This window comes from Balaenoptera acutorostrata, chromosome 12 (genome assembly GCF_949987535.1).
Source record: "Balaenoptera acutorostrata chromosome 12, mBalAcu1.1, whole genome shotgun sequence".
NCBI classification, from domain to species: Eukaryota; Metazoa; Chordata; class Mammalia; order Artiodactyla; family Balaenopteridae; genus Balaenoptera; species Balaenoptera acutorostrata.
This window is the reverse complement of record NC_080075.1, coordinates 61,703,943-61,848,121: the sequence shown is the minus strand read 5'-3', so window position 1 is coordinate 61,848,121 and position 144,179 is coordinate 61,703,943. Positions and strand designations below refer to the sequence as shown.

Sequence of the window (144,179 nt, the reverse complement as noted above, 5' to 3'; positions counted from 1 at the left end):
TGAAAAATTATGGAACTCATCATCAGAGAGACAGTTTGACCTAGCAGAAGATAAACTGTAGCGGGGGGAAGAAACTAAAAATACAATGGCCAATGATAATAAGTGAGTCTGGGCCAATTGAAGCTCTGTATGTTTGTTTTATGCCGCTGATACTTAATCACTTATTCCAGGTGATTTAATCCTTAGCATCTAACATATTTTTTTTTTTTTTAAAGGATTTTCTTTATTTATTTATTTATTTATTTTATTTATTTATTTTTGGCTGTGTTGGGTCTTCGGTTCGTGCGAGGGCTTTCTCCAGTTGCGGCAAGCGGGGGCCACTCTTCATCGCGGTGTGGGGACCGCTCTTCATCGCGGTGCGCGGGCCTTTCTCTATCGCGGCCCCTCCCATCGCGGGGCACAGGCTCCAGACGCGCAGGCTCAGCAATTGTGGCTCACGGGCCCAGCTGCTCCGTGGCATGTGGGATCTTCCCAGACCAGGGCTCGAACCCGTGTCCCCTGCATTAACAGGCAGATTCTCAACCACTGCGCCACCAGGGAAGCCCAGCATCTAACATATTTTAGGGAGAGTTTGTTTGGTGTTCAGACAATGGAAGTGTTGGTTGAAAGAAGCTAAAGCGAACAAATGCTAGAAAAATAAAGAGCTAGGCTGAACTAGAGTGGCAGGAGAAGCCACACTGACTGAAAAATACTGTCTTTCTGTTCAGGTGTTTGAAACAAACAAAACAAAATGGGCACAAGGAAACTGTTTACTATTCAGTAGTAAAAGATAAAATCCAGCCAGAAGATGTCTGCTGAAGAAGCCTCAAAGTCATGTATTTCTTTCCTTTTTTCCTCAAGTGTTACCTTTTCTTTCTGAAAGAAACTCAAATTGGTTGGAGGAAAATGGATAAGCACATGTAGAATCAAAGATTCACAGAGTTGAAAGGAACTTTGAGCCATGATCCTCACCCAATTTTTTTTACTGTGATGCCGTGATAAGAGGATTTTCATGTGCGCTACAAACTTCTGTCAGTTACATGCAATTCCTAGCATACCAGCTCTGACTCCCTCCTTTTCTCTCTGAGCTCGTGTTTTCAGAATGCCTGTGAGGGAGGGCATGTTGTTATCAGCATAATCTTGATCAGTTTTAATTTATAAAACGGAGTCTAGCTTTTGGACAGGGGAGGCCCTTTGATCTTGTATAGAGGAGGCTTAGAGACAGCCATCTGATTGGCTGTGGGAGTGGGGGCTTTATCCAGGCTGTGTATTTTTCAGGAGTGAGGCTGGTACAGGGAGCTGGTGGACACTCTGAGCATGCGTACTCCAGTCTCCCAAAGTCGTCCCCAGGCACCACCACTGATTTGGAAATTGGGAGCTGTATTAATAACTCATTACCTGTTAGCCTTATGAATAGGTCCCAACATAACTGATTTGAGAAAGTTAAAAAAAAAATGACGGGAGAAATCATAAAAGGTCACAGTTTTGTTTGCCCTCCAAGTGTGACAGAGTTCTTGAAATAAATCTGTCTGAGGGCCCCTGAAAGGCATTAAACAGAGTAGCTCACTATTCAGTAAACCACACATACAAGATGATTCTGCAGTCATATTTGATTATGCCATGGGAGAAATTGATGCTTCTTACTAATATGCCCCAGATTTTCATTTCGGAAATTTGTGGCATGGGTATTTTTGAGAGCATGGTTTTATTTCCTAAATTATCACACAGTTCTTGTTTTGGCACTCATCCAGTTCTATTTGCAGGTTAAAATGGCAGACCTAATTTTTTATCCCCCCTGGCTAAGTATTCTCCCATATATGTAGCTTTCCGGAGTTGTATTTATTCCTGAAAAGGTCAGGTGTGAAACATTGTAATTTGGGTTGTCAGTCTAATTTTTTTAAATGCAATTAATAAAGTGCTTGATAAACATTCATCCACTCACATATGTGGGTTTATCATTTAAGGATCTTTTAGTGCCGAATAGTAGAAAACCCAAATAAAAATGGCTTAACCTACAAGGAAAGTGTATCATCTCCCATAACAAGAACTCTGGAGGAAGCCTGTACCTAGGCTGGTTAATTAAAGATTGAATTCTGTTGGGCTTTAGTTGTCACAACAGGGGCGATTTTGCCTTCAGGCTTGTCTCTTGCTGGTCGTCAGCAGGCGTGTCAGTCACTTCATCACATAGCAATAGTTCAAAGGCTAATAAAGCAGGAGAGAGGGGCCATGCCCCTTTTTCCTAAACCATTCTTAAAATGAGTGTAATGTCCTAGAAGTCTCCCAGAAGATTTCCCACAGGCCTCATTGGTTAGAATTATGTCACATGACCATTCCTAAACCAATCCTTGGCGAGTAGAATGGGATTATGGTGATTCCCTTAGACCAATCAAGCTTCCCCTGACAGTGGCTAAGGGTTCAGTCTCCCCAGGAAGCACTTGCCTGTCTGACACCTGAACAAAGTCTGGCTACTGTTAGCTCAGGAGACATGGCTGTTGTGTCCACAGCCGGAAAGTCCAAATGTCAGTACCATCCTATCTGTGATCATTCCATAGGGAGAACAGGACTGAGAGGAGAACCCCGATTTCTTGCTAGCGCTTCCAGATTTACCGTATTCTCTCTCCCCACATCCTGCCCTCATGGGAATAGGGGAGGGAAAAACCTCTTTTTCCACTATATTCCTAAATTCTCAGGTTGAGTCCTATAAATTGACTGATAAAAGACAGATTAACAAGAGAAAAACAGAAGTTATTAACGTGCGTCATGCCTATGGAGCCCTCAGAGATGGGTAACTCAAAGTGGTGGTTAGAACTTGGGTTTATATGGCATCTTAACGAAAGAACAATACATTTTTTTAAATTTATTTTTTATTTATTTATTTTTAAGAACAATACATTTTTAGGGAAGTGATAAGACAAAGGAAAAGGACTTTGAGTTTCTAGGGCTGACAAATTGTGGGAAGGCAAATATAAGGAGAAACTAATGGTAGATCAGGGCTAGAATTAGCAAGGATCTTTATGTAGATTCCTCTGGTACCATCTCTGGCTGATAAAGGTCTAGACTTATCTCCGGTAATTCACTTCTATCCTTCCTGGTACAGAGAAGAAGGAGGGGGCACCTTTATAAATTTATGTCCTGCTTTTAGGAGAAGGGCAGAAAGCTTTTCTTGTATCTGCTTCTTCTCGATTGCTTCAGCTCAAAATAATTCTTATGTCAAAGTGGCATATTTGGGGGCGGCATATTTTGCTCTTCTTCATGGGCATGTCGAAGCACCCTGAAAGCCCTGTGCTTTGTTTGCCGAAGAGCTGTTAGGGACTCTTTAACCTCTGGTACCCCAGGGACTGCATGGTTGTTTTTAAGGAGGCTTATTCATAATTGCACTTTAAAAAATGGGATGTAAAATGTTCAAAACTGTGCATTTTAGGGGATTTTGATGTACTCCAAGATCTGATAGTGCAGTTGTTATCAATTTAATACACATTGTATTGACGAGGTCAGTGTTGTTACACACCTGGAAGGCCACCTGCGGAGGTGGTTATTTAGCAACATATGATCTTGTGTTTGGAGGAGTGGGATGGAGGGAGCGTGTATTCTGATGCAGCTCAGGCATCTCGGCAGGAATGTTCAAGTCAAACCACTCCAGGGCACTTCATCTTTCCTGGTGGAATTGCTATGGTCTTCTTGGACCTCTCATTTGAAACTGAGAGGCCTATTTATTAAAGCTTGATACCTCTTTAGAGCAGGAATTACAAAGCAAGAAAACAATCTGAACTATTGCAGATGGGCTGAGCTAGCAGGGTGTTAGCATAGAAGCCTCAAAAGATGGTGTAGAGCCACAAGGTATGTGGGAGGACATATATTTGGACCACCAGCTTGCATGCCAATTTGTAGGTTCAAAAAGAAAAAAAACAAGTGAGGAGGCAGGAAAGAGAGGAAAGCAGGAAGGAGCAAATGAACAACTATTTGGTGGATCTTTGGGGAACCAGCTCTCTGGGATCTTGTTTCTTTAAATATCTATCAGGTTTATCTTTCTAAAATAAAATCTTATCATGTCTTTCCTTTGATTAAAAATCACGGTCTGATGGATTCCCCAATAAGTTAAAAATAGACTGACTCAATGATCCAGCAGTTCCACTCCTAGGAATATACCCTAGAATGGAATATATCCTAGAATGGAAAATAGGGACTCAAACAAAAACTTATACATGAATGTTCATAGCAGCACTGTTCATAATAGCCAAAAGGTGGATACAACCCAAATGTCCATGAGTTGATGAATGGATAAACAAAATGTGCTAAGTCTATATAATGGAACATTACTCAGCTATAAAAAGGAACGATGGGGGCTTCCCTGGTGGCGCAGTGGTTGAGAATCTGCCTGCTAATGCAGGGGACACGGGTTCGAGCCCTGGTCTGGGAAGATCCCACATGCCACGGAGCAGCTGGGCCCGTGAGCCACAACTACTGAGCCTGCGCGTCTGGAGCCTGTGCCCCGCAACAGGAGGGGCTGCGATAGTGAAAGGCCCGCGCACCGCGATGAAGAGCGGTCCCCGCACCGCGATGAAGAGTGGCCCCCACTTGCCGCAACTAGAGAAAGCCCTCACACGAACCGAAGACCCAACACAGCCAAAAATAAATAAATAAATAAATAAATAAAGTAGCTATAAAATTTAAAAAAAAAAAAAAAAAAAAAAAAGGAACGATGTACTGATACATGCCACAACATGGATGAACCGTGAAAACACTATGCTCAGTGAAACAAGCCAGACACAAAAGGCAAAGTATTGTATGGTTCCATTTATATGAAATATGCAGAATAAGCCAATCCATAGAGACAGAAAACAAGGAAGGAGGAATGTGGAGTGACCGCTTCATGGGTATAGGGGTTTCTTTTGGGTTGATACCTATGTTCTGGAGATAGATAGTGGGGATGGTTGTACAACATACTAAAGGACAAGGAATTACACACTTTAAAAAATGTGACCAAAACAAAACCAAAACCAAAATCTCTGATGGTTTTGCACGGTCCACATCTACAAGTCTAAACTTCTTCGAAGGTCATAAAAAAGCCTTCGCCATGTGGCTCCAATTCCCTTGCTGGTGGTGTAGCCAGACATTTCTCCAATTGACCTCGGGTCAGGCTCCACCAGACCATTTGCTTTTCCCTCAATACATGTTCCCTTCACTCTGTGTCATTGTGGAACTTGTTTCCTCTGCCTGGAATGTCACCTTCTCTTGTCCATCTGGTCGCTCTTCCTTGAAAGCTTCCTAGTGCCATTGTTATTTCCTCTCTAGACTTCCTTGACTCTCCCCTTAGCCTCTCATTACCTGCAGAATTAATTGCTTTATTAGTTGGGACCCCAGTGTGCTTTGTACTATTATAGTACTTCCTACATTGTATTGTGGTTTATTTCCTTGTCCACTTTACCCCCTACCTTAAGGTTGGGGATGGATGCCACCCAGCTCAGTATCTGGCACATGGCGATCTTCCCATAGAATAGCTGTTGAAAAAATTCCACTGGATTGATTCAAATCACCGTCATATGTGGTCCATTCTTTTTCACCCACTCCAGAGTTTCTCGTTCAATTCAAGGACAAGGAGAAGAGAGACTTATTCTAATCTTTCAGGGACTAGGACACTAATAATTAACTCAAAGAAGATGAAGTAATTGGCATTAAAAAAAAGCAGTAGTAGTAGTATATGTAAAAAAAGAAGCATTTACGGTGGCTTTTATATTGAAAGTATTCCAGAAATCAGCATAAAACTAACAGGGTGCTTTTTATGGAGGATTTGCCTCATAAAATGTTCTTAATCCTTAACAAAAGGATTACATTATTATTGCGATTTTCTTGTCTTTCTGCTTCTACCCCGTTGGAAGTCCCTACCTTCAAGGAACTGTTCCTTTGTTCTCTCACAGGACCTAGCTGGGTGGTTTTTAGATACTAGGAACTCAATAGATGGGTAGTGTTTTCCTAGGTTTATTCTAAGTATTTTCTTGTACAGTTTTGACTTAGTAAATATTCTGTTTTTCAGTAAAACTGTTGCAAGTCCAGTTACATACTTCCTTTCACCAGAAAGCACAGTAGCTAGAATGAATCTCTGAAAAACTCTTGGTGACTGCCCTTCGTCAGGCTCCTTACTGAGCTATTCTGTTGCTGTGTCAGGCGTCTTAAGAGGGAGGCTCCTGTATGCTGAAAGAAAGCCTGGAGGAGCATCTGGGGTTCAAGTGTGCTCTTCAGACTCTTCAAGCTGAGATAGCTCTCCAAGAGACTGGTGGCTTTTCTGGTGTGCTGAAATGATCTCCCCTTCAGCAAGTTTATTTTGAAGGTTATTGAGGTGACAGCAGGCAGAGATTTGGGGCATCTTCTTCCCTCTGCTATTAACTAGCTATGTGACCTTGAGCAAGTCACCTCGCCTCTGCAGATCTTCATTTTCTCATTTGTACATACAGAGGTTGGATCAGTGTAACCTGCTGGGTCTCTTGCAGCATTAACTGGCTGTAATTATAGGGTGCCCAGCAAACAGCAGCTTAATTAACTCCACAAAGTGTAAGGATAGAAAAAGGTCGGTTCTCCCTAGAAGCAGGTAAGTGTTAGGACAATCCAAATCTGAGAGCCTTTCTCTCTTTTCAGTTGTTCACCCACATGCCTTTCCTTTGCTCTTTTGAATGTGACATGCTTTCTTATTGCTAATTTTCTTTTTCATTTCCTGAGGGTTTCAAAGGAGAGAACAGGACTTTCTATATTGTTCCAGGAATTCTCTTCTGTAGGAGCAATGTTTGCCATTTGGTTGGAAGGACTGAACTGTATAACTTTTTCCTTGTTAGATAATTTCACAGGGAATTGGTAATAATAAGTTATATCTGGTTTTAGAAACTGAAGTTAGAGTTCATAATAGAGAGCAAAAAAGGAGTACCCTTTAGAAAATTGCGTCGTATAATTTAAATTTTGCCTTACTTGCTCATTTTTAATTTTTTTGAAGAAGTTCGAGAGATTTTGATGGAAGAAAAAAAATCATATACTTTCTTTTTGTTACTACAGGTAAAAAAATCCTAGGTTTATTCCTTTTTTGCTTCATGAGAGTATTTAATACTCATAAGCCACGTGAAGTTAAATAGAAATCCACAGTTATCTGTCACGATTCATTTTGTTCAAAAGTTTTAGAGATATGCTTTCTGAATTTAATAATCCACTGTGTTAAATACCTGGAAGTTATATTTGACCACTTTAATTCATACTATGAATCTTGATTATTCGCTTGTTTCTTTTTTCCCCTCAGATGATATTTTAGGTGGCTTGCCACACATTGTAATTGGCATAATAGTTAATTTCACTGAAAGCCTTATTCAAAAAATTTGAACATGAGATGACTTTCCTTGACCCCCAATTTTTTCCTTTATGTAGATGAAAGGATATGGCCAGGTAAACCTCTTTATGCATCCATGGCAATGATTATAATGGCAGATCTGCTCCACTTCTGATGCTTGGTTGGACCAGGTTTTACTTAAATCCTTCCACACAGAGCAGAGATGAGGTAGACGAGACAGTCATCTGTATCATCCCCATCACGGTCAGGCTGATTCTTATTGAGAGAGAGTGTGAGTTCCAGAAGACAAGAGTGGATATGGTCCAAGGTAGCAAGCGTACTACCTCACCTTTGCCCCATCATAAGCATTTTGGTCATTTGGAAGACTTCGAAGTTTATCTAAGAGGAAGGAAAAAAGAACCTGTTCAAAACAGGTTAACAACACTGCACTGAATGGTGATGGGGAAGATAGGGGAGAGGCAACCCCATGGAGAATGAGAGTCATCACATAACCGTCTTAACTTTGGTCTCTTGATTCTTAGAAAGTCTCTTCATTCTTTTGGAATTTTGTTTGTTTCCTTTTACAAACAGTAACACTAGGAAGAGTCTTACAAAGTCTGTGGGAGATTATGAACTAGGGAACTGAAATCACTCTGTAGAAGCCATATGACGAGGAGTGTGATATTCATGGAATTCATGAGAAAAAGCCCTTTAAATTTACACAGCAGATTCCTTTCTCATAACCCAAAGCGGTTTTTACAAAGAGAAAAAGGAGACACGTTCTCTGACTAAGCATACGTGACGGAGGAGAATAACATTGGGACTGCTGTTAATTACTGCTTGTATACGGAGGGGAAGGTGGCCCCGTGGGGGAGGTGGGGGGTGGGGGATGAGCAACCCTGGGAACTGGGAGCTGTGGTCCTGGTCCTGGCTTTTCTGCCACCCGTGGGACCTTGGCAAGTCATTTAAACCTCTCTAGATCTCAGCTTCTCATTTTTAAAGTTGAACTTCATGATTTCAAAGAGTTTTCCAGATTATTACCTTTTATGATTTATTTAGAGCATCAGGAAGGAAAGGGTGAGTTTTCCAGAGAGCCAAAACCTACCTTTCTGTGCCTCAAAAACTTGTTTTTATCTGACTGGATGGATATATTATTCAATGCATTATGCACATCTCTGCTTTCTGAAACAGAGAGCACTAAATTTAACTTTTGCTGAGTGACTCAAGGTTGTTGCCATGAACTATGATGTAATAGCCAGGTCCCCTTGGGGAATATAGAGGTGTGGAGAACTGTGTGCCTCAGAACCAAATGACGCAGCACACTGTCCTTTACACAAAAATGAGTGTGAGGTTCTGATTTGTGTGTGTGTGTGTGTGTGTGTGTGTGCTTGCTGCTTTTCTAAATATCACTTCTTTCTGTTTCCGTTGTCTGTCTCGAGCTGCCCCTTTTTGTATTCCACTTTGCTGCTTCTAGTGGGCTAGGAACAGGGGGTCATAGATGAAGCAAGCTGGAATTAGGTCTGAAGTTAGGGCAAATAGTCACCAGGTGAGGTTTCAGGAGGCGCCCCTGAGAGTGAAGATTTGGGGACTTCCTCAGGTCACTGCCTGAGGCCTTTGGGGTGTTCTGTGTTGCAGTAAGCGGCCCTTGGATAAGCACAGTATCGAGGTGTTTGGCTCTTCCTATTTATGGAATGATGTAATGTTTGTGACCATCCTTCCTAGAGGAGAAGATAAGAATGAGAGCTGGGCGGGAATGACACAGCCCAAGGGACTACAAGAGGGCTCCGAAATAGAAGAGTGTCAACACGAGGGCAGGTGTGCGGATCTGTGACAGTGTCCAGGTGATTGACAGGCAGGGCCAAGTCTCATTTGTAGGGCGTCCCACAAGGTCATCCAGTTCGCAGCCTTGGCTTGCAGCCATTCTCCACCATGACAGCCCATTACTGCCTTCTTTAGATGAAGCAGATACAGGGGGACTGGCAGTGGCAATGTTGAATTAGGACCCATGGATGCTGAACTTCTGGTTAATTGTTATTCTTTTGATCCTCGGGACCATTTGCGGGGTAGCTTAAGAAACTGTAAACTGGTTATTCATTTCTGTGTATTTACATGTACATGCCGCTTTATTAGCTTGCAAAATACAGTGTCATCCTTTTCAGCGTAAACTTGGACACTGACTAATTTGCACTTCTTTAATCTGCAAGCTTGGCAATTTGGGGCAGCCTCCTACCTCCTCCATCCTCCCTCCCCATGATCTCCCCTCTCCCACCCAGCAAAGCCAAGAATGTTATTTTAGGCTGTAGGAGCCATATTAAAAAAATACCACTGGGTTTCTCTGAGCTTTTCTGAAGTTTATAAATAAATAAACGAATGAATGAATGAATGAATGTCACATGGGCCAGTCTCCCGTGGGGCTCTCTTTGCTGTGTTTTCTGGGCACTCATGGGAGAAAAGCAGTCAGGCCTGGTCCTATCCTGGGACTACAGCTCCCCTGCCCAAGAGGGGGATAGGAGCTCATCCTGGGCAGGAGGAAGCCAGGAGGGTCCAATATATGTAGCTGTGGCTTCATCCAGGATTGTGTTTATGTCACTCCTGGGGGTGTGGGGAAAAGCCAGAAGATGATCGGTAATTAGAGAAACAGGACTGTGCCACCCATTTTGGCATGGGAGTTAAGTGAGCCACCGTTGTGTCACACTTATGCTAGAATTTTCCTCTCTTTTAACACCATTGGGAAGGATGAGGATGGGTACAGTGTGGAAGCAACATCTGCTTTCTTCCCTTCTAAGGCTGGCCCCTCCTGACTTCTAGAAAAATACTGTCATAATCCCTCTCAGGATTCTGGAATTACAGTCCTTGTAGCAGCGTAGCCTGAGGCCTTATTTATCCACGGCTTTGACTTCTTCTTTATTGATTTGGGCTGATAATCACGCAGTCTGTTGGGCTGGTTCTAATTATTTTGGCTATCTTAATTATTGGATTGTGCATGACCTGTTCTGTTAAAATAATTTCTCAGCAAAAAAGAATTGAACCAGGTCAAGTGTACATGCATCTACCTAGTTCCTATCTGCTTCTGCCTCTAGCCCTTTGTGTCATGTTAAATGAATCATTTTGCTTCCCTGTTTTTCATTTTTCTCTCTGTGAACACAGAGAGAATGATGTTTATCTTGTGGCTTAAGATGTAGGGTCACTAAATATCACACGCTCTTGAAATGTAAATTGTTGCTATCAGTTTGATAGGACCATTCATGCTGCCTCCATGTAGTTTACATCTTTCTTTCTAATTATGAACTTTCATAAACACACACTCATTATAGAAACTGCAGAAAACCGCAAAGAAGAAAACAAAAATCAACTGTAGCCCTCCAACTTAGTTATATAATCCTGTTCAAAGTTTGATTTCTTTTCATCCAGTCTTTATGCAAATATATGTACAAAGACATGTTTCTATAATATGATATATACTGCTTTGTAGCCAGCATTGAGCCACAAGAATTTTCCAATTTTAATTATTTTTAATATCTGCAAAATATTTTAATATGTGGGTGCATCGCCTTCTAGCTAATTAATCTCTCCTACTCGACTCTCTCCTCGTATCCTTTTTTGTCTACCTGACGGAATCATCTCCCGGAAATAAAACTTGATCCTATCACTTCCCTGCTTAAATCCTTCTGCAGCTCCTGATGACGTGCTGGATGAGGCCTCGCTGTGTGGGGGAAGGAGCTTTTCCTGCCTGGTCTCTGCCAACCTCTCCTCTTAGCTCTTTGCTTCTCGTCACGCTCTGTCTCACACAGCACCGAACACTCCTTACCTCTGCACCTTCCCTTTTGCTCTTCTTCCATCTGGGATGCCCACTCCTGCCTCTCATGCCACCACCCCTGTGACCTGGCTGTCTCTGGCTCCGTTTCAAGGTTCCCTGCAGGAGGCCTTCTCTGCCTTTCCCTCGTCGGGAACCTGTTTCTCTGGACAGTTCTGTAGTGACCTGCTGGGATCTCCATCACTCAACCCACTCTGGGCCCCCTCCAGTGCATTCTCCATGCTAGGGCAAGAGGGAAGTGTTTTCTGGCCGGTTTGTTTTAAAAAATCAATTCTGATCATCGATTCCAGTCATTTGCAATCTGGGGTGGCTTCCACCGAGTCTCACAGTGGAGGCCAAGTCTCGATCCACGTTCAGGCTCTCCGCGATCTAGCCCCCATCCTCTTCTCCAGCGCCATCTTCCCCGATACCTCCTCAGCCCAGTCTCGCAGGCCTTCCTCTTCAGAGCCCTCATACGTGCGCTTCCTTCGGTTCCACGAGCATAATCCTGCTGGTCCTTGGGGCCTCAGCCTTCTTGGACGGCCTCCCCCTTCCCCTCAGCACTCAGCCACCCTCTTCTGTGCTCTCCGAGCGCTGTGTGCTTCTCCCTTATGTCAGAGTTGTGATTTGGCATCTGTCTGTGCTATCATTTCAATAATGCCACTGTCCTTCACTAGACTTTAAGCTCTCTGAGGGGGAGACTTGTGTTCGTTTTCATTTATAGGTAGGATTGGCTTGGGGGAAAATCACAAGGTCCAGGAGCTGACGTTAGAAAAGCTATCAACAAATCAAGCTAGATGAGACCAGGTCCGTCCCAAGTCACCAAGTGGGGCAATGCCAGAGGCATGGATTAGAGGTGATCTCCTATAGTTCTTGGAATAGCCTATGAAATCAACATTATCAGCCTCATTTTAACTCAGACTCAGAGATTTTCATGAAGGTAGCAGGGGGTAGGGCCATAATTTAGTGTTAAGTCAACCTCGAGGAGAGGGGGCTGTGTGGAATGAAGAACATGCTGGTCCAGGCTGTCTATTGGGAGGTGACGGACCTCCTGGTGTGCGGTGGTGGAGCCCCAGGTGTTCGTTTGCGTGTCTCAGGATGCATTTGGGCAGCTGGCTGGCTCGTTGTATGACCTTAAACCAGCCAGGCAGAGAAGCGGTGCGGCCAGAAGCAGGGAGCCCTGCAGGGGCTGATTTTACCTCTGCACATTGGTGCTCCTGGGAATTCGTGGTGTTCTCTGAGTCCTTTTGCATTTGCCCAATAGAGGTGGGGGCAGCTGTTGGCCAGGGTACCAGGGTCCTCGGAGGGCACAGTGCTAAATCCCGAGGAAGAAGTCACCGGGTGCTCAGACCTGAGCAGACTCAGGTGCTTCTGAGCCCTGCAGGGCAACGGAGGTAGCCTTTCTGCTTCCAGTCCGGAGCTTTTCAAGTTACCCCCAGAGGAGGCTGGGGGCTGTGGATGCCCTGGAACACCGGTGATCTAGCCTCAGGCTTTGAAAACCAGACAAAGGCAAAACAGAAGTCCCTGTAAGAGAGAATAATCCATAAAGGATGCAGCCAGAGAGTTTTAAAACATTTCTTCCGTATTTTCTTAAATTAGGGTTTTCTTTTAATTACCTAGTTATCCTTCAGAAACTTGGAACAGTCCCACTCCTTATCAACATATTCCTTGTCAATTATGCACAGGCTCAGGCTTATGGTGCTGAGAGGGTGATGCTTAAGTACGAGGCAGCTGGAAGTTTTTCCCCTTGGGTTGAGGGGAGTGATAGGAATGCTAATAGGCTATCGCTCCGGGCTGAGCTGGCAGCTGGAGGAGAGGCCTCCCTGAGCACGGGGCCGGGGGACCGCCTGGGGACCAGAGGAGAGGCTTGTTGCCTGGCTGCTGACCTAACCGGATGAATGGGGGCTGGGGGTTAACCTGCAATTTTTGTGATTCTGATCGACTCTGCCTGCTTCCTGGGTTCTTAGCACCGTATCCTCAAATAGCTGATTGAAGTGATGCTTAGCAAAACTGCCTATTGGCACTTTTTTTTTTTCCTGCCCAGTTGTCTATGCCATTCACGCTGCTTGATGTAAAATTAGGGTCGGAAACATTTCGTGGGCATGTTTGGATGAGATGTGGGCTGAAATGTGTGTGTGCGTGTGTGTGTGGGCACACGCAGCCGCATGTGCGTTATAGGGTGCAATGAGCACTGAAGTAAATAAGGTACAGCTCTGGACTATATGCAAGTTATCTCGTCCTGTCCTCATCCTCAGACAAGGACTTGTGACGACTAGATGTGATAAGCACAGGTGGAAAACAGAAAGAGAATTAAAGCTCTCCTTCACGCTGTCACTGGAACTGGACCAGAGGTACATTTGTGTTTCAGGCTCAAGCACCCGACGGTTATCTTGGCTGCTTGAACTATGTGGGTAGGTGGGTAGTTCTGGTAGGAGAAAAGATGGGGACTTCAGTCTGGAGTGTGCATCTGTGGGGTGGGCCCTCTCCGCCTTCCCTCCAACAGAGATTCCCTTCGGAGGTGGGTTCCACTTGGCCAAGGACGAGGTTTACCCCTCCAATCCTCGCTTTAGGTATTGAATCCCAACACCGCTCCCCCAGTTTGCGACCTATGTGGGTCTGGGGCTCTGGGGTGGAATCTCTGCCCCAAATGGCCCTCCTTCCCGTCGCGTGATTCCCACACCTTCCTCTGTCTTCCCAGCCACTCCTGTGCCCCTTTTGTTTTTCCTCTGCCTCGGTCAGGGGTTTAGGCACCTGAAAACCTGCTCGGCAAGCAGGGAAAGAAGTCTTTGCCTGCAGCGCTTTGGACAGTGGTTTCCTCCAGTCTTTGTTTGTGCTTCCTTGTGGGTAGAGGGCAGTGTGAGAGCAAAGGCGATGGAAATACACAAATTAATATTACGAGAAAAGCAATGCCACACGTCAATCCGTGCCTGCCTGCTCTGTCCTTGTTCACTTAAGAGGACTAATTAGGCATGATCAGATGTATTCATAGTGACTCTCATCTGACAAAGTCTGTTAAGATATCTAAGAACTGGTTCTGGAAGCAGATGCAAATTCAGTGCCAGCTCTGTCACTTGTTAGCTGTGGGATTTCAGGCAGATTATTTAACCTCTCTCAGCCTCCGTTTCCTCCTCTGTAAAATAGAACCTATCTCATGGGGGAAATGTGGGTAAAGCTCTCGGCATAGAACCTGGCACATAGCAAGTCCTCGGTAAATTATCATCATCACTCTTTAGCTATGGGCCTTAGTTAGTGCCTTATTTGTAAAAGGGACAGGATATCTGCCTTATGTAACTAACAAGGATGCATAAGAAGGCACTTGCAATACAGCATCACAGCCTGTATAATAAATAGGAGCATGATTATCCTTTTCCTATAACTACACTAAAGCAATTCTGGGGGGTCTCAAAAGTGTGCTTATCTGGCTGCAGATTTATGTCCTGATTTAGAGATGCCTGGAGCTGTTGCAGGAGCCGGAACACATGCGAAATAGTGTAAAAGCTGCTAGAAACAACGGTCCTGTCCTGACTGTCATCTTCCTGCTGCTGCTGCAAATGGCTTTGAGATTTGGCTTCTTCTGCTGTAAGGTTCTTGCACTGGAAGGTGGTGAGTGCCATCCTCAGCTCTTGTTGGAGTGAATCCTTGATAATTCATCCAATCTGGAGATTTTATTGCTCCTTTGCTTCTTGTCTCCGGCACCCACCGGGCCACCTAACCATGAGAGGGCGAACTGAAGTATCGATAGTAAAAGGGAGTGAAGTTCAAACTTGTCAGTTTTGCTTAATCATTACTTAGCCTTGATCATTACTTAGAAAAAGTTGAAAATGTCGTTTAAAAAACAGTTTGTATTGTTTTTGGAAATTGATTTCAATCATCTGTCAAAGCCCAGGAGTACAATTCTATCAGTGAGCCAGCAATAGACTAGGCTTTCCCTTTAGATCCTGAAGGCTGGCTTTAAAGGGGCTCCTAGTTTCCATTTATCTTGATGTGTATCTGTGACACCTCCCAGCATAAATCCAGCAGCTCATCTGGTGAAGAGGATACAAGAACATTGTTCACGGCAGCAAATATGTTTAAATTTTTCCACAGTCTGAGCAAAGCTATTGCCCTTGTCTATATTTTCATAAATGAGCTCTACCAGACGTTGCTTTCCTCATCTCCAGGTACAGTAGCAATTAGTCAATTCAGCTCGATCCAGGACTTACCTTCATGAAGGAAACAAACTTTTGAAAGTGTAGCTCAATTTGAAGGATTCTATCAAGGCACCTGGAAAGGGCCAAGAGTGCATTGTTTTTAAGGATCGTTTGCCCTGGGACACTGCCAACACACTCTAAAGTGGGCAGCCTTTCTCCAGTAAGCTGCTCTTTTCTGAGTACTTGGGAAATTGCTAAAGGCATCAGTATTTATAGGTCATCTGTGGCAGGTGGGAGATAGCTTTCTCCCTCTCTCTCTCTCTCTCTCTCTCTCTCTCTCTCTCTCTCTGTCTCCCTCTCTGTCCCTCCATCCTTCCCTCCCTCCCCCCTCCCCATTTCAGAGTTGTTGTTTAGTTGCACTTTGTTAGTTTTCAGTTTTTGTGGAACCATATTCTAGATTCAGAAAGTAGGTCCTCCGTCTAAAAGGCACTTGCTGAATAAATGTTTGTTGGACAGATGAGTAAGTGAAAGAAAGAATAAAGGGTGAGGTGATTGACTGTTGTTGGCAAAAGGTAGTGACTGACACTTGGCCACTAAATTTTTCGCCAGTGCTGAAGATGAGGACAAAATTACAGCTGTCCTTCAGGTCAGGACTCATGCTTCACAGGTCCTGCTTATGAAGGGGGATGGGAGGGGAAGGGGTGGATAGACACTGTCCTTTATTAAGCATCAACTATGGGCGTGGCAGCGTTAGGACACTCGATGTATGTTATCTCGTTTGAGCCTCATGACAATTCTGTGAGGTTTTATTACCTCTATGTTACAGATGAGGAAATGGAGGCTCAGAGTGGGCCAGTGTATTGTTCTAAATCACACAGCTGGTTCCAAAGCCAATATTCTAGTTTGCATTCTTGCATGCTGCTTCTTATACGCACACGTTAAATGCACAAAAAGCCCCATATTCCCAAGGTTCTCCCAATATTTAGAGTGTAAGTGTTTAACCTTCCGATTAAAATATATATATATTCATTCATATTCACACGAATTGAAAAAGTCATGGGGCCGGGAGAGGGAAGACAGCTTAGGTTTGCTTCCCACACTGACTATTTGGATGTCTCCCTGAATCCAGGAGATTTTAACTTCAAGTGTGTATTAACAACAGCTTGAGACCCAGGTGCTATTAAGACAGCTTTTGTCCAGACTTTATTGATCTCTCTGAGGTCAGCATGTTGTGACCAGAGCACGAGTAACTAGAAGTGACTGTTGGCCTGTCCCTGTAACACGGTATCCCTTGTGGGAGGGAAGATACCACAGTGTGTGAGACTTCTGCATCCACTGAGTCTATGGCTGTATTTGGTTTCACATGAGATGGGGCTCAGGGCACAAGGCGTGGGATGGGGTGTCGGTTATTGCTGTGTCTGCCTTCTCTCCAATGGCATGATCATGTCCCCCTTTCCCACACTGGCAACTCTGAGATGGAAAAAAGAGGCCAGGACCTGTCTCCACATTTCGATTCTCTGGTCTCCTGCTCGAGAGAGAAGGTGCAGGGGAGGATAAGAGAATGGGGAGGGAGAGAGAGGCAGAGAGTACCCAGCTGGGCTGCAATCCCCCATTAAGCCACATAGAATCACATCCTCTCTTCAGCCTCTAATCGTAAATCCCCAACCCACCAGATACATCACTGACTGTATGCCATGATGGTTCTGAGAAACTGAGAATCCCTGGCTTGAAAGTTTTTTTTTTTTTTAATTAATTAATTTATTTATATTTATTTTGGGCTGTGTTGGGTCTTCGTTTCTGTGCGAGGGCTTCCTCTAGTTGTGGCAAGCGGGGGCCGCTCTTCATCACGGTGTGCGGGCCTCTCACTATCGCGGCCTCTCTTGTAGCGGAGCACAGGCTCCAGACGCGCAGGCTCAGTAGTTGTGGCTCACGGGCCCAGTTGCTCCGCGGCATGTGGGATCTTCCCAGACCAGGGCTCGAACCCATGTCCCCTGCATTGGCAGGCAGATTCTCAACCACTGCGCCACCAGGGAAGCCCGAAAGTTTTAAATATTGTATTACTTTTTATTGTAGACACAGCAACATAACTAAATTAAAGGAAGTTTACATTTTAATTCAGCAAACCAGTCATCATTCACTACCGTAACCCAGTGAGAATTTCCACCTCTGTACAGGATCAGGCCTGCTTGAACAGTTATTTCTGGTTTTCTCCACTGTTACTGTTTTAAAAAAAAAACTTCCTGTGATGATGATCACTCTTTCTGCAATAGGTTGAATCCCTCAGACTTGTCATTGAACATTCCCTCTTTGGCCCGTAGAGATCATGTGTTTACAGTTCAAGGAACTCACTTCAGTCTTGCCTTTAAGCAATAGTCCAGTTGTCTGGGTTTGTTCAGGTAAATAAAGTAGCAGCAGCAGAAGTAGTAACAGTAATAGTAGTAGTAGTGATGATAATAATAATAATGGAAGCTTACACTAATAGTATTATGTAAGTATTATATTATGTAAGTATTGTATATTTAATCCTCCTATGAGATAGATGGGCTATCACTGTCTGTATATTACAACTGAGGAAACTGATGCCCAGAGAGGTTAAAGAACTAGCCAAAGGCACACAGCTAGTGAGCGGTGAAACCAGAACGCAAATCCATGCTGTCTTGCTCCAAAGAGAGTATAGAGTGAACACAAATGTAATTCTGTGCTTCTGAGAAGTTGATTCTCCATGAGTAATAAGAAGTAATTATAGCAGAACATGCTAGTATGTTGTGGAGAAAGAATCTAAGCAAAGAATAACATTCACACCTTTCAGACACTCGCGGTATCAAACCCTCTTGCTCTTCGTTGCTTTTGCTTTAATTGGAGCCTTATTCACCTTCATCTGGAAATCTCCTCTCTGCGGTACAGAAGCCACCAGCCACGTGAGACTACTGAGAGCTTGAAATGAGACTCATCCAAGAGGAGATGTGCCGTAAGGGGAAAACCAACACTGGGTTTCAAAGACTTGCTGTGAAAAAGAGCGTGTCAAATACCTCATTAATAATTTTCAGAATCTTGATTGCATGTTAAAATATATTAAAATTAATGCCACCTGTTTATTTTTGTAGTGTGACTATAAGAAAATTTAAAATTATATATGTGACTTGCATTCTATTTCTACTGGACGTCAACACTCTAGATTTACTGATTTTATATCTTTCTCCTTTCAGTTCTGGAGACTTCATGATGGGTTTGCCCTTCAGGACTGGTTTTGGTCATTTCGGGCTTAAAAGTCACCTTTAAGCTACTAAGCTTACTGTACTTAGTTTATTGATCTAAGTGAGGGCTGTTCATACTCATTCAAGGAGGTGATGAGGAAAACCTTTTCTTTTGTCTGTTTAGCCCCTGATTCCCTCGGAAGTTAAATCTCATGGACAAGGACCTGGTAGCCACCCTGCCCTGTGAGCCCACAGTTGATCTTTCCTTTTAAATTGGGATGTGCACAGGCAGAGCAAAGAGTTCTTCATTTTTCTGCCCATGGGCTAGTTATGGAATTCCAAGTCGCCTTTGAAATGTTTTAGGAAACAATGCAGACTGTTCACCGACACTTTCATCTGCTAGAGGACCTAAAGCATCAATCATACTGTAGTTGTCAGCAACCTCTTAAACGTCACGGATCCAGAAAGAAGTCACAGCCTCGACTATTGAGGAACTTGGGACATTCAGGGGGAGGCAGACTTGCTGACCTATTAGGAAATAACGAAGACTGAGTAACTAGAGCCAGATTGTGTGGCTCAGCCTCGAAAATCAAAATAAAGCCAGAGAACAGGGGGAGCTGCGTGGGCTGCATGCGTGGGGAAGACTTTTTGAATGAAGGCTGTAGGCCTGGAGGGCTTAGTAGGTTGCAGATCGTTCTAAGGTGAAGGCTGTAGGTATGGGAAGAAATGGGCGTGACACTGCCAGGGGACACGTCTGGGAGGGGTGGGAGGAGCCCCTGGGGACCAGTCACATGTAAGTGTAAGTGAGCTGGGGGGCAGGGATAGATGATAGGGGCCCGTAGCCTGGGCTTGATTCAGGGGAAGCTGATGGTATGTTCTCGATGGGGCAAAACAGAGCTGGATGATGAAAACCCCAGGCTTATTGCTCTCAGGGACCACCAGAAATTTTCTCATCTCCTGTTTGCCGAAGTGTGGAAGTTGGTACATTGGCACAGCGTTAAAGCTATTCAGTATACAATTATGTTGCACCTACCTTTTGCCAGGCACCTTAGTTTTAAATAAACACATAATTCTAAAATAAATACAACGGTGCTTCCCTGGTGGCGCAGTGGTTGAGAATCTGCCTGCCAATGCAGGGGACACGGGTTCGAGCCCTGGTCTGGGAAGATCCCACCTGCCGGGGAGCAACTGGGCCCGTGAGCCACAACTACTGAGCCTGCACGTCTGGAGCCTGTGCTCCGCAACGGGAGAGGCCGTGATAGTGAGAGGCCCGCGCACCGCAATGAAGAGTGACCCCCGCTTGCCGCAACTAGAGAAAGCCCTCGCACAGAAATGAAGACCCAACACAGCTAAAATAAATAAATTAATTAATTTAAAAAAATAAATAAATAAAATAAATACAACGTTACATGATGGCAAGTAAAGCTGTGTCCCACTTATAGTTATCAATTTAAAGAAACATATTAAGCTCATGATACTGTGAAAGGCAGGTGGATATAACAAAAATCTTAAAGGTTTTCATGTTCTGCATTACAGATGGGCAACTGAGGCTCCAGAGGCCCCAGGTCTTCACACAGCAGGTTTATCTAAGAGTGGCGTGCAGGGTGGGATGGAAAATGGGGAGAGAGTGGCAAAGAGGCCAATTAGCCAACTGTTTAGGAGTGAAGTGAAGACTCTTTAGGAGTCTTGAGAAGTGGTGAGAATGGAGAGGAAACATGAGAGCCACTGGTTAGACCATTGTTCAGGCAGCTGTTTCATGTGTCTGTTTATCTCTCTGTGTACTTGGTTGATCTGCGATGCTCATTTAGGGTTCAGACTCCTAGTGCGTCTGATTGTTCTGTTGCTGAGCGTGGGCAGATGCCGAGAGGTAACTCATAATCCAGTGCTGACATTTATTGAGCCTTAGAGTGGGCCACATCCTGTGCGATGTCTCTGTCTTTCCTCACAATAACTCCGTAACGTATCTGCCGTTATTCCCCCTCTTTTACAGATGAGGGAACCAAGGCTCAGAGAGGTAAGGTAATTTACCAAAAGTCACACAGCTGGGAGTCAAATCCGAGTCTGACTGACCTCCAAGCCTTTAGCCACTGCATATACTGCCTCATCGTTGATTGACTCTAATGACTTTTGACAGCATCTTCTGCTGTTTCTCACTTCTCTCCCTCATTTAACCTGGAGTGTGAGTTTCTGTAACTTAGCTTAGAATTTGATTCCTTTCTCTAAGCATCAGAAACAACAGAAATTCACCAGCCCCTAAGCCCCATTTTTAACCCCTGTGCGGCATATTTTATATATCTTTATTCTATGGTTTATATCATCATTAAAGTGGCTCTACTTGGCCCTTTAAAAAGCTAATTAATCACTAAATATAGACCACAAGTTGTTCTTTTCAACCCCCTGCGTGTCTCTTTCCCCCCATTGTGAGATGCCATCTGGTGCTATGAGCTCATGCTTTTTGTGTTCCTTTTCAGAGAGCCAGATTCATTGCTCTCTAAACCCGGAAAGCCAGTTCATTTCAGAGTTCGCATGCATGGCTTTGAAAACATTTGCATCTAATGCCTCCTTGTGGATTTTCACCGTATCACTCTTCAACACATCGCATGGCATTTCTGTCTTTACCACCTATGTATATATGTATACTCGTCTTTTTACCAAAAGGACTTAATTTGTCTTTGGCAAATTAAGCAACTAGAGGTCTTTTCTGGTGTGATTTTTGTCAAGTTTCATTTTGTCAGTTTTACATGTGTGCTGAAGGAAGCCAAAACTTAATAATATACTTTACTCTTTGAATCTATTTGACTTTCTGCTTTAACAGTGGAACAAGTGTTTAAGGAAATAAAAGAGCTAACGGCAGGCGTCTGACACTACTGCTGATCTGTCCTTTACTCCATCTTTCTCTTCCAATTCTGCCTGAAGTCTCTAATCATCTTCCAAGGGAGTAGAGCACCAGGGCTGTAGAGCATTTTCTTGCAAACTCAAGAGAGAAGCTCTGGGTTCCCTACCACACTCCCAGGCTTTGGGACCTTTGGGTTACTGCTTGTTACTCTCCAATCCAGACCTTGTCACTCTTCCCACTTCCTTTTTCTTCTCATTTCGAGTTCTTGGCAGTTTAAATTTAACGTGGGAGCCTACTGGGGAAGGAAAGGTAATTTGGTGATGTGTGCACTGCTTACCTCATTCCTGGCACATGTGTGGCTCTCTCCTGGGGGAGCAGGAGAGCACTGGGCTGGCCGGCCGCCCGCCTCCTTTCTGCTACTCCCTCTGTCCACTGGGATCACGCCTGTTCCCAGCAAGGGGCGGAGGAGGAGATGGGCTCTGAGAGTGTTAGCAATGATGTCAAGGGACCACATATTTCCCTAGCACAGGAGTGGGTGGAAGGCCAGCCCCGCTGAGTCCGAGAGGAGAATTTCTCCCCAATCCAAACCCTGTCTCTAGCATTAAGTAGCTTCCGTGAGATGCAGGAAGGATGAAGCCACTAAGTCAGCCACGAGCCAATCCAGTCTCCAAATAATGTGTGTTGAAAGGTATGGATAATATACAAACAGAAGGCTCAGTTAGGTATCAGCTTTGTTTCCAAAATAGCATATGTTTGTACTAAACTGAAAAAAATTGTTTTTCACTTCAAACTGATAGTTCATTTACTAACTGCGGTTCTCAAACTTATGGTTACCAGAGGGGAAGGGTGGGGGGAGAGGGATAGATTGGGAGTTTGGGATTGACATGTACACCCTGCTATGTTTAAAATAAAATGCCTTTCCATGAAATAAAAAAAAGCTGCAGTTCTCACTACCCACAGAATTAAGATGCATTTCTAAAAGTGTAAGGATTTCTAACTTTCCTGAGTGAGCATTATACAAAGTTTGGGTAACACCATATATGTTAAAAGCTTGGTTACTGCTTTGCACTGTGGCCTTGGGCTAGTTACTTAACCTCTCTGAGCTTCAGATTTTTCTACCTGCCTAATGGAGCTAATAATACCTATTTCATATCTAGCTCATAGGGGATTTTGGTGAGTATCAAATGGATTTTATCAAATGATTTTTTTTTTTGGCATCTATGAGGTGATTTCTGTGCTTTATTCTATCAATCAGGTATATTACATTAATTCATCTTCATATGTTGAACCAACCTTACATTCCTGGCATAAATCCCATTTGGTCGTGATGTACAATCCTTTTTATATGTTGCTGAATTCACTTTGCTAGTACTTTGCTGAGGACTTCCGAATACATATTCATAAGAAATATTTTGTAATATTCTTTTCTTGTGTTATCTTTGTTTTTTGTATCAGGGCAATACTGGCCTCATACAGTGATTTGGGAATTGTTCCCTCCTCTTCTGTTTTTGTTTTCGTTTTTTTTGAAGAGTTTATGAAACATTGTTAATTTGTCTTTAAACATTTGGTAAAATTCACCAGTGAAGCTCTCTGGTCCTGGACTTTTCTTTGTGGGAGTTTTTTTACTAAGTTAATTACTAACTCATTCTCTTTACTTGATATAGATCTGTTTAAATGTTCTATTTCTTCTTGAGTCAGTCTTGGTAATTTGTGTCTTTCTAGAAAGTTCTCATTTAATCTGTATTATCTAATTTGTTGGCATATAATTTTTTCACAGTATTTTGTTATACCACTTTTTATTTCTGTAAGACGGTTAGTAATGTCTTCTGTTTCATTCCTGATTGTAAGACGGTTAGTAATGTCTTCTGTTTCATTCCTGATTTTAGTAACTTGAGTCTTCTCTCTTTATCTTAAATGGTCTAGATAAAGATTTGTCAATTTTATTAATGTTTTCAAAGAACCGTTTTGTTTTTTTAATTTTCCTTATTTTTCTAGTCCCTACTTCATTTATTTCCACTCTAATTATGTAATCTCTCTCCTTCTGCTTTGGGTTTAGTTTGTTCTTCTCTTTTTAATTTCTTCAGGTGGAAAGTTAGGCTATTGATTTGAGACTTTCTCTTTTAATGTAGGCATTTGCAGGTATAAATTTCCCGGTAAGCACTGCTTTAGCTGCATCCTATAAATTTTCATATATTGTGATTTTGTTTTCATTAATCTCAAAGTGTTTTTAAATTTCCCTTGTGATTTCTTTTTGACGCATTGGTTGTTTAGAAGTGTGTTACTTAATTTCCACAAATTTCTGAATTTCCAAAATTTCCTTCTGTTATTGATTTCTAATTTCATTGTATTGTGGTCAGAGAACATACTTTGTTTGACTTTCTTTTAAATTTATTGAGATTTGTTTTATTGCCTAAAATATGGGGTATGCTGGAGAGTGTTCTATTTGCACTTGAAAATTATGTATATTCTGCTGTTTGGTGGAGTGGTCTATAGATGTCTGTTTTGTCTAGTTGGTTTATAGTGTTGTTCAGATCTTCTGTTTCCTTGTTGACCTTCTATCTAGTTGTTCCACCGTTATTGAAAGTGGAGTACTGAAGTCTCCAACTATTATTGTTGAATTGTCTATTTCTTCCTTTAATTCTGTCAGTTTTTTCAAGTATTTTGGGGCTTTGTTGGTAAGTGGATAAAATATGTTTATAGTTGTTAATATCTTCTTAGTGGATTGACCTTTTTATCACTATAAAATGTCTTTCTTTGTCTCTAATAACAATTTTGGTCTTAAAGTCTATTTTGTCTGATGTTAGTATAGCTATTACGTCTCTTTTGGTGACTGTTTTCATGGTATATCTTTTTCCATCCTTTTGGTTCCAACCTACTCTTGTCTTTGAATCTAAAGTGTGTCTCTAGTGGACATCACATAGTTGGATCATGTTGTTTTGTCTATAATGCCAATCTCTGCTTTTGGTTGGAGTGTTTGGTCTATTTATATTTTAGTCCATTTATGTTTACCTGTGTTGTAACATTACAAATGTTCTTTGTTTCTTCATGTGGATTCAGTTACTGTCCTTTCATTCAGCCTGAAGGACTCCCTTTAGTATTTCTTGTAGGGTAGGTCTGCTAGTGACACATTCTCTCAGTTTTTGTTTAACTGGAAATGTCTTCATTTTCCCTTCATTTCTGAAGGATAGCTTTGCTGCATATAGAATTCTTGGTTGATAATCTTTCTTTCAGTGCTTTGAATATGTCATTCCATTCCTTTTGACCTCCATGTTTTCTGATGATAAATCAGTGTCTAATCTTCTGAGGAGCTCTTATACATGATACATTACTTTTTTTCTTGCCATTTTCAAGATTCTCTATCTTTGGCCTTCAACAGTCTGGGTATGGATCCCTTTGAGTTTATCCTATTTGTACTTCATCAAACTTGTTAGATGTGTAGATTCATGTTTTTCATCAAATTTAGGAAGTTTTTGACAACTGTTTCTTCAAATATTCTTTTTGCTCCCTTTTCCCTTTCCTCCTTTTTGGGACTCCCATTATACTCCTCAGACTGGATAATCTCAATTGATCTGTCTTCAAGTTTGCTGATTCTTTTTTCTGCCTGCTCAAAATTTTGTTGAGCCCCTCTAGTAAATTTTTAAATTTCCATTATTATGCTTTTCAACTTCAGAATTTCTATTTGGTTTTTTTTCTGTCTCTTTTCGTACTTTCCACACTTTACTAATATTCTCTATTTGGTGAGACCTCATTCTCACACTTGTCTTTAGTTCCTTGGACATGGTTTCCTTTAGTTCTTTGAACATATTTAAAACAGTTGATATAAAGTCTTGGGTAGGGACTTCCTTGGTGGTCCGTAGTTGAGGCTCCGTGCTTCCACTGCAGGGGGTGCAGGTTCGATCCCTGGTCGGGGAACTAAGATTCCACATGCTGCCCGGAAAGTCTTGGTTAGGTAAATCCAATGTCTGGGCTTCTTCAATGACAGTTTCTATAGACTGACATTTTTATTCTATGTAGGAGCCTTTTTCTGTGTATGTTTTATACTTTTTAATTGAAACTGGACATTTAAAATAATATAGCAACTCTGGAAATTAGATTCTCCCTCCTTCTCAGGGTTTGTTATTGTTTTTGTGTTGTTGTTTGTTCCTTTAGTGACTCTACTGAACTAATTCTGTAAAGTCGGTATCCTTTGTCATATGTGGGCCCTGAAGTCTCTGCTTGGCTAGCTTAGTGGGAAGCTAATGATTGGACAGAAGTGTTCTTAACTGCCTGGAACCAATACATCCCCCAGTCTTTGCCAATGGGCTCTGTGTGTGTGTTGGGGCATGTGTTCAACTCTACTTTAGCCTTCACTTCCTGCTTACACAGAGCCTCAAGGTTAGCCTGAGGATGAATATCAAGTGGAATGACAGTTTTGAAAAACACAAATGAGAGCTATTAATGCAGCCTGTTATCTTTTATTATTCTCAGACCAGATCATTTGCTCTTTGTAAGCACAGGCATTTTCTGACTTATAAACACATAACTTATATGTAAACACCGAACTTATATGCCTTAGACCTCACAACCACTGCCAGGGGCCTATGTTGAAAAAACAAAGAGAAAAATAAAAAGAGCTGTGAGCTTTTAGAGAATCTGTGGTTTCATAAGGAAAAAAAAAAAAAGCTTCCAAAAAAGCAGAGATAGTCTTGGGTAGTGTTTCTCAGCTGCCTGCATCAGCATTACTTGGGATGTTTTGTTAAAAGGCAGGTTCCTGGCTCCATCCCAAATCTTTTGAGTCAGAATATCTTGGGTTGGGTCCAGGAGTCTACATTTTAAACTAGCTCCCCAGGTGATTCTTATGCATACTGATGATTGAGAAACAAGGGAGATGATCCTGTAGGTGCCTTCACATCAGGGACTAAGCGGCTCATGATGTTAACCGTGCTCAAATACTAATCTCCCCTTTCAGTGCCTGATTTCTTAAAAACTTCACTGTATTCGTTACATTTACTCAAATTCCACCAATTAGAGATTTATTTGCATCTATGAGAATAGTTTTTAACAGCTTCTGGAGTTAAAGGATTAACATTTACTCACAGCTCTTTTAAAATTAATCTAATCAGATTGCATTTATCCAAACAGCTGGCCAAGGTGATTTACAAGGAAAGAAGGAAGTTTTGTTTTGTTTTAATTTGACAGGAAGATAGATACTTTCATGGGATTCAGAAGACTTGAGGGGAAAAATAGGCCTGTGTTAATTTATGCAATAAAAGCATGGATTGAGAGGGAAGGTAGGAGAAGATACTAGATAAAGCAGTGGGTACTTGCCCATTTCAAAATATTGTGCATACAACCAGAAAAGGGAGGAAAAAAATTTCCTTCTCCTTTCTACTTTTAATATTACCCGTTCTCTTAGAACCTAGAATTCAGATCAGTAAAATGTGTATTAAGGAATTATATCAGCTGCTGTAGGGCTACTTAGGCTCTTGTGGGCTGTCTGGAGACCTAATCACTATTTAAACCACCACGTAGAAGGCTCTTTATTGAAAAATGTCTTCTGGTTTCCAAATAACACACTTCCTGATATACTTTTTGATTCAGACCATTTGAGAGTTTGAGGTTGGATCAAATTTGGATGCGTGAAATTTATCTGTGTTAAAATTCCAAGCTGATTTCTCCCAATCATCTGTATACTTTTAGGCCATTTCTCCTTGAGGAGTTTTGTGTTTAGTTAATACAAATTCAACATTGAAAAAACAATTAGGGGAGTTTAGATTCTTATCAAATTTAATACATTCAAAAATGAAACATGATTTAAAAAATTATTTCATGTTTTGGGTCTTTACTACTCTGACTTGTCTCTATTAATGAGACTAATCAAGAGATTCCTATCCCCTGCCCCTTCAACCCAGTTTAGGATGCATTATCCTGCCTTCCGTTTCCAGAATTCTATTACAAATGAACAGACTAGTAAATCACATTTCTTATTTCCTTCAAGGTATTGCACAGCGATGTACAGCTATCAAGTACCACTTTTCTCAGCCGATACGCTTACGAAACATTCCTTTCAATTTGACCAAGACAATTCAGCAAGATGAATGGCACCTGCTTCGTGAGTATTTCTGGGAAAGGGTCAGAGAGGGTCAGAGAGGAAATGGTGTCTTTCTGAACAAAAAGCGTTCCCACCAGCTCTTTCAGATTTGGACTGAAAGATGCTGTGCTGATCCTACGTGGGCCTCTGGGCCCCATCCGACTTGGTCAGAGACTCAGAGAGTCATTTCACTGAGCCATGGTCACAACTTGTTTGCAGATCAGATGTGTCAGAGTCAGGCGTGGGGCTTTGTGAGACATTGCAGTGAGCGTGTCTGTCCTGGTGGCATCGGTATACAAGCCACCTCCTGAGTGCATTCTTTACCAAGCCATGCGGTACAAGGCCCTGATCTGGTGCTTGTCCTAGTCAACCAAGGAGACTATACCTTAGGTGCGTTATTTTAGTTTTCTTTATCCAATATTCATTTTAGTTACTGTGTCTATTTCAGACCTTGGTATTTCTGCTAAAATATCTTTATGAGTGTATGTTGTAATTTTCTCAGAAGGTATCTGTTATCTCCACATCCCGATGGCAGGAACTATCTTTTTTTACTGTCAGGAAAATGTGAAACTGTAGAAAGGATTGTGCAGTGTGACACCAAAGAGGACTGATATTTACCTGAAAACTGTCGATTCATGTTGCCTAGGGATAGATAATTCAGGAAAGCAAAAAACTAGGCCTAATCCTTTTTAGTGTTTACCCTAATCAGAGGTTGACATTGTCATTTCCAATGCAATCAACTCAAGGACTTCAGTGATCTTGTTTGGTGACCAAAGTCACTACAGGAAGCCAAGTAGAGTTTCATTTTGTAAAGTCAAGTCTCTCTACAGATCAAACGGCTCTATTTTGAATCTCAAACACGTAAATGGAAGCTCTTAAGATATTGCCCACAGCAGTGGTATAATATTATAAATATTATGATTGGCAAATTCAGGACTTGGAAAGTCATTGGCTAAAATGTGGTTTATTTCTGAATAGTATGACTTCCTGAAAATTATTTCTTGCTGGCTGATCTTAATGGTCATTTCTCAGCAGATCTTAGTTAGAGCCTTATCTAAGTGTTCTTACATCTTAATTCTTTATGAGCATGTTTGGAGTTCTTTGCCTTAATCATCTATGCAGAAAGCCACATAGTCACTGGTTTTAGGCAAGAAAAGATCATCACAGGGTCCTGAAAAAGAACCTTTTCTCTTTACTCTAAGAGTTGGTACCCTGTTACTGCCCAGCAAGACAGTACTGAGCATTCTCCTCTTAATCCTCTCTGAGGTTCTCATGGAAAGATGCTTTCAGCGGTCTCAGGCATGGCTTTTCCCAAGAAAGTCACACTGGGTGATCTGTACCATGTTTACCAGATAAGCTTAGCATATCCAGTACTAAGGCAAATCCCATGTGGATTATATCTGAACCTTGTGCCTTTTAATGGCCATAGAAAGTAAAACTTGAACCACAGGGAGTTCAGGAGGTTGTGAGAGAATGGTGACTGAGCTATGATTACATTGGATGTCTCAAAACGACTTACACCTTAATATTAAACAGCCCCTTTAAATGATCAGTGCCCGTGACCCCCTAGCTCTGTGGTGGTCTACACTGCCCCTTCTAGGCTGCAATGTCCTGCTTCCGTTTAGATGCTCTGAGCTAGAAATGAGAAATCCCTTTAAAAGAAAGGGATGGACCACGTGTGACAAGGGCAAGACTGAAAGCTGCCGTGACCCACCCTGTGTACATCATCCTGAGTTGCCAGAGGCCACAGGAGCACACAGTGTCGTGGCGGCTGCCTGGGCACCTTCGCAGAGCAGCCCACACTCACACAGCGGGGTGTGCCTCTCGCCTTGGCTCTACGTGTGCACAGGTGTGCACATTCCACCTTGCCTAGACCTGTTGGCTGGCTTCAGCGGCAGACTTATGTTTGGGATCTGTTGCTCTCAGAAAGATCAGAGAAATTTAGCTCACGATTTTTAAAATTAGCTTCATTCAAAAAAAAAAAAAAAAAAAACAAAAGAGGGAGGGAAATAGAAAGAAAAAGCAAAATAGCAGGAGGGTGGGCAACTGGAGTGGAAGTGTACCCATACATCCAGCCAGACCATCTCCTGGTTTGGCCTAGAAGGTGGGCCAGGGCCTGGGCTCCTGGCCCAGTGATCACAGTCGTGTTTTTGTGATAGACCAAACTTCTTGTGTGTACAGTGGGGCCTGGCCCACAGGAACAGCCTTTTCTTAACCTAGGTACTTGGGAGCTTGGGTTGTAGGGCCTATGTTTAAGGGAAGAGGGCCTTAATGAGTAGATGTCTTATATGTGCATCTTGGGCCCTATTTCAGTTACAATTGCCTTCACTTTCTCAAATCCTTTTTGAAAATAGGCAGGAGGAAATATAACTTAAAAATAAAGTAATTGGCATCCTTGGTGCACAGGTAAAACCATATTTCACTATAGCTCAGTTTTCAGGCTCTTTCCCCGAAGTCAGATTAATTACAGCCACTACAGTGGTGGTGACCCATGATTCTGTTGCTCTTTGAAGGATAATAAAGGTCTTTTGCAAACCTTCCTCACTCTCAGTTTACTAAGTAACTTGTTACCTTGTTTACCCTGGTGTCCGCTGGTCTATTTTCTACTTGATACGGACTTCTCCATGGACTCAGGGAGGGTAGATGCTGACCCCTCAACTTGTTACACCCCATCTGTCCTCTTATGAAATACCTAGGAAGTTTATTTCCTTAGTCACCGTGGCCCTGAAGACCCTACACCTGTCCATGTAACGTATTAGTTTTCACAATGTATATAAAGCTCTTTATTCTCGAATTTTCAATAACTCTCCTTCTTCTGCTTATTATTTTGAATGTTTGTGTTTTGAGATTAGATTTAAGAAGAATCACTGCTGGCTTCCTGGGCATGGCTGTGGCCGTCCTGCTCTGTGGCTGCATTGTGGCCATGGTCAGCTTCTTCTGGGAGGAAAGCCTGACCCAGCATGTGGCCGGACTCCTTTTCCTCATGACAGGTACGCAGAACACCTCTGACACCTCTCCCAGCAAAAGCAAAGGCCGCTCTGCAGGCAGCTAGCTTCACTTTGTTATCTCTCCATTAATTTTGTTTTCACTTGTGAGAAAAGCAACCAAAAGGTCATTTGGCTTTGGTGGGCAATACAGAATTTAAAGAAAACAAGTGTTAAAAACGCAGCCCTGATTTCCCCACTGTGACCCGTTATAAGGTTAGATGGAAATGTCTTGGGTTTAATCTCCATATGAGGCAGGTCTGATTTTTCTGTCCCATTCTTTCCTATTGTGCCCCTAACCCTGGCATGGACTCTTGGCAAACATGGGCCATTGCTTCTCAGGAGCCCTCCAGGAGAGGGTGATAGCTCAGCACAGCCCATGCCTCTGGGCTGAAGGTCAACTCAAAGTCTGTTTCTTAGTGATGGAGTCATTGGTGTCATTTTTACACACAAAACATTCATTCATTTCACTCCACAGATATTTTGTGAGGACTTACTATGGACCAGGCACTTCTCTACATACTAAAGACACATAATGATGAAGGCAGACAAAATCCTTCTCCCTTTCTGTTGTGGGGAGACACGAATAATAATTTGTGATAGCGATAAAAACTGTGAGGAAGATAAACGAGGTGGCGGGCATAGGGGACCCTCTTCCACATAGGGAGGGCTGCGGGCAGAGGAAGGAACGGTGCCAAGGCCTAACGCAGGGATGGCTTGACGTATGTGTTTTGAGCCACAGAGAGACCAGTGTGGCTGGAGAGCAGGGAAGGAAAGGACAGCATCCCATGAGGTGGAGAAGCAGGCAGTGGCTTGGATTTTAATCTAAGGGTGGTGGAAGCCACCAGAAGGTTTTACGCCGAGGCGTGACTTGCTGTTAAATCAGGAGATTGGAAGGGGGTGTGTGGAGACACGACTATGGTCTTTTCGATTGTCGGGTGAAGAACATTTTTGTCTAAGAAGGAGTCAGCAGCTGAGTTGATGGCTGAAATTGACTGAAGGTGGCTGCGGGGAGGAAATCTTTCCTCCTGCTTCTTCCCAGAAAATCGTGTCTGTGATTAGTGAATGCCAAGTTAACAGTTTCACAAAGTACGCAGAACATCAGGGGTAACGGTACTCTAGATGTGCAGCCGTTTTGAATAAGCCTATTTCTGCTTCTCTGGAGTTCTGTTACTCAAGCGACCACGACTGGGCTTTCTGGCACTGCTCGCTGTCACGGTCACTCACTCAAGCCCGTGTTCCCTGGAGGCTGCGGAACCCCTCGGTGACTGGCCCCATTTTCTCTGTCTTTCAGGGCTGACAGGTAGGTGGTGCTTTGCCTTCTGATTGGTCCACCAGTCAGCTTCTGTAACCCAATTCACAGACAGAGGTCCTTCCTTCCTTCTAAGTCCTGTCGGCCCCTTTCCGACCCCATGAGACGGCGCTGTAACCGGCAGTGACCTGGAATAACAGGTGATCATTGTAAGCATCCCGACAGAACATTCAGAAGTCACCTGGCCCTTGAATAATTCTTAGCAGAAAACCAACTTCAGTTTTCCAGACTTGGGTGAATACACAGAGGCTGCAGGACTGTAGCCCAGGAAGGCTAAAATTCTAGTTCCTGAGGTTTTGGAGGAGGATTTGAACCTTCAAGACCAGCCATTGGGAGGGTGCCTGCCTAAAGGATTCATTAAAATCCAAAGTGTAGGGACTTCCCTGGTGGTCCAGCAGTTAAGACTCCACGCTCCCAATGCAGGGGGTCCAGGTTCGATCTCTGGTCAGGGAACTAGATCCCGCATGCCACAACTAAGAGCCTGCACGCAGCAGCGAAGACCCGGCACAGCCAAATAAATAAATGAATAAATATTAAAAAAAAAAATACAGGGGCTTCCCTGGTGGCGCAGTGGTTGAGAATCTGCCTGCCAATGCGGGGGCACGGGTTCAAGCCCTGGTCTGGGAAGATCCCACATGCCGCAGAGCAACTAGGCCCGTGAGCCACAGCTACTGAGCCTGCGCGTCTGGAGCCTTGCTCCGCAACAAGAGAGGCCGCGACAGTGAGAGGCCCGCGCACCGCGATGAAGAGTGGACCCCGCTCACTGCAACTAGAGGAAGCCCTCGCACAGAAACGAAGACCCAACACAGCCAAAAATAAATAAATAAATAAATTAAAAAAAAAAATCTTCACAGTCTTTAAAAAAAAAAAAAAAAAAAAAAAATACAGGGTGTAGAATGAACAGGTGAGGGTGTCAAAGAATCAGAGAGGCCTGTGCTGCCCAGGGGATTTCTTTAAGCTTAATGGTCATGAAATATCTCCCCCCATTTTCTTCCGTTCCTTTATTAGTTGGGCCCCCATTTTTCTAACTCTTGTCCTCATATACATCAAAGAAGTATTCACGACCCCCCAGCCCTGGAAAGGCCCCACATAGCATCCTCAGGAAAATGAAAGGAGCTGAGGGCCAGACAAAAGCCTCAGTAGTAGTAGTTTTTAAAGGACCCTTGTAATGTGGGTAATGAATGAATAATTTAGGACGCTCTTAGATATCAAACAATTGTTGGCATGAAAATAAATCACAGGACCATAAAAGTCAGGCTCAGTGAGCGTTTCTTGGGAGGCAGAGGGGCTGGTTTGGTTTTAAATGAAAGGAGGGTGGGAGTTCAGTCTTGCGTTGGCTCAGAGGAGAGCTAGGAGCTGAGTTTCCTAAGCCAGCCCCACCTTCCCCTGCTCAGCCCTCATTCCTGAGCCATCTGTGTAACTCTGGGCCAGACTGGCTCAGGGCTCAGCAGGATTTATCATCAAAAGCCCCTGTGCAACTGTTAAAAACAAAACAAGCAGAACAATAGCCACAGTAGCAAAAACCCATTGCAACCCCAAAACACCCTAAACTTATAAACTTGAAGTTTGATGACCAGTCCAGAAGGGTGGACAGACCTACCACATAACACTGGCTTTTTTTTTTTTTTTTTGCTTTTGATTGCCCAAACAACATGTTTTTTTGGAATAAAGGGAAAACCCACTTATAGATCTCACCATCTGAAAAATTAGTTGTTAAAATATTTTCCTTATCCTGGACCAAATCTTGCCCAAGTCTTTTTCTCACTAAAAACAACAAAAGGGAGAGAAGTGGCTGTGGTTCTAAAAGGGTAGCTCAGGGCATCCTTGTGATGGAAATGACCTGTGTCTGGACTGTGATGGTGACCACATAATCTGCACACGTGGTGACATTCCGTGGAACGAAGTGCACACACACACACAAGTGAGTGAGTGCATGTAAAAATGGTGAAATCGGAATAAGGTGGATGGATTGTATCATCGTAAGTTTCCTGGTTGTGCTATTATACTAGAGTTGTGCAAGACGTTACTATTCGGGGAAATTGGGTGAAGGGTATACAGGATCTCACTGTGTTATCTCTTTCAACTGCATGTGAATCTACAATTATTTCAAAATAAAAATTTAAAAGAAAACAACAACAACAACAACAAAAAAGGAAAGAAAAAATGTTTGCCACCATCATCACATGGAAAGTATTGAATATTTCGTTTTCTGGGCTTCCGTTTAACATCATACCGTAAGCATTCCCGGTGGCCTTATATTGTTCTGTGTTCAGTTTTTAATAGCTTTTAATAGCTGCATGCTCTTCCATGCAGTAGATTTGCCACGCTGTGTTCCCTTACTGTGGGATTTAGGGAGGTTTGTTTCATTTTTGCTACTACAAATAATCCCTTTCCATTTCCTTTGTAAACACCGAGATAACTATGTTAATCCATTGCATGAGATAAATTAGCTGTAGGACCTTCCCACGTAGCAGCAGGAGATGAGAGCAAATAAGGGTTAAAAGAATTGATTTTAATGAAGCAGAAGTGTCTTCAGCAGTCGGCATCACCCCACAGATTTTTGATGCTAAACTTAGCCTCTTCTAAGGCGCTGGCATCTTCATTCTCTACCTGAATTTATTAGCCAAACCTTCAATGAAGATCATCAGTGATGTGACAGTTTGAGATGTTAAAATGGAAACCTGGAAACAATCTCTCTCCTTATGCCTTATTGCATACTGACAGCTCTTGATTACCCACACGTGGAGTAGCAGGGCTGCTGACTGTCACTTCGCATCCCTAATTCCCTGGGGCCTCTCAAGGGGTCCTCCAGCAGGACCAGGGGCACAGAGCCTCAAATGTAGCCTTTTGACCTCATGTCCTCTGAAGTTACACACACACTGTCACGGAGGCATACCCAGAGGACTAAGGGAATAAGTAAGACTCATGATCCAACAGTGAGGGGCTGCCCTTTACCAGACCACAGTGCCTTCAGGCACTGTGAGTGAGTATTTCCATCAGCTATAAATGATGCATTATTGCTGTTGTGCTAGGATGATGATTATCATTTGTTAGAAATATAAATATTTTAAAAGGTTAATTTATTCAATGCAAATATTTTTAAATACAATTTTTATGTCTCCGTAGTAGGGTTTTAATTACCTTTTAATATACTGGGAGTCTCAAAAATTGGATAAAGCTTGGTCCTCCCTTGATGGGGGCCTCCATTCCCCTTCATAGGCTGTGCCCTGAGTGGCCACTGCCGACGAGGCAGGGCCTTCGGGACAGTAGAGAAAGAAAAGACAGTCCAGGCTGCCCCGGCAAAGCTCAGGGACCGGTAACACCCACGCTAGGCCACCCATTGTTTGGCTTCAATACATTCAAATTAAAACAAAGACTCCTCTGTAGGTGTATTGAATTCTCTAGGGTATCCACTGATTATGACCTAAAACTACAGGTCCTTAATGCCGTATCTGAAGCCCTTGGGACCAGGTGCATTTTGGAATTCAGGATTTTTTTTTAAAATTTATTTAATTTATTTATTTTTGGCTGCCTTGGGTCTTTGTTGTTGAGCGCGGGCTTTCTCTAGTTGCGGAGAGCGGGGGCTACTCTTCGTTGTGGTGCGCGGGCTTCTCATTGCGGTGGCTTCTCTTATTGCAGAGCATGGGCTCTAGGCGCGTGGGCTTCAGTAGTTGTGGCACACAGGCTCAGTAGTTGTGGCGCACGGGCCTAGTTGCTCCGCGGCATGTGGGATCTTCCCGGACCAGGGCTTGAACCCGTGTCCCCTGCACTGGCAGGTGGACTCTTAACCACGGCACCACCAGGGAAGTCCCTGGAATTCAGGATTTTTAAGTTTTATTTTAGAAAGGTAATATAGTGCATGTGTTCTATATTATCTAATACCCTGAGCAGGGTCTGAAATCAAGTATACATTAACATTTCTGCTGCCAAACACATGAATATTCACACTAGGTGGGATCAATAAGGACTATAAATAGCCTATGTCACGTCAGGCCAGATTTGCCGATCAGTGAGATTGCTGCAATCTTTCGGAAAAAGATCGGATGTTTTTCGGATTTAGTTAATTGCAGATTGTGGGTCTTGTATTTGATTTTTTAAAAAAGTGTTGTCTGTCTCTATTAGTCCTGCCCAGTCATTTAGTTAAGGCAACTTAGCAATGGCTTTTTGAGCAATCTGTGTGAAAAGTAGCGTGAGGTGGTTTTTTTCTGGAATTGCGAAGAGGCCAGAATGATGGGCAGGCCATCTTTTGAAGGAGTGAAAAAAAGAAAAATCAATGTTTATGTCTTTGGGTGTTGCAGCTATGTTATTTATCAAGCAGGCTAACCAGGGTGAAGCAACTTCCACTCCTTTCCGCCTTTCAAGCACATCAAAAGAGGATGGCCAAAAGAGTGGGCCGTTACCCTAACTACACCATACCAGCTGGCCATGGGCACCATGAAGTTTAGGGAAGGAAATTAGGTTGATGATCTGGGATGACAGCATAACTTTATTTCCCTTCTGGTCCAAAAATATTCTTTCCGGTCTTGTAATTCTGTGATATCACTGTATCTTCTAATTAAGGACTTTGGCGGAACACCTTTTAATATTTTATAAGAAAAGTCGCTGCATACAGCGCTCTTCAGAACAAGTAAGTACTCACCCTTTTGAAGATGCTACCAGCAGTAGCCAGGACTGAGTTTGGGACTTACAAACCCCTCTACCCTGGCGCCACCAGCTGGGCTGAAGAGTATCAGTGGCGGTAGCCCAAGGGAACTCGTGGCTGGTCAGGGGAGAAGGGAAAGGGAAGGAAATGTCTAAGAGAAGAAGGGAGGAGAGGTGACCTCTCTCCTCGTGGCTTTTCAGGAATGACCATTAGATTTTGAACTTTTGAAATGCAAGGCTGGTACCTTATCTTTCCATGCCCTCATCCCATATCTTGCATTAACTAGATTGCTACTGACAAGAAAGCAACATTATCTGAAATAACTTGCCATCTAGGTAAATCCTACAGGAGGTAATTTAGGATGAACTGGTTCTTAGGTGTGTGGAACTCACCGTATTGCAGAACTCGGTTTTCTTCAGCAGGTTTTGCACGCTCCGTGTCCTCAGTGCTATTAGGCTCCGTGTGGAACTTACAGGAAGTCCAGGGGTCTCTCCTCCTTTTCCCTGGTATGCATGCTGGAAAGTGAGTGGAAAGAACACCTGGGGTTCCTGATCACGTCAGCGTCAAAGCAATGATGGCTGTGGCCATCAAGAACTCATTCAACTTAACTACCTCTAAGATAATCAGAACTGGGTCTGGAACGTAGTAGATGCTTATAAATAATTCTTGAATAACTGATTAAATAACACTTACAATAGTAAAATCTTGCTTAGGCCTGTAAAAGGGATGGAAATATACTTCATACATTGACTATACACACAAAGTCTCACACACACACACACACACACACACACACACACAATGTTATCCACTGAATTGTGTGCCCGCCCCGCCCTGCCATTCATATGTTGAAGTTCTAGCCCCAAGAACCTCAGAATGTGACTGTATTTGGAGAACAGGGTCTTTAAAGAGGTGATTAAACTAAATAAGGTCATTAGGGTGGGCCGTAATCCAATATGATTGGTGTCCTTATAAAGAAGAGGAAACTTGGGCACAGATAGTTACAGAGGGAAGACTGTGAAGGCACAGGGAGAAGACCAGCATCTTTAAGCTAAAGAGGGAAGCCTTGCAAGAAACCAACCCTGCTAGGACCTTGATCTCAGAGTTTTAGCCTCCAGAATTGTGGTAAAGTAAATTTCTGTTGTTTCAGCCATCCAGTCTGCTGCTACTTTGTTAAGGCAGCCCGAGCAAACTAATACACGTGAGGACTCTAAGACATGCATATGGAACTAAAATAGAATTCCGCAGGATCAAAATTGACCTATGACTACTAAGCTAGCTACAACAAAGATGTCTTCATCCTTTAAACACTTTTCCTTAGTGTCTTCAAAGTTAGAAGGGTTCTTCTTTCCCCGTATTAAGATATCTTGAATGGGATAGGCCTCTTTTACAAAAGCTAGTTGCATACATTGGAAACACTGCTTTGTCTCCTCTCCCTACATTTCTCTGTAATAATCAAACAGTCCTGCCCATCCCACAGATAACAGCTATGGCAGCTCTGTATTTGCAAACTTCCTTAGGTATGTGAGGGTCCAGAAAGGGGAAATTCTTAGATATGCTCTTTGGTTCATCTTTGCTTTTCTCTCACTCAGAACTACTTCAAGAGCATCTTGGAGGGAGAAAAAATGTCCTTGGAGAGCAGTCTCTGGGGACATTTGTGGGAAGGGGAGGGGCAGACATCAGGCATATTTATGGGCTCACGTGACCTCCTCCACCCCTCCATCTCAGCTGAGAGAGTAAAGGCAGAAGGAAATAAAGCAGGTTTTCATCAAGGTTTGGCGATGCCCTAATCCTAAAAGAACTTAAGTGGCATAGAGATGTATATAATATTTCAAGATAAAATAAATACAAATAAGGAATACAAATAAGACAAAGGAGCAATCAGGTTTGCAGGGCAAGATGGATCCAAGGGTGAGATTAGTAGCCAAAAAGCATGCCATGAAGTCCCCAATTTTTGCCCCGGGGGGCCACTAATTTAGCTTTAGGGGAGTTTCAGCTCTCTGGCAACTCGGTCAAAAAAAGACATTCTATTAGTGACATCATTCACAGTGTCCATGAGGTAAGCACAAACTAAGTGCCCTGGGAAAGCACAACTACTCATGACACTCAGGGCATAGAAAGTCATCCTGAGGTTAAATCCTCAGGTTAGGTTTTTCTTATCTTTTTCTATTCAGTATGAACTGGTGTTGTTATGCTAAAATTCATTTCACCAAAATCAATTTTATGGAGTTGGCAGGGGAGAGGTGCTAATAAAATCAGTGTTTAGTATAAAATCAAAAAGAGTATGTGCAGAAAGAAAAATCCATGACATTCAATTTTTTATTTAGCTGCATAATACCAAGTACTAGATTCACTAGGAAATTTTGGGAAATGTCCTTGCTCAATGCCATATGATGGAATAACAGAGTCACAGAAATTTGACACTGCAAGGGACTTCAGGCACCAAATCCCCCATTTTTTTTTCCCCTAGATGACACTCAGAGAGATTAGGTAATTTCAAGGTCACACAGTGATTAGATGTAGAGCTGGGGACCAGCATACATATTCCCTGCATCCCAGCCCAATGCATTTGGACACGAAAGTATGCCTAAGAGTCTTAGTTTGAATTCAAGCTTTCAGAGGTCATTAAAACTACGTTGCTTGTAAACAGCTTCACTTTTAGGTATTCAGCTGTGTGCAGACAGTTAAATGCAGAAGAGTTGTTTTTCCTGTGAACAGGTTATTGTTCTATTATTCTATTTTACCTCTTGATACTCCAGAGATCAGATTTTTCTAACTGCCTTATTGTTCTATTACCAGCATTCATTAGAAGGACCTTGTTATATATAAACCGTCTTTGTTTTGGCCAGTGAAAGCATTCATGTAGATGTAAGAACATTTGCTGTTCACAAGGTTTGAAAAAAGCAGAGGAGTATTCTGTTATTGACTGTGCCATTCCTTTATGAAAGAATTATTTCCATCATGATCTTTCTTGGGAGAGCTCAAAAAATGATGTGTTTACCATAATAATTTAGAGCAAGAAGTCAGAAAACAAGATTTTATCCTTTTTAGAAAAACAGAATCACTTTAGAGTCTAAAAGTAGAATGAGGTAAAGAGTAGGAGAGATCAAATCACCTCAGATCAAGTGTCCTTTTAATTTAAAACATTTCTAAATGCACACTTGGAAAAGGATTCAGGCAATGTGTTCTTACGTGATTTGAGTGCAGGCAGAATTCTAGCACTTAAAAATGACGTTAAGGAAAAAACAATGGCATTAAGGTGATCTTTGTTTCCTCCCAATTGCTGCCTGCTCTGAGTTTGTTTTTCTGCTAATGTTTCTGATACCCAAAGTTCTATTAAAAAGGGGTGTGGAGATCTGTTACTTGTAGCCCTCTCCTTTCAGTTCCCAATTCTTGTGTTTCTGTTTCCTATGGAGGTGCTGCATAGATCCCTAAGGTTACCAAAGCAATTTTTCAGCAAATGGTTGTAAACTCCATTGTACACAGGGATGAACCAAAGTATGAAAAAGAAATGTGTAGAACTTGGAACCGAATGGAACATTCTGATACTTGACTGGGTGCCAGTTTTTGTATTTATTACCCACCTTAACAGCTCAGCAACTGCCTCATTGTGATCCCATGCCCACCCAAAAGGAGCAGCCTTGGGGGTCCACTGTGATGAAATAGAAGCATCTACATCCTTGAGTAGTACAAGTCCTGTGTTTTGGGCTTTTTGAAGCATTTTTATCAGAATGCTGATCTTAGTGTTCTGAAAGGACAATTATATATAACGTGTTGGTATAAAAAAGTATAATTTTGGGTCTGTTCATTTTCCTTAGGCTACCTAAATTACCTGCATTCTGAGTGGTTGAATTATAGATCTCCTATATATGATGTCAGCTATTTTACGACAATTCCAACATCATGGATTTAATTTATATGATTTACAATCTTTTTATCCATTCATTAAAAAAAAAAAGATTTTTGAGGCCCTAGAATGTGCCAGGCTCTGTGCCTTAAAAAAAAAAACTTGTAAAAATTCATTTAAGATATTATCAGGCAACATGATAAATACTAATGATAATGGTAATTGAAAAAGAAAGACTTGGTATGATGATTGCAACTTTCTAAAACTGTGTCAACTCGGGTATAGAACAAAGGGAAATGAAAATTGTTTGTATTAGGTTTGAGTGATTATAGATTTTTTTTCCTTAAAAATAATTAAAATTTCTACTACGTTGTTTTGAAGAATTAAGAAAATAAATTCAAATATACATACCAGTTTAATTGAGATAATTCTGAATAATTCAAGTTATCAGAATTTTCCCATCTTTTTCACTCCTGTATCTCCAGAACCTAGCATACAGTCTGGCACATAAAGGTTTTGCCAATGTTTGTTGAATGAAGTAACTCAAGTGAAAGAATTGTCAATCCTTTATTAATTTGGATTCGTCATCTCATCTGTTGATCTGATGTTCACGAAGGCCTGTCTGGCATTTGCCTTGTAGCAGGCAAAACTGTAACCCATCATCCTGCTCTCTTTGTATTATTTATAGGAATATTTTGCACCATTTCCCTCTGCACTTACGCCGCCAGCATCTCCTATGATTTGAACCGGCTCCCGAAGCTAATTTATAGCCTGCCTGATGATGTGGAACACGGCTACAGCTGGTCTATCTTTTGTGCCTGGTGCAGTTTAGGCTTTATTGTGGCAGCTGGAGGTCTCTGCATCGCTTACCCATTTATTAGCCGGACCAAGATTGCACATCTAAAGTCTGGCAGGGACTCCACGGTATGACTGTCCACACTCAAGTCCACTGCTTGGTGGCCCGTCCACAGTGCGGACGACCCTGGAAGGGGACGGAGCAGAGTTTGAGTCAGGATCCCAAGCACAAAATCGGTCTTTTACATTCCAGCCTGTTGCCTGCCAGCCCCTTCTGGATGACTGATGTCAAATCGCGCAAAACCTCCATACCTTTCTAAGGACAAGACTACTGTGGATTCAAGTGCTTTAATGACTATTTATGCTTTGACTGTGAAGAGTAGGGAGCAGTGCCATGGAACATTTCTGGGTTTAGAAAAAGAGGAAACCACAATGGAAAAATTTGTCTGATTGCCATTTATTTCAGAAAGTTTGTACATAACAATTACCCGAGAGTCATTTCTATTTGCAAAAGGATTCATGACAAAGCGAGTATAATTTTCTTGTCATTGTACCATGCTTGTTAAATTTAATGCAGCACCTTCAGAACTTGTCCTAATGGTGTCTTGTTGTGTCAGCACCAAATATTTGTGCATTATTTGTGGATGTTTTTTGTCACAGGAAGATTCTCCTGTTGCCTTATTTATTTTTAATTGAAGTCTCTTCTCCATCTTTGTACTGGAATCAAAATCATAAGAGAAACAGATCAACCATGGAAGAGCTAACCTGTAATGCTATGCAGTATTGTTAGAAGTCCTATCTGTCGTTCAACCTGTCTCTTTATGTTAACTGGATTTCTGCATTAAATGACTGCCCCCTTGTTCATCTGGGTGTGTTTTCCTGTCTTTCAGCCGTGGCAGTAGGTCTCCCTAGCCATTCGGACAGGTGAGAACTCCTTGTTTTTAAGAGACTTGCTTCATCTCAGGTTGGTCATTTTTTTTTTTTTTTTTTTTTTTTTTTTTAACATTTTTTTTTTTTTTTTTTTTAATTTTTATTTATTTATTTATTTATGGCTGTTTTGGGTCTTCGTTTCTGTGCGAGGGCTTTTCTCTAGCTGTGGCAAGTGGGGGCCACTCTTCATCGCGCTGCGCGGGCCTCTCACTGTCGCGGCCTCTCTTGTTGCGGAGCACAGGCTCCAGACGCGCAGGCTCAGTAGTTGTGGCTCACGGGCCTAGTTGCTCCGCGGCATGTGGGATCTTCCCAGACCAGGGCTCGAACCCGTGTCCCCTGCATTGGCAGGCAGATTCGCAACCACTGCGCCACCAGGGAAGCCCAGGGTTGGTCATTTTTATTTATCTCTTGTAGCAATCACACACATGCTCTTGACGATAGATATCATTTTCCAAGCTTCTTTTAAAACCTTACCATAGTATTTTGAGTTTTCTTCTCTCCCTCTTCGTCTCTGTTTACCATCTGCCTGGTATTTAGCCACTGATAAAGATTCACAGTCTCTGGCCTTATCCTTGGACCTCCTACCCCAGTGGGTTTCAACCTTGGCTGCAAATCCAATCACCTGGTTAATCATCTTCAACTGTACCTGAACTGGGCCCCACCCCAGACCAATTGACTTAGAATGTCTGCAGCTGGGCCTGGGCTTGAGTATTTTTCCAAAAAAAATCTCATAGTTCTGATGTGCATTTGGGATTTAGAGCCACTGTACTGGGTCAGAGCTACAGTTATGTCCTTGGTAGCTAATATTTATTTAGCACTTACTGTGTGCCAGCAACTGGGCTCTGTTTTTTCCAGGTATAATTTCATTTAATCTTCTCAAAAGCTCTATGAGGTAGTGTTGGGCTGCACCCTGCAGGCCTGCAAGCCTTGTGGATGCCCGGCCTCAAGACCAAAGAAAGAACCCAGAGACAGCGACAGAGACATCAATTGTTTACTGGATAGGGGATCTTACACATCTGAAGCAAAAGGTCCTGGAGCAACACCCCACCATAGATGGCAGGCAGGACATGGCAGCAGTCTGCTACTTGGGGGAGAAGGAGGAATTCCCCCATTTATAGGGGGAATTGATGTCAGGTTGGCTCATCAGTTACCAAGGAAACCAGCAGCAGAGGCAAGTCCCTCACAGCCCCTCAGGTTAAGACTATCACGAGGGCATTTGTTTCCCTTTAATAAACTAGCAGGTGGAGCCCTTCTGGCCTGAGGGTCAGGAGGCGAGCACATTCCTGTGAGAAGGGTGTAGGTGAAACAGGGACTGGTTGAGTTGAGCAGAGAATGTACAGAGAGCAAGAGAAGAACCATCTGGGGTGGCCTGACCATACAGGTAGGTAACTCTTATTCCATTTTACTGATAATGAAGCTGAAGGGCAGACTCAGAACACTTGCTTCATTTTTTTCTATGCGTGGGTATAGGACAAAATTAAAACCCTTCCATGGTATTTCTTTATCTTTAAATGGAAGGGTGGGCACTAGCTAACTTCTACGCTTTTCCTCTTAACTCCGTCATTATCCTGTATTCTACGCACAACGTGTGAGAAAGATGGTCTGTAAAAGAGGGAAGGTGCTATGCCAGAAGTACAATAGTGCTTCAGACTTTAATTTTATAAAAAATGCTTTTTTCCCCTTCATTATAAAGCCTGATTTGGTACTTGTAAAAGGATAATGATAATCTACCTACCCCCACCCAAAAATCAAGCCTGATTTCCAAGTGACGGTGTCCACATATCGTTACATAAGCCTTTTGGAAGAGGTTAGGTGATCCCAGTGACCACACAAGCTCTCACCAAGGCCTGTGGCTGTATTCCCTGGCAATCTCTCAGGCCTGTTTAATAAACCCATCCCTCTGGATGAGATCAGAGACATATAGAAAGGAGCAATTATTTTCATTTATTACTTGCATTTATTACTTACTTTTCAAAGCAGGAGAGCTGTTTCTTTGAAGTTTTCTTTAAAGATTCCCCATAGAAGATGTCAAGACTTGAGCATTTATATTCCAACCACCAAAGCAGCGTCTGAGTGAGTGACTTTTGAAGTTTCTGAGAAGCTTCCCAGGGGTTTGAGGTGTGAGGGGAAGAGAGCGTTGGAATGACAGAAGGTTGAAGGGTTCACACACCAGAAAGATTTGCCCAGAAGCCAGGGGAGTTCACTTCGGATTCAAGTGTGTGTTGGCAAGAACAGAGCTTCCCTGCCTTTCAGCCAAAGTGAGCTCAGAGCAAGTTTCCTTGCTTTCTATTTACATTTCACAGAGTGTAAATGTTGCCAGTCTCGCATTTGGTTCCCAGTCCTTAGGCTCCTCTTAGGGGTGTTTTCTTAATTGGCTTGCGAATGAGGAGTGATTGAAATGGCTGCACAGTACTGCATGAGCAGAAGAATTAGTTGAGATAATTTGTTTGTTCTTCCTATGTTTTCTCTGTCCCAATTCTAGTTGCATGCCTGTAGCCAGGCTGTGTTTTGTTTTGTTTTTGCCTTAGGCATTTTTTGCAGGGCAGAAGGCAGAGGTAGCTGATCTCCTTGAAGCGAGGATGCAGTGGGTCCAGAAGGGAGGACAGGCCAGAGGACTGACTTTGTGGGCTAGAAGTGCTGAAGGGCATCCTGGAGACTGGAAAGAGAAAAAGGATGGCAGTCCTGTGATTAGCTGGGTCCATGCATTTCTTGAGGTTATCAGGACCTCGGCAAGGATGGCTATATGGGGTGTCCAGAGATACTGGGGCCCTTGGTACAGTGGCTCTCATGACCCAACCATGGTTTCAGACCAGCAGAATCAATGGGCTGGGAAGGACCAAGCCTTGGAATAATGGGCTTCTCAGTGGCAGCCAGTCTGACCCTTGGAAGGTCCAGGGACATTGGTACAGCTGTGTGTGTGTCCGCAGTAATGAATGAGGGCTAATTCCCCCTAAACCTACAAGAAAGGACTTTGAATAGAAAGTAAATGGATTTACAGGACACCTGAGATTATAGACTAAGACTCATGTCCGTCTGCCATATATAGACAACATTTACCATTTACCAAAAAAGAGAGCTCTACCCAAATCCTTGATGAGATAACCATAGGCCCATAGGCCCCTCCTTTAACCAATGTCATTTTTGGTTTATTTGCAATGTTAGAACATTGCTGCCCACTCCAGGGGAATTCTACCCCCTCCTTTACAGCACCGTGGACCCTTGATAATCAAGGGTCCAGGATGTAGGAAACTTACCCAGAATGTAATTTCTCCATAAAAGTCCTTGTACCTTTCAACAAATATTTATTGAATTCCTACTGTGTGCCAAGTGGTATTCTAGGCACTTGGGAAACATCCATGAAGCAAAACAGACCAAGGTTCTTGCTCCTGTGAAGCTTATTCTAGTAAAATGCAGTACAACACAAGTAAAAAATTCAAGTCACCCTTTCAAGCCCCACATGATTTCATAAATCCCGGATTAAAGTAGTTCAACCCAGTTATAAAAATAAGTTTCTTTTGAATTATGTTTTCATTGGCTTGTATATTTCACTTCATATCATTTTATTTGAATCTATCCTCAGTAACATAAAAAGTACATTATTAACTTTTTTTTGTGGTGGTGGGGGATACATTTGCCTCTCGAAGATTTCCTAGTTGAAACTGATATCTGAGAACACAAAGGTGTACTGCACGAGTATGCCTCAGTCACCCGAGCTAAGGAACCTGGTTCCTAAGGTTACCTGAGCTAAGAATGAAGAGGGACCTGGGATCCTGGAGACTCGGGCCACAAGGTCAAGATAACCTACCCAGTGGAGGCCAGTGCGTGTGGAATGCTAATGACGCCAGGTCTTTGCTCATGCTGTTTCCTCTGAGTTGGGATACCTGCCCTTACTCTTCCTGGCTCATGCTGACTTTTCCTTGTGTCTCAGCTTCAACACAACACTCCTAGAAGCCAGGCTTGAGCACACTGCCCTGCTTTAACCCCTTTCCTGCCCAGTTACACTCTGCATGCTAATCACCTGCTCACCCCTAACTGGATCAGAGACTCTTGCAAGGTGTAAACTGTGTCTTGGTTGAGTTTTGTCTCCAGGGTTTAGTCCTGGAACCCAACAGGTGCTCATAAACCTTTGTGGAAGAAATGCATGAATTCAGAGTCACAGAGACAAACTATTTGCTGCCCTGGACAGAACTGACTCCCTTACCACCAATTTTAGGGAACCCATGAAAAAATAAACGGTAGCATAACAGGCTAAATGGAATGAGAATCTAGCTTGGCAATTAAAAGGACTATTAACACACACTAACACAGATATAACTTGAAATGTGTTATGAATTAAATACTGTGGAATGTTTATTTGATGGCTCAAACAGTATTATGTTAGTAACCTCAATATTGTTCTACACTTCAATTTAAAGCTGTTCCATTTATGCGCCGATATGTCTCAAATCTCTAATTGGAATTCTGAAGGGAGTGCTTCAAAAAGGATTTCCTTTGAAAGCAAATCGCTATACTGACCAAGAACCCTTTTATTTTATTTTATTTTTAAAAATTAATTTATGTTTTAATTTTTGGCTGCATTGGGTCTTTGTTGCTACGCGTGGGCTTTCTCTAGTTGCAGCGAGCAGGGGCTACTGTTCGTTTAGGTGCGTGGGCTTCTCTTGTTGTGGAGCACGGGCTCTAGGCACGCGGGCTTCAGTAGCTGTGGTGCACGGGCTCAGTAGTTGTGGCTCGTGGGCTCTAGAGTGCAGGCTCAGTAGTTGTGGTGCACGGGCTTAGTTGCTCTGCGGCATGTGGGATCTTCCCGGACCAGGGATCAAACCCGTGTCCCCTGCATTGGCAGGTGGATTCTTAACCACTGTGCCACCAGGGAAGTCCTAACCCTTTGAAATTGCATTATTTGAATTTCCCCAGGGCCCTGTCCTTTGACCGGAAGTTCTCCTTGCTGTAGGACAACGACAAATGCTTGAAGACACTCAGGGCACCCCACTGCATACTGGGAACATGGCTATCCAACATATTTCCTCTTCATATACAACCTATATTTTGCCATGCTTCAAAGCAAGATTTCTAATTGTTATAAAACCTCATAGAACATGTCTTCTTATAGCAACCTTAAGAGGAAAACAAATTGGTTGGCTAAAAAGTAAGATACTTTTCTGTCTTTATTTCCTATTTTTTTCTCTTGTCAGCATGTACTGTAAAATATTGCCTGCTATGTGTAAGACCTTGGGTTACACATGGTCTTTTGTCAGGGCCTCTCTGCAGACAGGAAATGAGAGAAGACCATGGGCTGGAGTGGCAAGAGCCAAAGGGGGCAGTGGTGTAGGCGAGATTTCCAGGATAGCCAGAGCCCGGCTGGCCTCCATAAGGGGACTGGGTTTCATTCTGGCAATGGAAAGCAACAAGAGTCTTTAAAGAAGGACAACAATGGGATCTGATTTCTACTTTAACGATGTCAGTGTTGTCGCTGGATGGAGAATGGATTAGAAGAAGGCAAGACTGGAGGAGGTGGAGAAGCTCATTGAGGAGGGGTTGTTGCTGGAGTCCAGGAGATGTGATGGCGAGGAAGATAGAAGTGGGCGGATATATTTTAGAGATGGAATTGAGGTGTGCTGGTGAAGTGGACGGAGCGGGGAAAGAAGGGACATATCAAGGATGACAACTAAGTAATTTTGAGAGTTAGGTTATTTACTAAGGAAATTATGGTTCTTGTATCAAAAAGGGGATACCATAATTTGAAAAAAGAAAAAAACACAAAGTTTTATGGCAAACCCAGTGTCACCTAGGATGGCATCTAGGTTAGGATAAATCCTTAACTGAGTGGAGCCCAGGATTGAAAAGCCGTAGTTGAGAATACGGTCCAATGACCCTAATGCGCCTTCTCTCTAAGTGATCCAATGGCCAGCCTCTTCCTCTTTGGTTTCTAGTTGTTCTCCAGAAGCTGCCTATACCAGGGTTGGCAAATAGGATTCAGTCTGAGTGTGAACTTGATCAATTAGTGGTGATTGGGAAGATTTCAGTCCAGCCACAGAGGAAAGGATATAGTGATTGTGAGTGAATGGTAAGGCAGATGTCACGCCCTGGCCACCCCCAGCTTAAATCCTACCTCAGAGACTATTGGCCTGCTTTCCTTAAGTTTCCATCATGTCTTAGGGCTGGCATTACTGACATGCACAAAATGCACAGACCACTGCCCCGTCACCTGCTCATTCTGGATGGCCAAAACTCCGATGACGCCACCACCTTGAGTGTGGGTTTGTGAGGATGGATGAACTGTACCGTCAGGCTCTTTAGGAAACGTTCTAAATCTACATAGGACCATAGAGGTAAATTCCTTCAACAGCTGCATAGATGTGGAGTGACATCCTCTGGGGATTCTGGGAAATGCATGGAAGCACTGCTGGATCGGGGGTTCATGGAGGCTCCACTAGATCCTGGCGAGAAGGGCCTGGGACCCCGCTGACAGATGCCCTCAGAACACAATAAGTCCCTCACAATCACAGACAGCTGTCACGCTCAGGATGTTTAGTTCTTGAATTATAAAACGCCATTTATTTTTACCCTCATGGCTTTGCCTGTCAATCAAGTTGACTGTGATGAGCACTTCTAGACTTGCTTTAGGGATCTGGCCGCGCCAGGACTGAAATTCACCCAGCTGTGACGCCAGCGGGCTTCACACTCATTCCCCACACGTGAAACCCGTCACAGCTCATCACGCCGATCGAAGCTGTTCAGCATAGGAGGACAAAAGGGACCCAGACGCCTGCATGAATTGTTGAGGTTTTCTCATCTCTCCCTAAGCCCTGGTTTCCATTTGTTAGTTCTGGACCCTCTCAGGTGCTCAGAAAACCACTTCCCACTTTCAAAGCACTTGATCCTAAGAGGCTGGTGCTGGAGTTCCGTTCCTACCAATTCCTAGGTCTCCTTCAGTCTTGTAAATGTTAGATATAAATGAGAAGCGGAAAAGAAAGCTCTGATTCTCAAGTCCCCTCCAGTTCTGTCTCTCGACATGGATGAGACGCTGAAGGGACGGACTAAGTTTCCTCAGGGACTGTTCCAGGCCGTGTTCCTTACAAACCTTATCTTGGTTTTATAGCCTCTACTTTATAGATGGAGAAACTAAGGCTCCTAGAGGTTAAATCACCTTCCCTAAGGTACCAAGTAGCCGAGCCAAGGTTTGGATTCTGGCCTGCTCACTCCAAAGTCATTTCTCTTTCCACTTTTCCACATGACATCCATGTCACCTACCCGAAACCCAGCACAAACCCCTATCGTGCACTTTTAACCACATCTGAGCTTATTTTTCAAAATTTTAATACGTCTACATAGGTTCACCATCCCCCACGTTTTTCATGGTTCCCCTTGGAAATTATTGCTCTGCAGTTTTTAATCAAGCTGCTGCATTTCTAAACCGGAGCACACACTGCCCTTCGTAATTCTGTAAAGAATGTCAGAATTTTTATAAGCAGGGAACCTCTCCTTACATGAGTGACCTTCAGCAGACACTGTCCCCTGCAGTAGCCTAAAGGTACGACAGCAATTTTAATTACCTTCTTGGCACTCCCCCCGACAGAACATTTTGAGAAATTCCCATGTCAGGATGGCTCAAAGATTAATATTTAAGTGGGCAGGTCCTCCTTCCTTTGTCCTGTGAAAGCATTCCTGATGGCTTTTTAAAAATTATTAAATAAAAGCAACTACTCAAAAAGGAGGCTATATGGTTAGAGATAGTATAGGAACTCAGAGACTCATGAATCTTAGTCCTTGTTTTGTGACCGTCTTGATGTGTGGTCCTGAAAGCCAGTCGTCTCTACTGAACTTCTGGACACATCCATGAGCTGATGTGATCTCCAGGGATGTTTTCAATAACCACACTTTTGAGAAGCCCACGAAATACTTTGAATACCTCTATAAACTTTTACTTATCCAAGTTGAATGCGAACTGATTTTGAAAATAGGGCATGGAAATTACACAGACAATAACGTAAAGCCATCTGATGTTGAGTCAAATAAGGATATCCTCCAAGTTTTTTATTATGAATCAAGGAGAGTACTTCATTTTCTATTTTCTCTTGGAGAGGTTGGTCGCTGTATGGTGACTTCAAAACAAAACCAAACCAAACCTCAAGACAGCCTTGGGAGGTATATGGAGGCTCTGATTGTCATCCTGTTGACAACAGAGGAAACTGAGACTCTGAGTATTAACCCAGGATCTCTCAGCCAGTCTCTGGAGAGGTGTCTAATCTCCCCCAGCAGGTTAGCTAATGCGGTTCCGAGGTCACCAAAGTAGGTATCTGTATTCCTGCAAACATGTCGGTGGAGCATCAGCCTGTGCTTTACATGTCTCTGCTGTGAATACAGTAAATCGCTCTCATGCCACCATGTTTCTCAGATAAAGTGGACTCGGGAATGGAAACTAAACCAAGTGTGAAAGGTAATCTGGGGGAGAAGACACAAGTGATTAATGCAGTATTGATTTGAAGGATGAACCAGTTCTTAAAGAATTTTCCAAATCAAGTGACAGCTCAAAGAAGGTTCACAGGAGTGGGAAATGGTTTTCAAGAGAACTGAAGTGAAGGAGAGGGAAGAATGTGGGTGAGCTGGAGTGGGATGGGCTGAGGGGCTGAGTCGCGTGGAGCCGTGCAGGGCGGGACAAGTGGACGCCCTCTTCTCACAACCTTGTCAAAACGAACAAACGAAACAACACAACAGATACTGCGGGAGCCGGAGGAGTGAAGAATGTCATGGGTTAAGGTGAAATTTAGTACAATTTCATTATTTTTAAAAGCGATCAGCCTGCGGGGCTGTGGTACGCCTACCTAATCAAGAAGGGTGTCACAGAAAATGTCAGGCTTTTACCTAGTGACGACCGAGCAGCTTGCTCTGTGCCGCATGACCCCATACGTTCGAATGTCACAAAGGGAAAACGGGGAAAAAAAATTTCCGTGCGGGGAATAACTGTTGAACATTTTTTTCTTTTTTGGAGGTCATGGATTTGGTTAGGGTGAGGGGGAACTTGCTCTAGCATCCGGGGCCTTTCTGGCTCTGTTCGTCTGGTTGGCAGATGACTACGGAAGGGAATCTTCACGTGGGCCTTCATTTACCAAATCTACACTGAGTGCCTAGTATGTGTCAGAGACTGACTTCAGTACAGGGGATAAACTGTGAGCAAATCAGAGAGGCCACTGCCTTTATGGAGGGGCCCTTGTAACGGCTGGGAGACAGCCAGCAGGCAAGCGTGTCAGCCACATGAAGAGAAACGGAGGAGTGGCTAGGAGACCAGGCGTGAAGGGTGCCGTGGTGGCCGGCTTAGGTTGGGAGGCCAGGGATGGCCGTGCTCATACGCGGGCCTCTGAGCAGAGAGCCTGAGCTGTGTAGGCGTAGGGGGAAATGTCCAGGGAGAGGGCCAGCAAGTCCGAAGGCCTGAAATGGGACAGAGCTTTGCAACATTCCAGCGTCAGCAAGAGGCCAGAATGAAAGGGGGTGTGTTAGAGATGAAGTTAGAGGGGCGCCAGGGGCCAGGTCAAGACTTTGGGTTGTATTCTGAGGAAAATGGAAAATCACTGGAGGGTTTTGAGCAAGAGAGTGGTATCATCTGACTTACATAAGAACAAAACCAAAAAACCTCTGGCCCACAGAAGGGCAGCTCGAAGGATGGCCACTCAATGGTAGGAAAAAATGTGTAGGAGGAGGGGGTGGGCAGGGGGTGGACCCGTTGTAATTGCTCTCATTTGTTACACAGTTGAGAAGGCAGTTACTTGCTGAAGGAACTTGATGAAAACTGACAATGTTAAATGATTGTGGCATTCAGGTGGCAAAATGACACTTCAAATTCTTGATTTTCTTGAACATGTTAAATTCAGAGGATGCAACTAAAAGACGAAGCTAACCACACCTAGGCATGTTTTCAGTTGTTTCTTTTAAACTCCCCACAAATCCATTCATTTTCACTCTCATACTTTCCTGGACTCTGTCCATCTTTCTCTCTTTGTTGAGCTTTTTCAGAGGGTGCTTTCATCCCTCTATTTCCAGAGGTCGGGGATAACCCTATCTGTCATACACTGGGACCTCTGGCTATCACCCTCCTGCTCCCTGCCTGCCCCTTCACCTAGAGAGCTGTCCCAGCAGCATTTCAGGCAAGGCCGCTTTACCAACGAGCATCCCCAGAGCCTGACACGCAGCAAGTTCCCAGAGGTGCTTGGCAGTCGAATGAATGAAGGAGCAAATGAATGAGCGAAAGAATAAGAGAATTGAAAAGGCTATAAACACTCTGAAAATACGTAGTGTTTGTATAACGTGCGTGAAAATCCTCAAGATGTATTACCAAGATTTTTCTGTGAAGAACTTGCATCTCACCTAATTTTTGCCCAAAAGCTTTCTTGCATAGCTCCTTGCACGATCATATTTACCTAATATCCAAGTGAGTGTTTCCTCTTGAAAAATCAATATATTTTGAATCCCTGATGAGGCTTAGTTTTCCAGGTTATGTAGAGAGTAGGTGTCTCCCCCGACAGCTGTCTCTCGCATGGCTCTCTGGGTGTCCCTTTGGTTCACTGTCCTCAGATCCACAGGCATCTATTTGTTATCTTCTAATAGGAGCCAGTTTAATTTAGTCCAAGAAATATTTACTGTTCTTGGTGGCCATACCCTGTGCCAAAGGGGGAAAAGTACTACAGAATACTCCAACTAGAAGATATCCTCAAACTTTTGAAAATTCTCAAAAAGCTTTATCGTCTTGTGCATTTGATATTAAAGCTATTTTAACAGACACTGAAACCATGATTTAATTCTGCCAAGTACGCAAAGGTAATTAGAACCACTGCCTTTTAGTATGTCTACCACTGTCATTCAAGTCCATGAAGAAACACATTTTCTACCTGCCATTTGCTGCATCTTGGTTACACACACAAGATGTCCACCTTCACACATTTTTTTTCTCCTAAAGATTCAAGTAAGGCTTAGGCACAGAATGAAAAAGACTGTATCGTTCAACATCTTTGAGAGGCCAACACATTAAAAGCAATTTTGGGTGGGAGGTGGCAAAGAATATAAAACAGACCTGGAAAATTCGGCAAAAGGATAAATGCAAAACAGATGTGAACAAACTACTGAGAATGAGATGGGCGGTGCCTGGAGGACAGGAGTGGGCTTTAGTAACCCAGGTGTGTGGGGCAGGGTCTCCAGCTGCAATTGACAGAATATACTCTAGGTAGTTTAGCAGAAAAGGAGTTCATTGAAAAAATATATTAAGGTGTTCAAGAGGGCAGGAAATTAGTCTGGGTGGCTACTCATCCAGGAACACCATCCGACTGACATGACAGGGCTGTTGTCACAATGACCCACTGCAGCCTCTGCTGGGTACCCATAGCACAGCTTGTACCATTGCTTTTGGGCCCTGAATGCTGCGCTCTGTCCCTGCTGACTCCTGAGGCTAGATGCTTGACACCCTTCCAGAAGGTAGATTCCATCATGGTGCCTGCTTCATTAGAAGGGACATGGTAACGGGCATCCCTCCCACTTTCACCCCTTGGTCCCTTTTTTCTGACTTTTGGAGAAAGATCGCCATCTACTGGTCGCTGGGTCATAGCACACACAGCATCCTGCAGGGAGGCGTCTCAGCCTCTCAAGGACTTCTCTGCTGGCACAGTTAATTGAGTGTTGAGTAGCCCATTCCACCCTGCCCTCAGGCCTTACGTTTCAGGTGATGGGTAGATGTTATAAGACTAGAAATTCTGTGAGCCTAGGTCTATTGCCTCACACACACCACTGTAACTGAACTCTGGCGAAAAGCATTGTTGCCGGGAAACAAATGATAGTGAATAAGGCAATTTGGGAAGGTCATGAAAGGTGTGTCTGGTCTGGAGAATCCAAGTCCAGAGGGAGCAGTTAGTCCAGTGAGGACAAATTACTGCCCTCTCTGCAAGGGAAGGGTCTCCACTCTAAACCCCCTCCTCGATGGGGTATTATAACAAGTCTCGGGGTTGGTCACTGCTGCTGAAAATTCATCAGCGGGGGGCAGCAGGCAGTTAGCCTTGATGAGAAGCCCTTGTTGGGCCAATGCATTATCTCTGTCCCTGAAACCATGGCCACTTTGTCCGTGAGGCCTTTGAGCGAGGGTGGCTGAGGAAAGGGGGAGAAGGCACAGGGCAGGCAATCTGCCGCTTGAACACTTAGAACCTCGTGCATGGTGGGCATTCTTGACTTTTCCAGTGGTTAAGACCCAAAGACTCTCCCGCACTGGGGCCCGTTCTGAGATGTCCAGCCACATCCCTCTTCCCCAGACCTCCTCTCATGTCGCCGACCATCCTTTCGACGTGGTAGCCACTGCCCATGACATGGTGGGTTACCTTCCTCCCAGGTCATCTCTCCTTCTAGGTAAAGTGTACAATGCAGACCACTCCAAGTTCTGCTCCCTGAGACGATCTCCTTTCCCCATTGTCCCTCGGCCCCAAGTGGGGCTGAAATGCCTCAGCAGGTGCCAGCAAAGCTGGCAGAGCCATCTCCAAACCAGATTTGACTTTTTTTCCTCTGGCAAACTGCTCATTGGGAATTCCCCCCATGGGACCACGGTTGTGAGGAAGGGGAGGGGCAGGCAGGAGGCGCCTGGCAGGATAAGGTCCCTGCAGCTCACGGGCACCGTCCGCCACGTGGCCCCCAGTGCTGATATATACCACTCCCACCTGACGAGGGCGTGCTGCCGGGCTGGGCTCACTGAACTCTTGGCTTGGTGGATCAAATTGCAAGATGGGCAGTTTAGGTCACATGGTCACCCAGTCTCCTGTGGTCAAGCCCTCCATAGCAAGAGTTATTTCTAAGAGGAAAATAATTACTTGCATAAGAAAGCTTGGCTTTGCTCCAAAAGCTAAGAGGCTGCAGCTGCACTTTCCCTATTGGGATCTGCTGCTGGCTCCACACAGCATCCCGGCCGGTCACAGACACTCCGAGCATAATTAGATCTCCTGGGTCCTGCTGGCAAAATGCAGAGCTGCTTACGGAGTGCCTGGACCAGCCAGAGAGCCCTCCCCTGCTCAGGCCTCCATTAAAAGCAAATGAGTCAAAGCAGCGGACCCCAGGCTGACATAGCTTGCCTTCAGATGCCAAAGCACTCCACTGAGCATCTGTGCCTCTTTCTTCTCGGTGGCACTAAGAGCTGCGGTTCATACAAAGAGACAGCGTTGCTTTTGTTTGTCCATTTTGGTAGGAAGGGGGAACCTGGGGAGTATGTGACCTTGGTCCTCCAATAATAGACACCCTTAGCCCGTGGTTCGGAAGCCACTGTGCGGATTCTTTCATTGCCGAGGGGAACTGTTCCAACTACAGGCTCAGGAACTGGGGAAATTACCACATGCTTTTTCACTGACAAAATTAAAACAGTCAGAAGTGAACTTCCACAGCCTTCCACCACCACATCCGCCCACCTTCCAGCATCTGCTCCCACTTACACTCTGTTCTACCCTGCGTGTGTCTGTAATGGACATTAAATATTATTGCTAAGTAGGGGGATGATGTCACTGTAATGTGGAAATTGGGTTGGATCACAAGTGATTTTTTCCCCCAGCACATTAATATTTTGTTCCACCAGATAAAAGCAGCCGAATGTGAAGGACACCAATAGGATGAGCTGAATGGAGGAGCTGCAGAAGAATAAGGTACTTTACGTAACGCCTGCTCACTGCGCCTTCCAGGTCTTGGTGGTTTGGCCACGGATTCTGTCTTGGAAGTGCTTGTTGTGTAACTCAGCAGCTTCTACCCTTCCTCCTACCAAATTCTAGCAAGCTGTCTTCGCCCTTTTCTTGGAAAGGTGGAATCCTTTATTTTCTGATGCATTTATTTGTTAGGTGTATAAAGTTTTTGAAAACTATGTTTGTTGGTGCTTTTGCTAGTGTGCAGTTTGCAAAGTTGGATAGGTTTGGAATGGTCTGCCCCAACCCTATTTTTTCCATAAATTTTTATTTTTAGTGCATGAGTTTGGGAATGAGAAAATGTTCAGGAGCACATTTATCCTGTTATGGCAGAAATGCCTGCATGCTTCTTCCCACTTGTAACCATGGAGAAATTATTCACGCTGTTATTGAAAGCTAATTCCTCCTCGTGAGGACTCATCCCCTTATTCAAGGACATGGCTCTGGCGTGTTAGCTCATCAGCTTTTTGCTTTTCCTGCAACATTCTCTTCAACATAAAAAAAAACATGCTGCTACTTCTCCCATCTTAAAAGAAAGTCATTCTCTCGACTCCACGTCCCCTGCCAACCTACTACCTCCATTCTTTGCTCCCTTTTTTTCAGCAACACTAGTTGAAAGAGTTGCCTATACTCACTACCTCTGGCTCTTTTCCCATTTTCTCTGAAGCCCAACCCAGTGTGGTTTTGCTTCTTCTCCGCGCCATCAAAATTCCCATTGTCAAGGTCACTCATGACCTCCTCATTGCTAAATCCAACGGTCAATTTCCAGTCCTTCTCTTACTAGGCTGGTTAGCAGCGTTTAATAGTTGGTCACTCCCTCCACCATATTCTTTGTTCATTTGCCTTCCAGGCCACCGCTCTTGTTTTCTTCCTGCCTCACTGGTTGTTCCTTCTCAGTCTCCCTTGCAGATCCCTCTTCTGTTGGAGGAACCTAGGGCTTGGCCCAGCTCCTCTTCCTTTCTTTCCTCCACTCCATCCTTTGGTGATCCCATCCAGTTTCATGGCACCTTTATGCTGCAAATTCCCAAATTCCTGTCTCCAGAACAGACGTTTGGCTTAAACTGCAGACTATATATTCAACTGCCTACTCAGCACCTCCACTTGGGTGTTTAATGCCCATCTCGAAGTGAGCAAGTCTGAAGCTAAACTTCTGGTATCTCCCACCAAGCCTGGCCCTCCTGTAGTCTTCCCTTGAACAGTTGACTAGGAAACTCCACTGTTTCAGGTGATTGGCCAAAAATCTTATAGTCATTCCTGCCTCTTCTCCACTGATCACGTCACACATCGAACACATCAGCAGATCCTGCTGGTTCTACTTGCAAAATATATCCAGAATCCAGCTGCCACTTACCACCTCTGCTGCTACTGCCCTGGGGCAAGATTATTGCAAAAAACTGGATTATTGCAAAAAACTCCCAACTGGCCTCTCTACTTCCCACCTTGCCTCCCTCCAATCGATTCACAACACAGTGGTCACAGTGATCCTGTAAAATGTATGTTAGATTGTGACTTGTTCAAAACTCTACAGTGGTTTTGAGTCAAAGCCTTCTAACAGTCTTCAAGGCCTTATGCGATCTAACCTGCCCCCCTGCCCCCAACCACTCACTTCCTCTTTAACCCCTCTCTTTCTCCTCTCCACTCACTCTACTCCAGCCACTGGTGCTTCTCTGCTGTGCCTCAAACACATCAGCCACCCTCTTGCCATAGGGCCTTTGCAATGGCTGTTCCATATGCCTGGACACTCTTCCATGTCCTTCACATATTTTCTCAAATCTCACATTCTCTATTAAGAATGCAGAACACTTGTCCCCATCCTCCTGTGTGCCCCTAATCACTGCTCTGCTTTACTCTCCCCCTGCAAGCCCCCTCCACTTATCTTTTAACCTATCAAATAAATTACCTGTTATGTCTATCATTTCTTACCTGTCTCCCCCACTAGATTTAAGTCCTATGAGGGCAGGGATCTGTTTGGTTCACTGATATGCTCCAAGGGCCTGGAACAGTGCCTTGGCAGATAGTAGGTTTGCAATAAATATTTACTGTATAAATACGTGATAGGCTACAGTCCCACTGGGCCCACTGTGAGGTGCTCCCAGGTAAAAATACCACATATCACCTGTGCTGCACTCGCCCCACACTGACCAGTGGACCTTGACACTGGACCTAGGTTACATGCCACACCCTAGCTGGAAAACAAGTTTTTGCTTCTATTTTGGAGAGGTGGGATTCACAAGGTGAGAATTTTCCCCAGTGTGGAAAGGTTGTTCAAATGGTACTAAAGCAGCCACAAAGCTAAGTCACTACATCGGGCTACTGAAAAAAACGAAATCATAGTTTTCATCCATTTCCTGTTTCTTTAAATAGTGAACACAAGGAATGCATTCAATTTAAATGAGAGTGAGGTGACAATTTATTAATACTTTCACAAAAAAAAGTTTATCTTCCGTCATGTTGGAGGATATTGGCTTAATTCATATTATTATTCCCATTGATGTTTTACATAATATGGGACATATAAAATGTACTGCAAATAAAAGTTATTTTCATTCCAACAGAGAAGAAAATGACAGGTTCAAAAAATCAAGTTTAATATCAAAAGAAGTTGATATCAAAACATAAAAGTTTCTACATTTCAAAAAATGTGACAGTGAAAATATTACTAAACGTGTGATGAGTGAGATATACTTTATGGTGAGCCTCTGAAAACTTTTGCTTTGAAGTTGAATTTTCTGCTCATAAATAGTGCAAGCAGAGCAGACCTTTTCATATTCTGACAGAAGGCGAAGTTTAAGAGTCCTTTAGTTCAAATACCCATTAACTGTTCTTTGTCAGAAACACTCTTTAGAGTGTAAAACAGAAGCTCTTATTAAGAACAGGTGTCCAGCAGCCACGGCCCTGTCTTAGGGGGGTCTGTTTACTTGGAAGCCTCCCGCACTGTCAAGATTCCGGAGACAACCATCTTCCACTCTGTACAGCTGACGTATAAGGACTTGAACCTGGCTTACAGCAGCGAGCCTGCTATTGCCCAGGGGAGTGCAACTTCCTGTATTTGTATATGAGCGCATCTGTTTTTCCAAGGCTAACTCTGTAGCGTTCCACTGGCACCAAAGAGCCGAATGGTGGCATTCTGTCCAAGCGCTCCTGGTTACTGGCTGCGAGTGAAGATGACGCTGGCTCTGATATGGCAGCTTTTCCTTCAGGATTCAAGCACTCTGTGCTTCCAGGTTTATCTGTGCGGCTGCCCTTGGAATTCAAAGGGACGCTGCTCTCTTCACAACCTTTAAGGCGCCTGTGGTGATCTTCGCTAAGCAACAACACAATGGTCCCGCCAACACGAAGCACTCTGTGACAAAAAAAAATGGTAATTGGTAGGAGTATTCCCCCCTTTGTAGACAACACACAATCCCACTTTGTTTAAAATACTTGCTGTTTTTAATTTGAAATTTAATTTTATCTATTTAAATGCGAGGATTCTGATAATTAGGTAGTATCTTCCATAATGCATATTCATTATAGTAATTATGAAATCACTAGTACAAATCTGCTTTAATTATCTATTTTTACTCTATTTAAAAGGCAAGCCTCAAAGTAATTTGTAGTCACAGTTTAATAAATGAGCGTACAAAGGAAAAGGCAAATGAAAGAATCCTGAGGAATTGGCGTATGTGAAAGGCAGCAGGCTGACGGCAGAAGAAAGTCACCAGGAAGGAGTGAGGACATGAACAAAGAAAGGGCAAAAGGGAAGATCAGAAAAAGAAGGGAAGACCTTGAAATGTCAGCTTGTGGAGGAGAATTCATTTTCTCAACCATCTGACCAAAGTCTGTATGGTACTTCTGTGGAAAAAGTGATGAAGGACATGTTGTCCCCTGAGTTGCTAAAGAGAGGACTGAACAGTGCGAGAGAGAGGCAAGGGAAGAGTTAGAGAGTGAAGTGCTGCGGGAGCACCTCAGGTGGGACCCACACCCGGGCACTGAGTGTGGGGAAAACCCCCAGAGGATGAGAGCACCTGCAGTGGGTGTGAAGGCCAAGCAGGTGCGGGCCAGGCCGAGGGGCAGGGAGCGACTAGAGCAAGGGGGGTGCTGGAGGCCAAGAAAGGAGTGAAGACGGGGCGCAGCGAAGAGGAGGCGGCACTGAAGGTACTTCAGCTCAAGGGCAGGTCAGAGGGTGGCGGGAGGAGGGGGAGGGAGAGGGGAAGAGCCCTTACAAGCCCTGTTTGTAATGTGCCGAGCTTGGGGGCTGACAGACAGCTGGACGTCCAGCCTGGAGGTGATGAGAAAGACCAGAGCTCGAGGTGGAGATTTCACAGTTTCCAGGAGTAAATAAATGGCAGGTGAAGCCATCATGGGGCATGAGATCACCTGGGGTGGCAGAACAGAGAGAGGAGAGACAAGGGGCCAAGGAACAGACTTAACATTCAAGGGAGGAGGAAGAGCCCATGAAACAGCCTAGGAGAAAGTCTGGACCACGGTGATGTCATGGAAGCCAGAAGAGTAGAGTTTCAAGAAAGGCATGAACAGTCTCAACAGCGTCAAATGCTACAGGACTAACAAGCGACGAGGGTATGAGAAGTTGTTAGTGACCCTGGGGGCAGCAATCTTAGTCGAGGGCAGGAGTCAATGCTGGTCTGCCGGAGTCAAGGGGGGGCGGGAAGGTGAAGAAGCAGGGATGGCGAGTGTAGACTTCTCTTTGAAGAAGCTCGGCTGTAGAGGGAAGGAAACCAGGCACAGCTAGAGGACCAAGACTTAAGGGAAGCCCCTGCCACACCCAGCAAAGACGTCAGGAGCTGAAGGAGCTGCCCCTTATCTAAACAGTCAGACCATCTAGACGAATCTGCCTCCAAACGACGTCACAGATTCGTCCACTTCCTCCTATGCTCGGGCTCCTCCTGCGCTAGCGCAACCCGACAGGCCTGGTTCCCATTCTCGTCTCCATCTCCCCCACCTCCCCTTCCCAGTTTCCACACAGGACACAACTGCAGATCCCCGAGACCTCTCTCTCTTACATTATACTTCAAAGAAACTCTCAACTCCCACTTGCTTGCTTCCCTTTGCCCACTGTGCTTTCCACACACCAGCCTCCCTTCTGGCCTCAGGACGTCCAGCCCTGTTGTTCGTGTGGCACTGACACCCACTCCCTTGTGCGCTTCTCATCATTCAGGTCCCAGAGCTCAAACACCATCTCCTTGGAGAGGCCTTTCCTGAGCATCTATCTCAAGTAGCCACTGCTTCTCTCTTAGTCACTCTCTGGCAAAAATGTCCTTTTTAGTTTCCTTCATGGTATCAATCATGACCTGAAATTATCCTGTTGATTCATTCATGATCTGTCTTCCCACGCTGGAGTGCCAGCCCCACGTGGGCAGAGGCTCTGTCCTGTTCACAGCCAAAGCCCCAGTGCCTAGTACAGCGGGTGGATATGCAAGGCCACAAAAGTGTCCTGGGAAGGGATGGCTGGATCTGGAAAGAACGAGGAGATGAACAGGTTGAAGATAAGAATGAGAAGTGGGCAGAGAACGATCCTTGAGGAGGTAGGGACCAAGGGGATAAACCCAGGCTACTGGGAGAGGAGGGGGCGAGATGAGGACAGATATGGCTGTGCCAGGGGACAGAAACAAAAGCCATACAAGTATCTCTAAACACGCAGGAGAAAACGTCATTAAGATAATAAGTGAGCTATAACTTTTTACCTACCACATTAACAAAAATAAAAGGATTACCATACTTAGGATGGCAAGATTAGGAGAAAATGAGTACTCCCAAAGACAAAAACTGCTATAACTTTTTTGACAGCAGTTTAGCAATAATGTATCCAAAATATGGAATGTACATTACCTTTGACCCAGCAATCTCACTTCTAGGAAATTATTCTAAGATATAAGAGTAGAAGCAGGAGCAGTAGTATAATAACAGTGACAATAATGGCAGTGACAGCTAATATTTACTGAGTACTTATTATGTGCCAGCCACTGTGTCAAATGCTTTGTATTATATATCATTTAATCCTCAGAATTCAAGTATATTCTGTTAGCACAGCCATTTTGCAGATGAAGAAGCTGAGGCACTGTGGTTTTAAGTAACTTGGTTATTACAGTAAGTTTGAAAAACTTTTGGTGCAAAGATGTTCAGAGTGTTGTTCTTTATTAAAATGAAAAAGTGGGAGTCACCTAAATGCTCATCCCTGTTATGTATACGGGCTACATAATGGTGTATCATGTACGTTATAACAACTGATCAGAAAGGAGATTCATGACATATTTTTTTTTTTTTTTTTTTGTTTTTGTTTTTGTTTTTTGTTTTTTTCACACACACACACTGTATTTTATTTTTACAAGAGATAAATAGACTGACACCAAGCATTGTACATGGATGACCACAACAAAAGCAACAATGATTGCAATTACCAAACATGAAACACACTCATACTATCATGACATATTTTTTGAGTGGAAAAAAAACAAGGTTATACAGTGCAGTAAATTAAGGATGATCCTATTTATGTATGGCTAGAATTGAAAACATGTTATCTATTTGTGTGTATGTCCATGGAACAATGTCTAGCAGGACATTCACCAATTAATTTATTGTAAATTTTTTCACATAATGGAGAAAATAAGTAAAAATCACCTGAAATCCTGCTACTCAGAGATGAACATTTTTGATAAATGTTCTTCTAGGCAACTTGCCATGATCATATATACATAATTTGTTACTAAGAAAGCTATTCAGAAATTATAAAGCAACATTTCCCAAATTGTATTCCTCTGAACACTAGTGTAGTATGAGAGATTAATTCTTGCTAAAAAAAAAAAAAAACCAACAAGAATTATGCGGTCAATAAGTTGGGGGAAACTCTGTATCAAACAACACAAAAGAGATTTCTCTTTTGCAATGTGAACCTGCAAGACTAAGGGTAGCTGATACAAATACCCAAATTATTTGAACTTGGAAGGCATTAGGCCTTAACCTTCTACCAATAATCTCTGTTCCAAGTCTGGTATATTCATTTTTTTTTTTTTAATGAGGTGTTTTTTTTAAACATTAATTAATTAATTTTTTGGCTGTGTTGGGTCTTTGTTGTTGCGGGCAGGCTTTCTCTAATTGCGGCGAGCGGGGGCTACTCTTCGTTGCAGTGCACGGGCTTCTCATTGCAGTGGCTTCTCTTGTTGTGGAGCATGGGCTCTAGGCACACGGGCTTCCGTAGTTGTGGCTCGTGGGCTCAGTAGTTGTGGCTCGCGGGCTCTAGAGCGCAGGCTCAGTAGTTGTGGCGCACGGGCTTAGTTGCTCCGTGGCATGTGGGATCTTCCGGGACCAGGGCTCAAACCTGTGTCCCCTGCATTGGCAGGGGGATTCTCAACCGCTGTGCCACCAGGGAAGTCCTACTCACTGTTTTTTGAACACGCTTTTTGCTTCACTATTTACTCAAGAAATACTCGTTGACTATCTGTATGTATAAAACATGGTGCGGTCTCCTTTTTTATTCTTTGCAAATTTCTAAATTTCATTGAAATCATGTTTCTTCCATGAATCCACCTCAAGTCTTTTGGGGATGTAGTGACTTCTTCCTTCAAGCTTAGCAAGTTTAATTTCTAATTTTGCTCATCTGTTTTACATGGTTATATTTGAGAGGAAAGCGCAAATATTATACTTCTCTGAAGCGCTTTGCATACATGAAATTGTTATTGCTGAAATAAATTGAAGGAGGAAATAATTGACCAGAGCAATTATCTGTCTGGGAATTTAAAATTCTGATTGCATGTTCTTTCTTGAAGAATCCAGTGCTGTTTTACATTCAGGGCCAACTATTTCTATTGCCTATTGTAAACAGGTTTACTGACCTCTTGTATTTTTTCTTATTTTTACTAACAAAATTCCCCCTCCCTTCCCTTCCATTTTCTATCTAGAGCCTTAAACTATTGGTAAACCACGGGGAAAAAAAGGTATGTGTACTTATATATATTTTTATATATCCCCATCTACTTTCCCAAAGCATTGGAAATGGTTTACACTAAAAAGGAGCTAACAGTTAGCACTTGTAGGTGCCCAGCACTGTTCTAAGAGCTCTAAATCCGCTGACTCCTCAGGACGATGCTGTGAAGCAGGTTCTATTATTTCAAGACGAGGCCCAGGGTGGTTCAGCAACGTGCCTGTGGCGGAAGAACTACTGAGTAATAGCGCCAAGATCACAGCCCAGGTGTTCCGGCTCCAAAGCCGGTGATCTTCACCACTACATTACACTACACGGCCTGTATGAAACCTCAAACCAGAAAAGTCAAAGGCCAAGGGCTTCCCTGGTGGCGCAGTGGTTGAGAATCTGCCTGCTGATGCAGGGGACACGGGTTCGAGCCCTGGTCTGGGAAGATCCCACATGCCGCGGAGCGACTAGGCCCGTGAGCCACAACTACTGAGCCTGCGCGTCTGGAGCCTGTGCTCCGCAACAAGAGAGGCCGCGATAGTGAGAGGCCCGCGCACTGCGATGAAGAGTGGCCCCCACTTGCCACAACTAGAGAAAGCCCTAGCACAGAAACGAAGACCCAACACAGCCATAAATAAATTAATTAATTAATTAAAAAATAAAAATAAAAAAAGCACACCTTCTGGGTGATTCAGATGTCGCTAAGCTCATACATTAAAAAAAAAAAAAAGAAAAGTCAAAGGCCAAACGATAAAGGCTGAGGGCAGGTGGCAAGGAAGCTTGGTCACAGGAGCAGGGAAAGTTCCTCATGTCCAAATACATAAACTTTGAACTGATTCAATGGAGGCACCTGAATTATGTGGGAAATCTTGAATGTCTTCCTGATTCTCAGGTAAAAACTTAAATTTCCTGAAACAATGTGAGGGCAGTCATATCTATTACTGCCTCATTTTCAGTTACCTAGAACAAAACCCAAAACTGGTCTAGAGAAAGTGAGGCTGGTCTAATTTTACTAAAGCTGAAAAGACTGTCTACTCCAAACACTGCCCTCCACTGACTTGTGGAAATGTTGAAAATACACAGCACTAGAGCGTCAGGTAGGCTAAGCCACCATCTCTGGTGGAAAGTTCAGGTTAACTGTAAATTTCCATATTAAGTGTAACATGCTCCCAGAGTAGTATCTCACAACGAGCTGGCTTCATAGCCATGAGCTACCTCACCAGCAAAGGCTGTGGTTATTAACCCTGGTGGCACAACAGAATCACCTCGGGGGCCATTAAGAAATACCAACGCCCAGATTCTACCCCGGACCAGTTAAGTCAGCCTCGGTGGGGAGGAGTGGAGGATGGACATCAGTATTTTTCAGAAGCTCCTGAAATGATGTTAAAATGAAGTCAGAGTTACAAAATCTCGAGGGGAATGTGCTGTCAGGCAGAAGGGGATATAGGAGCTCAGGAAATGTCTGAACTACAGGTGCTGAGATGCCAGGTGATGTCATGAGTTAGGTAACTGCGTAACAGGGTTACAGACAGGCTCTTGACCGTGTGTGTTATCCTGCACCATCAAATGCTCAGTTGAGACAATTTAATATGAACTGACTCCTTATCCATGTCCTTTCATTCCTCTGTGAAAGGTTCTCCCTTTTATCAACTGAAATGATCAGGAAAATACATATTCAGGCCTCACTGTTTGAACCTCTCCAAGAAATACTTTCCCTGAGGTTGACCTTAGAAACACTACATGAATAGCACCTTTGCATTTAACAATCAACAATGAAGGTGTCCATTCTATGTGACTGAATGTTCTGTATGTAAATTCTGTTCTGTTGCTTAGTAGCGCTGTGATCTTGAGAAAGATAATCTTTTTGGGTCCCAGGTTCTCTCCAGTAACGTGCAGGGGATTAACACATAGGAGGCAGGGTTTTGGGGAGAATTAGAAGTAAATATGTAAATTAACTAGCTCAGAGACTGAAATATGTCATTGTTTTAGATATTCAAATTTCAGGTAATAATGAAAAATTAATATCTTTTTCTGAATAAACTTATAGTATGATGATATAGAATAACTATTTCAATTATAAACTTCTGATTTGAAACCTTAGAAAATTAAGCTATAAAAACTGGGAAATTACTAAAATGCAATCAAATCTTAAGAGCTATGATACATTTTGGTTAAATGCCCAATAGCTCAAAAATTATGGAAATAAATTCAACAACTTACCTTTCCATTTCTTGTATAATGTGTTTGATGTCTTTTCCTAACTTAAACTTTTTCCCAAATGGAATATCGGAAATAATAATATCGACACTTTCTGAAGGCAATGGCAATTCTGAAACACAAAAATGAGAGAATCTTATTACAGTAAGTTCAAACATTTGCAACCTAAATATGAAAAAACTGAAGTACACTGGATTATTTTTGCATATTAAATAAAATTTAGGGTTGCTAATATTGTTTCTAAGGAATTACAAGATCCTGAAAGGCTTTCATAATCACTAAAGATAGATGGCATAGCTGTTGTATTCCATTCTTTGAAAAGTGATTTTTTTGGGTATTGATATAAAATATGACATAAGCAGAATTTTAAATTAACCAGAAAATTCAACTCTTTAAACATATTACATGAATAGATAATTACTAGATCCAAGAAGAAATATATTAGGATGTCTAGAAAGACCTTTTACAAAATTACGTCCTATAACTTTCATTTTTCTTTTCATGATCATATATAAAATTTTGCATGTTGATCTATTTGTTTTTTTAAGAGAGGTGGCCCATAGCTTTCATTGTGTTTTTAAAGGAGACTCAAAGGGTTAAGAACATCTACTTAAGTCCTAAGACTAGAGAAAAGGCTAAATAATCAATAATCAACAAAATGAATATCGTCTCTAAAACGAAATATAGTGTTTGATTATCAAATCTAAATTTCCTTCTCAACTTTACATCTTATTCTCAGAAATCAGATTACCATAAGGTAATCTTACCTACACCCAATCTTAACTTCCACATTTTCTGAGTATACTTTGCACTTTCCAATTATTTTACTTCCACCACCATCTAAACTAAGTTAGATAATCATTTTTATTTTGGAGAGCATCTAACTCTATAGAAGCACAATAGAATTTAAATAGTCTTTACTCTCCGAATACAATACAAATTTCTGTTGGCGGGAAATTTAAAAACAAAATAAAAAAATCCTGTTATGTGGGAAAGTCTAATGAACACTTGCTAATCTTTCCTAGTTCTGACCTTACCTGAGATTAGGAGAAGAGCAGGCTGTTAGAAAACAAGTAACGGGATAATATTCTGTTCGGACTAGGCAGGAAATCTTTTCTCCAGGTCACATTCTGACTTCATGCCTTTGGTTTTAGGTTACTGATATAGGACACATCCATTTGAACACTGTTAACTATACTTTTTGTGAAACTACTGAAGACGATGAACAGACATGGTTATCAAACGTTTCTACACGAGGAACCCGGCAGTAACTTACTCCTGAGATTGAGCCCAAGTCTTTGGTCTACTTACACACACACTCATACGTGAGTTGCCCATCTTCAGATTTGGTAACATTTTTTCCCCTTCTGGTTGGCGTCTATTTTTATTTGCAACTTTTCTACTCTGTATCATATAATTTGCTGAACTGCTTTAAATCATTTTAGAAGCTGAAGGAATAAACTTCACTGAGATAGAAGAGAGTAACTTTGTACAAAGTTCTAGAACTGAGTGGTGTCATCTTCCAGTAGAACATCAAATCATCTGAACTGTTGTTGATGTGGCTTTTGTTGTGTAGGCTCTGGCGTCAGACAGCTTGCATGTGGCTCTGCCACTTACTAGCTATGCGACTTTGGGAAATTACTGCTTCAGTTTTCTCATCTGTAAAATGGGATAAGACTACCCATCTCAGAGGTTAACAAGCGAGGAACTCACGGAAAGTATCTAAAACAGTGCCTGGCAGGTAATGAGCACTCAGTAACTGTCAGCTATTGTCATTATTTACAATGTCCTCTCTGAGGTGTATAAGGAGATGACAGCCAGGCGGAGACCAGTGGGTCAGAATCCTTCAGGGAAGCTCTGCAGAACTTCGCAATTCCTTGTCACAGCGCCTCAAAGGCCTAGGTGGGGCAACTACTTCCAGATGGGCTTCTTTCCAACTCACCTTCCCTTTAGCAGTGGTTCTCAAAGTGTGTCCCCAGGGAAGCAGCATCAGTATCACCTGGGAACTACAAATGCAAACTCTCGGGGCCCCCAGCCAAACCTATTTAGTGCGTATCAGAATCGACTGAAGGGCTTTGGTGGAACACAGACTGTTGGCCCCGCCTCCAGAGTTTCTGATGCAGAAACTCCGAAAATCACAAGCACTTGACCCGTAAGATTAAACACGCAGTAAAATCTTTTAAATTATTAAATGTTTAAACTGCCTGTGAACAAAGAGTTTGTGACTAAGGAGATAAAATTCTGAAATAGAAACAGAACTCAAAACAAACAAGTAAAAAAATCATCGCTTTTTTACATCTCTGCAGGATGATTCAAGAACATGAAAAAAATTTTAAAAGACTGGTATGTCTTGAACAAAAACTGTCCTACTTACTCCCTCCTTCTGGGAGAAAAATGAGTAAGAACTGCTTAAAACCAGGATTACGGCCCTAAGATGTTTTATTCCAAAAGGTTTTAAGAGCCTTTAAGATATCTTTCTATGTGTCTACTTAGACAAGAGACAAGGTAAATTGAGCACTTTTATAAAATTGGGCACACCCTTTTTCTATTTTCTTTAATTGTACTTTGTTATTCTTTCCATCGTCCAGGTTTATAACAATGGCATTCTGTCCTGTAATTCTCAGTTGTTCAAAATTAGGTGTATATTTGATTCAATCCTCATGACCATTTTACCTTGGCTTTCTCTATTCCTCAGTTGGTTCATCTCTTAAATATCTGGATCTTATTAATTTTTTCCCCCTCAAAAGTGCTTATTAGTGAAATGTTGCCTGAACTTTTTTATATTTGAAAATATCTCTATACTAAAATGACATCTTGGTTGGGCGTGATATTTCTGGGTCCCCCTTTGCCTCAGTAACCTTGTAAGTCGCCACTATTCCACTGGCTATTGCTCTACCACTTTCTGTTTCTTTCCATCATGGCTAGATCTTGAAGTTTATTGCATTAGATTATGCGCTTTCCTTATTTGGTTGCTGCTGGTGAAATTTTTCCCTTTTATTTACACTATTCTTTTTCTGATTTCATTAAATACAAGAGAATACAAATACTTCAATGAAACTGAAGTTTCAAGCTGTCTTCTTAATCCATAATGAGTCTTGAATATGCAAAATGTAGTTTGGCATCTGGATCTGGTCACCATTTAATTTATAGTCCAAACAGAAATCTTTATTTATTTATTTATTTATTGAAGTATAGTTGACTTACAATGATTCAGGTATACAGCACAGTGATTCAGTTTTTATATATATATAAATATATATATAAAAGAATATATATATATTCTTTTTCAGATTCTTTTCCATTATAGCAAACAGAAACATTTTTGAGAACAAAGAGGTTAGAGATAAAATTATATACTTTTTGAGATATTTATTGTCTAACAAATTGGTTTATTATTATGGTGAACCTAAAAAATAACATATCTGGCATAGTGAAGTTTTTTTTAATTAATTTTTTTATTGGAGTATAGTTGATTTACAATGTTGTGTTAGTGAAGTTTTTTTTTTAAACAAAAACTTAAAATATTATTTAACATTAAAAATAAGTGAAATACTCTGTACTCACATGCTGAGCAGGTTCTTAGATGCATCAGCTCTAACACCATGTCATAACTGGCATTTTTCAGAAGAAGGTAGTACTTTTTAAAAAATATGGACTTCTAAAAATTTTCATACAGTTGCCTGCAACATTCTTCAAAGTTTCATTTTTATGGTTGATAGTAAGGTAGAACTCAGAGTAAATTCTGCTAAATGGAGGAGACTCTCAATTCTATTTTTTTTCATTGGGAAAGTGTAAATATCTCAGCCCTCTGGTTCACAGTCTCTCCATTCAGAGTGCCTTTGACAAATATTTTCACAACACAAAATGCAAATAAGTTGCTCTATTATTCTTTTAATTGTTATGCCAAATTTAGAGGATGTGAAATCTAAGCCTTCTCAATTTCATTCCATTCCATTCTAGAATATACATTTAACGAATTAAAATTAAGGAAGCCATTAGAAGATTCTTCCTATAATATACCCAAGGTGTATTTACAAATTTCAGAATACTGTGCATAATTGAGCTCTCACTGTTTTAATTTGTTCATTTCTTCCTTGGTGTTTGTAGGGATAGATTTTAATGTCCTGTTGCCAGTTTTGTTTTTAATAACTGCGATTCATCAAAACTTTCAAAAACTTAAGGTTTTTGGCACTCCATTTGTTGAATTCTTTGATTACAGATTTCCAATGAATTCTGAAAAAAATGCAACTGCAATTAGGCAACTTGTTTATTTAAAAAAGTTTATAGCACAATTATAGGACACCCTGGCTGATTTACAAAGTAATTCTTCAAAGGCTTCAACAGTTTTTAAAACATTGAAGTATAGTTGATTTACAATATTGTGCCAATCTCACTGTACAGCAAAGTAACTCAGTTATACACATATATACATTCTTTTTTATGTTCTTTTCCATTATGGTTTATCCCAGGAGATTGGATGTAGTTCCTTGTGCTATACAGTAGGACCTTGTTGTTTATCCATTCCAAATACGATAGTTTGCATCTACCAACCCCAAACTCCCAGTCCATCCCTCTCCCTCCCCGCTCCCCCTTGGCAACCACAAGTCTGATCTCTATGTCTGTGAGTCTGTTTCTGTTTTGTAGATAAGTTCATTTGTGCCATATTTTAGATTCCACATATAAGTGCTACCATATGGTATTTGTCTTTTTTTAAAAATAAATTTATTTTACTTTTGGCTGCACTGGGTCTTTTTTGCTGAGCATGGGCTTTCTCTAATTGCAGCAAGTGAGGGCTACTCTTCATTGTGGTGCATGGGCTTCTCATTGTGGTGGCTTCTCTTGTTGCAGAGCACGGGCTCTAGGTGCGCGGGCTTCAGTAGTTGTGGCCTGTGGGCTCTAGAGTGCAGGCTCAGTAGTTGTGGTGCACAGGCTTAGTTGCTCCATGGCATGTGGGATCTTCCTGGACCAGGGCTTGAACCCATGTCCCCTGCATTGGCAGGCGGATTCTTAACCACTGCACCACCAGGGAAGTCCCTGTCTTTCTCTTTCTGACTCACTTTACTTAGTATGGTAATCTCTAGTTGCATCCATGTTGCTGCAAATGGCATTATTTCATTCTTTTTTATGGCTGAGTAGTATTCCATTGTATATACATGTACCACATCTTTAGCCATTCATCTGTCATTGGACATTTAGGTTGTCTTCATGTTTTCGCTATTGTGAATAGTGCTATGAACATAGGGGTGCATGTATCTCTTTGAATTATACTTTTGTCCAAGCATATGTCCAGGAGTGGGATTGCTGGATCACATGGCAATTCTATTTTTAGTTTTCTGAGGACCCTCCATACTGTTTTCCATCGTTGCTGCAGCAACTTACATTCCCACCAACAGTGTAGGAGGGTTCCCTTTTCTCCACATCTTCTCCAGCACTTGTTGTTTGTAGACTTTTTAATGATGGCCATTCTGACCAGTGTGGGGTGGTACCTCATTGTAGTTTTGATTTGCATTTCTCTAATAATTAGTGACATTGGGCACCTTTTCGTGTGCCTACTGGCCGTCTGTATGTCTTCTCTGGAGAAATGTCTATTAAGGTCTTCTGCCCACCTTTTTGATGGGGTTGTTTTTTTGTTGTTGAGTTGTATGAGCTGTTTGTATATTTTGGAGATTAAGCCCTTGTCAGATGCATCATTTGCAAATATCTTCTCCCATTCTGTAGGTTGTCTTTTTGTCTTTTTTTTTTTTTTTTTATGGTTTCCTTTCCTGTTCAAAAACTTGTAAGTTTGATTGGGTCCCATTTGTTATTGTTTTTATTTCTATTGCCTTGGGAGACTGACCTAAGAAAACACTGGTACAATTTATGTCAGGGAATGCTTTGCCTATGCTCTCTTCTAGGAATTTTATAGTGTCGTGTCTTATGTTTAAGTCTTTAAGCCATTTTGAGTTTATTTTTGTGCATGCTCTGAGGGTGTGTTTTAACTTTATTGATTTACATGCAGCTGTCAAACTTTCCCAACACCACTTGCTGAAGAGACTTTTTCCCATTTTATATTCTTGAAAGGCTTAAACATTTTTAAACCTACCTAATGATGGGCAAGCAAATAAAGCGTGTACTGTCATGCTGAATTACTTTTTTTGCATTCAACCATCTTTATCACAGATAGCCTGCAGTTCAGTTACTCTGCGTATATTAAAAAAAAGTTTTTTTAAAGTCTGTTATTTTGATAACTTAAGTTTCTATTTCAATTCAGAACATCACAGCTTGTTTGGAGGTAATTATGAATTATGTAGGTACCATGTCAAATTCCAAGTACATTTCTGCTTCACAGGTTACTTTATTTAATAAGAACATTAATTTTCACCATGATGCTGTGGTCCACCAAATAATGCATAAACAGACACACATGCAGTGCTGAGCTGAATTTACAGTAGCATTCAAAATAATGAAAGATGTTTCATCTCTGAGAGAAAAAACTTCCTAAATTTCCAAGAATTGGAGGAAAAAAAAAAGCTAAACCACTACTGGAATTGACTTAGCTGATCTTCTCTTTGAAGCATCTGATAACATTGATACAAATATGGCAACATTTACCTTTCTGCAGAGGTCTTCTGCTAATGGAGCCAACATATTAATAGCTATAGCTTCGTTTTATTTATGTACATAAGAAAATTTGGAATTGAAAATGAGCAAAATTAATTTAGAATAGTGGTCATTTGATCTAAATGAAAAGTCATGCTTCACAGAGTGATATTTAAATGCAGTTCTTTCAGCTGCATGTGATAAATGCTTAATTTTAGCTCAGTCTCCTTAAAATAATGACTAAGTTTTGAAGTAAATGCTAGATGCTTCTATGAACAGATTTGTTTCATTTGATTAGTGCTATCACCATGGCCCTCAAAATGGATGATAAATGGTAATAAACATTTTACTCAAGTTATCTGTTCATCAACAGCTTTCTTGAGAAATATAAACTCAGTATTTACTTTTTCATTAAATATGCACTTTTCAAACCTAACTGCTGCTGAAAGAGTCTGTTACAGAATAGTAGCATTACCAAATAATAAAAAGGGATTTATACCATATGATAAACCATAAAGCCATTGTAGCAAAAACACTCAAACTCTCTATGGTGAGCTTCTTACCCCCTATTTCCCACACATATTTCACACACACCTAACCCATCACTTCCTACATTTCCTCCTGACTCCCCAAATGCCAGGGCATCCTGGCAGCTTCATGAATCTTGCAGAGTATGGTGTGGACCACACCCACCTGAGTAGAACACCGAGGGCCAGGTGAGCAGGGGCAGGACTAGTATTAGAGGAAAACTCACACTAATAAGAAAGAAAATGCAACCACCATATTATGGGGAGCTTATGGGTGCAGAAAAAAGCATGCTTTATATCTACAAGTGTAGAGACGAAGGCAGAGATGTGACTGAGAACAAAGCACAGTTATTACCAATAATCTTATTATACACTCTTTCACTGAATGTGACAGGCTACACAGAATGTCTAGTTAGAAGGAGTGAAAACATTCCCCTTTATTCACCTGCCTATAATTTTGTCATTTTAGTTAATCATTCGTGTGTTTCTTTTGCTCAAATCTGTATATATATTATACTGAGAATGTAAGTGTTTCTGTAGATTTTAAAAAAGCCTAATCAATGACTAATTATTTCCTACGATAGCCTGCAACATAATATTCATTTGGTTCCAAATTTTCATGATGATCAAAACTTAGGAATAAACACGTGCAAAATTTCTGCATGTTAAAGGATTATCTCATATTAATTAGTAGAGGGTTATAAGATAAAGTGAATGTTACTAAAAAAGTAGAAAAAAATAAGGCCATTAATGCATACAGAGAATGAAGACAGTGATTCTGCAAAAGCACAAATCACGGTAGGAGTTTTATTGAATACTAATGTTCCTAGATGTATCCATGCTTACAGAAGTCTTTAATTCATGCTGTGTGTCAGACACTGGACTCCATGTAGTTATGTAATAAATTCTCACTACGGCCCTATGAAGTAGGTACTAGCTTCATATTATAGATGAGCAAATACAGAGAGGTCCAGTGTTTTGCTGAAGGCCGCATAGTGAAGAAAGAACAGTGGATCCAGGATTTATACTCAATTTGATTCTGAAGTTCATATGTGCTCTCATTATAGTAAGAGGTGTGAAATCCTTGTGTAGAAATACAATTCTAAATTGTATTTATGATTAGAGCTTTAAAAGGTAAAACCAAATTAATGAATAAAATATACAAAGAATAAATGCTGGAGAGGGTGTGGAGAAAAGGGAACCCTCTTGCACTGTTGGTGGGAATGTAAATTGATACAGCCACTATGGAGAACAGTATGTAGGTTCCTTAAATAGCTAAAAATTGAATTACCATACGACCCAGCAATCCCACTACTGGGCATATACCCTGAGAAAACCATAATTCAAAAAGATTCATGTACCAATATGTTCATTGCAGCACTATTTACAATAGCCAGGACATGGAAGCAACCCAAGTGTCCACTGACAGATGAATGCATAAAGAAGATGTGGCACATATATACAATGGAATATTACTCAGCCATAAAAAGAAACGAAATTGAGTTATTTGTAATGAGGTGTATGGACCTAGAGTCTGTCATACAGAGTGAAGTAAGTCAGAAAGAGAAAAACAAATACCATATGCTAACACATGTATATGGAATCTAAAAGAAAAAAAAAAGGTTTTGATGAACCTAGGGGCAGGACAGGAATAAAGACACAGACGTAGAGAATGGACTTGAGGACATGGGGAGGGGGAAGGGTAAGCTGGGACAGAGTGAGAGAGTGTCATGGACATATATACACTACCAAATGTAAAACAGATAGCTAGTGGGAAGCAGCCACGTAGCACAGGGAGATCAGCTCGGTGCTTTGTCACCACCTAGAGGGGTGGGATAGGGAGGATGGGAGGGAGACACAAGAGGGAGGGGATATGGGGATGTATTTATACATATAGCTGATTCACTTTGTTATACAGCAGAAACTAACACACCATTGTAAAGCAGTTATACTCCAATAAAGTTGTTAAAAAAAGAGAAAATAAACACTTATATCTAGCTAGAATGTCCACCTCTAAAGTAGAGGTATGCAACGAAGGGGTACTTATTAAATAGTTAATATTGGCCCCTACGTACACAAGATATATAATCCCCCCTAGACTGACTTTTCATATTAAAAGGCTGTGATGTTAAAATAATTTAAAACAGATGTTTTATTCTTCCCTCCAGAAAGTTATCTTGAAAACCAGTAATTCACAAAAGAAAAATCTACAAATGACATAAAGTGAAAAAGGTTTTATCTCACTAGTAATTAAAGGTAAATTTTACAAATTTTTACCAGATTTGTAAAGAGTTTAAAAAATCGTAATAGAACGGTAATATCCAGCCTCAGCAGAGGTTGAGGGAATGTGCACTATAATGGCCACACCTGGTCTGGTGTGACCTGTTACAACTTCCATCCTCACGTGCTCTGCCTTCCCGTCACCAGGAGTGCCCGTCCCGCCACTTGTGCGCTGCGTCCCATCCTTTCTTGGGGGCTGTGAGTGTATCAGATGAGCAATTCTCTCTCTCCTACACTGTCGAGTTTCTCCTGTTTATCTGTTCATTCTCTTTAGCATAAGAACGTGTTGTACTTTTTTAAAAAAGTGAATTCTATCTTCAAAAAAATCCCTGCTTGATGCCTAATCTCACCACTTTCTGTTACCGCCCCATCTCTCTGCGCCCCTTACCAGTCAAACTGCCCAAAAGAATGACCAGGACTCGCCACCTTCAGGTCACCTTCCCCCATCGTCTCCAGGACCCGCTCAGGCGGCCAGGTCTGCATTCCTGCTGCTCCACGGACACGGCCAGGCCGTATTTTGCTTCACCACCGGCAGCATCTGACACAGCTGATGCTTCTTCCTCTGATTCTCTCTTACCTTCTCATCACTGGCTGTTCCTTTACTAGATTCTCACCCTCCAGAACGCTAAGCATCTCATCCTCAGAGAAAGCCTCTCTTTTCTCTATTTGTACTTATTTCCTAGGCGATCTCGTGGATTTAAATGTTATCTGTACTAGTGATGTCCATCTTCTCCCCTAAACTCCAGATCTGTATACTGACCTACTACACTGACATCTTCTCCATGTGGTGTCTAATCATCATGTGGAACTGAACAGGCCCCAAACTCCAACTTGCTCCGCCTGCGGTTTTCCCCAACTCAGTAAATGGCAACACCACCCTCTAGCTGCTCAAGTCAGAAAGCTCACTCATCTTTGTTCTTTTCCTCACATTTAATCCACCAGCAAATCCTGTTGGTTCTACCTTCAGAAAATATATATACATATCTCTGACCTCTACTTAACACCTCCACCAATACCACTTTGCCCCAAGCCACCACCATTTCTTACCTGGATTATTGCAATAGTCTTGTAACTAGTCTCTTTGTTTCAATCCTTGCCCTACTATTGTCTCTTCTTAACACAGCAGTTAGAGTGATCTTTTAAAAAAGTAGGATTTATTTGGCTATTTGGTATCATAGAGAACTTTTTTCTTAAAAAAATGTTCTTTTAATAACAGTTGAGCACTTATACTTGATTTTAAAGTGAAATCTTATGGGAAGTGCCCCAAACATGAGAACTGATGAAAGTGGAGTTGGGAGCGTAGCAACGTTCTGATGGGCAAATCAGTGCTTCCTTCCTCATGCTGTTAAGGCACTTTGGAGACTGTACCGGGTATGAAAAACCACTGCTCTGGAACAACTTATATAGCTATTCCATTTTTCTTGAAGGTCTCAAAAAAATAGCTTTCTTAAAGAAATTAGGGTATATGAAAACTTGATTTCAGTCTAATCACCCCTCGGCTTCCTCTAGAAAATTGTGTCTTATGCACAGAGTCCTGTTAAAAACCTTGACAGAAAGGTTGAAAAGATAGTCATTGATAGCAAACAACTATGAGATCTCAATCAACAGTACAATTTCTTCTTTGACGCTGCTTTTTTTTAATCGTTTCTTTCTTTTTTTTTATTGGAGTATAATTGCTTTACAATGGTGTGTTAGTTTCTGCTTTATAACAAAGTGAATCAGTTATACATATACATATGTTCCCATATCTCTTCCCTCTTGCATCTCCCTCCCTCCCACCCTCCCTATCCCACCTCTCTAGGTGGTCACAAAGCACAGAGCTGATCTCCCTGTGCTATGTGGTTGCTTCCCACTAGCTAGCTATTTTACGTTTGGTGATGCTGCTTTATTATGCATTTATATAAAAGTTATCCTAACATTTTCTTCTTGTTAATAACTCATCTCTACGACTTTTTTACTATAACAAAAATCTGTTTAAACAATATTCTGTTCCTCTAGATTACAGATTCAATACTGGGACTTATCTACCACCTATTCTCTCATTCTCATGTCAAGAGAATACGATTTTCTTAGCTGGGAATTAAATGTGGTCACTTTTAAGGGAGAAAGGTGCACTAAGGGAAAAAAAGAAGGAATGTGAGGCTTCTCTCACACAGTCTAAATACCTTGGGCCTCAGGGAAATATTATTTTGGACTCCACAGACTTGATTCCTCGTCATGTTTCTTGCTGCTGATTCCGCATCAGCAAACTGGGAGTAATGGTTTCCCTCTACCTCACAGGGTGACCAATTGTCCTCGTTTGCCCCAGACTTCCCCGGTTTTAGCCCTGAAAGTAGTACTGGTTTAGCAAACTGGGATAGTTGGTCACCTCACTCCCTATATTACAGGAGTACTGTCCAATGAGGCAAGGAGAAGGTAAGATAATTCAAAACATTTCATATACTTTATCTGAAAGAAACCACAGAGCTATTATTATTATTATTATTCTGTTTATTTTATGCCTATACTAAGTGATCCCTGGTTATGATGTGAGAAATGGTTCAGATGCAACAAACACATCTTAAGAAGGCATGCTTTTACTTACATGCTTAGGGAAACTACATAAATACTGTTCCTGATCATGAATCATTTGAAAAATTAAAAGGTTACAATTATCACATTGGAAGTAAACTGAGTATTGGCGCCGCAGATATATTACAGGGTATAAACAATTCAACCTTTATATATGAAAAGTGAGTCCTGTTTTACATTATGATTCTCAATGTATTTGCAAATGTTCATTTCCCCCAAATGTTTGCATTTTTAATATCTTACCTATCACAGAGACTTTAAGTAACTCAATTTTATCCTTAAGGCCTGCAGCTTTCAGATTGTCACATGCACCTAGCAACTGTGAGTCACTGACATCAGCACCCACGTAATACACATCCTATGAGGGAAGAAATTCATATTATAAGTATAAATAAACCCATATTTTATGTAGTTAAGAAAATCTACTTGCATTTTCAATGATGAAAATGAAATTAATAGATTTGTTAATTCAGGTTAAAACAAATTTAGAATATTTCTTTAATATGACATTCATGGGCAAAAAACTGAGAAGTTTTTGTTAAAATTTTAAAAACTGTTAATACTATTTTACAATTACAAATGTCTAAGGAATTTAGGGATTTATATAATCTAGGTCATGAATAATTACTGTATTTCTATCATATTTTCCTAAATTTATCACAGTATTTAAAGAAATAACACAGCAATTTAATTAACCCTTCATAGTCTATTTTTATTTCAGTTATATAGCAACTTGTATAATTAAAAAATAATCCCTAAATAGACAGTCTACCTGTAAATAATTGGTAAGTGAATACACACACACACTGATTAACGTAAAACATTGCCTGGTTTACCAAACTTTAGAACTTACTGGCCATTCTTTAGCAGCTTCCAAAAGTATTGTTCCAAGTCCACACATTGGATCTAAAACAACTGCACCAGCCTACAGACAGAAATGTTGATTTGCTATCATTAAATCTATTATAATAGGTATTATAAAAGAAACCTAACACTTGAGGAATCCATATTTCAGAGTAAAGACTCCTTTCTATACTTTATTAGGAATTTCAGGTAGTTAAAGCCCCAGGGCAGGTATGCTTGACACATTTAAAGATTAGGAAGGAGACCAGTGTGGCCAAAGCGCAGTGAGCGGGAGGGGAAAGGTGGTGATGACGTCAGAGAGGTGGCCAGACTACTCCATCAGGATGGGCTGCATGACACCGCGTGCAGTCACAGCCACCAAGTCCTACAGGCTTAAAACACCGTGTAGCTCACGCTGCATGCCCACAGAATGACACCTGGGGCTTCCGCTCCTCACTCAGCAAGTCACACAGTGAAGTGGTCGCCACCTGGAGCACGGCCACCGCTGTGGCAGAGGGAAAGAAAGCGAGACAAATCAGGCTCCGGCTTTTAAAGGTGCCACCTGGAAGTGACATACATCATCTCCACCAACATTTAATTGGGGAAGGCATGCCAGTCACATGACACACACAATTTGAAGGGGCCAGGAAGGTGTCATCCTAGCTGTACCTGAGAGGAGAACAGGAAATCTGGAGAAAAAACTAAGAGCTCTCCCATCTGGGCAGTGGGGCTGGGGTGGGATCGCATCATGTCAGATCTCGTAGGTGTTATAAGGGGTCTGGCTCTGTGTGGAAGGGTGGGAAACTACTGGAGGGAAACCGAGCAGAAGTAACATGATGTTACATTTCAAAGGGATCATTCTGGCTGCTCTGTCGAGAACGGATCACAGAAGGCTACGAGTGTTACAGGGAGGCTAGTTAGGGAATCCAGGCAGAGGTAACGGTGGCTTGCATAAAGAGTGACGCTGGTGGAAGTGGGGAGAAGTAGTTGGATTCTGGGTATATTTTAAAGGTAGAACCAACAGGATGGATTGCATGTGGCATGTTAAAGAATGACAACGGTCTGGAGTGACTGAAGTTTTTGACCTGAGCATCAGGAAGACGAGCTGCCTGTTACTGAGCTGGGAAGTGTTGGGGTGGAAAAGCTGCAAAGGAGACAAGAGTATAGTTCTGGACATGTTCATTTTGAGATACCTCTTAGACCAAGCATGGATGTCAAGTGGACTTAAGCATCTGGAGTTCAGAAGAGAGGTTCAGGCCACAGATATAAATTTGGGAACCGTGGTTGTTAGTTTATAAATGGTATTTAAAGCATCAAAACTGGATGAGCCATCTAGGAAGCAAGAGAAGTTAGAAAAGAACAGTCTATGGGCTGGACGCCAGTGATCTCCTAAGTACAGACATTTGGTAGATGAAGATTCAGCAGTGCACACTGACAGCAGCACATCCTGACACAGAACCTAGAGTGGTCCTGAAACAAAGTGGAAACACCCATTTCAAGAAGGAGTGACGACAGTGTCCACAGCCTAGTAGATTAAGCAAGATGAGCTCTTTCAGTGGAGTGCTGGTGATGAGAACCTGAGGGAAGCGGGCACGAGAAAGAGTGGCAAGAAAAGAAGTAGACACCAAATATGGACAACTAGTTTTAAGTTTCTCTGTACAGGGAAGCAGAGAAGGGGGTGGTAGCTGATGGAGAATGTGGGTTCAGGAGAGGGTTAATTCTTTTTCAAGTTGCAAGATATCATAGCATGTGTACATGCTGATGGGAATGACCTAGTAGAGAAAGAAGTCCTTAAGTAGGCAAGAGGGAATGGAATCCAGTACACAAGTAATGGAGTGAAACAAGGACAGTTCATTTATTATAATGATGGCAAGGCAAAGTATGAGGGTGTAGATTCCAATATGTCGGTAAACTTGGTGGGGAGAACATGTTAAAGTTCTCTTCTGATTCCAATATTTAAGTCAATTAAGAAGTAAGAGAATTAAAAGTATGGTCAAGAAATGACTGTAATGATAGAACATAAAATCCAAGCTGTGAAGGAGGGCTGAGGACAGGTGGTGAGTAGGGTCACCTACTAGAGGTCCCATGGGGTTAAAGAACTGCTTTAGGGCACAAGAGGAAGTGAGTGGGAAAGAGAAGGAGGTTAACAGCAGGATTCTTGAATCTGAGATTTTGGAAGGTATACCCTTCTGGGTATGATAAAGTCTAGGATGTGACTAAGGCAGAGCATTAGAGGTAGGGAAGCCAAGACACTAAGGGATCAGACTACAGAGCGGACACTGAGGTCATAAAGAATTATGACAGGAGTAATGGTCTATACCATTACAGAAAAGAATAGGAAGAGATCTGTAGACACCGGGATAATCTGATGGCATGAGCTTCTAAGGCAGTGAGAGATCTGGGGCAGAAGGGGTGACGAGGCCAAGCAGGACACCTACCCCACCTCCAGGCCCAGCAGTCCCTTGGTCTGTCTACAGAGGAGGCAGAACGCTCAGAGGACAGCCAGGTTTCAGTCAGAGCCAGGGGGTACCTGATGGAAAGAAACAAAATGTCCTTCAAGAAAGAGAGAGACTTTCCCCTGGCACGAAATTACGGAGAGTATCACATGGGTCTCCCATGAAGGGGCAGAGAGTAACAAAAAGAATAATGATTTAAATGGCAACTTTAAGATTAATAGTGGTATGAGAACTAATTTTTATTAAGATCTTAAAATGTGCCAAACACTGTGTTCTTTCTCCCCCATGGTCCCTGTTCAATGAGGTAATTTGACCTTAAGTATCTTTCAGTGTCTATTTTACTGTAGGACCTTTTCTAGCCATGACATCTGGGTACACAGGCAGAAGCAGAGAAGTATTTCCATATGCTTAAAAGAATAACTGAGATTTATAGAACTTGGTTTTCCTTACTTGTTATGATATACAGGAAGAACAGTTTCTAGTAAACATGAAAAATATCTAACGACCCCAGACTTAAGTTTCATTTTTCGTGGCGCTGGCCTACCTGAGGTTGAGCTGCCTGTGCACTGCTCTGGGTACCAAGCTCCAAAGAGGGGCCTGGATCAACGCTGGGTACTGGGATCACTTACACGGTGGGTCATCACTGCATTCCCCCCAGAAGAACCCTGCTGCGCTATTTCTCACCTACTTTAACAGACCTTCTTTGTTGGTGGTCACATTAGAGAAACAATTTTTACGTTCGGTCCTAGCAGGACAAACTGACAAAAGGGAAAAATTTCATTGAGTATTATCTGTGGATATCTTCGATCATTTACTTTCTATATTTCTGAAAATTGTATGTTTAGATCGGATAAAGGTAACATTTCAAATGTGTAGGTGGTTATATAAATTTATTATGTAAATATAAACTGTGGTGACATCACTGGAAGTTTGGGAAAAAATAAACTGTTAGCATACCCCTCTCTCCTTACTAAAAGAAATTTAGGCTAAAGATTTAAATCAAATAAAAAAGAAAATCATGGATTCTGGGAACGTGGTAATATGGGAATAGCTCTCTCCTTTTTCTCTCAGCTCTGAGCTATTTACTTCTGAAGCAACTGATGCTTAGAGCCAGAGGCAACCGGCGCTAGGAGACGCCCCGGGCTCAGCTGAGGTCCCGGGAGAAGGACCCAGTGCGAGGTCTCCTCGCCATGGGCTGGGTGGGTGATTAGAGACCGGCACTGAACCCAGAGGGGAAATCACTGGCATCAGGGAAAAAACCTGGTCTTCAGAGATCTGTGGACCTGCAGGGAGGCCAGTGCATAGAAGAGTTTTCACCGAGTGCCTCAGCATGGCTGACAGTCTCCTTACACTACCAAACCCAGGGGGGCCAGAGATCCACTTGCCTTTTACCACTTACAGGATTCCAGCCATTTAAAATACTTTACTAACCACACTTGAGCCCCAGTGAGCCAACGAAGAAAAATAATGACACATCTAAGGGGAGGAGGTCCCTCAAAACCTAGAGAGAACATAGAGCAAAGAGAACACACATCTAGTGAAACGAAACTTTTGGAGGGAACAGATAAATAGGTGAAAAAAGTAAGAGCTTCTAGAGATAGCAAATACAGCACACACACACACAATTTTCCAAAGCTAAAAAAGACCATGATTTTAAAGCTAAACATTTCACTAAATAAAGTAGAGCACATCTTTGTGACTCTTGTTATAGTTTCTAAGAAAATATCCAAGAATAACTCAAAATGCAGAGCCAAAATATAAAGAGATGGAGAGCATGTGAGAAAGGAAGCTTAACATGTTTATCACAGGAATTCCAGAAGCAGAAAAAAGGAAGTAGTTTAAGGTTAAAGACACTAAAACAGAATAATTGAGGAAATAATAATTAAGTAAATAATGCACGGAAGAGTGCCTGAGGTGGAGGAAAAAAATGGTATTTTTATAATTATACATTCCAAATAATAATTATTATAACTATGATTATTATTACTGTTGGGGTCCAGGGCAGGCCACCCCAAAATATGCTTCAATGGCATATTGATTATCTTGAATTAAAGTTACTTGAGAAACAGCCAGTAAAAAGAAATGATATTAACAAAGAAGGAAAAGAAAGAAAAAGACACTCTCATCACCTCCTTTCCCCCTGAAAGCAGGAACTAAATTTCCCTTGTGAAGGTATCCTCCCACTACTGGGAGGAGATAGAAAGCATCCTTATCACCAGAGTTAGGGAACTGAAGGCTAAGAAAGCTGTATAAACAAACTTTGTTAGTTCTTCATTAGTCTGCTACCACAAGCACAAGCCCCTTTGTTTCATTAAATCTTCACAAATAATTGTTTCTTTGTCTAAAAATAATACATAAACAGCCTGCTTTGGTCACTTCAGGGGTCCCGTTTCTATTAGACTTCCATGCATATGAATTAAATTTTTTTTTCCTCCTATTAATCTGTCTTGTGTCAATTTAATTATTAGACCAGCCAAAAGAACTCAAGAAGGGCAGGGGGGAGGTTTTCACCTCCCCGACATTACTATAGCAGAAGTCAACACTTACATACTTTCTATATGCTAGGCATTGTTCTAATCACTTGATAAATGCTAATTCACTTAGTCCTCACATGACCCTATGAGATTATTATTTTCATCTTGCAAATGAGAAACTTAGGCACAGAGATGTTAAGTTATCTTACCTAAAGTTTCCCAGCCAGTAAGTGGTAGAGCCAGAATTAGAACTCAGACAGTCAGACTCACTGAGTTCTGGGTTGAACAGAAAAGACTCTTACATAAGTATTTACATCCTGGTGATATTCCTGAACTTTAGAGGATTAAAGAGAAAACTCTTATAAGCTTGCAAGCAGAAAGGACAAGATAGGCATAATGGAAAAGAAAAATCACACTGGTGTGAACTGCTCACCTAGAACACCAGAAGTGAAAAGACGATGGAATAGCATCTACAGACCTCTGAGAGAAAAGGACTGCAACTCAAGAATCTTATACCTAGCCAAAGTGGGGATACCCAGGTTGAAAGGAAGAAGTTGGAGGATATATAGGAATCCAGACAGTATATTCCCCAATACCACATTTGAGGAAAGTAGCTAAGAAAAGATTAACCAAGCAACAAGTACACCTGAGCCGAGGCCTCAAAGTGAAGAACAAAAGCGAGGAGCAATGCACCTCACAGTATATCTTTGTGTGTTTATACAGAAACGTGTATGTTACACACATTACATCTTAATGATTAAGGATAGGCTGTGTAATATAAGTGCAGAATAAGAACTTTTGAAACAGAGGGACACGCTTTAAGGGAAATTCTGATACATAATAAATAATTTAGTTCAATCTAGTAGTTGGGAGTTGGGAGTGGAAGGGGGGGAAATGTTTCAAAGGTCTCATTGTAGGGAGGAGTAAAGGTGGGGCAGGAGAAGAGAAAAAAGTACCCCGGAGGTCTCACCTTATGATAGGGAAGAGGGGACAGAGGGGGGACGATTAGAGTGCCTTGGTGGTAAAAACAGTGTCTTGGCAAAGAAAGAGTTGATGTCTTGTTGTAAAGTTAGAATCGAGTCCCATGTGTTTAATTAAGAGAGCTGGGAGAGGGAGCCGCTAATGGAGTAGAACATAAAGTAAAATCCAACCTCAGGGAGAAGAGCGAAATGATTAACTTGCTTAAACTAGCAAAAATAAAGAGAATAAACTGTAAGAAGTTACAAACAGAGTAAAACAGGAGGAATGCAATCAGGTGTATCTATCATAATACTGAATTCTCTCATTGAAAGACAGAGCCTATCAGAGTGGGATAAAAACAGAGTTCTGTGTTTATTAAAAAAACACACTGAAAACAAAGTTGAAAACACAGCAGTGTCAAAGAACTACTACAAAGGAAAATGCAAAGAGAAAGAAAACAGTGAAAATATTAATAAGACATGGTGAAATTTAAATTTAAACTTCCAAATCAAGATAATGAAAACTTTAATAACAAGAAAGAGGCACACTTCACAATGAAGCAGTAACAGTCATAAAAGAGTATAAACCAAACTACACAGCAGCTGAATGAGGTAACAACTAATAAAAGTGCAAAATCTTAAAAAAATGTAATAACCTAATAAATTTCAAAATACCTCTTTCAGAACTGAGCAGACAGTAAAACAGTAAATAAAGATATAAAGGCCATCTCCTGACTAGAAAATAAAATTATTTTCTTATGTCCATGGAATATTTACAAAAACTGATCAAGATCTTGGTTAAATTTTAAGAAGTAGAGGTTGTACAGGCCATGTGATTGTGACAAAAAATTAGGAATAATAAAATGTAGCTATTTTTTGACTCAGCTTTTTCATAGCCAAAATACTCTCAGAAGTTCAACAGTATATAAAAACATATCACTGCAGTTTGTAAGAGCAATGGCAAGAAAAAGAAAAAAAGAAAAAAAAAGGTTAGAAGAACTAAAGAGAAAAGATGACTATCAATAACAGACTGTGTTAAGTTAATTATGGAAGGGACCCTGCTATTACATTAATAAGAATGAGAACAGTTTCCTTACCTTAATTTCTGCGAGAGAGGCCATTGCCCACGCTATGGTAGATCTCAGTCCTGCTGTCTTGATGTAAGCTCTGCTGGCTAAAGGAACCCTAAAAGAAAAGAACACCCAACATTACTGTATGTTAAAGAATATGATGTAAACAAAAATAATTAACCCATTCATATCTGTACCTCATTTTAACAAGTTCATACAACATGCACTAAAGTAATTCCTGTTAGAGAATATTTAACCTTATTACAAAATTACCTTCTCTTAATTGGCACCTTGTCTAACCAGCCAGTGTGGTATTTCAGAAAGGTAAATTTTTTAGATAAGTGAAATTTAAACCCTTATGTGTTTAACTTACAAAGATTTAATCACATGAGGGAAATCTTCCTAAAGTGTTTATATACTTCCCTGACTTCCCACACGGACTAGACCTTTCCTTGCTGATCTGGAGTCATCAAGAGGAACAGACTGCATTGTGATATAGATGTAGTATAGGAAGCAGGGCTGAATGGATGCTAACCCTTGAAATATGTTTTCTAAAAGGTCCCTTTTGTAAGTTTGCTTTTTGCTCATTTGCATCTTTCTCAAAAGATGGAACGAAGCATGACATTGTATTGCCTAAGATAATTTATCGAAAGAAGGGCTGAAGTGCTCGCTTCGGCAGCACATATACTGAAAGAAGGGCTGAAGCAGACATCTCCCCAATGAGTTCACTGGTCTCCATTATGTATCACTTTATACTTTATCCTCTACCTAATCATTGCTACTATCAGTGTTTCCAGATTTGATACAAATTTTCAGAATATTACTTCTATGTTTCTAATGCAATGAACAAGCATTTCCTTGGAAATATCAATGCACTTTTCTATTTCATGTATACAATTTGTTGGTAAGACATTAAGGTATGATTTCAAGAATCAGTGCCTGGTTGTTTTGGGGGTAGGCTTGTGCCAAAGCCACTAAGGGGCTCTTCTACTAACATTACACAAAGCCACAGTGTTTTCCAAACCCTATTTCCTTTCATCATTTTATTTCTGCTCTTTCTTTGACTTTAAGTTATCCTGTTTTGTGTGTATTTACTGCAAGCCTCTTAAGATCTTAGAATGAAATGAGGTAATTATAAATACCTTATCAAATAAAACAGTATAATTGCATATTTACTATTATAATGAGGAAGCCCTGAGATATCGTCCACTTGAGATATCCTTGCTTATTATTCTCCATTTAAGTGATACACTGAGTGATACTCTTATGTGTTCTTTTGCTCACCTGTCCTCCATCAGTTAGGTCCTCTTCTAATTCCAATCAAGCACTGACCACATATCTGTTCTCCCACTAGAGTGAATTCCTTGTGTTTAATAACCATCTTACTCATCTTTGAACACTGGATATGTAGCACAATGCTTAGCACAGAGTAAGTACTCATTAGATAATTTCACTTGAAATTAATTGAATGAATTAATCTTACTCTGGTAAATGCTTCTCCCCTTCCCTCCCTAGTTGCTGATCTGTTTAAAAATAGAATAGTTGAAATTTATTCACCACTTACTCTATCACAAAAGCAGTTATCTCATTTTCATGTGTGTTATCTCATTTAATCCCAACTACAAAGCTAGGAAGCAGATACCATCCTTTTCCTGATTTTATAGCAGAGGAATGTGATAATATGCCCCAACTCACAGAGTTATTTTGTGGAGAAGGGGGAACTGAAGTCCATGGTTCTTATCCACTATGCTTACTGTACCAGGTGATGTGCTACTAAGATACACATTTTTGTGTGTCCCTCAAACTTGATGGCTGCTCTGTCCTCTGTTCCATCACTTCTGACTTTCTTCTCTTGTCAGGGTCACCAGGTTACGGTTTCTGACCTCCACCGTCACTTCTCTCGTCCACCGCTATCTGCTTTTCAGTTCTTCATACGCCTCCCTTGCCGCACACAATGGCGAATTGTTTTAATCAACACACTTCGTGACTGCTTCCTTCCTTCGCTGAGGTAGTGAAACAGACTAATCACAGAGGGTCTAATGCAATCTTATTTTCGGCCACTGCTCATTCAGGGTCTGAGCCTTAATTTTCAGATACATACCTTTTATTTGTCAACTTTTAGGTTAAATTACCAGTTATTACTTGAGATGCCATAAGCATGACTTCTTGAGGGTGTCTAGCAAGCATTAAATAAAATTGTACACCTTTTAAAAACACATATAAAAACTTATATATGTTTATTTGTTAAGTTAATAATAAAAGCGCATGAAAGTTAGCATTTTTATATATGATTACAAATTAAAAATGAGTTCTTTTATTTGGTGCCAAAAATCTAAATACATTCATACTGCATCAGTCAGCCCTGCTGGGGATGAAATGTTCCTTATAAATCAATATTCTAGACACTTAAGCTCACCCTTTTAGGGGCCAAAGTGTTAAAGAATATTTAGCTGCTTTATGAATCCTTCTAAAAATATATTTCATATTTTACTGTCTTACTAGTCTTCCTTACCCTTGTCTTGGTGACTATCAATAATTACACCAGGTTGAAATGTGGCCATCTTTCAGTTTCTCCCACCTTTCCTGTCGACTATTATAAAATTAAAAAAAACCCATGGTAGGCAAAATTGCTAAAAAAAACAAAAACAAAAACCAGTTTTACAAATATTCTGCAGGGGTTAGGGCCTGGGACTTCAAAAGGCACTGGAGTAGGGCAGCCTGGACACCTTGTAGGTGTAGGTATAAAACAGTGGGTTAGGTTTCATCTGGGAGAGTTGGTAGGCTACTGGGGTAGGTGGGGGCCAAGGGAAACCAACAGGGCATTGAGGCATGTGATGACCTCGTGTGTGTCAAGGTGACAAGAAATATTATTTGATGCATGATTTTTGTAATCTAGAGGCTAGTGGGGCCTACCCTATAACTAGCACACAGTGGAACTCAATCATTCAACACTTCTTGAACGTCTACAGTGTTCTCAGGATGGTGCTAATCAACTGCTATGGTGCACCATTTGATAAACGCTATTACAATGACCTTCAGCATTCCTTTTTACATCCTGATTCAGGCTTACACATGCACAAATGTGAGCTTAGGGTAAGTGAGGTATTCCCATAGCACTTTTAGGATTTTAAAAACATTCCATGCCTAGAATCACCGAGAGAAGGGGTATCTAAATCACCTTATACTGTGTAAACAGGGCTTTGCATATAAAATGTTTTGAAGATGCCAACAATATTCACATGTTCCCAAAAAACTGCAAATCCCTATTTCCATCATCCAACCAGCTCTTTCTTCCCAAAGCATCTAGAAAAAGGACCTGTCGTATGATAAGGGTTCAATAAGTATTTCTGAATAAGAAAAGGAATCAACTGCATTTATTATTATATAGTACCCAACATAACTAGGGAGAAAACCTGAAGAAGATTTTAAAACCTGGAATTACTCTCCCACAAAAAAAGAACTGCAATAAAATTTGAAGAATGTTTAAGGTGACTTTTAAGAACTGTGCTGTATTTTCTACTTTAATAAAAAAATCCAAGAGGCCAACAGACTAAAAATTTTAGCTTAAATATGGGCCTGTGAAAATCATTTAATAATAGAAATAATTAGATATAATTTTCAGTATGAATCATGTAATCAGTGGGTTATTGTGATCAAATCTTTCACAGCTCTAGTCCGATCAGATCATATCTAGTAAGCTCCGTGAAAACACTTTACTGGTTCAAGCAAAGAACTCAAATGCTTTGCCTTTAGCCCCCTCTGATATATCAATGTTTCTTTCATACTATAAATAAAAGCACAAAGTTCTTAATTTTACAAACTCTACTAAGGAACAAACCTGAAACTTAGAAACAATATCTACCTGAACACAGGAATTCCCACCACAGAGTAAATGTCACTTAGATGTATAAAGATCTGAAAGAACAAATAACAGAAGTTAAAATGGAACAGGAAATGCATTACCAAATGACTGACAATTTGAAAACTTCCATTTTGAACCTATACAACCTATATTTTAATACGAAATTCCAAGGCTTTGTCATATCCAGAAAAATGTTCCATAATATTTTTTACTGAGCAGAGGCAAAGTAAATTTTAAGTACGTCTCATAGAAAAATTCTGAGGTCAAATTGTATACAAGTTATATTGAGAATCATATTATGAAGAACTCAAGGTCACCTTTCTTCCCAGTGATTCTTTGAATTACCTTAACTAAATTAGATTTTTCATCATTTTAGGTTAGAGACAACTACCTAAATCTACCCTAATTCTAGCCTTAAATAAGACTTGATGCCATGGTTAACAGAAAACTTTCTTTAAGCCAAATATACTGTAGCAAGGGTGACCTTTTCCCTCCCTACTATTTATAAGGGAGCTTCTTCCTTTCTATTACCTTGTTATTTTTTTCCCAGTTTTATTGAAAAATAATTGACATATATCACTCTATATGTTTAAGGCATATAGCATGAAGGTCTCATTCACGTATATTGTGAAATGATTACCACAATAGGTCCAACTAACATCCATCTTCTCATATAGATAAAAGGAAAAGAAGGGGAAAAAGGAAAATCTTTTTCCTTGTCATAAGGACTCCTAGGATTTACTCTCTTAACCGCCTTCCTTTAAGTTGTATAGCAGTGTCAGCTGTAGTCGTCATGATAGGCCATGATGAGGATTTAAATATCTCAAGTTATAATTAGTAGCCCACATAAATTTTAAAGAACCCTCCTTCTGTAGCCTGATGAGGCTTATGGAATTCTCTAATTCTGCTGTTTGACCTCAAGAACATTTGATTCCTGATACTTTCACCCCAAAGGTATTTTAATATAGTTTAATCAGAATTATTCCAATATTGATAAACTTTTATTAAGAAAAGAATAATCTGGAGTGAACTCCATTTAGTCAGTTTAATTCCTTGATTACTGAAGCTAAACTTTCCAATTTTTTATATTATTCACTTTAGCAAAACTACTAATTGGGATTCATTCTTTTCTATTTAAAAGTTATATTAAAGATATGATATACTGATATTTTTATATATCAAATGTTATCAGGTATAGCTTTCCCCACCATGAAGGTTTTTCTATTAACTGTACAGAACAAAATTTGTTAAGATTTGTTTCTTCTGTCAATTTTGGTCACGGATTTTACTATGTGTGATTCTATTGTTGTCAATTTTGTTTTGTGTTGATTATTTCTACCAATAGCTATTATTAATTGCATTAAATGGATGATAGGAATTAAATTAGATATATTTATTTATGAGCTAAACTATGAGAAAACTATAATTCTGAGACAGTGAGATAGAGTCAGGGAGAGATGGAGAGGAGGAAACCAGGAGAGCAGAAGATAAGAAAAGTGGAAAGGGGCAGATGAAGGAAGACACCCTTATGTCAAAACATTCTTGAGGTCAAAATATTTTGCATAACAGCAATAAAGAATATAAAAGAGGTACGACTTATTAAAAGCAAAAAATATCAAATAACAAAACTGAAAAACACAAAATCTTCTGATTTGGCCAGCCATTACTCCATTTAAAGCTATATAACAATAAATTTATGAATTAACGAATCATAAAAGTGACTAAACTGGTCAAATTTATGAGATGGCTTTCAAAAAATAGTGAAGAATATTTTTTATAGCTAGAATTTGTTTTCCCATGTGTTTACTTTGTTCTAATTAAAAATTGTGTAACCTCCTTAAATTGATTTTGAAAATAGAGAAAAAGAAAAATAATCCCCAAACCCTAACAAAGCCACGATTAACATACTATTTAACTTTGTATTGGCCTTTTTGTTTTCCAATTTTTTTTTTTTACCATTAGCTAGAATTTCTTATTATACAGACTTGTTATTTATTATAGTGATTATAGAGAGCATCTCTGCAACCTTATGTTAAATGTTCAGTTTAACTGTGACTAAACAATTCCATTCCAAAAGTCCTATTTGGATGAGACATTTTCACAGTGAAGACTACTAGCAAAATTATCTGCAGTATTCTATTGCTAAAGAGGAAACAGACTGCTGGATCCATGTAGACATGATTTTCAAAACTCTAAAGCAAAATTGAAAAGCACAATAAAAGTTGTTGACATTGCAATAATATTGTAATAACTTTGCATGGGGACAGATGGCTACTAGACTTAACATGGTGATAATTTTGTAATGTATGCAAATGTTGAATCACTGTGTAGTTCACCTGAAAAATAATATTTTACGTCAACTATATTTCAATTTAAAAAAAGAATAGTTGGCATTGTCTTTAAAGAATTAGGTTATAAGCATATAAAATAAAATGAACATTCATTACCTCTAAATTTGGATTCCTCAAATCTGCTTTCCATCCAAACTGTTTCGTGAGAGCAATTCCAATTACTCTTCCTACCTCCTGGAAAAGCAGCAGGTTATAGAAAAGAATATACTAAAAATGAAAATTTTAAGTTTAAATGTAAGCAAAAACTAACAGAGTTTGCAGGAAAATCAATCAGACTATCTGATGGTAATTTAAGGTTACAATATTAAAATATCACACGAAAGCATTTTCTACTCAAGGCAAAAAGGGTACATTTTACCCCTTCCACCCCCAACACATCCTATGGCATTAACGTCTACTTGTATGTAATCTTTATTCTTGTCATTTTAGATACATGAAATAACCAGATCATGGCCTGATAAATATGGTCATTCTGGGTTTTAGGAAACAGATGCAAGCTGAAAGATTAACTGTTTTAGCTATGGCAATCCTATATGTTTAAAAATCACCAGCAATAGCATTAGGCTCAAACTTAAGGGTCTGTCTGATTTTAAGACTGGCCAAAGGACCTAGGCTTATGCCCTTTATATTACTGAACTTTGTAGGGTCTGTTCGTGGTCTTTGCTCTCCTTTTACGTCTATCTGTGTATTTGCATCTGGGTCCTGGGACAATCCCACATGCAGGACCTGGTGCAGAGCAACAATTCAATAAACACAGAACCGAACTACAGAGAAAGCCAAAAAGCTTCAGACCATGATATTAGGATTTCCAAATGTAAAGGATATCTATTCGTTTAACGAAACTTTTAGGGAGAAAGTAAAAGGAAGTCTTTACATAGAATGGCATACTATTCCTCTTAAGCATCTGAGGTACAGTTAAGAAGGAAAATGCATTTTTAGAAGAGATTTAGTTATATGAGATTAGGCCTAGTTATCTGTCTGGACCTGGTTTATGTATTCTGAGAAAGGTTTTCACCTCTTTTTAGATCTAAAGAGTGATAAATTCTTTTAGAAAATGGTAACCCACTCTGGAGGGGGAAAGTGTACCTGTGCAGTAAAGGTCCTTGCAATGGCTCCACTGCAGCGACAGGAAACTCTGAAAGTTAAGTCGTTCTGGTTATGAGTACCAACTGCTTCTACTACATCGTTCTGAAGTTCTTCTTGAGATTTGTCTCTTTTAGTGGTAAAATTTCCTTGCTCCAGTGTTTCTTCTTCTATTTGTTTTTCCAGTTGGCATTCCTTATTCTCTTGTATCTCTTGCATTTGTTCTGTTTTCAGTTTCTTAGCAATGATGTCATTTTCTCCCACTTTTCTTTTTAGTGGGTTAGCATTTTTTTGAGAAAGTTTTACCTTTTTTGCATCAAGTTCAAGAAGATTTTTCCAAATTGAAATGGCATTCAACCAACTTTCAGGATCATCATTTGTAAGTCTCTGCATTTCATTAAGTATTTTTCCTAAATAAATAAAATCTCAGTTTACCCTTTATTGAAGCTATTCATCACCCCCAAATCCCATTACCTTTATTTCTTTAAAATAAGAAATTTTATTAAATTGCTACATGAATAGTGACTTCCCTTTCATCTGGAATTTATATAATTTAACATAAGAATATTGTGCAGAATAAAGTTCATTCATATATTCCATACTTAACGTCAAAACTGTTTTAAAATTCCTACAAAGTTATCATTTTCTTTAGCAAGATCATTTGTCCTATGATAACATATGCATCTCTTCAATATACTTATAGACCTAGAGCATGTGTTGATCTTTAAAATAATGCTGATCTTGCCTATAAAAATTAAGTTTAAAAAAACAGAATAAATTGCAAAACACAGAGCTCAAAAACAGAGCAACTGAATCTTGGGACTATTTTAGACCATACAATATTAGCACAGATCGTAAAAGGAGTTTCCACAAAGTTATACTTGAGATATACAGCCGACTCATAACTTAGGGACTGCCAGCCATGCTCGATAAAATGTAACCTTTCCTTGATGAACAAGGGCCATCAAAATGACCCAAGAATAATTACTGTAGTTTTCTAAAGATGAAAGTATGTGGAATATTGGGATGAAATTTTATTGACCCCACAATATAATACCCTAGGATTTGCTTTAAAACAATTTTTCTGCCCTGTCTTGATTTCTTGCCATTTGTATCTTTCTTGACACATTTTATTATAGACTATATGATGACATGGTCTCTTGTGCACAAGCAGCAATCAAAATGAGGTTTAAGGCAATGTTTTAGCCAGATGTATCTGATCCTTTTTTGTTGCTTTTATCAAGATCTTTACATTATTTCAGCAGCATATTTATAAAATTAGGGAGTGGACAAGAAATCTCTTACGCCCTCTTTAACTCCAATGCTTTATAAATGGGTGTAAGTTTTTTCAAAACAGTTAAAGTTCCCCAAACAGGAAATTTTACTATGTAGTATTTTTCCAATTATATCACTCACCAGTTAAAATTTAGATGGTGACAGTTTTGACCAATTTATTAAATCAACGCATTTTGGGTTATCACATGCTCCTAAGTCTAAATAAATGCACTGACCATACATAGCTCTAGAGAAGGTGTCTGATCGTAATTCTTAAGGGAGAAATGTGACTTAGGACACTACAATCTCAGAAGAAAGGCAGCAGATTGCAAAGAGAAGAGACGTAATTAGGTGATAATGTTCAGGAAATACAGAAAAATAACTAATTAACGATCCCATGGGTCTGAATGAATCTTAAAAATGTGAAATGGCTACATATTAATTACCAAGCAGAAAACTTTGGCGTACAATATATCATGGGGGGTAAAAGCAATAGGTATACACTGTACCTTTACTTACAGAAGAAACATTAAACGGAAGCTGCTTTTTAATCAGTAAAAATAACCTTTCTGCAGATTTTAATTTTTTCAGCATATTCAAGTCAGAACAGGTGGTGAAAAAAACTTTTCCTGAAATATATTCAACCTAGAGATAGAAAAAATAGATATTAATGAATTAAAACATGGAACCTAGACTAACAATAATAAAAATGACCATTTCTGAAGTATCTATTATTTATCAGACACTGTACTAGGCACTCTGAATACATTTTTTTCCCCCCTCATCCTTATAACAACCCTCTAAGGTAGATTTTATCATCCCCATTTTATAGATTAGGAAATTGAGGCTTAGAGAGGTTAAATAATTTGTATGAAGTCACATAGTCAGTGACCAAGATCATAATCTTTCTATGTTACCTTTTGGAAAGTGTGTGTGTGCACACACTACTAAAAAAATAGAACACAAAATACTCATTAATTATCAAATCTCACACAACTGTTAAGAGTGGGCAAAGGAAAGGTATAATGGAGAGGACAAATGAGGTGTCTAGCCCAAGGTTAAAATAATCAGTAGGTATTTCTTAAACATCTACCTCGTGGTCTACAAGGAAGCATACAGTATAAATCTTAAAGATGAATAATAATCTAATAGGCATACACTGACATACAAATTAAAATGTAAAATTTATAAGACAACAACCTGCATTAAACCCAGAAGAAAACGAAAAACTTAACATAATAAACGCACTGGTAATTTGTAGGTACAATAAGTAGCACCAACGATGGAAGCCATCGTTAGTAAAAGTCTCGGGGAAGAATCCTATAAGACTTGGGAAGAGGGATTGTAACAAAAGAAAAAAGGGCAAGAACACGCAGATGGGAGTGACAACCTGGCTGAAGTAAACTGTGAGTCAGCATGGCAACATTTGCTGTGTGATGCTGACTGATGGTGTCAGGTGGATGGATGGTGTAGCTCAGGCCGGCTTGATAACGGTCATCGAGTACCACAGCTGCTAACGGTCAAGCGTTATAGGCTTTTGATGAAAACTATGACAGCACTAAATTAGCTGGCAGAAAAAATTACCGTGGAAGAGGCATAGAGGACTGAGTGTTGAATGTGATGCTGGAGGGAGAAGTAGATTACTGAGGAAGAAATAATGAACCATTTGGCTGTGGGAACTGGAAAATGGACAGAAGCAAGAAGTATGCATCAAACAGAAAGAGGCTGTGGAGACAGGATGGCTATGTGGTCAAAGTCAGGGAAGAACGGAAAATGAAAAGAGCACTGACTCACAGAGAGTCCAATGAGGTACAGCAAATGGTGCTTAATGCCAATGGAACCCTAAACCTTTTGGGTCAATCCAACCCCCTCAAGTTCAGGATGGATGCGGATAGTCCCAGCATTCTCCTTTTAGCAGTGGCCATGGGCTGACTGACATGGTTTTAAGTCATTTCCTAGGACTGAGGCAACCATGGAATTTGGGGTATCCCATGTGTGTAGGTAGCTCCCATTCAATGGGAATTTGAACTCCAACTGTTGTATGTTTGATCTGACCTAGTCTAATTAAGCTTTGGGGATGGTAATTTCTGAGGTTACCACTCTAGCTTGATGAAGAAGAATCTCTACTGGGGAAGCCCTAGGTTGATAACAGGTAAAACCCCAATACTTCCAGTTATAAGAGTAACAAGTTCTGCGGCTCTGACATATAGCATGGTGATTACAGCTAGTAATACTGTATTATATAGCTGAAAGTTGCTAAAAGAGTAGATCTTAAATGTTTTCAGCACAAAAAAGTAACGGTGCTTATATGACGGGATGGAGGTGTTAGCTAATGCTACGGTGGTCATCATTTTGCAGTATATAAATGTATCAAATCACCTTAAACTTACATAATGTTGTATGTCAGTTATACCTCAATAGAGCTGGAAAAACAAATAAATAAAAAAGAAAACCCAAATAGCTTAGGTACCAGCAATGCGGCTGACCAAGAGAGATGGAGGGAGAAGGGAATGAGAAGAATGTTTAGGAATCAGTATTTAAGGGGACAATGAAGTAACTAAAACAAGAACTTCTGGTTTCTACAATTTACTTCTTTCTCATTACAAAGGTGACATCTTCCCACTAAAGTCAAAACTAAATATATACCTCAAAAGTGCTTAGAACCTGGAGACACAGTTTTAAAAAGTAAATTTTTAGAAGTTTAGATTTTATGTTACTTGACCTAAAAATATAGCTGATGTTAAGCCATCACAAAACAGGTTAACAGACATGAAATACCTTGTCAAGATTCTGGGGGAGCTGAAATAAATATTTTACTGAAAATGTATGGTTTTAAGATCCAAGTCTTATAAACAAACTGATGCAAACATCTAGACCAGTGATTTTAACCTAAGTAGTCTAGACACTAGTTATTTAATTGTACAAAGATCTTATATTTTCTCATTTACTTGAGTATCAAGGGAAACAGTTTATATAATGAACTTCCTCCAAAAATATCTTTTTTTGAGGGGGATGTGGAGAACAAAAAAACTAAAAAGACTTGACTGAAAATAAAGTTAATTAAGAGGACCTAAAAGGTCATTTAATTTATTTGAGGTATCCAATCATAAGAATAATATGTGTTGAGGCATTAAAATGCTAAATACATTCTCAAAACCAAAAGCAACATTATTCTATTTAAAAAATTAACATTAGGCCTACATTCCTTTTACAAGAAATGAGCACGTAATCAGAAGTAGTTTACGAAGTCGTAAAACAGCCACTGTGAGAATCAATCATATATATGAAAGCACTTTAACAGTTCACCCTTTGTAAAGACATTGTATCTCAAAGTAGTAGAGAAATGAATTTTGGTGTTTATGATTTCAAACAGTGAAGCTACCATTACTCGTTTTTTTTTAGTTTGTTTGTAACTGATCATATTCAATAACAATAATTAGAACTGTGGCATTTTAGAATATTTCATCCCAGTATTTGTTACTTGAAAATTTATTTATATATCCAATCTGTTTTTTCCATTTGGAAGTAAATCATTAAAAACTGTCTAAAACCAGCTGGTTTTATGTCTAACACTTCAGAAGATGAAATAACAGCCTTTATTAAAGAAAAAAATAGCTCTGTTATCAGCTAGCATTATCTAAGCAGTTAGCAGTTTTACCTTTCTTTTAAAATTCAGGGATTCAAGTCTGACACAAAGATGAAAAGCTTAAGCCTATGCAAAAAAGTAAGGTACAGTAATATAGGGAGATACCAAAGTTTTCCTAATTCTACAGATGCCATTTAATTTCGGAATTAATTTTAAAGTGCTAAGTGAAGGACTGAGGTGGCGTGTGAGCTTTTTTGGATCATTTTAGAAGAGAGAAATAAAAATATATACTTTACTACATTAAATGAAAAACTATGAAACAACTCAACTATCTGCTTAGCTGTACCCCACTATCCTCTATCATTATGACCCCACCAAAAAAGTAAAAAAAAAAGGACCTGAGTTAATTGTCTTTGCTATGTGATTAATCAACTGACAGGGCCTCCTGGCCAGCTGGCATTGGAGACACCTCTACTATCTTCAAAATTACTGTCCCTACTTTTTTAAAAAATAATTTATTTTTTATTTTTGGCTGTGTTGGGTCTTCGTTTCTGTGCGAGGGCTTTCTCTAGTTGCGGCAAGCGGGGGCCACTCTTCATCGCGATGCGCGGGCCTCTCACTGTCGCGGCCTCTCTTGTTGCGGAGCACAGGCTCCAGACGCGCAGGCTCAGTAATTGTGGCTCACGGGCCTAGTTGCTCCACGGCATGTGGGATCTTCCCAGACCAGGGCTCGAACCGGTGTCGCCTGCATTGGCAGGCAGATTCTCAACTACTGTGCCACCAGGGAAGCCCTGTTCCTACTTTTATTGTTATAATAAATAATAGTATTTAACACATTAAACATTATTACAAAGTAAAGCTTAATTTTACCCAACACATTTCTTTAAAGTACTCTACACACTACATAGTATAGTACATAATATATTTATATGCTATAAATTAAATATTTAAAAATACACAGGAACCTATAGAGAGGCTTGCTCCACCACCAGGAGAAAAAAAAAATCAAACCTGAATGTGACCAAGTGCTAGCTATAACTTACAGGACTCCGATTTACAGGAAACATAGAGGCTAGAGGAACATATGAAACCACACCACGGAGAAGCAAATGGCAAAGACTGAGAACAAGCAGAGACCAACATTTTTCTAATAATGCTGCATACGCAGACTGGGTCAAGCCATCTATTTTTCATACCAAGAACTCTACGTTAACATTTAAAAAAATCAGTGCAGCGGGCTTCCCTGGTGGCGCAGTGGTTGAGAATCTGCCTGCTAATGCAGGGGACGCGGGTTCGAGCCCTGGTCTGGGAGGATCCCACATGCCGCGGAGCAATTAGGCCCGTGACCCACAAATACTGAGCCTGCGCGTCTGGAGCCTGTGCTCCGCAACGAGAGGCCACGATAGTGAGAGGCCCGCGCACCGCGATGAAGAGTGGCCCCCGCTTGCCGTAACTAGAGGAAGCCCTCGCACAGAAACGAAGACCCAACACAGCCAAAAAATAAATAAATAAATAAATAAATAATAATTAAAGGTGCTAATAATTAAAAAAAAAAAAAATCAGTGCAGCAAGATGTCATGGCCACACAGTGTTTAAGGAACTGGACCCAGGTCCCAGCCTGCCTGGGTTGAACATGATAATATGCTCATGCCTGATTTCACAGACAGCCTGGGTTTGAATTCCAGCTCTGCCATTTTCTGGTTCCATGACTTGAATATTTTATTGGACTTTACCTGTGCTTCATTTTCCGTTTCTGTTAAATGTGGAGCCTACCTCATAACATAGGGCAGTTGTGAAAATTAAGTGTCTGACACATATTAAATGCTTAATCCATGTCAGCAGTTGCTATGGTTGCTTTTTTAGATTAGCTACATTCAATACTCTATGACATTCTGTGACCAAAACCACAAATGGCAGATAGTCTAATAAAGACTGATGCCATTCTTCATGACCCCTCTATCCTCCTCTCCCCACCCCCTCATCACTGAGACTCCTTTTGTGGACCTTCAACACTGCAGGAGTCCTGGGAGTGGAGTGGTCAATTTCTTTCATTAAGCTTTCATTTCCCAAAAACACATCATTCACGCTGTCGTATATATCCCATCAAGATACTGGAGCACTTTTCTATTACATCCTTTTCCTGTTTTCAAGAACCAGGCTCAGCATGTCCTAGAACCTAAACTGATGTTTAAAACCTTCTTCGTTTCATTGAAATTAACAGCGTATAAATGCCAGCAACTGTTAACTTCCTCCTCTGAGGCCTCCAAGAGAATTTTTCTAGCTACTATTTACTGCGTGTTTAAGGTGTACTTTACACACCCTTTATCATTTAATCCTCCCCAAAGTCCTATGAGATAAACATAATCATTGTCGGGAAACTGACAAAAACAGCTGAACCTGAAGATTATATTTGCGTTTAAAGGATGGAGAAAGGATTCTGACAGGTCTAATTCTAATTATAGGCACTATCAAACACTTTTCTTTTAAAGAATCCATGAAGTAACTTGCGTCAACCCCTCTTTTTAACAAAACTTCACCCGTGACGGGTACGCGGTAACAGATGTGCAGGGAAAAACGGCTGGCGGGTCTTTCCGGCAGTAATTAGAGGACCTGCCAGCAGAACTCCGAGGGCCGGGACGTCGCCTCCGTGGGTTCGCGGGCCGAGAGCGCGGGGCTCACATCGCTTTCCCGGGTCTGGGACGGACCCCGGCGGGGAGGCACCACGGCCCGGGGCGGGGACTGGGCCACCCTGCTTCCCGCCCGGGCGCGCGATCAGGCCGACTCACCTGCGTGGCCGCCAGCCGCGACCGCACCTCCCGCATCAGGAAGGGCTCCAGGCCGCGGCCCGCGGTGCAGAAGAAGCGGGCGCCCGCTGCAGGCCCGGAGCGGCGACCGCCGGGCACCGCCGCCATGGCGGCTCGGGGTCACGTGGCCTCGGGTGCGCGCGGCGCGGCGCAGCGGCCCCGGAGGTGGCGCTCAGGGGGCGGAGGGCCGGGTGTCGCCAAAGGCGAGCCGGGCGGGAAGGTCCCGGGAGGGTGGAATCGGCTGGGAGGGGCCCTGTGGGTCTCCTAGGTTAACTGCTTGGAACCTCCTTGATTAGGCATCTGGAATTATTTACAATCACAGGTGGAAGGGATATGATTGGGATCTATAAAGCGGATGTATAAAAGGGATATGATTGAGATATATAAAAAGGATATATATATATACACACATAGAGGGTGGCAGAGTTTATTTCAGAAAGAATAAAGACTGCCATCGATCTGTTAGATCCTTAGCAGATGATATCATGACACATCTTTGCCTCTGATACTCATGGCCTCGTGGTGCTAAAGAAATGAATGATGATTATAGGGAAGCAACGTAAAATGTGAAAGACTATAGGAACTAACTGATGTATTGCTTGAAATATACATTAGATTTCACCCCAATTCTCTTCCCGAAGTGAGGTAATGGATAAGATTACTGGTTTGTGCTAGTAGCGAGATGTGTGAATGAGAAATCCTATTCCAACTGATAAATTGTTGGTGAATTTGATGAGTAACTTGTTAAAAATATTTTCAAATCAAATATTTGTTTAAGATGGGAAAATAAAGCCTTAAAAAATGATTTCTCTGTAACATCTGTAACTGCTACACTTTAAATGTCTATAACAAAGAAAGCTACCGCAGTAATAGGTCCTTCTCTTGTACCGCGGAGAAGACAGTTCATCAGAAGTCCGTTGGAACTTGGATAAGAAGGCAAATAAGAGTACAGCAACGTGTACTCTTATTTTTAATCTTTGACTATAAGCATAATAAAAATAGGCAATAAAAATCAAGCGTGATGTGCATTAGCATAGTTTTAAAACAAATTATATCTCTGACATAACTTTTAAAAATAAAGGCGTGAAATGTTTTTTTTTAGAAAGGAGATATAATATCATCTCATCCATCTGCCTTGTTTTTCAGATTGAGGAAGTTGATGCCTAGAGAGGCCAAGGGACAGTGAGTTAGTGGTGCAGCTGAGGCTGGAACCTAGCCGCCTTGGCATCTACTATACTGAGTTTTGTTCCATTCCTCCCAACTCCCTCCCCTCCTCTCCATCTCTTCCCACTACTCTTCTCATGTAAGGAGCCCGGTTCTGTCTTCACCAAGCATTGGGCTCAAACTGGGAATTCCTAGGCCCAAGAGCAGAACTTCCCATGCTCCCACAAAATGTCTTTATGTTCATGAAACAGGTCACATTTCTTGCACTACGTTAATCATCAGGGTAATGAATACACCATCCAGTTTGGGCCACCTGATTTGATTGACTCAACAGTATTTGAAGGGATTTGTTCTTAAACTATGAATTAAATTGACAATGAATATATTACTTGGGAAGCATAGAAGCCATATTATAGTATGAACAGCATTAAATTAGCTCTGTGGTTATATGAATCAGATATATAGGAACTATTAAATGTGTATCTGTCTAGCCAGTACGTCTCATGCGCTTCACAATGGGACACCAAGGTGAATAATGGACTTCCCTTCCCTCTGTCCCGCCCCCTCCCCAACATCATGGTCCACTAGGACAGGATTATGAAAAAATTTTGTAAATTATCTATTTGTTTATTTATTTTGGCTGTGTTGGGTCTTCGTTGCTATGTGTGGGCTTTCTCTAGTTGCGGTGAGCAGGGGCTACTCTTCGTTGCAGTGCGTGGGCTTCTTATTGCGGTGGCTTCTCTTGTTGCAGAGCATGGCCTCTAGGCACACAGGCTTTAGTACTTGCGGCATGTGGGCTCAGTAGTTGCAGCACTCGGGCTCTAGGGTGCGCGGGCTTCAGTAGTTGTGGCATATGGGCTTAGTTACTCTGCGGCATGTGGAATCTTCCCGGACCAGGGATTGAACCTGTGTCCCCTGCATTGGCAGGCGGATTCTTAACCACTGCGCCATCAGGGAAGTCCATGAAAATTGTTATGGAGTCAGGTAACGTGGGCTTTTCAAAGCTTCAGTCCTAAAACTTCTTCTCAGACCCATGCATTTTGGTGAAATCTTTTTTTTCCCTCCAGACTTATGTTCTTGTTCTCTTGGCAGTTGCCATAGCTATTCCAACTCCTCTATACTTTGAGGCTCCTGACTCTCAAGTCTGTCTGGGGAAACCCATGAAACCTCCATAGTACTTCCTACATTCTGGACCCAAGATGGTAAGCACCCAGACATACGGTATCCCATTCAGTTCAACACGTACCAGACCCACTCCCTACCAGATGCCACACTAAGTCTTGAGGATACAAAGATGAGTAAGTAAGGGTCTGGACTTCAAGGGGCTCAGAGGATGGTGAGATTGATTTAGTGAGGACTACCCAGGATGCTGTGGCAGCACAAACAAACAGGCAGCAGGGAGAGCTTCCTGGAGAAAATCACTTCTGCGCCAAGCCATGAAGGTTGTGTAAGAGTTAAATGACTCACTGGGGATGGGGGAGAGGGTGAAGGGTTGTAATAGTTGTGTAGTTTTGGGTAGAAGGAGCAGCAGATGCAAGTGTGTGTGTGTGTGTGTGTGTGTGTGTGTGTGAGACAGAGAGTGAGTGACAGAAGGCCACAACGGCAGTTAGGTATTATCAGAGCATAAATTGTATGAGTTGAGATCGATAGAGGTAAAGGTAGAAAGGTCGGTAGGGACCAGGTCACAGCAGTGCTGCCCAAGGCAGAAGAAGAAATAACTTCTCCAGCCTCAGGCTGGCCAGCAATATGCTCTCCTGGACAAAACCATGCCTGCACAGCCAATCTTCCTCTTACCTTTTCCGCTTTTCCCTTCTTCTGTGGTCTTTGCCTCTCCAGGAGCCTTTGGTCAGCAAGGTCAGGGGCCACTCTTGTTCCTGTTGGGGGGTCAAGTGCATTTACACACCCTTGGACCCTGCTGCAGCACAACCCTTCTGACAATGCCTTTCACACAATGCTTGAGATGAGATGAAACAGGTGGAGAGCTGCCTCTTTAGGGAGAAAACAATTGGTTTTTTGGGAGGAGACTTGCCTGGAATTCTCTCCCTATTATGCAAATGATTTTCCTCCATCACTTCTGTTTCTCATTCAAAAATGTCTCTACTGAAGAAGAACCACTGACCCCTATAGATGTTTAGCTTAGCCAGCTGTTTTGCTGATTGAATATTGCATGTTTAACATAGGAAGTTGGCAGTTGGCAGGAACAATTTTAGAACAGATACACTTTTAATTGGGGGTGTTTTAGGAATTTAGGGCAAGGTTATTTGCTTCAAGATCTCTCCCTATTTTGGTGCGATTGGCAATTCCTTTAGTTCTTAAAAGCATTTGATGTATGTACTTAGATATTAAAATGCAAACACTTTAGACTGTGAGATCCTTGAGGATGGGATGATGTCATTCATCTGGGCATCTGAGGAGAGTATGCTGGCGTGTGTATGGTGGGCTCTTGGTCAGTGAATGCTGAATTGGATGGAATCGTGACTAAATGGAAGGCCACTCACTAAAGAAATCCCCCTCAGCTAGAAGGGATTGCTATCACCACCATATCAGTGGAGGCCTTTGCGAATGAGACATGGGGATAAGAGTAGAGTACAGAGACCACTGAAGGGAATTCAGGGGACAGGAGGACCCCAAAGATGAACTTCTTTGCAACTTTGCCTGCTACTTCTCCCTGCCTCATCATTTCTCTAGCCTCTCCCCACCACGCTTTATAAATAATGTTTCCTTACCAGGAATCCTCCTCAGAATGACCTGGGGAGTCATTTCAATATGTCGGGCTTGCCATCCCCCTCTCCCCTGTATTCTGGTACAGTTGAGTGGGGTTGGTGACAAGCCAGGGCCCTTCTCCCCAGGAAGGAACCATTGCTATATACCAACCGATTCAACTGCCGACTTCCTCCAAATGCCTGCTCTTTCCCCACTCCCAGGCCTTTGCTTACACTGTTCCCTTTGTTTAGAACCCTCTTCTCTTCCCTTTCTTCTCTTTAAGGCTAAGCTAGAATGCCACATCTTCCATGAAGCTCTTTCCCTGCCTTTACAACATAACATTTTATACATTTACCATTTATTTATTCTTTCATAAATATTTATTGAGTCCATGGCAATGTATCAGTTGATATGACAAGGTCCCAGCCTTTGAGAATCTTTCAGTTTAATGGGAGGTGATGCGATGGTGCTGGATTGCCCAGAGAGACATATAAAGCATGACAATACAGTGTGATATATGGGAAGGAAAGGAGAGTAATTGGGCCTGGCATATAGTAGGCACTTTATAAACAAGATTGAACAAATGAATTTATTCTGAAGTTGAGTGAACACTTGTCACATCTGTGGCTTCTCAGCTCCCTTTGCACATCTTTGCCAAGTCAGGACATTCTCTGCCTTCAGAAACCCACCTCCCCAAGATGGATATGTAGTTGGTAAGCCCCATGGAGGTATGATGAACTCTGTTCACATAGCCCAGCATAGTAATTTAAAAAGAGTAGGATTTTATAAATTTTTTAGAATTTAATTGAATTGTAACATTGTGGTAAAACCTTAGATACAGACGCAGAAGTCTGTTACACACACACATTCCAACCAAGTCAGTGCAGGTTGTGAAAGAATCAATATATTTGTATGTCTGCAATGGCAAAAGCAGTTTGGGGAAAAGCTCTTGGTCACATACTGACCATTTAAACCACTTACATGCACACGGTAATCATCATGAATGGTGCTTCTTTGAACGTACAGTCAAAAAAGAAAATTTAGAGAGCCTCCCATCAAGCCTCTTAGATAGCCTCAACCACCAGAGGGCAGACAACAGAAGCAAGAAAAACTACAATCCTGCAGCCTGTGGACCAAAAACCACAGTTACAGAAAGACAGAGAAGATGAAAAGGCAGAGGGCTATGTACTAGATGAAGGAACAAGAAAAAACCCCAGAAAAACAACTAAATGAAGTGGAGATAGGCAACCTTCCAGAAAAAGAATTCAGAATAATGATAGTGAAGATGATCCAGGACCTCAGAATAAGAATGGAGGCAAAGATTGAGAAGATGCAAGAAATGATTAACAAAGACCTAGAAGAATTAAAGAACAAACAAACAGAGATGACCAATACAATAACTGAAATGAAAACTACACTAGAAGGAATCAATAGCAGAATAACTGAGGCAGAAGAACGGATAAGTGACCTGGAAGACAGAATGGTGGAATTCACTGCTGCGGAACAGACTAAAGAAAAAAGAATAAAAAGAAATGAAGACAGCCTAAGAGACCTCTGGGACAACATTAAACGCAACAACATTCGCATTATAGGGGTCCCAGAAGGAGAAGAGAGAGAGAAAGGACCAGAGAAAATATTTGAAGAGATTATAATCGAAAACTTCCCTAACATGGGAAAGGAAATAGCCACCCAAGTCCAGGAAGCGCAGAGAGTCCCATACAGAATAAACCCAAGGAGAAACACGCCGAGACACATAGTAATCAAAGTGGCAAAAATTAAAGACAAAGAAAAATTATTGAAAGCAGCAAGGGAAAAACGACAAATAACATACAAGGGAACCCCCATAAGGTTAACAGCTGATTTCTCAGCAGAAACTCTGCAAGCCAGAAGGGAGTGGCATGAAATACTTAAAGTGATGAAAGGGAAGAACCTACAACCAAGATTACTCTACCCAGCAAGGATCTCATTTAGATTTGATGGAGAAATCAAAAGCTTTACAGACAAGCAAAAGCTAAGAGAATTCAGCACCACCAAACCAGCTCTACAACAAATGCTAAAGGAACTTCTCTAAGTGGGAAACACAAGAGAAGAAAAGGACCTACAAAAACAAACCCAAAACAATTAAGAAAATGGTCATAGGAACATACATATCGATAATTACCTTAAACGTGAATGGATTAAATGCCCCAACCAAAAGACATAGACTGGCTGAATGGATACAAAAACAAGACCCATATATATGCTGTCTACAAGAGACCCACTTCAGACCTAGGGACACATACAGACTGAAAGTGAGGGGATGGAAAAAGATATTCCATGCAAATGGAAATCAAAAGAAAGCTGGAGTAGCTATACTCATATCAGATAAAATAGACTTTAAAATAAAGAATGTTACAAGAGACAAGGAAGGACACTACATAATGATCCAGGGATCAATCCAAGAAGAAGATATAACAATTATAAATATATATGCACCCAACATAGGAGCACCTCAATACATAAGGCAACTGCTAACAGCTATAAAAGAGGAAATCGACAGTAACACAATAATAGTGGGGGACTTTAACACCTCACTTACACCAATGGACAGATCATCCAAAATGAAAATAAATAAGGAAACAGAAGCTTTAAATGACACAATAGACCAGATAGATTTAATTGATATATATAGGACATTCCATCCAAAAACGGCAGATTACACGTTCTTCTCAAGTGCACACGGAACATTCTCCAGGATAGATCACATCTTGGGTCACAAATCAAGCCTCAGTAAATTTAAGAAAATTGAAATCATATCAAGCATCTTTTCTGACCACAACGCTATGAGATTAGAAATGAATTACAGGGAAAAAAACGTAAAAAAGACAAACACATGGAGGCTAAACAATACGTTACTAAATAACCAAGAGATCACTGAAGAAATCAAACAGGAAATAAAAAAATACCTAGAGACAAATGACAATGAAAACACGACGACCCAAAACCTATGGGATGCAGCAAAAGCGGTTCTAAGAGGGAAGTTTATAGCTATACAAGCCTACCTAAAGAAACAAGAAAAATCTCAAGTAAACAATCTAACTTTACACCTAAAGAAACTAGAGAAAGAAGAACAAACAAAACCCAAAGTTAGCAGAAGGAAAGAAATCATAAAGATCAGAGCAGAAATAAATGAAATAGAAACAAAGAAAACAATAGCAAAGATCAATAAAACTAAAAGTTGGTTCTTTGAGAAGATAAACAAAATTGATAAGCCATTAGCCAGACTCATCAAGAAAAAGAGGGAGAGGACTCAAATCAATAAAATCAGAAATGAAAAAGGAGAAGTTACAACAGACACCGCAGAAATACAAAACATCCTAAGAGACTACTACAAGCAACTTTATGCCAATAAAATGGACAACCTGGAAGAAATGGACAAATTCTTAGAAAGGTATAACCTTCCAAGACTGAATCAGGAAGAAACAGAAAATATCAACAGACCAATCACAAGTAATGAAATTGAAACTGTGATTAAAAATCTTCCAACAAACAAAAGTCCAGGACCAGATGGCTTCACAGGTGAATTCTATCAAACATTTAGAGAAGAGCTAACACCCATCCTTCTCAAACTCTTCCAAAAAATTGCAGAGGAAGGAACTCTCCCAAACTCATTCTATGAGGCCACCATCACCCTGATACCAAAACCAGACAAAGACACTACAAAAAAAGAAAATTACAGACCAATATCACTGATGAATATAGATGCAAAAATCCTCAACAAAATACTAGCAAACAGAATCCAACAACACATTAAAAGGATCATACACCACGATCAAGTGGGATTTATCCCAGGGATGCAAGGATTCTTCAATATACGCAAATCAATCAATGTGATACACCATATTAACAAATTGAAGAATAAAAACCATATGATCATCTCAATAGATGCAGAAAAAGCTTTTGACAAAATTCAACACCCATTTCTGATAAAAACTCTCCAGAAAGTGGGCATAGAGGGAACCTACCTCAACATAATAAAGGCCATATATGACAAACCCACAGCAAACATCATTCTCAATGGTGAAAAACTGAAAGCATTTCCTCTAAGATCAGGAAAGAGACAAGGATGTCCACTCTCACCACTATTATTCAACATAGTTCTGGAAGTCCTAGCCACGGCAATCAGAGAAGAAAAAGAAATAAAAGGAATACAAATTGGAAAAGAAGAAGTAAAACTGTCACTGTTTGCGGATGACATGATACTATACATAGAGAATCCTAAAACTGCCACCAGAAAACTGCTAGAGCTAATTAATGAATATGGTAAAGTTGCAGGTTACAAAATTAATGCACAGAAATCTCTTGCATTCCTATACACTAATGATGAAAAATCTGAAAGAGAAATTATGGAAACACTCCCATTTACCATTGCAACAAAAAGAATAAAATACCTAGGAATAAACCTACCTAGGGAGACAAAAGACCTGTATGCAGAAAACTATAAGACACTGATGAAAGAAATTAAAGATGATACCAACAGATGGAGAGATATACCATGTTCTTGGATTGGAAGAATCAACATTGTGAAAATGAGTATACTACCCAAAGCAATCTACAGATTCAATACAATCCCTATCAAATTACCAATGGCATTTTTTACGGAGCTAGAACAAATCATCTTAAAATTTGTATGGAGACAAAAAAGACCCCGAATAGCCAAAGCAGTCTTGAGGCAAAAAAATGGAGCTGGAGGAATCAGACTCCCTGACTTCAGACTATACTACAAAGCTACAGTAATCAAGACAATATGTTACTGGCACAAAAACAGAAACATAGATCAATGGAACAAGATAGAAAGCCCAGAGATTAACCCACGCACCTATGGTCAACTAATCTATGACAAAGGAGGCAAAGATATACAATGGAGAAAAGACAGTCTCTTCAATAAGTGGTGCTGGGAAAACTGGACAGCCACATGTAAAAGAATGAAATTAGAATACTCCCTAACACCATACACAAAAATAAACTCAAAATGGATTAGAGACCTAAATATAAGACTGGACACTATAAAACTCTTAGAGGAAAACATAGGAAGAACACTCTTTGACATAAATCACAGCAAGATCTTTTTTGATCCACCTCCTAGAGTAATGGAAATAAAAACAAAAATAAACAAGTGGGACCTAATGAAACTTCAAAGCTTTTGCACAGCAAAGGAAACCATAAACAAGACGAAAAGACAACCCTCAGAATGGGAGAAAATATTTGCAAATGAATCAACGGACAAAGGATTAATCTCCAAAATATATAAACAGCTCATTCAGCTCAATATCAAAGAAACAAACACCCCAATCCAAAAATGGGCAGAAGACCTAAATAGACATTTCTCCAAAGAAGACATACAGACGGCCACGAAGCACATGAAAAGATGCTCAACATCACTAATTATTAGAGAAATGCAAATCAAAACTACAATGAGGTATCACCTCACTCCTGTTAGAATGGGCATCATCAGAAAATCTACAAACAACAAATGCTGGAGAGGGTGTGGAGAAAAGGGAACCCTCTTGCACTGTTGGTGGGAATGTAAATTGATACAGCCACTATGGAGAACAATATGGAGGTTCCTTAAAAAACTAAAAATAGAATTACCATATGACCCAGCAATCCCACTACTGGGCATATACCCAGAGAAAACCGTAATTCAAAAAGACACGTGCACCCGAATGTTCATTGCAGCACTATTTACAATAGCCAGGTCATGGAAGCAACCTAAATGCCCATCAACAGACAAATGGATAAAGAAGTTGTGGTACATATATACGATGGAATATTATTCAGCCATAAAAAGGAACGAAATTGAGTCATTTGTTGAGAAGTGGATGGATCTAGAGACTGTCATACAGAGTGAAGTAGGTCAGAAAGAGAAAGACAAATATCGTATGTTAATGCATGTATGTGGAACGTAGAAAAATGGTACAGATGAGCCAGTTTGCAGGGCAGAAGTTGAGACACAGATGTAGAGAATGGACATATGGACACCAAGGGGGGAAAACTGTGATGAAGTGGGGATGGTGATGTGCTGAATTGGGCGATTGGGATTGACATGTATACACTGATGTGTATAAAACTGATGCCTAATAAGAACCTGCAGTATAAAAAAACAAACAAAACAACTAATACTAAACTTTCATTGGGTTATTTGTATGGAAATATGTTAATATAAATGTTTCAGACATTACATGAAATTTCTAAAAATCTTATATTTGTATTTGTATGGAAATATGTATGGAAATATGTTCATATAAATGTTTCAGACATTACATGAAATTTCTAAAAATCTTATATTTGTATTTGTATGGAAATATGTATGGAAATATGTTCATATAAATGTTTCAGACATTACATGAAATTTCTAAAAATCTTATATTTGTATTTGTATGGAAATATGTATGGAAATATGTTCATATAAATGTTTCAGACATTACATGAAATTTCTAAAAATCTTATATTTGTATTTGTATGGAAATATGTATGGAAATATGTTAATATAAATGTTTCAGACATTACATGAAATTTCTAAAAATCTTATATTTGTATTTGTATGGAAATATGTATGGAAATATGTTAATATAAATGTTTCAGACATTACAGGAAACGTCTAAAAATCTTATATGTTCTGGTATAATGTTATAAGTAATAATCCTAGTTATTACTTTAAAATGTATATCTCAGAAATAACTAATTTTCTTGTCAACTGCATTATTATGAACTTTCATCAAATCTTTAACCATGGTCATTTTTAAGTCTTTTGTCATTTACAGACAGTTCTGGGTGTACTCTGATGATTTTGCAAATATGTTCCTATAAAAGAGTTTCATCTTCAAGAAATTCATGGAAAAGACTCTGACAAGTACAGGTTTCTGGTAACTGACTGTACTGCTGAACTGAATGAATAAGCATTTTCAGAACTCTAATGAAAAACTGATGAACTCATAAAAGTGCTAACAAAAGATCAAGATGAAAAAAAAGAAATTAATTACATGGGACTGAGTGAACTGATGAGGATGAGTATAATTTTTGTGACTTTCTGTCTGAATTAAAAAAAAAAAATCCCACAAGGACTCAGAGGAAAAGAATATACAAATCAATTTTCACTGCAAAGTAAAGGAGCTGTTACAGTGGAGGATTACTGGACTGAATGTCAATATTATGACATAGTATAAGTGTGTTTCATGTTTGGTAATTGCAATCATTGTTGCTTTTGTTGTGGTCATCCATGTACAATGCTTGGTGTCAGTCTATCTATCTCTTGTAAAAATAAAATACAGTGTGTGTGTGTGGAAAAAAAAAAAAAAAAAAAAAGAAAATTTAGCAGAAAATTATTGCATTGTATATGTAAATACTGCTTTTAAAGCATTATTTATTCATTAGCGTTCATATCACTGTAGTTTTAATTGTAGCATCAAAATTCAAAAGATGCAACTGCCATGCTTTGATCTAGAGAGACAATTCTTTTATAGATATTATCTTCCTTTAGTTATGCAGTGCATGAAATTATTATTTTGATGTACAAATAAAACCTAGTATATCCAGTGCTTTTTCAGAAAAGCGTGCTGAGTGTTTAATGCATATTTCAAGACACTAAGGTATTTGATGTGATTTTATTTGTATAAATGTATTTTGAGCCCATAAAACCGTATTTATATCTGATAGACCTTTATAATGTCCCAGTTAGAAGAGAGTATGAAAATTATTTTCTGGATATATTTGCTGACTGAACGAATGACTGAATCTACAATTTTCTTCAATTTGCTTGAGTGAACTATATTGCCTAAATAAAATAAAGCCATTTTCTTCTTGCAGTTATATTCACCTTACTCTGACTGCTGTTTTAATATTCCTTTTCTTGTGCTGCATTTATGTGTATGTTTACTATGAATTATTTTCCTTGAGAGGTTTGCTATTACCTACCTTTCTATTTCCTAGTCCAAAGAAAGCCCCAGAAATGTCCCAAACTACCTAGGATACCCATATTTTTATATTTTCCCCCTTTCATTTTCTTGTAAGTCTTACTGCTTTCTAGTGGACGGCCGTTTATTTTGCCTGTTTATCAGTGGTCATTGAAGAAAAAACTCACCTTAAAACTCAAGCAGCTGTGATCTGCAAATAGACAAAAACAACCAGATTTTATTTCCTCGAAAGTACGGAAAGAACACCCTGTTTTACCGTGAATAGTATTTGGCAGAACAGAATCTGGAGATTTTATTAGAATGTTAGCTTGATTCAGTTAATTTTCTCCCATTGTTGTCACGAAGAGTTGAGAGTGGATTGTGGAGCAAGCAAACTTACTTTATTATGTATTCATATCTTTCGATTTTTTTTTTGTTGAAGGGTGATAATTCTTTGCTGCCCATGGACATTTTGTGCTGCTTTGAAAAATGGATTTTTTAGCACTCTTGGAAAATTCTTTCTGATCTGTATCCACACATAATCAGGCTTGTCTCCCAACAATTCTTTAAAAAAATTTTTAGATTTAATAATGAAGGATATTCTATTTACATTTAATGCCATAATTTTTAAAATAAATTTATTTATTTCATTATTTTATTTTGGCTGTGTTGGGTCTTTGCTGCTTCGCGCGGGCTTTTCTCTGGTTGCGGCGAGCAGGGGCTACTCTTCGTTACGGTGCGCCGGCTTCTCATTGTCTTGGTTTCTCTTGTTGCGGAGCACAGGCTCTAGGCGCGCGGTCTTCAGTAGTTGTGGCTTGTGGGCTCAGTAGTTGTGGCGCACGGGCTTAGTTCCTCCGCGGCATGTGGGATCTTCCCAGCCAGGGATCAAAGCCGTGTCCCCTGCATTGGCAGGTGGATTCTTAGCCACTGCACCACTAGGGAAGCCCCTATAATTTTTAATAATGGCATTAATTACTTGGCTTAACAGAAAAACAATATAGATACAAAATGAAAGATGCAATCTGTAGCACCAGCTTAGGCAATCATTTGGGTCTTTCATAAAATACCTTCAGAATAGGACATAATGCTGCAATTATTTGGTGAAGCTCACTGGGTGAGCTTCTAGATCCTAGACAGATAATAATATTTGTATCTTTAATCACTATGTGTATCTTGTTTTATTGCCCCATCACTCTGATCAGCTTAGATGACACAGGTCTTCTGCCTCACAAATTTCAAAATCTAAGTGTAGCCAGGCTGGGAAAAATAATCTTAAAGGCAGACTTCAGAATTCACCTTAGGTACAAAATAGTCTTTGTTAAGAAGATTCCTTGATGGAGTTCAGTGAGGCTTCAAGTCACCGACCAGAGAAATCTAGAGACAGTTAAACCATTCTGCTTGAGAAGTCAACAAGAGGTAGGGAATATGGTGATGGGGGGAGATCAGATAAGGAAAGTGGGGTGTGGGATAGCAGTGTGGGAAGCTGAGGCCAGTGGGGAAAAGCAGCCAGTGAGAGGTTGCCTGTGGTATAGTTGCTGAAGGACTTCTAAGAAGGATCTTCAGTACTCAATTTAAATTTGTTTCTGGTGTTGCCATGTTTAACCTCTCAAGTACCCAAACTTTCAGTAAAACAAATAGACAGAAACAGCTTTTTGCCTCAGGTGTTTTAGGATTCAAAGTTATCAGAGTGTTTTCTTTTTTTTAAATTGAAATATAGTTGATTTACAATGTTGGGTTAGTTTCAGGTGTACAACAAAGTGATTCAGTTTTATATATATATATATATATATATATATATATATATATATAGAATTTTTCAGGTTCTTTTTCCTTATAGGTTACTACAGAATATTGAGTATAGTTCCCTATGCTATACAGTAGGTCCTTGTTAGTTATTTATTTTATATATAGTAGTATGTTTTGATGTGGAAAAGGGCATGTACCCTCTACATGCATTGTGGCTATCTTTTGAGTAAATTCAGTGGAAGCAAGAACTCAGAGCAGAGCTCATAAGGAAAACCTAAGTGTCTGAATTCATCCCTCACCTGCAGCAATAGATTTTATATAAACCAAGTGTCTAATTCTTAAATACTTATTTCTTATTGTTGACAGGTGTAGACAGTGCAATCTCAGGGTGACCCAGGGCAGATTAACTAATGGGGATTATAATCAGAGGTTGGGCCCAACATTCTCAATTTTGTAGTTTTGGGTGATCATTTTCTTATAGTCTTTTAAAATTATTATGTAAAATAGTACTAGTTTTGCACTAGCACATGGATTAATCACAATAATCAGAATTGCTCAAATTTGTTATCTGGACATTGTACGTGGTTTGTACTGGATGTTGTATCAGCTTTCTACATTGGATGTAGATTCTAGTGCAGATTTTCCAGACTTTTTAGACTTTTGGGGTACATACACTCTTTAAATTGGAAGCACTTTTCTTAACTGTGGCAGTGGACTTGGATTCTTTAAAAAACAAATTCCTAAAGTTGTGAAAGACTGTGTGTGTTAGGGAACGGGGTGTGGGGAGGGGGTGGAAATGTGGCTGTTGAATGCATATTGAGGCTCTTCGTTTGTGGGGTGAGAATAGCAGTCACAGTTTTGAGAGTTGGATTTCCTTGAAGGCAACTTTGATACTGAGCACCCAGTGAGGGCAGCTGGAAGACATAGGCTCTGGAAACCACTGTTAATCCAAACAATTCCAGATAAACTTGACACCCATATGTTTTAAATGTATGGCCCAGATGTGGTAATAGTATTTGTTATTTCAAAATGGGTATACATAGAATTTAAAACATTCACATATATAACTTGTTGAAAACAGTGTTAGGTGGTAACTTGATTTGGAAATTCCTTGCTCTTCTTCGAATTACAGTTGGCTCTCTACCCAGATGCTGTCAAAGAGATGTTCAAAAACTTGAAAACAAAATCTCAATAATAAGATAAATATGATGGGGGCAAATGCAAGCAAAAAAATTGGGAAGCACTGACTAGACACAAATTTAATCCAAATTTAGCTGTTATAAGCCTAAATACTAAAAGTGGACCTCAAACTGACCACAAATTGTATATTTGTTAACAATTACTTAATATAGTATTTTAGGGCATTTATTAGAATAATTTTACTTTTGACATAGATATGAAAGTAGAGAAGGTTAGGGAGAAAAATAACTGAGGAAAATAAATCTTACGTGGAAGGTTAGAAGGAGTTGAAATTGTTTAGCTTGCTGAAATGAAGAAAGGTTAAGAAAAAGCCTTAAATATCTTCAAATACATGAATGGGATCATAAGTGGGATACTGGTCTGTTATAAAGAAAACTGAAAAAAAAAATGCATGGGTTCAACTCTTAAAGTCCTTTGGGACTTCAAGTCCCAGAGTCTGAAGTTCTGGCTTTCTGACCTGCTGGTCCCTTTCCCATTAAGGTGTCTTCTTGGTGGCCCAGAGTGTAGCCTTTGCTCTTTACCATTTGTTGATCACAATCTAAGCAAGGTAGGTGTCCCAAGACCAGGTCATAAAGGGTGAAATTGATGCATAGAGACAGATGGTTACTGAAGAGGCTTTATTCACTTGCAAAGACTTTGATAAGTGAAAAAAAATTCTTTGTTCTCCCATAAGCTCTTTAGTCTTATTCCTCTATTAGGATTTACCATATTGTTTTTTGTTTTGTTTTGCTTTTGTTTTTTAAATTGTGGTAGAAACCACATAGCATAAAATTTACCATCTTAACCATTTTTAAGTATACAGTTCAGTAGTAACTATATTCACATTGTTGTGCAAGTGATCTCTAGAACTTTTTATCTTATAAAACTGAACAAACCCCCCCCCACCCCCATCTCTCCCTCTCCCCAGCCCCTGGCATATTGGATTTTGATGGATTTTTTTTCCTACATGTTTATCTCCCTCATTAGTTTCTAAGTTAAGAACTTATTCATTTTTGTCCTCAGCGCCTTACACTTAGAGGGTACTTAATAAATGTCTTCTGACTGAATGCAGGAATGAACAGCAGAGTGAGTCTTTTTAAATAGAATTGTGGTAATAACATTAAGTTAATGGATGTGGCTGGTACCATTTGCTTTCCTAACCCATCCCCTTTTTTACAAAAGCCAGATTTCATTCGCGATGACAATGGATGTGGCTAATCCTAGCAATGACTCTTGAATGGTCCAGTCTGTGGTTCTCAACCCTGCCTGCACGTGACAATCACCTGTGTTGCTTTTTCTTTTTCTTTTTTAAAAAAATATTTATTTATTTGGCTGTGCCAGGTCTTAGTTGCAGCACGCAGGATCTTTTCAGTTGCAGCATGCAGGATCTAGTTCCCTGACCAGGGACCGAACTCAGGCCCCCTGCATTGGGAGCCAGGAGTCTTAGCCACTGGACCACCAGGGAAGTCCTACCTGTTTTGCTTTTAAAAATACAGATTCCCATTTGAAAAAGAATAGATACATGTATATGTATAACTGAATCACTTTGCTGTACACCTGAAACAAACACAACATTGTTAATCAACTATACTCCAATATAAAATAAAAATTAAAAAAAAATGACAGAACTGGAGAGAATGGCATGAAAAAAAAAATTCTTAAAAAAATAAAAATACAGATTCCTGCTCCCCCTCCACAATTAAAAAATCTCTCACTAGGGTAGAGAACCATTGTCAGGCAATCCTGTTCTTTGCCAGATCTTTGCTATTCCTGGCTTTTTAATCTCTGGGGTTGGCCATGTGACCTAGTTCTGGCCAATGAATCTCTGCTGTGTCTTCTGGCACTCCTTTTGCTTTCCTGATAAAAGAGACAGATACCAGAGAACTTAATGCTATGGCATCTTCCTCTTTTTTTCTGTTTTGAATGCTGGTGTGATGCCGTATGCTATGGTAGCCATCTTGCAACCATGAGGCAACAAGCATTAAGATAAAAAACCCAACAAGTTAATGGGAAAGCAGAAAGTTGGAAAGAACCTGGGTGTTTAATAACATTGTTGAACTCTGGGACTGCCTACTTTTTCTTGTTTAGTAAACAATAAGTGTCGTTATGGTTTAATCCCCCTAACAGTGGCTCTTCTCTCATTACCTGCTTACAAAAGCATTCTGAGCTGAAACAAAGGGTATCGTAGACCAAACTCAAACTGGATGCAGATAAATCCCATGATGAAACGTTTTTCAGAAAACCTGGCTAAAACTCTATAACTATTTGCCTACATGTATAACTGCTATGGCAAAAGTTTGTGATATTTCCTGTAAAGCACTCCCTGATGTGACTATCAAAAACAGACCAAAGTTGTGTATAATTTTTACTCAGTTTTGCATTTATGTTTTTATATTTCCAGTAATAAATGTCAGCATGGTAGAATGGCATATCTAATGAAAAATAACATTTATTCATTGAACAAATATTTATTGAACATCAACTCTGTGCCAGACATGAGTTTAGCTAAGCATATGGGAACATTAGTGAACAAAGCAAATAACTCTGTCTTTAAAAATACCCCTGTGGCACTGATATTCTCGTTGGGGGCTGCAGGAGGCAAGCAAAGAACCCATCATGGTAATAAATAAGATGTGGGGTGTGTTAGAATGTAAAAAGTGCTATTGAGAAATAGAACAGGTTAAGGAGGGCTAGGAGCACAGGAAAGAGAAAGACTCACAGTTTTAAATCAGGTAGAGGAGGCAGACCTCACTGATATTACTTTTGACACGATACGTCTTTAAATACTCAGGTAAAATGATCATTATCGACAATGAAGTTAACTTTAAGTACTAGATTCATTTTCTGAATATGTACTGTAACCGAAGTGTGCTCCCCAAAGGGCTGGTGAAGTTTATACCTGCTAGCCACAGATAAGGGGAAAAGAGTTGATCCTCGATTTTGTGGAGATTGTGTGTCCTCCTGCCTATCATATATTCTTATTAGACATCTTATGGTGGATAATTTTTGGAACCCAAAAGCTGGTGTTACTTTCTGCAGTTTGAATGTACAGAATTAAAAACAGTGGTTCTCAAACATAATGATGCCTGTTCTAGATGCTGGGAATATGGTCGTGAACCAGTCTGAAAAGGTCCGAGCTCATGGACCTCACTTTCTAAAACAGGGAGAAAGTTCCTCTGTCTGTTAGTAAGCATGTGATTTCCCCGTGCCCTTTGCGTTCTGGTTTATTTTAGTAAGATTGGACATAGAAGGACATTATGATGGTGACATGTTGCTCTATTTGAGAATAGGGAAGGGATACAGCCAGTAGTGGGCATTCCTTTCTTACTTGTGACAGGTGCCACTCTTGTCACTCTCTGCTGTCCAGCTCACTTTGGTTGATCTAATAGCAGTTTTGTGAGTTCCCAGGGAAACCCCACCAATCAGGAATGCAAGGAGGGGGAAAGAGACAGCTATAAGAGTTAGTCTCTCCTAAGGATCTTCCTCAGATTTTATCTCAATTAATTGCTTGAGATATTGATAAAAGTCATATACATAAATTATTAAATTTTATGTAAGCTTTTGGAAAGGTTTTTAAAAATTACTTTTGAGACAATGGTAGAAAACTAGTCATTTAAAAAAAAATTTACTGAAGTATAGTTGATTTACGTTGTATCTAATTTCTGCTGTATAGCAAAGTGACTCAGTTATACATTTATATATTCTTTTCATATTCTTTTCCATTATGGTTTATCCCAGGATATTGAATATAGTTCCCTGTGCTATACAATAGGACCTTGTTGTTTATCCATCCTATATATAATAGTTTGCATCTGCTCATTCCAGACTCCCAGTCCTTCCCTCCCCCACCCCTCCCCCTTGGCAACCACAAGTCTGTTCTCTATGTCTGTAAGTCTGTTTTTGTTTTGTAGATATGCTCATTTGTGTTGTATTTTAGATTCCACGTATAAGTGACATCATATGGTATTTGTCTTTCTGTTTCTGATTTACTTTGATTAGTATGATAATCTCTAGGTCCATCTGTTTTGCTGCGAATGACATTATTTCATTCTTTTTTATGGTTGAGTAGTATTCCCTTATATATATATACCACATCTTCTTTATCCATTCATCTGTTGATGCACATTTAGGTTGCTATTGTAAATAGCCTGTCTTGGCTCTTGTAAATAGTGCTGCTATGAACATAGAGGTGCATGTATATTTTCAAATTATAGTTTTGTCTGGGTATATGCACAGGAGTGGGATTGCTGGATCATATGGCAACTCTATTTTTAGAAAACTAGTTATTGAAAGAAATACCAAGATCTCTATAAACCAGGGCTTGAATATTATTGATATTTAATTCTTATCAACTAAATATAAGGGTTATTATAGTGAGCCCCGTGGGGAAAATTCTTCACTAACTACCCCTTGGCTTATTTTTCTAAAGAAAAGTCTTTTTAAATGTACTTGGGCGGGGTGTGAGAGGTGGTGCACATCTAGGGAATGGAGAAAACACTGAAAATCAAGGAGAAGGCTGTTCTTTCATAAAAATATCCATGAAAAGGGACACAGCTTCACCTTTAGCCAAACTACAGCAATGTATGGGGATTCTCATGGTCTTTTTTTTTTTTAAATTAATTAATTAATTTATTTATGGCTGTGTTGGGTCTTCGTTTCTGTGTGAGGGCTTTCTCTAGTTGCGACAAGCAGAGGCCGCTCTTCATCGCGGTGCGCGGGCCTCTCACTGTCGCGGCCTCTCTTGTTGCACAGGCTCCAGACGTGCAGGCTCAGCAATTGTGGCTCACGGGCCTAGTCGCTCTGCGGCATGTGGGATCTTCCCAGACCAGGGCTCGAACCCGTGTCCCCTGCATTGGCAGGCAGATTCTCAACCACTGCGCCACCAGGGAAGCCCCTCATGGTCTCTTTTAAGGCAACTGATAATCATAAGATTTTGCATATTAAGAATTTTTCGCAGAGCAGACAGAAGTCTCTGGAGGTCAGGGCCTTTGAGAGAGGTCATCTAGGGCTGGCTGATGTTTTATGGCTGCATGGTTTTAGCCCAGTTTGGTTTTATGAAGTGAGAGGAGAAAAAAAATATTCTGTTTGGAGTGCTCTGTGTTCTATTTATCTTCCTGAGTTATTGTGATGGCCTTCTAGGCTGAAGTTTAATAACATCAAATGAAAACTGTTTATTTTACCCAGGCTTCAACATCTGACAGAGGCAAATCATTCAATCTTACATCCTGGATTAAGTGTAAACAGAAGTGTGATAAGATACAACCTGAGGAACAAATTTTAAAAATAGTAGTCATCACTCAGATACAATTTTTATAAGCTTTTTCCTGTTTATTCCGCTTGATTGCATTAACACTAGCATTGCCTACAGAAATGAGGCTTTGTGATGTGTGTGACATTATACCCTCTTTTTTCCTTCCTTCCTTCCTTCCTTTCTTTTGAAATCAAAAACAAATATTTCAGTAAATAAATGTCAGAAGAAAATCTGTATCAAATTTCAAGTTGCTTAGTGTTGTTTCTATGATTTTGAAAACCAACACAGCTATATATTTTGTGCGTGGTTAGGCCTAATTCAATAAAAAAATTTGGAAATCAAAGAAAATCTTGTTCTTATATATCCTAGGAATGGACAGATCAGTAGATGGAGTGTTAATGAATTCTAATTATTTTCCCTTTGGAGTTGATAGTATAATTTATTTAAATACAAGTTTTAATTCATCCAGTCTAACATTTGACAAGAACACTGCTACAACTCAAGCTATTAATTTTTCAGAGTTTATTTTGGGGCTATTTCTCAATAATAGTCTAAATGAAAATGACCAGTTGTGATAATAATAATAATTATTATTATTATTTTTAAAGTATTTGTTTATTTATTTTTACTTATGGCTGTGTTGGGTCTTCGTTTCTGTGCGAGGGCTTATCTCTAGTTGTGGCATGCCGGGGCCACTCTTCATTGCGGTGCGCGGGCCTCTCACTATCGCGGCCTCTCTTGTTGCGGAGCACAGGCTCCAGACGCGCAGGCTCAGTAATTGTGGCTCATGGGCCCAGTTGCTCCGCAGCATGTGGGATCTTCCCAGACCAGGGCTCGAACCCGCGTCCCCTGCACTGGCAGGCAGATTCTCAACCACTGCGCCACCAGGGAAGCCCTGTGATAATTATTGATGAGGCTTGAAGAGATAATAGGGTAAGCTGCGCTATAAGGACTTACAGGCAGAAGAAAAAAAAAGGTCTTTAGAAAAGAAACTGGTTTGGAGGTTTCCAATTATCACTTAAGAGATTCTCACATTTTATGGAAAGGGACTCAGATCACCTGAAGCCCATGGTACACAATTAGCCATGAATCCAACAGTCCTATTTATATAAATGATAATATTCTCAATTAGAGATTTCCCAAAAAAGAGACTTACAATCTTGTAAGAAACTTCACCCAAAATGATGAATGTACTCTAGTCTTCCTCTCTAGGCTTCCTCTGTTACAGAGATTGTGGTTATGCTTTGAGTTGTCAATGTTAATAATATCATAGCCAGTTATTTTACCAGCAAAAGCAAGTTTATTCAGAAATAGCCAGAGGAATTGCAATTTGGGATACATGAACTATTCTGGACCACAGGCAATCCAGAGAACAAGGAAGGCAAACTGGCTTTTATAGGGAAAAGGGAGGAGTAGGGAAGAGCTGTGATAACCAAAGGGACCACTGAAAGAAGCTGCAAGTCCAAAGTATGGAGGCTTCTTATCTGTAGGGCTGCTATCAGATTGGCTGGATTGTCAGTGGGCTGAGAGTTTTCTTCTTCCTGCTGGACAGTAAAGTAGGCGACATCTTCCTGTCAGAGAAGTAGGCTTATGTCTCTTCCTGTTTGGAGTAATTGATGATGCAAGGCAGGGCAAAGAGAGCTCCTCCTACAGGCTTGTCCTGGCTTCAAATTTAGCTGAGGTTTGTTTAATTCTACAAAGTAAATATTCAAATTAAAAGGTTTATCCAGAGATATGCAAAGTTAAACTTTCCCCCAAAGCATCATTAATGACATATTCTGTATCCAAGTTCTGCTATTAAACCAGATCTTTGAGTCATGAGCTTTGCCAGTTTCTCTTGCTCTGCTTTTATTTCTGATGACTGTACAATAAGAAATTAATCCACCTAAATTTTGGTGAACCTTTATTTCTCTTGAAGTCTGATAACACTGTCTTCTGTATCTTTTCAGCCCTGATAAGAATGAGGTAGAGCTTTTTGACCTACAGCATCATGATTATAGGTAGATTTAAGAGAAAATATCCTTTGGACTTCTTTTCTTTTTTTAAAAAAAATTTATACTATTTATTTATTTATTTATTTATTTATTTATTTATTTATTTATTTTTGGCTGTGTTGGGTCTTCATTGCTGCACGCGGGCTTTCTCTAGTTGCAGCGAGCGGGGGCTGCTTTTCATTGCGGTGCGCGGGCTTCTCATTGCGGTGGCTTCTCTTGTTGCGGAGCACGGGGTCTAGGCGTGTGGGCTTCAGTAGTTGTGGCACGCGGGCTCCAGAGCACAGACTCAGTAGTTGTGGTGCACAGGCTTAGTTGCTCTGCGGCATGTGGAATCTTCCCAGACCAGGGCTTCAGGGCTCGAACCCATGTCCTGGACGTCTGTTCTTAAAATTGATTTTCTATCAGAGAGGACCTTGGTGCTAACATCTTGCTTTCTAGGGTACTGATCATAAAAACATCTCTGGCTCGACCATTTTTTATGACAGTCATTATTAGGAGATACTCATAGAACTAAACAAAACATAGGCTTCTAAACTTGGATTTCCTTACATCTTGGATCTATTCCCCCCCCTCAGTACATATATCAGACTCTTTCCCTGCCCACTCCTCACAATGCTCTTGCTTCTAAACTTGGATATTCTTAGTGAATGAAAGAACAGAAGATAGCAGCAACCTGTGTTCTCAAAATATTACTGCTTCAACAGATGGTACAACAGGAAAAAAATTTTTTTAAACTTAAAAGAAAGTAATTTCATAATACACTGTTTCTGGAGTCATGGTGGTTTCTCAAATTATCAATTGAGTGATATCCCCGATTATCAATAGATTGAAAACTTCCTGTATGTTAGGGACTATGCTAAGCCTTTTTCATTTACATCGTTTCACTTATTACTCTCAATAACACTATGGTTAGATGGGTACTATTATTAACCTCATCTTACAGATCAGGAAATCGAGGCACAGAATGGTTGAGTGACTTTCCTTAACCACACAGTGTTCAGGGACAGAGCTGAGAATGGAATTTGTGCTGCTAGACCTCAATGCCCAGGCTCTCATCTGCTATACTCACTCTTTCTCCTTCAAGGGATGTGCAGTAGATGATTCAATAACTGTAGGGTAATGCTTATTTTAAATTTGTTGACAAATGTCCACAGTTGCATTGAGACATTTTACTACTCTATTCCTCTTCACTCATTTAAATTAGCACTAAAGGTCTGTGCATTTGACTGTCACATTCAAATGCCTTTTCTTAAGGCACTGATTTTCATCTTATTTACCTGGTCCTTATGTTTGTTTTATTCTCTAATATTGTGATTAGGGTTATATTTTGGGTATCTTTGTTTTTGCGCAAGGAGGGTGGAATTAGAGCTTTAAGGTAATGAATTTGATATACTGTTAGGGAGATGTGTAGACTCTTCGCTGGGTATGAAATGCTCTATATACCACTGGTTGAGCTGGTTAACTTTGTTGTTTAAATCTTCTATAGCAGGTGCTGGCAATCTTTCCTTAAAGGACAGATAGTAAATATTTTAGGCTTTGCAGACCATACAGTCTCTGTCATAACTACTCAACTCTGCTGTTATAATGCAAAAGCAGCTATAGACTGTATGTAAATGAATGAGTATAACTGTGTTCCAATAAAATTGTATTTTCAAAAATTGGCTGTCAGCCTGCAGGCCAGGATTTGCTGATCCATGTTCTATTGCTTTATTTACTTGTTATCTACCTGATCTATCATTTTCTGTAGGGTGTGTTAAACTTTCCAAGTAAATTTATAATTTGTTCTTGATTTATCTCCTTAAAAACCTGTCAGTTGTTACTTTATAATTTAGAATAGTAGCAGAAAATAGAGGTTGAGAAAATGAACTCTGAGTCAGGTAGTCTGAGCATGTCCTTGTGTAAGCCTCTTAACCCTCTGTGTCTCAGTTCCCTCCTCTGTAAAATGGGAGGTAATATTTACCCCAGAGGGTTATTGAGGATTAAATGAGTTAATACATGTAAAGCTCTTAGAACAGTGCTTGGAATATGATAAGCACTAAATGCACATGAACTATTATTATTTGAGGTGTTGTTAAGTGCATTTAGGGATATAATCATAATACCTTTTTGATTTAAATTCTTTTAACCTATATATAATATTCATATTTTCACTGCTATTTTTGGCCTGGCATTCACTTTCAGCTGACGTTAAAATTGCTTCTCTGGCTTTCTTTTGGTTCACACTTGCCTATTACATCTCTTTCCTTCCTTTCCTTTTCAGCTTTTCTGTATCTGAGCATGTCTCTGTAGACAACTTATTTTTGCATCTAATTTTTTGTTTGTTGTTAAGCCAATCTGATACCCTATTTCTTTTTTGTTGGTTATTTTAATGATTTACATTTATTTTAGTTATTGTCATATTTAGAATTATTGAGACCATCTAATTCATATTATCTCTCTATCATACTTTCATTTGGTTAATTTATTTTTCCCTTCCTTCCTTCCGTTCAATAAATCAAATATTCTTATGCTGCTTAGACAGGTATACATTTTTAATTTTTATTTGTCTGGTGGTTACCTCAAACTTAAGACCCACTTTTATTTTATTTTATTTTATTTTTCCCTTTCATAGTTCTTGATTTTATCAATATCTATATCTTCCCCTTGAAGACTGAACTCTGAATCATATTGCCTGAATTTGAATCTTGGTACTGCCTCTTACTGGCTGTGTGTCCTTGTATAGGTTTCTTAATCTCTCTGTGCCTCAGTTTCCTCATCTGTAAAATGGTGTCTTACTTCTGATGGCAACCTCTACTTTCCTCTTTTCTGAAGAAAGTCCACTTAGTATCATCCCCTTTTAGCTCTGGATTATTATGTGTATTAATTTTTTTCTCTTCTGCTTTTTTCAGGCAAAATAAACCTTTCTGAATTATTTACTCACCCTAACTTCCTTTATATCAGGTTTAGTTTGTTTTCTTTCTGTTAGCATACTTTTTCTGAGTGTTTTCACAGCAGGTCTTTGTGTGGTAAACATTCTGAGGCTTTGCATACAAAGAATATTCTTATTGGCTTCTTATAGTTAAATGAAAATTACTGTACATAAAATTTTAACTTTATATATTCTTGAAACACTTTAAAAATATTTTTTCATTGCCTCTCGTGTAGCTATTGAGAGAACTAATTGTCTGAATTTTATCCTTTGTAGTTGAATTGCTCTTTGTTTCTAGAAGCTTTCAGAATTTTCTCTTAGACTTTGAAGTCCTTTAGTTTTCCTCCATTGATGTCTAGATTTTGGATATTCTTTTCCTTCTCCTTCTTTTGTTTGTCCCTTGGTACTCTATGTGCCTTCTTAAAATGAGGGCTTTCATCTTTAATTCTGGGAAACTGTCAGTCATTAATTCTTCAAATATTTGCTTCCTTTTATTTACTCTCCCATTACAGTTGACCCTTGAACAACATGAGTTTCAACAGCATGGATCCACTCATACGTGGATTTTTAAAAATAAATATGTACTACAGTACTACATGATCTGTGGTTGGTTGAATCTGCAGATATGGAAGCAGACTAAAGTTATTTGCAGATTTTCGACTGTGTGGAGGGTAAGGGCCCCTACCTCCCATGTGTTTAAGGGTCAACTGTATACTATTATGCAGATGGTAACACTCTACTTTCATATCTTTTAAATATATTTGTAATATCCCACATATATTCCACCTGTTAATTCATCCCTGAATCCTTTGTTCTTTGCCTTGATCTTCCAGCTAACTAAGTTAGTTTTCCACTCTATCCATATTGTCCTTCATGGTTCTTCATTGGTTCTTTAAAATTCTTGTTTCTTCATCATGTAACCAATACTTGATCTTATGCTTACTTTACATTCTTGATCTGCTTCTTCCAATAATTCAGCTTTATTTGCTATATGTTACTGTTTGTTGTCTTTTGTTTTATAGCACTTATATTCTTTTTTTTTTTTTTTAAAGATTTATTTTTATTGATTGATGATTGATTGCTATGTTGGGTCTTCGTTTCTGTGCTAGGGCTTTCTCTAGTTGCGGCAAGCGGGGGCCACTCTTCATCGCGGTGCGCGGGCCTCTCACCATTGCGGCCTCTCTTGTTGCAGAGCACAGGCTCCAGACGCGCAGGCTCAGCAGTTGTGGCTCACGGGTCCAGTTGCTCCGCGGCATGTGGGATCCTCCCAGACCAGGGCGCGAACCCGTGTCCCCTGCATTAGCAGGCAGATTCCCAACCACTGTGCCACCAGGGAAGCCCTAGCACTTATATTCTTCAAATGCCATTTTTCCTTCTGAACTTATATTCCCCTGTGGGTATTTGCTACCTTGACTTCTTAAATTTTTAATTTAATTTTATATTTATTTTTAATCAAAGTCTAGTTGATTTACAGTATCATGTTAGTTTCAGGTGTACAGCAAAGTGATTCAGTTATATATATATATATATAACTGAATTCTTTTCCCTTTAGGTTATTACAAAATATTGAGTATAGTTCCCCGTGCTATAGACTACACCCTTGTTGGTTATCTATTTTATATATACTAGTGTGTATATGTTAATCCCGAACCCCTAATTTATCCCTTCCCTTTGGTAACCATAAGTTTGTTTTCTATGTTTGTGAGTCTATTTCTGTTTGGAAATAAGTTCATTTGTATCTTTTTTTTTTTGATTCCACATATAAGCAATATCATATGACATTTATCTTTGTCTGGCTTACTTCACTTAGTATGATAATCTCTAGGTCCATTCATGTTGCTGCAAAATGGCATTATTTCATTCTTTTTTTATGTCTGAGTAATATTCCATTGTGTATATTGGGTTGGCCGAAAAGTTTCTTTCAGTTTTTCTGTAAGATGTTATGGACAAACTGGAATGAACTTTTTGGCCAACCCAATATATACCACATCTTCTTTATCCATTCCTCTGTCAATGGACATTTAGGTTGCTTCCATGTCTTGGCTATTGTAAACAGTGCTGCAATGAACATTGGGGTGCATGTATCTCTCCGAATTATGGTTTTCTCTGGATATATGCCCAGGAGTGGGATTGCAGGATCATATGGTAGCTCTATTTTTAGTTTTTAAAGGAAACTCCATACTGTTCTCCATAGTGGCTGTACCAATTTACATTCCCACCAACAGTGCAAGAGGGTTCCCTTTTCTCAAAACCCTCTCCAGCATTTATTATTTGTAGACTTTTTGATGATGGCCCTTCCGACTGGTGTGAGGTGATACTTCGTTGTAGTTTTGAGTTGCATTTCTCTAATAATTAGCGGTGTTGAGTGTCTTTCATGTGCTTTTTGGCCATCTTTATGTCTTCTTTGGAAAAATGTATATATAGAACTTCTGTCCAAATTTTAATTGGGTTGTTTGTTTTTTTGCCATTGAGCTGCATGAGTTGTTTGTATATTTTGGAGATTAATCCCTTGTTGGTTGCAGCGTTTGCAAATATTTTCTCCCATTCTGCAGGTTGCATTTTCGTTTTGTTTACAATTTCCTTTGCTGTGCAAAAGCTTTTAAGTTTAATTAGGTCTCATTTGTTTATTTTTCTTTTTATTCCCATTACTGTAGGAGACGGATCTAAAAAGACATTGCTGCGATTTATGTCAGAGTGTCCTGCCTATGTTTTCCTCTAGGAGTTTTATAGTATCATGTCTTACATTTATGTCTTTAATCCATTTTGAGTTTATTTTTGTGTATGGTGTTAGAGAAGATTTTAATTTCATTCTTTTACATGTAGCTGTCCAGTTTTCCCAGCACTACTTATCGAAGAGACTATCTTTTCTCCATTGTATGATCTTGCCTCCTTTGTTGTAGATTAATTGGCCATAGGTGTGTGTACCTTGACTTTTAATGAGTATCCAGGGAGAGGAGTCTGAAGCTCAGGTCCTGGTTTGTAAACCTCCTGGGGAGACTGCTATTTCCTCCCCACTTAAGATCCTAACCACCTTCTAGATCTTCAGGAGTCTCTTATGGGTTTTATGTTAGTGTTTAAAATGCATGTGATTCCCTCCTGGTTTTTGGTTTGTTTTGCTTGTTTTTTCTTTGTTTTGGTGTTTGCTTCTTTAGGTTTGGGTTCAGGAGAAGGAGCTAGCAATCTGGGCTAGTTCATTGTCATGCCACACGGGTACATTCTTTATAATATTACCAGTTCTCAAGTTGTATAACTGTGTTTACAAAGGACAGTGTATAGCACTGCTTCTTCCCAAATTTCAGTAATTTTAATAATCGTTGCATATTACTGTATAATTACCTTGGCCATATCGATCCCTGTCTCTGGAGCTTGCTGACATGAATAGAATGGTATGCCTGTAGTATATAGACTTGACTCAACTTTTCTTTTCTTGATGAGGCTGAAAAGGCCAATACTCTACTTTCAAGGGTATAATTTATGTACTTGAATGATGATTTTCTGGGTCTACGTCTCGTAGTTTTTAAGAGTCTTGATGATTTACTACAACAGCAAAGTCACATCTTAAAATTTGTCATTTTCATAAAAAGTTTAAATTGAATTTTACTCTCATTGGATTTCCACAAAGTCAAGCCATTCGATTCAGCATTATAAGTTCTGCACCTACACCAGATCTGTCCAGCCATGATGATGAAGACTGATGCTCTTTCTGTTGTTTTCATTTTCATGCAACTTCCTGCTTTGGTAAGTCTTCTTGTGGGGAGGTTTGCTTGAGAGTTCAAGAAAGCATCTTACCACCAGCCTTATGGAGCTCGTATGATATTTATTTTCCTGGAGGAAAAAAAATTTAACTTTAACCTGTAAGTTAGATTAATTTAGTTTTTTAAAGAAGATATTCCTATTAATGTTCTGAATGATAGTTAATTAAGGTGATAAAAACAGTTTGTGTCAGGTGCTGGAATTAGTTACTGAGATGGCATGTAAAATCTTTCTGTGGAGGTCTTTAAATATAGGATATATTTTTATCTTTCTGAGGTGGCTAGTTTAGGAGTATTTTTAAAGATGGAAGGATTGAGATGTTTCTATTTGAGCCCTTTGATGGAAATTGCTCTCCAATTTTAGCTGAAAAATGCAACTTTTAAAAAGTACTTTTTTGGGGACTTCCTTGGTGGCACAGTAGTTAAGACTCCACCTGCCAATGCAGGGGACACGGGTTTGAGCCCTGGTCCGGGAAGATCCCACATGCCGCGGAGCAACGAAGCCTGTGCGCCACAACTACTGAGCCTGTGCTCTAGAGCCTGTGAGCCACAGCTACTGAGCCCACGTGCCACAACTACTGAAGCCCGCACACCTAGAGCCCATGCTCCGCAACAAGAGAAGCCACCGCAATGAGAAGCCCGCGCACTGCAAGAAAGAGTAGCCCCTGCTCGCCGCAACTAGAGAAAGCCCGTGTGCAGCAACGGAGACTCAACGCAGCCAAAAAAAATAAGTAAAATAAATAAATTTTTAAAAAAGTGAATAAAAAGTGCTTTTGTGCAACTGATATTCTTCAAGGTAAAGCTGTGAAGGAATTATATTTTATCTGTAATTTTGTATTAACCAATTCTTCTTCCCTGTCTCTCCCAATCATTTCTATCTTCTCCTATTGCTCTTTATTTTTAAACATTTGCCTTATTTGTACACTTACCTTCTCCCTCCTTAACCTATCCTTCTTACACCCCTCAAACAAATATGTCTCAGTGGCCTAGACTAGAACAATAAATATTACTATGAGGGTGGCCTGAATTTTCCCTAGTTTTATCAAGCATTATAATATTCTTGACCCCTCTCTGCCCCCTCACACATCCTTTCAGGGGAAAAGTGAATTATTTGCCTGGTAAACTTGGAAACAGGAAGTGGGCATGCAGAGTCCAGAGGCTTCCCTTCCTCTTTTCTCATGGAACCCAGCTGACCCAAGGAAGAATGAATTTTTTTCTGCTTTTGCATGCTGCAAAACTTATGGGGAGGCTTGCCTCTATCTGTGTCTGGGAGAGGCCTGTGATCGTTCCAGAACTTCCTGTGACTAGGTGAGGAAAGCTTTCTAATTCTGAGATTCTATCCACTTACTTAAACTACTGAGTGTTTGGACTTAAATCTACCATCTTATTATGTGTCTTCTATTTGTTCCACTCATTCTTTGTTTCTTTTTCTTTCCTTTATTGCCTTCTTTTGGATTTAGTTATGATTCCATCTTTTAAAAATCTATTATTTTTGAAATTATACATCTTATTTTATTCTTTTTGGGATTACCTTCAAAATTAGAAGACACATTTTCAATTATCAAAAATATTCATTAATAATTTGTGAAAGTCTAAGTTAATGAAGATTTTCACCTAGAAAATATAAGAACCTTGGAATATTATATCTCTATTAATTATCCTCATAACTAATATGCTATTGTTTCCAGATAATTTTGTCATTAACGTTTTAAATGTCATAAGACATTATTTTATACAGTTAATATTATTACATATTTACACATATTTTTACCACCTTATTCATCCTTTATTCTTTGCTGTATTTCAGAGCTTCCATCGCAGATAATTTTTTTTTTCATGAAGTATATTCTTTAGAATTTCCTTTAACATGGGTCTTCTGGTGATAACTAAGTATTTTTTCTAAGTTGAAAGTATTAATATTTTATCTTCATTTAAAAAAATTTTATTGAAGTATAGTTGATTTACAATGTTGTGTTAATTTCTGCTGTACAGCAAAGTGACTCAGTTATACATATATATATTCTTTTTCATGTTCTTTTCCATTATAGTTTGTCACAGGATATTGAATATAGTTCCCTGTGCTGTACAGTAGGACCTTGTTGTTTATCTATCCTATATATAATAGTTTGCCTCTGTTAATGCCAAATTCCCAATCCTTCCCACCCCAACCCTCCTCCCCTCTGGCAACCACAAGTCTGTTCTCTATATCCGTGAGTCTGTTTTTGTTTTGTAGCTACGTTCATTTGTGTCATATTTTAGATTCTACGTATAAGTGATAGCATATGGTATTTGTTGTTCTCTTTCTGACTTACTTTGCTTAATATGATAATCTCTAGATCCATCCATGTTGTTGCAAATGGCATTATTTCACTCTTTTTTATGGCTGAGTAATATTCCATTGTATAAATATACATACACATATATTGCATATATATATATACCACATCTTCTTTATCCATTCATCTGTTGATGGACATTTAGATTGTTTCCATGTCTTGACCACTGTAAATAATGCTTCTATGAACATAGGGGTTCATGTAACTTTTTCAATTATAATTTTGTCTGGGTATATGCCCAAGAGTGGGATTGCTGGATCATATGGCAACTCTATTTTTAGTTTTTTGAGGAACCTCCATGCTGTTTTCCATAATGGCTGCACCATTTTACATTCCCACTAACAGTATGAGAGGGTTCCCTTTTCTCTACACCCTCTCCAGCTTTTGTTACTTGTAGACTTTTTAATGATGAGGTGGTACCTCGTTGTAGTTTTGATCAGCATTTCTCTAATAATTAGCAATGTTGAGCATCTTTTCATTATCTTTAGTTTTGAACAATATTTCCACTGGATATAGAATTCTAGAGTGGTATTCCCTCCCTCACCTCTCTCTGCTTCCACCCCTCCTCACACACTGAAGATATTCCAATGTTTCCTGGCTTTCACTGTTGCTATTGTGAAGTCAGCTCCAAAGTCAGTTTTGATCCTTTGGAGCTTTTTTATTCTGGCTGCTTTTAAGATTTCCTTTGTGTGTGTGTGTTTTTTCTGTCCTTTTGGGTATGATGTATCTAGATGTGGTTTTCTTTTTATGTTTCCTGCTTAGAATTTATTTGTCTTCTTGAATCTGTGGATTAATGTCTTTGATCGGTCTTCAACTATTCTCAGCTACTCTCTTTTTAAGATATTGTCTCCAGCACATTCTCTCTCTGCTCTTCTTCTGGAGCTCTGACAAAACATTCATTATACCTTCTCAACATATCCTCTAAATATCTTTCCTTCTTTTCTGAATTTTCTGTGCTATATTCTGGATAGTTTCTTTTGACCTGTCTTTCAAGAGACTGATTTTTTTCTGTTTGTGTCTAATATATTATTCAAACCATATATTGAGTTCTTAATTTTAGGAATTATGTATTTCATTTCTAGACTTTCTCTTGTTTTTCTTTTAGTCTTCTGCCTAAAATTTGAATCTTGGTCTTTATTTCTTTCAACATAATAAACACAATTGTTTTTTGTTGTTTTGCTTTTCTTAGTAGTCTTTGATAATTTCAATACATCATATATTTGTGGGTCATTTCTGTTACTTATTGTTTATATTGTTTTTTTCCTTAGGGTATTTGTTTCCTTGTGTGTTTGGTTATCTTTAAGTCTATGCTTCACATTGTATTTAAAAGATATTTGGATAAATATTTTGATGCCTTGGATGATGGTGCTTTTCCCAGAGAGGACTTTCATTTGGTTCTGCTCGTTGTTTGGGATCCCATTCTGGGACCTCTTGCATGTTGGTTCAAAGCTTGAGAATCCTGGACATCTAGCTGATTGGAGGTTAGAGTACAAATCCATGCTATTGCTGATTTATTGTCAGTTCACACCTATCCTGATGACATGATTATCATAATTTTAGTTGAAAATGGGAATTAATTTATTAGAATCCCATCCCTTGGCAGTGTCCAGGCTTTAATTTCTGTCTCTTTGGGTTCAAGAGGTCTCCAAAATACAGATGAACTTCATAGTTTGTTTTCCATGATAAGCAAATGTCTTTGGAAAAAATGCAGCTTTAAGTGCCTCAGCTTACATTTCTCAGTTCTTGCCTTCTAATCTTGGTCTCACAATACTTCATTATTTTGTAAGGTTTTTGGTTTGTTTTTGTCTTTGTCTTTTTTTTTGTTTGTTTGTTTTGTTTTTGTTCAGCTTTCTTAGTTGTTCTCAGTGAGAGGGTTAGTTCAAATCACCTAGTTTGCTATTCCTTTTTTCCATGAGAACTCGCTGCCTACAGATATCAGGAACTTTGGTTTGCTCCTGACCATGACTTTAGCTTGGAAATAAAGATGCTGGTGAAGCTATTACTTTTGCCACATGCTTCTTATATTGTATATGTCAATTGATTATCTGATTAAGTATGATGAACTTTTTTAAAAAAATTAATTAATTAATTAATTTATTTATTTTTGGCTGCATTGAGTCTTCATTGTTGTGTGCGGGCTTTCTCTAGTTGTGGCGAGTGGGGGCTACTCGTCGGTGCAGTACATGGGCTTCTCATTGCGGTGGCTTCTCTTTATTGCGGAGCACGGGCTCTAGGCATGCAGGCTTCAGTAGTTGTGGCACGTGGGCTCAGTAGTTGTGGCTCGTGGGCTCTAGAGCGCAGGCTCAGTAGTTGTGGCGCACGGGCTTAGTTGCTCCGTGGCATATGGGGTCTTCCTGGACCAGGGATCGAACCCGTGTCCCCTGCCTTGGCAGGCAGATTCTTAACCACTGTGCCACCAGGGAAGTCCCATGATGAACTTTTTTGGACTTCTTTGTGATGTGTCCTAATCTATTTTCCTGTAGGCATTTTTTTTTTTCTGAAATGAAATTTTTTTCAAACTATGTAAGTCCTTACATGCCACGCTGTTGGCATGGATTTTTATAATAAAGTCAATGGAAAGTCATTGAAAGATTTGAGACGCCAAGGAAGGAGAAAAAGAGATCAAGTAAGATATGGTAAAGTATTAAATAAATTTTCCAGGCAAGAGATCATTGTCCACTTGGGCAAGAGTCATTATTGGTGAGGTGGCAGGAAGAATGAATGGGAGCTGAGAGAGCAGAGAAAGCATATGTAGCATGTTTTATTAAAAGGCTGTGAAGGAAAGAAGAGAGGTAGGACAATAGTTAGAAAGCTTATTTCTATGTTGAGGAAGAAGAGCTAGTGTGAAATGAGAGGTTGAAGATAGAAAAGAGATAATTGATAGAATTATTAAGTTAATCCATTTTCAGATGGTGATGGGCTTAAGAGCAGGGGTGAGTTGATCCTTTGACCAGATTTTGAGGACATCTTCCAATGAGTTTGTTTACTTTAGGGTTAAGAGCCTTTAGGATTCAGTCTGAGTGTCAACTCTCAGAGTAAGTCTTCTTATATACTCCTAAAATAAGCTAGACACTCTCATGGGTTTCCATTGCATTGTGTGCATTCTGCATTGAGTCCTATCATAGGTTTTTATATCCTTTACCCTTACCAGAACTTTTGTCAGGACTTTTGTCTTTCTAGTCCCATGATAATAGCCACTAAGTAGTTTACAGAGTGAATGACTATCATCCCTTTTGCATATATATACACAGCTCAAAACCAGAACAGGAATGGCATTTTTCAATTTCCCTGTGGTTCAAAGCTTTTAAATGTCTTTTTGGACTCAACTAGTAAGGACATAAATGGCAGCCCAGGAATGACTTATCAACTAATTTGTACTTTCATTTACATTTTACTTGTGGTGTTGGATCCTTTGGGGTCTCTTTGCTCTGAAAGTAACTGCTTGCATAAAGCAATGGATTTAGCTACTTCTTATGCAAACATATTTTATATAGCATTGAAAGCTTGCTTTAGATTGTGATAAAAATAAAATGACACCTCACTTCTAATTTTATTTTTAAAACAGCAAAAGCAAATCTGCAAATTTTAAAATGTATTAGTTTTTTGAATTGATACTACATTCCCATTGTTTAAAATTCAAGAGACGCAAAGTCTATACAATGAAGTTCTCCTTCCTACCCCATCTCTAGCAGCACAGTACACATCCAACAGACAACAGTTATGTGTGTGTGTTCTTCTAGAGATATTTTATGTATCCATAATCATATGTATGTATTCTTTAACCCCTTTTAAAGCAAATGATGGCTTTGTTTGTACACATTGTTTTGCATCTTGCTCCTTTCACTTTATAATGTATTTCAGCAATAAGACGACACGTATTTTTTCATATTTTAGTGCCTTAAATTAATCTGAGGCTTGTATTCAATGATATTTTACAACCATCATCAACAAGTAGCAGTTGTGGTGCAATCATCACTGTCTGTGAATTCACAGACTGGACAACTGCAGTGCCTTGATGTTTCAGTCAATAGACCACTGGGAAAGACCACTTTGGAAGAACTGAAAACCTTACAATTCCTTCTTCTAGTAAAAGTTTAAAAGGTTCAAAGGTAATATAACATGTGTCAGCATTTTTGAAGATGATCTTGAAGATAATAATGGAGCCCAGAGGATGACATTTCATGGCAAAATATGGATTTCTATAATTCTGAGCCTAGAGGGAGTTGAACTCCAAACGTGAAAAAGTTTTAGGAATCTCTAAATTGATTTCACTTACATTTTCCTTTTTATGTATGCCCAGTAGTGATAAATAATAATATTCTATAAATAAGTCTGAAAGAGGGCTCTCAGGTTAAAATGAAAATTATAACTGATAAGAAAACATGTCATAGTTTGAGAGCTTTGTAATATTTTATTACCTGTATATTATATCACTGGATAAATATGTAATAATTTATTTAACTGGTCTATTGATGATCACTTAGGTTGTTTGCGGTTTTGCTTTTACAAACAGTGCCACAGTGAATGACCTTGAACATGGATCATGGCATTAGTAGGTTTTTTTTTTTTTTTTTTTTTGGTAGGATAAATTCCTAGAAGTAGGATTTGAATGTACATTTAAAGTTTGATAGATCTTCCTAATTGGCTTCCAAAGATGTGGTTGGTGGTTTTTGTTGTTGTTGTTGTTGTTAGTTTGTCTCAGATTTATAGATTAACTTGGGGGAGAATTACCATCATTACTGATGTGATTTTTCATATTTTCAACTTATCTTTTGGTTATTTTAGGAGTAGTTTTTTCCTTAATATATATATTGCATATTATATTTATCTTTTTGTTGCTATTGAAAATGGAGTCTTCTAGTATAACTGCTAACTGGTTGAAGTTAATAAAAGCAATTCTTAAATAATTCAAATCAGCCTCTTTCAAACTTCATTGAAAAAAAGGGTGCATTAGGTTCATTAAAAATTTTTCCACGATTATAAAATCCCCTAAGGGAAAAAAGGTTAGTTAACAATGGAGGAACACCTTTCAAATTTTTTAGAGGAAAAGAATGTTTTCTTGGTGCCATGAAAAATATATAAGATAGTAAGGTAACAGTGTATAAGGTAATAGTATATCATGTCTTGTGCTGATCCTGCACCTGAATTCATGTTTCATAATGTTGTACCTGAGTGTAATGCTCATAACACTCCTACTTGGGAACCATTGACCATAATAACTCTGTTGACCATGCAAACTACCTAGACATCGGGTATCATCCAGATCATTTGGTAGCATTTGTACTTTACATCTAATTTTCCTGAGAAGTCTTTGGCAAGTAAAATGTTAAATTCCATTAAATGGATTTGCAAAGAATTCTTAATCTAGATCCCTCTGTTCTCCTCCTTCATATTATCATTAGGAGACGGTGTTTTTCAGCTCTAATGTAAATCCATTTGAAAGGCCACATGCTGTCGTATTGGAGATATGCCATCTATATCTAGCTATTTCATTTGGCTAGAGTTGCAAGCTTTTTATGAAGAGAAGCTACTTTTCTTCTCCATGAAGATTACATTCTGTACGATTGTTCTGTAATGTGCTTCATTAACAATGGCAGACATAGAGTGAGAATTTCAATTATGAAAGCATCAGTGATTCATGCCATCAATGGATTTAAGGTAATTTTACATATCTGTTCAAATTGTGTTTATTACTTTTTTTAGTACAAAAAATATAAGAACAGAGCAAAAATGGCCTACAATCTCATCATTCTGGTAACTATAATTGTTTAAAAAAACAAAGTAATGTGTGTGTGGTTAGAATTTTAAGCAATCCCAAGAGGAAAAATGAAAAGTAAAAAATTTCTTTTCCAGACTCTTTCTCCAACTTAAACTACTGTGAACATATTCCTAGGTATTATTTCCCCCCAAATATTTTTGCATATATACATACTCACAATTTTGCACATGTGTGTACACACACACACACACACTCATTTCTTTTGAAAAAGGAAATTACACAAAATAAATTACATTATACACAATATTTTGTTCCTTATATATTTCACTTATGTCTTTAGGTATCTTCATGTGACTACATGCAAGATCTAGTTCATATGCCAAACAGATGGGCATATGGACAGCTATTAATGGAAATTTAGATTAACAGAAGACTTTTTTTTTTTTTTTATGGCTGTGTTGGGTCCTCGTTTCTGTGCGAGGGCTTTCTCTAGTTGTGGCAAGCGGGGGCCACCCTTCATCGCGGTGCGCGGACCTCTCACTATTGTGGCCTCTCTTGCTGTGGAGCACAGGCTCCAGATGCGCAGGCTCAGTAACTGTGGCTCATGGGCCCAGTTGCTCCCTGGCATGTGGGATCTTCCCAGACCAGGGCTCGAACCTGTGTCCCCTGCATTGGCAGGCAGATTCTCAACCACTGCGCCACCAGGGAAGCCCTATTTTTCTATTTTAAATCATGCAACAATGGACATTCTTATTAGAATTTGGAACACTTCCGAGAGTATATCTCAGAGCAGGCTGTGTAGCATAGTGACTAATAGCATGGATTCTGGTGCCAGATTGCCTGGAGTTTGAGTTCATAATTTGCTCCTTATTGGCTATGTGCACTTGGGCAAATTATTTGACCTCTCCATGCTTTACTTTCCTAAGGATAGTACATACCTGAGTTGGTGTGAGGATAAACATATGTAAAGAGCTTGGAATGATGCTTGGCATATAGCAAGCAGTCAATAAATGCTAGCAATTGTTATTATTATTGCGGTAAAATTTGTGATATAAACATGATGTACATGGAATCCTTTGTTTTATTTATTTATTTATTATTTTATTGTTTATTTATTTATTTATTGGCTGCGTTGGGTCTTTGTTGCTGCGTGTGGGCTTTCTCTCTAGTTGTGGGAAGCAAGGGCTACTCTTCATTGCGGTGTGCGGACTTCTCATTGCGGTGGCTTCTCTCATTGCGGAGCACAGGCTCTAGGCTCACGGGCTTCAGTAGTTGTGGCATGTGAGCTCAGTAGTGGTTCGTGGGCTCTAGAACGCAGGCTCAGTAGTTGTGGCACACGGGCTTAGTTGCTCCGCAGCACGTGGGATCTTCCCGGACCAGGGCTCGAACCCGTGTCCCCTTCATTGGCAGGTGGATTCTTAACCACTGTGCCACTAGGGAAGTCCTACAGGGAGTCCTTTGAATCAAGTTCTTGCATGGACTCCGTGGTGTGCATCCTCCACCTTTTGCTCATTCATTCTCCCAGGTTGCCCCCAACTCCTCTCATCATCAGATAATGCTCAATGACTAGCCTTCTAGGTGTTCTCGAATAGACCTATGTGAGAACTTCTTTGGAATATATAGCCAGGAGAAAAACTGCTGGGCCATAGACTATGCATATACTAATTTGACCAAGCACTGCCAGGTTGCTTTTGGGAATGGCTACTCCCTTCTGCTTCCACCAGCAGTGCATGTGGAGCCTTTCGTAGCTGCACCTCTGCCAGCATTCAACATGGTCTAGCATCCTTCCTTTTTCATTTAACGTAATGTATTTTACTATTGCTCTCATCTACATTTCCCTGATTACTAATTAATTTGGATATTTTTAATGTTTGTCATCTTTTTTTTTCTTCTCTAAATTGCCCGTTCATATTCTTTCCCATTTTTCTGTCGAGAATCACTCGTTTTCCCCCCAATTTGATTTGTGGTAGTTCCTTTCCTATTCTATTAATCTCTTATTGGTGTTAAAAGTTGCAGTTACCTCCTTCCATTTTGTCATTTGACTGCTAAGTTTGTCCATGCTACAAATGACTGAGTGGACTGCTTCCCTCATGGCCTGTATGTTGCCTCTTGGTCACAAAGATATTCTACTACCCTTACCTTCCCCTACCACTCCCCCTCCCTGCCTTTATTTACTGTTTGTTTTTTCTTTTCACATGAAGTCTTTAATTCATCTGGTACTCACATTTGTATGTGATGTCAGGTGGTGATCCAGTCTCTTTTTTCTTCATTGTGAACCACTCTCCCCAATACGCACGATTAAGCAGTTTATTCCTCCACCATTGAATTGTGGTATTATCTTTACCATGTATTAGGTTCCTGAGGGAGGGAGGAAGGAGGGGGGGAGAGAGAGAGAGAGAAAGAGAGAGAGAGAGAATAGGGATAGGTGATGCCCTTAACCTCAGCACGTGAAGAAAAAATGATGGAACTGAGCAGAACTAGAGACTCAGTCTAGGGCGTCAAGAAGAAAGGACCAGATGTCCAGTAACTATCATGTTCACAGAGCAGTGATTTACTTAAGATGCATCTCATTCTCATCTGAGGGTTAGCTCTGCATAAGTGAAGCATGGCAGTAGTAGTTTTCTGCTTTTCATTATCTATTGATTGTACTATTACAACTCTTATTTTTCTTATATTAAAGAACTCTTAATTGGCTTTCCAATTCCAGAATTTTTCCCTTTAAGGCTATTCTAAAACAGTTCTTCTCAGACTTTAATGTGCTACACGTTCCCTGGGGGATCTTGTCCACGTGCAGATTCTGATTCTGTATGTCTAGAATGGGGTCTGAGGGTATATATTTCCAATAAGCTAAGGTTAGATGCTGGTGCTGCTGGTCTGGGAACGACACTTGCAGGAGCAAAGTCTACACAGTATTGTTAAGTTAATTTTCTCACTACCAAAATTCCTAATGTTTTATTTTCCTGCTCAAAATCCTTCTATGACTCTCAAATACCCACCCTTACTAATTAAAAAAATTTTCATCTTGGTGTGTGTGCCTTCCATAATATGGCTCCTACCCATCTTTCCATTTACATCTCTCATTAATCTCCAACTTATTCCTATGCTTTGGCTCACCTGGTAAAGTTCCCTGATCTTTCCTTTACATTGGACTCCTTCCATGAATCTCATCTTTCTTTATTTTTAAAAATTTTTTATTCAAGTATAGTTGATTTATAATGTTGTATTAGTTTCAAGTGTACAGCAACGTGGTTCAGTTATACATATATGTATATACATATAAATCTATACTTTCTCATATTCTTTTCCACTATAGGTTATTAAAAGATATCGAATATAGTTCCCTGTGCTATATGGTAGGCCCTTGTTGTTTATCTATTTTATATATAGTAGTGTGTATATGTTAATCCCAAACTCCTAATTTATCCCTCCCCTACCTCTTCCCCTTTGGTGGCCATAAGTTTGTCTTCTATGTCTGTGAGTCTATTTCTGTTTTGTAAATAAGTTCATTTGTATCATTTTTTTCAGATTCCACATATAAGTGATATCATATGATAGTTGTCTTTCTCTGTCTTCACTTAGTATAATAATCTCTAGTTCCATTCATGTTGCTACAAATGGCATTATTTCATTCTTTTTTATGGCTGGGTAATATTCCACTGTATATATATGCACCACATCTTCTTTATCCATTCATCTGTCAATGGACATTCAGGTTGCTTCCATGTCTTGGCTATTGTAAATAGTGCTGCTATGAACACTGGGGTGCATGTGTCCTTTCAAATTAGTGTTTTCTCCAGATATATGCCCAGGATTGGGATTGCTGGATCATATGGTAACTCTGTTTTTAGTTTTTCAAGGAACCTCCATACAGTTCTCCATAGTGGCTGTGCCAATTTACATTTCCACCAACAATGTAGGGGGATTCCTTTTTCTCCACACCCTCTGAATCACATCTTTCTTATTTCTCTTTCTTTTGCATTCTCAATGTTGTGTAAACTTCATAGTCTGCCTTTGCTTATACTTGTATACTTTTCTTATCTCTGCCTTGGGACTTTTAGGCCTTTGGCAGCTAAGTCTATGTCTTACTCACTTTTGAATCCCCGTAGCATCTGATTATGTGTTATCTACCAAAACATTTGTGGAACTGAATCTTTTCACATCATGCACATCAATTATGACACTTTGCTGTAAGAGAAAAATGCCACCAGTGGTCAATATATTATTTACATTATTTACTTTATAATTGGTATCCTGGGACTTCCCTGGTGGTACAGTGGTTAAGACTCCACGCTCCCAATGCAGGGGGCCTGGGTTCAATCCCTGGTCAGGGAACTAGATCCCACATGCATGCCACAACCAAGGAGCTCGCGAGCTGCAACAAAGGAACCCGCCTGCTGCAACTAAGACCTGGAGCAACCAAATAAATAAATATAATTGGTATCCTGTTTTCTCGCCTTCATTTGTTATCATTTACTGGTGCATTTCAGTTAAAATAACTGTATCTGTTGTTTCTAATTTACTCTTAAGTTATTAGACCAATAAATTTTAATTTACCTGTAATTCTAAGTTCTTCTCTGGCCTAAAGATGACTTCTCTTCAATAGTAAAGTACAGGTGGTTTTATGGTAGTTAGTTCTGTTTCACTTGTTTTCTCAGTTACTATCTGTGTCGTGGATAATTGAAGTTGCCAGAAGTTAAGCTGTTTTTTTAACATTCCATAATAAATGCTTGTGCAAATGTATTGAATAATGACCATGACATTATTCTTTACAGCTCAATAGGCTTTGATTAAATTCCACAAATGTTAATTGGACGCCTACTACACACAAGCCGCTGTGGGTGATACAAAAATGAATAACACACAGTCCCTGCCAAATGAGAACTTTCACTCTATGCAACTACTTGGAGAAGCTCCTATAACTCTTCCCTTTTATATTTCCTTCACGTAGGGGTGAAAGGTAGAGAGTAACAGATGGAACTTCTCATTTTATTCAGCTTGCAGTCTTGATAATCACCAAATGTGATAATTCTATTTTACATTATAAATTGTTTCACTGTATCCAAGTCTTATTAAACTATGATTGACTCATTTTACACAGGTGGTAGCATTGTGTAATAGGCGACCATATTAAAATGCAAATTTGACTAAAAATATTGTAATTACATATGGTGTTCATTTTTTTTAATGTTGAAAAAAAATTTTAATCCATACAGTTAGTTATTGAATCCTTTGAAAAAAATGGATTGGTCTAACCTCAAGTCATGAGACAGTGAGTTAAAATGAATGGTTTTTTATAGCTGCATATGCACTATAGATGTCAACTCTACATCTTAGATTTAACGTGACCAGAAGTCACCTCTTGATTCCTGCATGTCCCAACTTGTTCCTTTAATCACTTTTCCGATCTCAGGAAATACTCTCTCCAATTTTCCCTTTCCGCAGATCACAAACACTAGTGTCGTCTTTCTCTCAAATCCCATATTCAACCCAATTGTATATACTATTGGCACTAACTCCAGAATATATCCAGAATCTGCCAGTTTTTACCACCTGCACCCAAGATGGTGATCTTGATCTGTTACAGTTACCTCTGGCCAATACATCTACATCTCTCTTATAAAACAAACAAATAATTGCATGTTATAAAAAGCATGGATATATTATTCTTTATTAACTATTCTATTTTCTAGAAGGTTGTTTCTAGTTTTCATTATTAAAAATAAATTGCATTGAAATAAGCCAATCACAAAAGGCAAATATCAATACTATATGATTCCACTTATGTGAAGTTTCCAGAGTCATTAAATTCATAGAGAAAGAAAGTAGAATGATGGTTGATGGCGACTTGTTGTTTACTTGGTACAGAGTTTCAGATTTACAAGATGAAATAATTTTGGAGATTGGATGCATCAGAACTGTGAATATACTTAACATTGCTGAACTGTACATTTTAAAATGGTGAAGATAGTAAATTTTATGTTATGTGTATTTTACCACAATTTTAAAAAAGTGAAAAAATTAAATAGCATTAGGAAAAATTTCTAAAACTCAGAAGCTATTAGAGAGAAGGTGTACAAGTTCAACAGCATTTAAATTGGAAACCTCTCTAGTAACTAGGGAAATACACATTGTTTAACTGAGATATTATCTTCTTACCCATTGTTTGGTTAAAGTTGACAGTACCTAAGGTTGGCACAAGAACAGGAAAATAGGCACTCTCAAACTCTGTTGGTGAGCGAGCACATTAGTAAGACCATTTTGGTGGGTAATTAGTCCACTGATATAAAAACTTAAATGTGTATACTCTGACTCAGCAAATTCTATTCTATAGAAATACATGTTTACATATGCACAAACAATTTTACAAAAACATTAATTGAAACTTTGCCTGTAAAACTGAAAAGTTGGAAAATAATGCTGAAAAAAAATTCTTTACCACATTTGTACTTAGGTGTAAATTTTTTCTAGAAAGACAACCGTGGATTTCTGAGACAAAGAGCTTATACGTTTAAAACATGAGTCAGTACTGCCAAACTGCCTTCCAAAAGGGCTGTGCCAGTTTACACTCATATGAGGGTTTTTGTCAGTTTTCCCAAGATTGGATATTATCAAGTTATAAATTTTGGCAATTTTGTAGATGAAACTATAACATCTAATTGTTTGAATTTGCATTTCCCTTACTACTTAATGAGTCTGAGATCCTTTCACATGTATTCACCATTTGTGTATCTTTTCTGTGAATTTTCTTTTTATATTCTTCACCCATTTTTACTGTCTTTTTATGGTTTTGGAGGAGTTTTAAAGTATCTATAATCTAGATTTTGATCTCTTTATTTTTCCTATCTATCTATCTATCTATCTATCTATCTATCTATCTATCAGGTATGAGTCTGTGACCCCAGTCAGGCATGTAAGAACTGCTACATTACCTTATGTTCTTTAAATGCGATTATATGCATATCTCCTAACACTCTGCCAGTCATGAGAAACTCAAGGTCAGTAATCATGGGGATTCTTCTCCTAAACCTTCATGGATGTGGGAAGGTTCTCTTATGCAGAGCAGTGTGTTTGGCCCTTGGGCACTACAATCCACGTGGATATTGTTCACATGCCTGTTATTTAAGTCCTCAGTGTCTCTGCTTCTATACCGGAC

The 144,179-nt window shown here is 40.0% G+C and overlaps 2 protein-coding genes across 9 annotated transcripts in view; one reads left to right on the top strand and one right to left on the bottom strand.

Moving 5' to 3' along the window:
• Window positions 1-41,749, top strand: part of TMEM178A (transmembrane protein 178A) — a 50,135-nt gene extending 8,386 nt beyond the window's left edge. For 2 of the 3 annotated variants that reach the window (XM_057558311.1, XM_007167122.2), the window contains exons 2-4: window positions 27,213-27,326; window positions 30,158-30,295; window positions 40,779-41,749. In XM_057558311.1, the coding sequence (XP_057414294.1) occupies window positions 27,213-27,326; window positions 30,158-30,295; window positions 40,779-41,020 (494 nt within the window). In that variant the 3' untranslated portion in view covers window positions 41,021-41,749. Of the gene's footprint in view, window positions 1-14,539; window positions 14,679-27,212; window positions 27,327-30,157; window positions 30,296-40,778 lie in introns of those variants that run through there. The other variant, XM_007167119.3, reaches the window with a different exon arrangement.
• Window positions 41,750-57,883: 16,134 nt separating this feature from the next.
• Window positions 57,884-100,461, bottom strand: THUMPD2 (THUMP domain containing 2). Of its 6 annotated transcripts, XM_057558306.1 has the most exons (11): window positions 100,326-100,461; window positions 94,463-94,598; window positions 92,682-93,088; window positions 91,692-91,769; window positions 89,245-89,297; window positions 85,410-85,497; window positions 78,434-78,505; window positions 77,824-77,938; window positions 65,627-65,735; window positions 60,789-60,951; window positions 58,712-58,840 (listed from the first exon to the last, which is right to left on the bottom strand). In XM_057558306.1, the coding sequence occupies exons 1-10, from the start codon at window positions 100,449-100,451 to the stop codon at window positions 60,795-60,797; spliced, it is 1,341 nt and encodes a 446-aa protein (XP_057414289.1). In that variant the 5' UTR covers window positions 100,452-100,461; the 3' UTR covers window positions 58,712-58,840; window positions 60,789-60,794. The 6 variants fall into 6 exon arrangements, with proteins under 6 accessions (XP_057414288.1, XP_007167179.2, XP_057414291.1 ...); XM_057558305.1 differs by lacking the exon at window positions 60,789-60,951 and having other exon boundaries at window positions 57,884-58,840; XM_007167117.2 differs by lacking the exons at window positions 60,789-60,951; window positions 100,326-100,461 and having other exon boundaries at window positions 57,884-58,840; window positions 94,473-94,598.
• Between the last annotated feature and the right edge of the window lie 43,718 nt (window positions 100,462-144,179).

What these genes read in the sequence shown, in the direction of transcription:
- THUMPD2 (XM_057558305.1), bottom strand. Translation starts at nt 100,451, where the DNA reads ATGGCGGCGGTGCCCGGCGGTCGCCGCTCCGGGCCTGCAGCGGGCGCC. An exon ending in AAGCTGCTAAAGAATGGCCA is followed by an intron (nt 77,939 to 78,433) that starts GTAAGTTCTAAA and finishes CTTCCCTCATAG; the next exon opens with GATGTGTATTACGTGGGTGC. An exon ending in ACTTAAAGTCTCTGTGATAG is followed by an intron (nt 65,736 to 77,823) that starts GTAAGATATTAA and finishes TTTGTGTTTCAG; the next exon opens with AATTGCCATTGCCTTCAGAA.